This window comes from Thamnophis sirtalis, unplaced genomic scaffold (assembly GCF_051295495.1).
Source record: "Thamnophis sirtalis isolate CommonGarterSnake01/CBP01778 unplaced genomic scaffold, rThaSir2_p1.2 scaffold_14, whole genome shotgun sequence".
Taxonomy (NCBI): domain Eukaryota; kingdom Metazoa; phylum Chordata; class Lepidosauria; order Squamata; family Natricidae; genus Thamnophis; species Thamnophis sirtalis.
This window is the reverse complement of record NW_028261394.1, coordinates 10,609,298-10,738,300: the sequence shown is the minus strand read 5'-3', so window position 1 is coordinate 10,738,300 and position 129,003 is coordinate 10,609,298. Positions and strand designations below refer to the sequence as shown.

The 129,003-nt window shown below is 44.1% G+C and overlaps 4 protein-coding genes across 18 annotated transcripts in view; 3 read left to right on the top strand and 1 right to left on the bottom strand.

The window, feature by feature from the left end:
• The first annotated feature begins 10,341 nt into the window (after nucleotides 1-10,341).
• Nucleotides 10,342-80,707, top strand: MAPK8IP3 (mitogen-activated protein kinase 8 interacting protein 3). 15 transcript variants are annotated; one of them, XM_087729381.1, is made up of 33 exons: nucleotides 10,342-10,773; nucleotides 20,066-20,186; nucleotides 21,247-21,317; nucleotides 22,181-22,272; nucleotides 27,410-27,433; nucleotides 31,681-31,729; nucleotides 35,279-35,522; nucleotides 36,397-36,496; nucleotides 37,532-37,650; nucleotides 39,942-39,953; nucleotides 44,716-44,733; nucleotides 47,855-47,912; nucleotides 49,361-49,513; nucleotides 50,442-50,496; nucleotides 52,890-53,041; nucleotides 54,318-54,374; nucleotides 55,308-55,478; nucleotides 58,716-58,842; nucleotides 60,727-60,822; nucleotides 61,735-61,899; nucleotides 62,500-62,665; nucleotides 64,265-64,450; nucleotides 65,756-65,942; nucleotides 66,758-66,880; nucleotides 67,715-67,795; nucleotides 68,565-68,632; nucleotides 70,793-70,941; nucleotides 72,515-72,686; nucleotides 73,631-73,744; nucleotides 74,094-74,132; nucleotides 74,938-75,120; nucleotides 76,724-76,867; nucleotides 77,731-80,707. In XM_087729381.1, exons 1-33 carry the CDS (start codon nucleotides 10,456-10,458, stop codon nucleotides 77,850-77,852), a joined length of 3,936 nt encoding a protein of 1,311 aa, XP_087585507.1. In that variant the 5' UTR covers nucleotides 10,342-10,455; the 3' UTR covers nucleotides 77,853-80,707. The 15 variants fall into 15 exon arrangements, with proteins under 15 accessions (XP_087585507.1, XP_087585502.1, XP_087585501.1 ...); XM_087729376.1 differs by having other exon boundaries at nucleotides 50,442-50,523; nucleotides 52,911-53,041; XM_087729375.1 differs by having other exon boundaries at nucleotides 50,442-50,523.
• Nucleotides 80,708-83,706: 2,999 nt separating this feature from the next.
• Nucleotides 83,707-91,086, bottom strand: NME3 (NME/NM23 nucleoside diphosphate kinase 3). The gene is made up of 5 exons (XM_087728756.1): nucleotides 90,935-91,086; nucleotides 88,444-88,574; nucleotides 87,747-87,848; nucleotides 86,420-86,532; nucleotides 83,707-84,694 (listed from the first exon to the last, which is right to left on the bottom strand). The coding sequence occupies exons 1-5, from the start codon at nucleotides 90,975-90,977 to the stop codon at nucleotides 84,574-84,576; spliced, it is 510 nt and encodes a 169-aa protein (XP_087584882.1). The 5' UTR covers nucleotides 90,978-91,086; the 3' UTR covers nucleotides 83,707-84,573.
• A 1,507-nt stretch (nucleotides 91,087-92,593) lies between these two features.
• On the top strand, nucleotides 92,594-116,386 carry ERCC4 (ERCC excision repair 4, endonuclease catalytic subunit). The gene is made up of 11 exons (XM_087728519.1): nucleotides 92,594-92,784; nucleotides 95,406-95,586; nucleotides 98,069-98,264; nucleotides 99,596-99,803; nucleotides 102,784-102,964; nucleotides 104,403-104,531; nucleotides 105,802-105,912; nucleotides 107,445-108,036; nucleotides 110,206-110,298; nucleotides 112,555-112,667; nucleotides 114,465-116,386. The coding sequence occupies exons 1-11, from the start codon at nucleotides 92,605-92,607 to the stop codon at nucleotides 115,196-115,198; spliced, it is 2,718 nt and encodes a 905-aa protein (XP_087584645.1). The 5' UTR covers nucleotides 92,594-92,604; the 3' UTR covers nucleotides 115,199-116,386.
• Nucleotides 116,387-125,988: 9,602 nt separating this feature from the next.
• Nucleotides 125,989-129,003, top strand: part of MRTFB (myocardin related transcription factor B) — an 85,213-nt gene continuing 82,198 nt past the window's right edge. Inside the window, exon 1 of the mRNA XM_087729438.1 lies at nucleotides 125,989-126,018. The gene's annotated coding sequence lies outside the window, so the exon portion shown is untranslated. The remainder of the gene's footprint in view (nucleotides 126,019-129,003) is intronic.

Genomic DNA, 129,003 nt, shown 5'->3' with positions numbered 1-129,003 from the left:
TTATTTCGGGGGTCAAAAGAAAATAAAACCCTGTCTAATTTTCGGGGAAACACAGTACTTAGTATTTAACTACCTCTTCCAGTCTGATGTTTTTCCAATTCCTTCAAGTGCAAAAACATTTATGCATATTTTTTTGCTTAAAAGGCAGCACACAATTTTTTTTGTGCCATTTCCAGTGCTCTTCCCGTTTCATCTTTCTTTCCCTTTCTATGCATCTGTAAAATCCCTGTTATCCCTCAGAAATGGTTTGATCTCCTCCGCCTGTTATCTTCTCTGATGCTTTTGCATAGAAAAAATAGGGTTGAACTATGTCCTGTAGCAAAGCTTTGCATTGTAGAAAAATTGCCTCTCCATAACTACATGCACTGTGCCAGTCAGCTATTGATATAATTGTACAACCTCAGAGGTTTCTTTTAATCAATGTTCCTAGCATTTGGAAAGCTTCAAGGACACAGTTAAGGAAGAAGTACTTAAGTAAAATCACTGGCTGGGCCTTGCACCAAAGAGCTTCTATGAAAAACAGCTTTCTTTTGTCCTGTTTCTTCTGTATATTTTGGAATATAAAGAGAATGCAGTGGTATGTTACATTGCAACCTCACCATGCAATGTTCTAACAAAGTTTCTAGGATGTAGAATACATGATAGATTGTATTAGTAGAAACTAATCAATCCTTTTAAATTAAATTAAAATAACATGTGTATAATCACATAAGTGGGACATATAAGAAGATAGATATTATGTTACTGCTTTTCCCCAAACTTTCTTATTGTGTCATCTTCTCTTTATCAGTCAAAATTCTCTCTGATTCAATATGGCTTTCTTTTAGAGTTAGTTACTGCACCGGTTATTTGCTGCTTCATTGTGATGACTCAGTTTCCATCTCTAGGCCCAAATGGCCTAAGCAAGACCTAAGGGAAGAGGAGGAACAGCTGCAAATATGTTTTTTCCCCTCAATCAGCCTCAAATCCAATTAAATTCTGAAGCTCCCCACCAGGCTGAGGAATCATTTCATTTCACGCGTGATCACTCAGAGCCAGGGAGAAATCTAACTAGATTATATCACATCCCTTCTTTCTTCTGTTTTCTGTATTGCTGCTCTTAAAGAAGACCCTTTTAAAAACCCAGTTATGTGTAAAAGGGAAAAGTGCGACTTCTGAATGGTATTGATCTTCATATATCAACGGGAAAGGGTATTCCTGCCAGCAAATATGTCCCCTCCCACAGAGGTAATGCTGTGAGCCTGTGATTTCCAACAATAATGAGACAAGGGAGCTGTCCAGCAGAGAGAGAGAGGAAAAAGGAAGGCAGAGAGGAGCTGTCCAGCTAAGTAGGCAGAATGGTGAGCAGAGAGTAAGTACAGATCAGAAGAAGCTTACAAGAATAAGAGGCGGACATAGAATAGAATAGAATAGAATAGAATAGAATAGAATAGAATAGAATAGAATAGAATAGAATAGAATTCTTTATTGGCCAAGCATGATTAGACACACAAGGAATTTGTCTTTGGTGCATAAGCTATCAGTGTACATAAAGAAAAATAGAATAGAATACATTCATCAACAATCATAAGATGCAGCACTTAGTGGTAGTCATAGGTTACTAATAAGCGAACAAATCATACTAGGAAAGAAATAAAACAAAACACATTTTAAAGATACAAGCAATATGGTTATAGTCATAAGTGGGAAGAAATAAGTACTAGGAAGGAAGATATCTGTAGAAAGACACTATTCCAGTTGCAAGCACTAGATTGATCCAGATCCTGCATTTGTGGGAACAATACTAGGAAGAAAGAAAAATATGTGCTGGAAGATTTTACAAGCAATCTAGCATCTGCTAGTCCTTTTTAGATGTCAGCTCAAAACTTTCCTATAGAAGGGATGCTAGGAACAAGATTCAGGGTGTTGTGTGAATACAGGCATAATAATTTAATTAGTTGTTTTACATTACATGTCACTGCCACTGTTGTGCTTGCACTCAGTGAAATTGTGGTAGAAGCCCAGGATTAAGCATTAAAGTATGAGAGTTTAGGATATATTGCTGAATTCTAGGGCAGAACAGGATGTGAGGTTGGTATGTATTTCACATTAATTATCAAGGAATGCTTATCAGGCCATGTCAATTATTCAGGACACAAGATATTCCTCTGCGGTGCAGGCTATTATGTGCATGGAAAGATGAGAGAATAGTAATGACTCAGCTCTTCCTCCTCCGACAATACCTCTTGAGAATTGGCAGCCTAAGAGAAAAAAATAAACTTTGCCTTTCCCATTGCTTGACTATCATGCTTTCCCCACACAAGAGCAACAAATCAAATTGTCACCGGGCATTTGAATCATTCTTCTGGCCCGTTGGGTCTCTATTATAAAATCTCCTAAGTGACTTGTAAAAAAAATGGACTAAAGTCCATGCCAGAAAAAAGAAATGCTGTGAATAATAGTGGCATTGGTCTCATCTTAGAGAAGTTTCACAAATAGGAAAGAACATGTTATTCTTATTGCAGAGCTGGAAAATCCAAATGCATTTGGTGCGTTTTATGGCTGGATTTGACAGCAGTTTTAAAGATCAGCTATTAACCTGAAACTGTATAGTTCTCAGAAATAATCCCTGCTCCTTGTGCTGTTATATAATTCCACCAGAGTGCACAACAGAGGGAGAGGCTGAAAGCATCCATCCATCCATCTACTCTGCAGTGAGATTTATTCCCTCGAACTCTTACTTTCCTTCCACAGTCTAGTAGCAGTTATACTAAGTGGTTGCAGGACAGAGAAAAATTGGAAGCTGGATATCTGATGGTGCAGCTGAGAGTTCAGTTCCTTTTGGTATCTGAGAACAGTTTCTTCTCATGTCAGCTATTACAAGTCATTTAGCTGTAATAGCTCACCAAACTTTCTTTTTCTCTCTTTTTGCCCTTATCTTTTTATGTTTTTCACATTATAAGCCTCCAGGCAGGGACAGACTGTTACTAACTTTATGCATGCTGCTTTTTAGATAATAATTTTTTTCTGTAATATAATTATCTGCTACAACATTCATTTTGGATGGCACACAGAAGTGACTTCGATGGTCAGTTTTCCTATAGAGTATCCAGGCTGCCAATATATACGTATATATATTAAGCAGTGGACAGGGTATGTTTTCTACTCTGTCAGCTGGTTTATTTATTTTGGTGAAAATCAGTAGAGGCCAAATCTCATGAAAAGAAAAAAAGGAATAAGTAAGCAAAAAAACAATAGCTGAAGAGCTTGATTGCATCAAAGTTGTAGTCAATGTGTTAGCAATTAGCACAATACAATATTGGCACAGAAATGTGTCTTGTAAGAGTTATACATTGCATACTTGAGATGATTGAATATTGTGTACCCTTCTATAACAGAAAAGCCAAGAAAAGGTCTTTATAGAGCCATGGGCAGAGGGAAAAATTGTTATTCTCATTTCAGTTATCAGGTTGACCCTATGATAGGACAAAGCTGAGGACACCATAGAACTGAGCCAGATCAGAGTAAAACCCTGAGCCAAGTAGAAATATAATTGCTCAAATGGTCTGGATTGGATAACTGGTTTAAAAATCTGGGAATGCAGTCCTAATGCCTCTGGATGGCATAAGGCATGCAATAATTGGAGCATAGTAATGTGTTTTGCTGGAGTCAACTTTAAAAGAACACACACAAATTATTACTAAGTTTGTCCATGTTTGATGGCAAGCAAAGTGAAATACGAGCTGATAGAGGATGGAACATGTGATGAAAACAAAAGTCTGCAAAATGTGATAGAATTAAGATGGGACAAATTAATTTTTCAACTTCCAGTACAGCCATGGTCACTCCTAAATGTGAAAGTAGCCATTTTTAAAACAATTGTATAACTGATATGTTAGCAAAATACTTACTCTTGATAATTTCTTGTGCTGGTAGGAGTATTCAACAGCTTCTCCTAACCTCCTAGACTTAGAAGTCCCCCCCCCATTTCCTTTCTTCAAAGCGTAGGAAGTTAAAACCCACCCCTATCCTAGAAAAGGAGAAAGGAAAAAAGGAAAAAAGGAAATATCCTGGGAAATATTAAAAGGCAGAATATTATATTTCCCTGGATAAGAAATGGAGGAAGATGTTTTCAGGCAGGAAGCAGACTCACTCTTAATAGCCCCCACCTTTGTCAATGGGCCATTAAAAGGCCTGAGCTAGTCTACTCTACATAACAAAGACCTCCCCCTTCAGCTCCAGGTTGATGGGATTAAGGCATGATCGTATTCGCTCTTTACCCATCTCACCACAGGGCACCTGGGAAGAAGCAATGCTCAACCAAACTTGGACTCAAAACACAGCCTAGCGAGTTGCCCCTGCGTGGCCCCATGGGAGTCTGATGACCAATCAGAATACAAGCTCAAGGTCAAAGGCCAGGGAGGGCATAAAACTAGGGACTTTCAGCATCTCTGCCTCTCTTTTCTTCTTCACCCAACATCTGGAAGCATTTGATCTCCCTTTTCTGTTCAGGAGCTCGAGCTATGTCATCCTGTCGAACATTATACCATCTTTCTAAGCAGCCTCCAATACTTCCAGTGTCTTTTCCCCCACTTGGAACTGAACCCAGATGGAGATTTCTAATTGCATGTATGCACTTCTGGACATTTTTATTTCTTTTTACCTTATCTGTTTTGTGCATGTGGGAAGAGCAACAGCTTAAAATCCAACTAATAAAAAAAAGCCCCAAACATTTTGATATCAGCTATTTAAAACTCCATCCTACAGAGATCCTGACCAATCCATCGGCAGCCTCAAACAATCTTTTACAGCTCTTTTATAAGGGGGTGGGGGGGGAAGGGTTTCCCTTGAGTGTTCCTGGCTCCCTCTTCTTTGCTTTGTCTCTTCACAACCCAGATGCTTTACAACCAGTGCCGGATCCTCCTAATGCCTCATTGATTAGTCATTTGGGAAGCGATGTGTGGGAGAGGGATTATATTACACGTCTCTGGATAGGCAGTTAATTTCAACTCTGGTTCTTTGCTGAGATGGTCATAAGAATTTCTCAGATTAATCTTTTACTGTTTGCTCTTGAGTCATGCACCAGGACTTCCTATTAATAAAAACCCAAATGATATGTATCTCCCCCAAAGATCACATAAACCAGCAGTTACCAACAGGTGATACGTGGATCACTGGTGGTCCGCAGAAAAATTATTTGCATTTTTTTATATTGCACTGTATCAGAGGTCCCCAAACTATGGCCTCTGGGATGGATACATGCAATGAATGCTTGTGTTGCTGCAGAGAGTCTCCCCCTTCGGGGTCTTTTTGTGCTGGTCGGAGTGCAGCAGAAATCCCTACTTGGGGTCTGCTTCAGCCTCTTGATGGCGGGCTTTGGGCAAAGGCTGGAGGGAAGCGACGTTGGTGGCAAAGAGCTGGAGGGCCTCGTTCCAGTGGGACTGCATCATGGCCTGGAAATGGCTGACTATCTCAGCCCGCTGAGCCTCCAGGCTGTACCTAGCCTTCCACACTCAGAGGTCTTCCTCTGCTTGGAAAGCCTATTCTCATAGTCCTCAGTGAGGTGCTTCTGCTGAGCCTCCTTCTCGGTCAGATCCAATTTGAACTAAGGGTAGCTGCTTAGCTCCAACAACTGCTTCCTGTTGAGGCCCTAAGGATTCCGGGCGGGCAGGCAAGGAGTGGCTGGGAGGGGAGGGGCAAGTAGAGGCTTTGAGGTGCCCCTCTACGGAGTGACATCAAGTTGGCCACGTTCACCCAGTCCCATGACACCCCCCAAAGCCATGCCCACCCAGCCGGTCATTAGGCAGATCATATTAGTGGTCCACGGGATTTAAAATTATGAATTTAGTGGTCCCCGAGGTCTGAAAGTTTGGTGACTCCTGACATAAACCATCAGAAAAGAAAGCAAAAACAGAATCGTTGAAAGAGAGAGCAAATGCTTTAAAACTGCTATCAAATAAAAATACAGTTCACCGTACCATAATGGTAGTCAGTTTGAGACCAACTTGCCTGCTTAAACTCAACCTTATATTCTAATGGAGAAATTAAAAGCCTGGAGAACATTGTAGAAAGAACTGTTCTCTAAGAATGCTATTATAGAGTATTGTAAAATCAGTAAAATGGTTATTATTGGGCGGTTGTAAATACAACTACTCAGTCTCTGGGGCTTGGGCTGTGTACAAATGTAATTGTAAATACAGAAGTAGCAGCCTCATTATGTTTTGTCAAGGACATTCTAGCTGTCTAAGAGCACAATTTAATATATTGTGAGATGAAGTTACTCCAAAGAGTTTGGTTGAATTTAATGCACCAGGAACAACTGCTTAATGGCATTTTTTCTCCCCTTAAAAAAAGTAAAAGGAAGCATAATTCATCAGAAATGTATCTTTGTAGGAGCAAGACATATTAATCCATATGGTGGCAAAAAATCATAGGCCTTTGCATAGCCCCTTTTCCAATTAATGATTTTTATTAAAAGCTTTTGTGAGGTATCAATGACATCTGTTAAAGTGGGCTGCAACTCATGAAAGCTTATGCCTTTTTAATAAAAATTGTTAAGTGCTTAGGAATATTATCTTGTGCAAACCTCATTTAAATTATTGGGACAGTTTACAATCAACTGTACCTACAAGCAGTTCTTGTGGGATCAAACCATTACTTCTAGGTAAACCTAGGCTTACTGTTACTGTATTCAAGAATACAGTAGTAAACTACTAGGATATAAATAAGGCACAGTATTTAACACCTGAGTAAAAATAAACGGATAGTAGCAGGAAGATTAATTTTCATTCATTTCACATCATAGAATAGGGCAGCATTAATGGGGCGGGGGAAGCTGCAGAGGAGCTAAGAGTGAGATTATTGTTGGTGATAACCAGTATAACTTCATTTAGCTGCAACTTAATTTTACTCATAGACTGGTAAAGAGATAGTTTACTGAGCTATTCAGACCACAAGTCTATTATATGGAATATTTCTTTATTAAAGGTAATGTATGGACATGGGCATTAACCATAAGGGCTTTTTCTTCTATATATTTTATATTTTGATAGAAAAAGAAATGTTGAACAACCATTGTAATAATAAAATATGGTCTTAATACTATTCCTATTCCTAAGATATGCAGATGGGTTTTAGTCTATCCTTTCGGACTGGCATTTCTTAATTTTCTTTCATATGATGCAAGAATGCATTCTAAATGTATTCCATTTAGCCCAGTAATAACGTTTAGGATGGGGAAGCTATGTTGCATTATCAGATAGAAAGCATATTCCATCCAACAGCCAAATAATTGAATGGGACATAATGGATGAATGGATTTACTCCTTGTGTATCTTAGAGGGAGGCTTTAAATATGTGGTATATGTAGTAACAAAATCTTACATTGTAGTGTAAATCAGAATGTTTAATGAGCTTTATGGAACTGGGGATCAAATAATTTTATCTGTATTACATACAGATTTGTATTCCATAATTTCATAACTGGAAATAGACTTGGCTCAAAGTCAGACATTTAAACCATCTGATTTCATTCTGTTTATCTTTCGGGAAAATATTTTATCTTTTAATATTTTGAAGCTATACATTCAGAGGTGGGTTTCTACCAGTTCGCACCGGTTTGGACGAACTGGCAGTGGTAATTTGGCCTGCATTGCAGAACTGGAAGTGACCCAGGCTGGCCATGCCCCCGAACCCATTCCCTGATCTCCGCTGCCATTGCCAGCATGTTTTTTAGTAATTTTTCATGTTCTTCGCGCATGCACAGAACAATTTACAGTGAACTGTGCATGCACATGAAGTGAACCAGTACCAAAACAGGTAGTAACCAACCTCTCTATAAATTGCCTTGGAAAAGATTATATACAGTATTAAAAATGCAGTTACTAATTCTATACATTACTAATTGTATACTTTTGAGAAAAAAATGTTCTAAGTAAAAGAGCTTGTTTCGGTCATTAACGCCAGCATCTTCTTAGAAAAGATCTTTCATTCCATTTTCATTCACACAAAATGAAGAATGTTTCCTTTAGGTAAAGGTAAAGATTCCCCTCGCACATATATGCTAGTCATTCCCGACTCTAGGGGGCGGTGCTCACTTCCGTTTCAAAGCCAAAGAGCCAGCGCTGTCCGATGACATCTCCGTAGTCATGTGACTGGCATGACTAAACACCAAAGGCTCACGGAACGCTGTTACCTTCCCACCAAAGGTGGTTCCTATTTTTGTACTTGCATTTTTTACATGCTTTCGAACTGCTAGGTTGGCAGAAGCTGGGACAAGTCATGGGAGCTCACTCCATTATACAGTGCTGGGGATTCGAACCACTGAACTGCCGACCTTTCTGATCGACAAGCGCAGTGTCTTAGCCACAGAGCCACAGCGTCCTTCTTTTGGTTCTTTTGGGATGGCCTAAAAATAAGGGACAAATTTGGAAGCAGCATCCAAAGATTTCCTTCAAGGCTCTGAAACTCTAGATCAGTGTTTTTCAACCTTGGCCACTTGAAGATGTCTGGACTTCAACTCCCAGAATTCCCCAGCCAGCGAAGGGAGTTGAAGTCCAGACATCTTCATGTGGCCAAGGTTGAAAAACACTGCTCTAGATATTAAAATATTAATTTGAGATATTCCCCCTTTTTTAATAATTGTATCCTATGTTAGTAGAATTTCCTCCCTCCATTTATCTATCAATATTAATAGTCCAATAACAAGGAGTGTGTGAGAAATTCTTAACACAGTATTGAAATTAGGTTTTAATCAATTTATATAATTTCCTTGAGTGAAAAATTACCCATCTATTTGTTCATTTCCAGTACTAAGCTATGCCTTTGAGGGCAAAACAGGGGAATTGCTATACCCATACTCACTGAAGGAATTCATTTTTGAAAGACCTGCGCAACGCATGGAATCACACAATAAATGATGCCCGCAAACCAAATTAAGTTTCCAATTAGCCAAGCTAAACACTTGTGCCTACCAGATCTTGCATTACTCTCAATCACTTTGTTGTCAGGACATGCTGATGTGTCCAGGGACAATAGCCTCTTCCCTCTCCCCCCCCCAAATACTTTCTCTATTTTGAACAGATAAGGTGTGTGATAAAAAGTGTGACTGCTCTCTAGAAGGCCAGATCCTGAAGATGAAACTCAAATACTTTAGCCACCTAATGAGAAGGAAGAAGGACTCCCTGGAGTCATGCTGGGAAAGGATGGAGGGCAAAAAAAGAAGGGGATGGCAGAGAAGGAGGTGGCTGGATGGAGTCACTGAAGCAGTCGGCATGAGCTTAAATGGACTCCAGAGGATGGTAGAGGACAGGAAGGCCTGGAGGAACATTGTCCATGGGGTCACAGTGGGTCAGACACGACTTCGCAACTAACAACAACAACAACAACAAAGGCGTGAGCGATCCCAGCATTGAAGAAAGACCAGATAACTTTAGTTCCAAGGTCATCTTGAGTCAGGCGCGAGGTTGACCCAGTTACTTTCCCTTTGCCTGGCCGACCTCAGCAAGAATTTGCAGGAACTGGGTATGACTAGTTTAATGAAAAGAAGGACTAGGAGTGACATGATAGCAGTCTTCCAGTATCGGACAAGAAGCAATGGGTGGAAGCTAATCAAGGAGAGAAGCAACTTAGAACTAAGGAGAAATTTCCTGACAGTGAGAACAATTAATCAGTGGAACAACTTGCCTCCAGAAGTTGTGAAAGTTCCAACACTGGACGTTTTTAAGACAATGTTGGATAACCATTTATCTGAAGTGGTGTAGAGCTTCCTGCCTGAGCAAGAGGTTGGACTAGAAGCTCTCCAAGGTCCTTCCAACTCTTTTATTCTATTCTATCTAGCAGGGATGTTGGAAGAATAACAACGAGGGGAGATTCTAGGGAAGCTCCCTTTACCTGGAGAACCGGCAGTTTCCTCCTCCTCCTCTTATTCTTTCTATGATTCCGCGTATCCATCCCATCAAGCCCAAAGAAAATCAGGAATGGACCGGGTTGGACTAGAAGACCTCCAAGGTCCCTTCCGACCCTATTACTCTACGTTCTTGAAGCTCAGGAGAGCTCTCCTTCTTGTTATTGTTTATATGCCCCAGCCCAGAGATTTCATGAATGAAAGCCTCCTCCCTCCCTGCGCGTGGAGGGGGGGCTCCCCAGAGACCCCCTTCTCAGCCTCCCCTCCGGGAAGAGCCGGCGCCTGCCCGTCCGCCCGCCGCCTCTGCCTCTCTGCTGCGCCTGTGCGCGCAAGGCAGGAGCGCCAGGGAGAGGCGGGCGACGGGAGTGGCCAGTTGGCGCAGGGCAGGGGCGAGCGGGGGTGGGCAGAACCGAACGAGCGCTGGAGAAGCGGCGGCAGAGGGGAGACCGAGGCCGGGAGAAGCATCATCGCCGCCGCCGCCGCCGCTGCCTCCGTCCATCTTCTGCAAGCCGGCCGGCCGGAGCAGGTGCGGCGGAGCGGCTGGGAAGCGCATCGGCGGCGCCTCCGCCAAGATGTTGGAGATCCAGCTGGACGATGGCGGCGTCGGCGGCTACCCGGGGGATGACTACTGCTCGGGCTCGGTGATGTCGGAGCGCGTCTCGGGCCTGGCCAACAGCATCTACCGCGAGTTCGAGCGCCTGATCCGCTGCTACGACGAGGAGGTGGTGAAGGAGCTGATGCCGCTGGTGGTGACGGTGCTGGAGAACCTCGACTCGGTGCTGACCGACAACCAGGAGCACGAGGTGGAGCTGGAGCTGCTGCGGGAAGACAACGAGCAGCTGCTCACCCAGTACGAGCGGGAGAAGGCGCTGCGCAAGCAGGCCGAGGAGGTGAGCCAGGCGGGCAGTGTCCTCCCCACCCGTCGCCGCCGCCGCTCCCACGGAGGGCGAGCCGGAGGCCCGGGGCTCGGGGGAGTGGGAAGGCGACGAGGCCTCTCCGGCCCTCTGACTCGCGAGTAGAACCGCAGCTTTTCCTCCGTTGCAGCTGAACATGCCTCCCTCCGTCCCCATCCCCATCCTTATCAGCAGAGCCATCGGAAGAGTAACAGCTTCTTCTGTGGCAGGAACAACATCGCTGCTGATTTATTATGCTGGGAGCTTTGGACCCATTCCTTGCGGGGTGAGGGGTAGAAGCTCCCTGCCAGGGGCTCAGCTATTCAGGCCGGGCTGTGTCTGAAAGAAGGCTCCGACTGCTTTTCTCTTAGGGTGGATTAAATTTGTTTTTAAATGAAAGCCGGTAAAGGATTGGAAGAGGTGGCCTAAACCTAGAGCTTGAATTGGTTGTGAATTGGCTCTCTTGAAGGGCAAAGAGAAAGAAGGGTGGCATGGAAATCTTCCTTGATTTATGGGGGAAAGAGGGGAAGGGACATGAGGTTGGCTTCCTTGGAATAAATGACATAGTGGGGAATAATTCGTTTTCCCCATCACTTCCCCCTCCCCAACCCCACCAAACAGACAGTCCTGGTTCAGCCATCCCTTTTTCCCAGCCTCCATCTTTCAGAAGTTTTTGCTTCTCCTTCTCATCATCCACCTTGATGAGCTGTTCTGCTCAAGGAACGGTCATCTCAACAATCCGAGAGCTTGTTTTGATCTAGTAATTAAGGCACCAGTTTAGAAACCAGGTGCTGTCTCAGGCATGAAAATTGACTGGGTGACTTTGGGCCAATCACCAGGAGACCATGCCTTCTAGTCCCGCCTTATGCTTGAAAGCCAGTTGGGTGACTTTGGGCCAATCACCAGGAGTTGGTGAATTCTAGTCCTGCCTTAAGTATGCCAGTTGGGTGACTTTGGACCAATCACCAGGAGACCGTGAGTTCTAGTCCCACTTTAGGCATGAAGTTGGGCTGAGTGACCTTGGACTGGCAGGTCTCTCTCAGCCCAACCCACCTCACAGAGTTGTTGTGGGGAAAATAGGAGGAGGAGGAAGAAGTATTACGCATATTCACCGCTTTGAGTTAGTTATAAAAAATAATAATAAAGGTCAGATTTTAAAAAACTCTTAAAAATTCCAAAACTAGAGGTTGCTAAGTGTGGGAACTGCTGGTATATTATGGAGGCATTGATCCAAATGCGTTTTCCATTCCCCTTGGCAGTCAACCAAATAGATTGGCTTATCCCTGTATTAATTCCTGTCTCAAAACTTGATAATTTATCTTCGGAGGACGTCAGAAAGTCATCCAGCTAGTCTCTTGAAAAATAAGTTTTTTCTGTCCCGATTTTTGAAAATATGTTCTCCTTTTTTCCCTCTTTTCTAGCTTTTCATTTTCAGAAGATTAGCTTGCTTCCTAGCGATTGTACCTTTCTTCCATTTAGCTTTTGGGTGTATCATCCATGCCTTTCTCAGCCTAGTGAGAAGGAATGTTTGGCGCCGATAAAAATGCCAGCAAAAAAAATATACTTTCTATCATTGCATGGAATAAAAAGATATATTTGTAAACATAGGAAGAACCAACCACAGAAAGAGCTTTTGTTTGGGGGTGGCAGGTAGCCAGAAAGTCCATCTAAATAACTTAGTAGATGCATTTGATCTGCAAGGATTTCTTGACTCCTTCAAATTAAATCTGAACTGCTATGTGAATCCAGCTGTTCCAGCAACCTGGATCTATCTGCTTGTTGAGAAAAAAACCAAAATAGAGCTACAAACTAAAATCATTTCACCCAGTCACCTGATTCATTTAATGTGCTCTGCTTAATATGTTAACTGTCAATTGCCAGCAATGGTTTCAATCTTCATGGGTCATGTAATCTCCATCAGATTTATTTTTTTTACAAACCAAACCATAGTTAGGCAATAAACATGCCTGGCTATGGGGGTGTTGTGGTCTGCTGGCAGCCTGTGGCGTTGGCAGCAGAGTCGGACAGTGAGGAGGTTGGGGAGAAACATGGGCCAGTCCTAAAGTCTGGGGAAGGCTTGGACGAGGGCTCTGCGTCGAAGGCAGAGGGGGGGCCAGGGCCATCTGGGAGATGTGCTGCCTTCAAAGTTGGACATCAGCGAGGAAGAGGAACAGGGGGAGCCTGTTCCCAGTGCTCACATGCGCAGAGCTGCCAGAAGGCAAGAACATTTAAAACAAAAGGAGCGGCTTGGGAGTAAGGCTTGGAGATGATGGGCCCCTCCCATAAGACATAAAGGAGGAGCAAAGACACATGAGCTTTTGCAGGAAGCAACTTTGTTCTGGTTGGTTTACAGTCTGAAGCTCCGTTTTGACTCTGTGTTCGTGTAGCCTTGCCAAACTAATTGCCAATTAGGTCTTTGGCAGCTTTTCAAGGGAGATAAAGGTGGGTGCTTATCAGCCTTATCCCAAAGGACTTTGGAAGACTACTGTTGGACTCTTTACAAACTATTTGTGACTCATTACAGGCTGTGAATGAACATAATTCACAGCCATTGAAATAAAAAGAGGGTTTTGTGGATTAAATGTGTGCTTTTTACTGTCTCAGGAAGCCTAGGTCAGAACAGGTGGGTGATGGGCTTCTGAGAATTGCTTTTCTACACCACGGTTACCTTCTAATCTCTTCCAATTTTATCCTGCAGTTTTGTAGATTGGCAATGTTCTTTCGATTTCATTCTTTTTAAAATGTTGCTTTACTGATGATATCTTGCTGAGATGGGAGGCTAGGAGTTTCAACATTGAAGGTGGTGCTGTCAGGATGAATCTTCTTTATTTTCCCAGATTCTTCTTTCTTGGATGTGTCTTTCTATTAAGTCAGCAAGGAAGCTTGGACTCCCATTGTATTTCTACCAATGGTGTGACTAGGACCGAGGTGGGCAGCTGTCCATAGGAACAGAAATGAGAGCTCCTGCATAATTACATCGTCCATTTCTGTAAAAGCACTTTGTGGCTAACACACTCTGACAACCATCACAAGTGCATTAATACAGTTCCTTTAATCTTGCCTAAATTAGAAACAAATCCAATTTCTCATTCTCGACAACTTTCAGTACATTTTTTTTCTTATGACTGTGATCTTGCTTTATGTAGGGTGGCTCACAAAATATTATAATCACGATCCAGGCAAAGTTAAAACCAGGGGGATTTATCTTCTGTATGGGCAGGTGTGTAGACTTAGGCTATTGAAGTTGTGCTGATTTCCAATAACTGTATTAAGTTACCCGCTTCTTTCTCTGGATAAAACAATAAGAGAAATTTGCTGCATTTTGACTGGACCAGGTCTCTAAATCCTAAGATTAGGGAAGAAATGGTTGGTTGTTAGAACATTATGAGTACTATAGATGTACTGAAAGAGAATATGCTGCACTATGTTTATATGTTAGCTGTAGCTGGGTACACGTATTAGGCTCAGCATAATCTGTGTATTCTGGTTTGGATTTAGCATATGCTTTTTTTATAGAATAGAATAGAATTCTTAATTGGTCAAGTGTGATTGGATTCACAAGGAATTTGTCTTTGGTGCATATACTCTCAGTGTATATAAAAGAAAAGGTACAACACTTAATGATAGTCATAGGGTACAAATAAGCAATCAAATCATACTAGGAAACAATTGATATAAATCGTAAGCATACAAGCAGCAAAGTTACAGTCATACAGTCACAAGTGGGAGGAGGTGGATGATAGGAACAATGAGAAGATTAATAGTAATAGTAATGCAACTTAGTAAATAGTTTGACAATGTTGAGGGAATTATTTGTTTAGCAGAGTGATGACATTCGGGAAAACCTGTCTTTGTGTCTAGTTGTTCTGGTATGCATTGCCTTATAGCGTGGTTTTGAGGGCAGAAGTTGTAACAATTTATGTCCAGGATGCGAGGGGTCTGTAAATATTTTCATGGCCCTCTTTTTGACTCCTGCAGTGTACAGGTCCTCAATGGAAGGCAGGTTGGTAGCCATTGTTTTTTCTGCAGTTCTAATTATTCTCTGAAGTCTTTGTCTGTCTTGTTGGGTTGCAGAGCCAAACCAGGCAGTTATAGAGGTGCAGATGACAGACTCAATAATTCCTCTATAGAACTGTATCATCAACTCCTTGGGCAGTTTGAGCTTTCTGAGTTAGTTCAGAAAGAACATTCTTTGTTGTGCTTTTTTGATGACTTGTGAACCAAAAGTATGTAAACCTATCTGTTATGGCTTAATGTTTTGTTCCTGTGCAATCATGACTCAATAAAGCACGGTTAACATGAACTATGGCATAGTGGGAAATATAAATGTGTGGTTTGCCAAACAGTTTTGCTAGTTTTTGCAGTTTTCTGATAGACGGTTGTGAGAATAGTAGAAGAAATATGTGCAAATGTGGTAGAAACGTGAAGGTGGCTAAAATCCCTAGAAAAACACATTAAATTGTCCTGAGTGGTTCTGAATTTTGGTTGCTTTCTTAATTGAGTTTTTCATTACCCTTCCCCCAAATTACACGTCTGTATTTAGGTAGACAGGAAAAGAAACCAACATGATGTGTTTTCACCCTCCTTTTTTCTTTTGTGTGAACTAAGAAGGATTTTCTCTGAGATGTTTTCTCAAATTACTTTCTTGGCCCAAGGTCAGGAAATTTTTCTCTGGCTTGGTTGTCCTCTTATCCTTCAAATCCATTTCCTTTGCCCTCTACACAAACATGGGCATATCTATCACAAACATTAAATTCCTGAAATCATTGAGAGAGAAAATTTGTTAATCTGTGCATAAATATATACCTATCCTCATTTACCTCAATGGCTATATACCAGAGTCTTCCAATCTAAGCAAGTTCCAGATATGCTTCTTGGGGAATTCTGGGAGTTGAAATCCATACATGTCAACCTGGAACTTGTTTAGGTTGGGAAACCCGGTTGCATGTATGACTTCTTATCAACAGTGAGCTTGAGTATCTAAATAAAAGTCCAGGATCATTTATGAAAGCCTTATTGGTTTATTGAATATATAACATGGTGCTGTTGAGGTAAAAGTACTGTATTTTCTGAAGTATAAGATGCACTCTAGAGTATAAGACGCATCAAGGTTTTGAAGAGGCAAATTAAAAAAAAAAGTTTTTGCACTCTACAGACCTCTCCAAAACAGCCAGTTTTTTGCGAAAATGGGCCCTTTTTGTCAAAAAAAGGGCATGCATAGCCTTTAGGGAACTTATAGAGTGTTCCTGGGGGCTGGGGTGTGTGTGCAAAATTGAGCAAAAAACAGCCAGGTTTCAGGAGGCAAAAAAATGTTGTATTCAGTGTATAAGATGCACCCAGATTTTCAGCCTCTTTTTTGAGGGAAAAAGGTGCAGTTTATACTCCAAAAAAATACAGTAGCTCTGAAATTCTCTAGCACCAGTTCACAGTATTAGATAATGAATTTCCCAGCCCAACCCCCAGGATCCCATGTAAACCATGTAAACCAGTTATCTTGTTATGGGAACCATCTGCCTTCCTCTTCACACCTGTCAATATGTCCTTGAAAAGTTTCCTGACTTTCGCAAGCTTCCATGGGACTGTAGAAGTTTCGGTTCTCCAACTAACCCATTTGTACACCTCTGCCCCCCCTTTCTGTAATGGGAAGGTGAAATGAATCTGGCATGTAGCTGCCAATGTTTCACTCTTAACACCTCTACAGTCAGAATAGAGATTTTAAGCCTTGATATGATTTGTTTTTATTTTGACTTGGCTTTAATGAACACATTTCAGTAAACTATGATTAGACAAACCAGAACATTTGGGAACCCGGTCTTGGTATTCCATACAATCAACTTCCTGATAGTTAGAACAATTAATTAGTAGAACAATTTGCCTTCAGAGTTGTACATGGCCCAACATTGGAAGTTTTTAAGAAGAGATTGGATAACCATTTGTCTGAAATGGTATAGGGTTTCCTGCCTAAGCAGGGGGTTGGACTAGAAGACCTCCAAGATCCTTTCCAACTACTCTACTCTACTCTACTCTACTCTACTCTACTCTACTCTACTCTACTCTACTCTACTCTACTCTACTCTACTCTACTCTACTCTACTCTACTCTACTCTACTCTATTGTGTCTACTTAAAATAACATTAATTATTAAGTTGAGTAGCAGCATCTCTCTGAGATGACCAATGCAAAAAAGGTCTTGGTTCCGCTAGCTAGAGGTGCCAGATATCCCACTTAGAAATTACATCCTGATAGAAAAGGGGGAATAAAGCTTATTGATACGTGTTAATTTGTGAAACCGTTTGCCACCGACAGTTGTTTAAGAGAGATCAAATTGACAGGTGTCTGGGCCTTTTGTCTATTTAGCAGCATATTGTTTAAACAGGAATACGGTTCTCTGGCACCTAGCCCCAGGGTTTTCACATCATCTGCTACTAGAATCTTTTTTTAAAAATCAAATACGTATTGGAGCATTCTGTCTTCAAAGTGTATACACTGAGCTGTCGTCTTTCCCCAGTTGGGCATTTGAAGCTTATGACTTAAATTGGCAGAAGAGGAATAAAACTCCAGGGTGCTGAGTTTCTGTAATAAAAGATTTTAGCATGGTTTGGCTTTGAATGATAATCACATTCATAGACATTGGTTCATTTCCACTTCTTTGCTAGCATAAAATTAGAATTATTCAGGTAGTCAAGACTTCTGGATTGGTCTATTTTTATTAAGGATACGGTAGCATCACAGACTATTTATGAATATAGTTTTTACTGTACTAGCAATTATTTTGAAAACTAGCTTCTTTCTAAGTTTCTAGTTCAACAGAATAGAATTCAGTATTTTATGGACAACGAATAGAAGTATACAATAGACTAGATTCCTTATTGTCTTCTTGCTTCATTGGAGTTTTCTGAAAACCAGTGATGGATACTAAACTGAGTTTTTGTTGATTATTTGTCAGTTTCCTAAAATGTATCAGTTTTGATCGCTTTGTCTTGTGAAAACAATGAAGAAAAAATGTGGCACTCTGCCAGATCACAGGACAGTGTCCTGATGGGTAAATATTTTTCCACTAGGTAGAATCATGCTAAGAAGGTTGACAATTCAAGGTGCTGGTTATTTTTTACCTTTAAAGCCCTACAAGACTTGAGGCCAGGCTGTTTGTACGACTTGTTGTTGTTAGTTGCGAAGTCGTGTCCGACCCATTGCGACCCCATGGACAACATTCCTCCAGGCCTTCCGGTCCTTTACCATCCTCCGGAATCCATTTAAGCTCATGCCTACTGCTTCGGTGACTCCATCCAGCCACCTCTTTCTCTGCTGTCCCCTTCCTCAATCTTTCCCAGCATGAGGCTCTTCTCCAGTGAGTCCTTCCTTCTCATCAGGTGGCCAAAGTCTTTGAGTTTCCTCTTCAGGATCTGGCCTTCTAAAGAGCAGCCAGGGTTGATCTCCTCTAGGACTGACTGGTTGGATCACCTTGCAGTCCAAGGGATTCGCAGGAGTCTTTTCCAGCACCCTAGTTCAAAGGCCTCAATTCTTTGGCGCTCAGCTTTCCTTATGGTCCAACTTTCACAGCCATCCATTGCAACTGGGAAAACCATAGCCTTGACTATACACACTTTTGTTGTAGGGTGATTGATGTCTCTGCTTTTTAATATGCTGTCTAGATTTGCCATAGCCTTCCTCCCCAGGAGCAAACATCTTTGTAGGACAGCCTCTCCTCTAATACATCTACATCTGTTGGGACCACAAAAAAGGACCTTCTCAGTAGCGGCCCCTTCTTTATGAAACATTATTCCCCCAAAGGTACAGATGGCTCCCACCTTGTTGCTTTTTCAAAGGGCCATAAAAACATGGTTTTGTCAGAAAGCCTGGGGACCATGAATAGAGATTGGAGCCAATGAAGCGGCTGATTTGATTATGTTTGTTGCTGTAACAGAAACTGTTTTTTTTTTAAAAATGGGTTTTTATTATTTGATGGGTTTTTTATAAAAGAAATTGTAGATGTTGTTGCTATGTATATTAGTTTAATAAATAGAAGGGAGAAATTAGAGCCCAAGAGGAAGCAGTCAGTGGCATGGTTTACCAACAAAAGAAAACAAGGTGGATTGGGAATTGGTGATGGAGACCATCGGTCACCAACTGGAGGTTTGCGAGAAAAATGTGGAGGTCCACAGAAAAATTATTTGCATTTTTTATATTGCACTAAATCATGGGTCCTCAAACTAAACCCCCTGGACTGGATGCATGCAATGAACACTTGTGTTGCTGCAGAGTGTATCCCCCTTCGAGGTCATTTTGTGTGGGTGGGAGGGGGGCAGAAATTCCAACTTGGGGTCTGCTTCTGCCTCCTGGTGTGGGGCTTTGGGCGAAGGCTGGAGGGAAGTGCTGCTGGTGGTGAAGAGCTGGAGGGCTTCGTTCCAGTGGGACTGCATCATGGCCTGGAACTGGCTGGCCATCTCAGCCCGCTGAGCCTCCAGGGGCCAGTCCCTGGCCTTGCACTCCTGCAGGCCTTCCCTCTGCCAGGAAAGCCTATGCTCCTAGTCCTCAGTGAGGTGCTTCTGCTGAGCCTCCTTCTCAGTCAGATCCAATTTGAACTGAGCTGTTTTGTCAACTGTTTCTCCTGGTTGCTGCTTAGCTCCAGCAATTGCTTCCTGTTGGGGCCCTAAGGAGCCCGGATGGGCAGTTGAGGAGTGGCTGGGAGGGGAGGGGCGAGTAGCCCCTCAATGTTAGTGACACGGAGTTGAGCATGCCCACCCAGTCATATGACCACCTACTCACACCCACCCAGCCAGTCATTAGGCAGATCACATTAGTGGTCCGCGGGATTTAAAATTATGAATTTAGTGGCCCCTGAGGTCCAAAAGGTTGGGGACCCCTGATGTAAACAGCCGGTTTGGTCATGGAGACTTTTGTATGAACACATGGAGTGGTAGATTGTGCTTCAGGTCAATAACGCGGAATTGGCCAAAGTTATGCATGGTGTAAAGATTGTAATTATTTGCTACAATTTTTGTGTTTTCCTTCCGATCTGAATCCAGGACTGCAGACAAAGGAATAAATGTTACAGTGCAGATTAAAAAAAAATTGTGCAAAGCCAAAACAATTTTTTAAAATAAAAAATAAGACTTCAAAATGCTAATTTATCCAAGTGACAGTTGTTATATGCTTAAAAATATTCATTTTCATAGGAAAATTGCACTATTTGTAAGAAGGAACAGCTTTTGATTGATTACAGTTTGCAGTAAAAAGTCACAATTTCTCTGCTCAAATCACCCCTTTCTATTATTTATGTTTTTAATAGAAATTTATTGAATTTGAAGATGCCCTGGAACAGGAAAAGAAAGAATTGCAGGTTCAGGTGGAACATCTGGAATTTCAAACACGGCAGCTGGAGCTGAAGGCCAAGAACTATGCAGACCAGAGTGAGTACAGTCATTAACAGAATTTGGCCATATCCTACTGCATGCCATACCAGATAGCACTAGTTGGCTTCAGAGGTAAAGCATTTACTGGAATGCAAAAAGTTCCTGCTTAAATTCCTGGCCCTCCAAATAAGCTCGCATAGGGAACCAGATCCAAATTTTTATAAAGACACCATTGCATTAGATAGACCTGAATGTTCTGACCCAGAGCATGGAGCAAACTCCTTGTCCTGACAAAAACCTCTTTTATTAATTGACTGTGAATTCTGCTCATTCACATCCAGCAAAGTCTTCCAAGGGAGGATTTACAGTCACAGACTTTATCTGGCTTGGAGAGCTGCCAGGCCGATGTCTGCAGAACTTGGCAAGGAGCCTCGGAGAGTCATGAATCAATGAAGCGAACTAATTCTCTCCTGCAAACTCCACTCCCCTTTTGCTCCTCTTTTATTTCCTCTGGGAGGGGCCATTCATCGTCCACCTGTGGCCTTACTCTCAAGTCGACCCCTGTTCTTTAGCTCTTCCCTTCGTCTGGCAACTTTGCACATGCGCACACTGGGAAAGGCTCCAGCTGTTCTTCCGCCTCACTGATATCTGACTCTGAAGGCAGCTGATAACTGTCGGACGGCTCTGGCCCTCTCTCTGCCTCCGACCAGTGCCCTCATCAGAGCCTTCCCCAGACTCCAGGACTGGCCCATGTCCCTCCCCAACCTCCTCACTGTCCGAATCTGCTGCCAGCTCTTCTGGCCACTGGTGGGCCACAACACTGAAGTTTGGCTAGGCTCAAGGTGTGGCTATTTCTAGCTTGGTTTAAAAGTTCAGAGACTGAATCTTAAGATCTCTACCTGAAAGGTATGTGTCGTATCAATTAAGCCACCAGGAAGTTGAGGCACAACCTACTCTTTTGTTGATTTGTAATGTTATAGCGAAGGCACTGGGAGTAAAGTAGAGCAAGCTTGAAGAAGTGCCCTCATTTCATTTACAACTTGTTAGTATCCTCTTTCTCAGAGTGATCCATTTCTCCTCAACCTACTTTCTTTTCTTTTTTTTAAATAATGGATAGTTTCCCGGTTGGAGGAGCGTGAATCCGAAATGAAGAAAGAGTACAATGCTCTACACCAGCGGCATACAGAGGTATCTCCCCCTTTACTAGGATGGATGAAAGCTGATTATTATTAGTTAGAATGTACAGGTCTAAAAGTAAATGACAGCAGTAACTCTAATTGCTGTCAGATTTAGGGGACTAGGTGCCCATCTTCTCTTATCTTCTGTTCTAGTGTGGTGGGAATTGCAGTACCATAGCACTTAGCAATAGCCCTTAGACTTATATGCCGCTTCACAGTGCTTTACAGCCCTCTCTAAGTGGTTTACAGAGTCAGCCTATTTGCCCCCAACAATCTGGCTTCTCATTTTACCCACCTCAGAAGGATGGAAAGCTGAGTCAACCTTGAATCAGTCAGGATTGAACTCCAGACTGCGGGCAGAGTCAGCCTGCAATACCAGATTCTAACCACTGTGCCACCCGGGCTCCTAATGCAATGTCCAATCAGCTACAGCAATAGCAATAACACTCAGACTTATATACCGCTTTCACGGTGCTTTGCAGCTCTTTCTAACTGGTTTACAGAGTCAGCCTATTTCTCCCTTCCAACAATCTGGGTCCTTGTTTTACTGACCTCAGAAGGATGGAAGGCTGAGTCAATCTTCAGCCGGTGAGACTCAAACTGCCGAACTGCAGGCAGCTGGCAGTCAGCGGAAGTAGCCTGCAGTACCGCATTCGAATCACTGCGCCACCGCAGCTCAGTTTTAGCTGGAAGTTTGTAAGTTCTGTCTCTGCTATACAAAAAAGACAGAACCCTATTTTTTTTTTATAAAATAAAAAGAAGGAGGGGGAAAAAAGCCATTTTCCAGATCAGAAAATGTTGGACTCGGGTACAATTGTAAATTAGAGGGGAATTAAGTACTGTCGTTTCTTTTTCTTCCCCTTTCCTTGGAAGATGATCCAAACCTATGTGGAGCACATTGAGAGGTCCAAAATGCAGCAGGTCGCTGGAAATAGCCAAAACGAGAGTGGTCTATCTGGGAGAAGGTAAGGGTGTGCCCTCTGGGCTCTGCCCCTGTGGAAGTAAAGAGTTTCAAGGGCAAAAAGACTGGTCTGATCTTGCGTAGATGTTCCTCTTCACGTAACCGAAATGAGCATCTTGGGACGAGAGATGAGCCAGGCTGCATCTTTGAGCCTCGGCCATTTGGGAAGAGGGTGAATTACGATGGTGGGATCTGCATGGGGAGAGTGAAGGAAAAATGCTTGAAGTGCCTCTAGTTGTGTTACACAGCTTGTTTCACTGTCCCCCCTTCCCCTTGGCATGGTCCTTGAAAAGCTGGTTTAGACCTTCGTCTACAGACGTTCAGTACTTCCTTGTCCAGATGTTGTGAACAGGGGTGGGTTCCCGCCAGCATTACTACTGGTAATGCGCAGAAAAACGTTTGCACACAACAAAAGAAAAAAATACATTTTTCTAATGACAGTTGTTCTGCGCATGTGCAAAACAGAAAATCAAGATGGCGGCCTCGGGCATAGAACCGATTAGGGCGTGTGTCCGGCCGAGTTACTACATACTCGGCCAAACCACTCCGAACCGGTAGGAACCCACCTCTGATTGCGAAGCATGATTTCAAACCAAAGAGTAGCGAACCATAATGCATTTCGTATCACAGCAGAGTTTTTAAAAAATGATTTGAAAAGATGAATATAAATTCCTTTAAGGTGGTTTTATTCCCCCCCTATTTTCCCACCAATTTACTCTTTCCTTCTTAGGAAGTCTGGTTTCTTTGAGATTAGAAACAAACACTTTAAAATAGAGTCCAAAGGCCAAACTGCTGGAAATTATATTTGTGTCTCCCTGTTCTAGTGTAAGGGCTATAAACTGAAGCTATGAAGGCTTTGAAAATAATTTGGAGTGCAAGATTAAATAAATCCCCTTGAAGTAAATGCATCTCTTAAAGCAGCTGTGCTTTTTTTAGGCTTGCAAATTTCTTTTGAAAAGACTGGGCTCCTTCTCTGGAGAGCTACACTTGTACATGTAGTCCTTGATTTATGACCACAACTGAGCCCAAAATTTCTGTTGCTAAGCAGGACTGTGGTCAAGTGAATTTTGCCCCATTTTACAGCCTTGCCACAGTTGTTACGTGAATCACTGCAATTGTTAAGTTATTAACATGGTGGTTAAGTGAATCTGGCTTCCCCATTGACCCCGGAACACTGCAACTGTCATAAATATGAGACAATTGCCAAGAATTTTGATCACATGACCATGGTCATAAGGGTGAAGAATGGTCATAATTCACTTTTTTCAGGGCTGTTGTAATGTCGAACGGTCACTAAATGAATTGTTGCGAGGAATACCTTTTACCAGGTCAAAAGCTTTTTCTGACTCCGTCTTAACAGCTTACAGTTTGCGGTAGGGAATGGAGCCCAGTAAGGATGATTATCTGCAGCCTCTTGCTTTCAGATGCCTTCTGCCCTAGGCAGGCACCGACCCACCATGAAATGGGGTTATAAATTACAAAGATGGGGATAGAACAGAGACTGAGATCATGGAGACAGCAAGAGCATTAATTTCTTCTACGTTGGACCAAGTTGTCCATCTTCAGAGTGAATAGACTTGCTATTCACTTACTATAGAGAAAAGAACGTTGTTTAATTAAATCCCTACAGGGTGTGGGGATTGGTGTCCTGTGTAAATCTTCTCTGAGCCACCACCCAATGTCAGGAGTCTTTTTCCTTCATCCCAGTCAATGCACGTTCTTTTGTACTTGGCTTGCAACTGGCTGTACTTGTATCCCACCGTTCTCCTTGCTTATCTCACCTCTGCATGTGGTTTGCGCTGCGATTGTGCTCGGGTTTTGTTTTTTTTAAAAAAAGTGGGGATATCCTATGTTCTTTAGAATGGGGGCGTGCATATGAGCACATAACGTGTTCCATAACTCTTGAGGTTATTGAGGTTAAAGATATTTTCCCATGGGATGAATAGGAGCACGCAAACGTGCATTCCTTGTGGCTTGCTTCCATTGGAGTTTCTCGCTATGAGTTTGAAAAGCTTGCCTTCTTTTTTTGCAACTCAAAAATAATACGGCAACAACTGATTTGGGCAGGCAGCTTTTCTACAGGGTGAGCACAGGGATGGAAGATCCCTTAAGACCAGTGTGGAATTCAAAAGTTCTGTAGGCGTGGCGTGGCCATGCCATGGTGGGGTGCAAGGGCAAGGATGCTGTAAAATCCCCATTTTCTCCCCATTCCAGGGCAAGGATACTGTAAAATCCCCATTTCCTCCCCTCTACAGGGGACGGTTACTGCAAAATCCCCATTTCCTTGCCATCCCACTAACCTGCTTTCCAGCTCCATTCTGCTTTGCAGGGCAGCAGAAGAAGTCCCAGTTGATCAGCTGGGACTTTGGAGGCAGAGAATAGATGGGGGTGGGGCCAGCCAGAGGTGGTATTTGCCAGTTCTCCAAACTACTCAAAATTTCCTCTACCTGTTCGCTAGAACCGGTCAGAACTGGCTGAATATCACCTCTGCTTAAGACAGTGTTTCACCATCTTGGAGGTAATTGCTGCCAATTACCTCCAATAGACCGATTAGATCCCACAGATTAGGCCTCCTCCGAATTCCATCCGCTGCCCAGTGCCGACTGGCGACCACCCAGAGGAGGGCCTTCTCTGTGGCTGCTCCGGCCCTTTGGAACGAGCTCCCCGTGGAGATTCGAACCCTCACCACCCTCCAGGCCTTCCGCAAAGCCCTTAAAACCTGGCTGTTCTGACAGGCCTGGGGCTAATGAGCTTTTGTCCCCTCTCGAATGGTATGGTTGTTGTGTGTTTTTAATTTTGGTATTTTTGTTCGTCTTTTTTATTCCTTATTTTATTCCCCCTTGACTTGGGTTGTGAGCCGCCCTGAGTCCCCTCGGGGAAAAGGGCGGCATAGAAATATAATAAATTCAATTTCAATTCAATTCAATTCAATCTTGGCCACTTGAAGACGTGCGGACTTCAACTCCCAGAATTCCCCAGCCAGCTCGCAGAATTCTGTAGAGTCCACACATCTTCAAGTGGCTGGGAAACCCTATGTCAACTCTCTGTGTTGACATTCCACGCAGAGTGTCGGCTTGGATCTCAGATTACAGTAGCTGGGTTGAGACGAATGAAGCTATTGGATAATGTGATTTATGACATAGATTGAAGGGAGGACAGTAACACTGGCAAAGTTCAGAAGCAGATAAAGAAAGCAAAAAAGATGGCTGCCCTAATGAAGCTGTTAATAAATCACTGCTTTTTGTATTACAATGTCGGGTTGCTTATTATGAAGCAGGCATCGTTAGGGTACTTTACACCCTACCTTGGGAAAATATTATTGGTGTGTAATGAGATATAAGAACATATATTTGTATGGTCTGATCATAAAATTTGAATTAATTCATAGATCTTGTGGATGAGAAGTACTCAGCTTCTCAGATTTCAATAACTGTTTATTTTATTGAGTAAGGGGGAAGCTAGGTATTGGATGAATTGGATAGAGATGAAGAGTAGTCCAAGCATTTTGCTCATGGTCTAAGAGAAATGTATCCTAACTCCAAGAAGATGGTGATAGTTACTACTAGGACAAATACGTGTGGAATGCTGATCACTAAAATGTGAAATAGTATGAAGCCAGATTTGAGAGTCATCCACCCCTCTTTGCTGTTGTTCTTTTAAATCCTGCTATTTTTAAAGTTTTGAATTTTTCCCTGAAATGTTGGCAATTTGTAAGCCGTTTTGGGAATTCACTGATGAAATGTATACCTCCAGTCCTCCACAACCAATAAACAATTCTTGAGTTTTTAGATGAAGGCAACCAAAAGCCAATTTATAAACTTACTTGCTACTTTCTTCCCAGTTGTCACCATTAGGAGGAAATCAGCAGTTCTTATTAGAACATACAGTATATCTGCACGTGTGTTTCCTGGTACAGTTTTAGTAGAAAATTGTCAATAAGTCAGATGAAATATTACATGGAAAAACCATGATTAGAACAGGAGTAGTTATTTCCACATAAAAAGGGACTGATTTATTTTGGGATGTTTAATCCTTTCTCTCTCTACTTTCACGATCAAAGATTTGGCTCTATAGGATTAAAAAAAGAAAAAGGAATTACACAGGGAGAAATACATATTTATATATTCCTGAGATTATGAAATGAGTTAAGCATTAAGGGTTATGTCCAGAGTCTTCCATTCAAGTAGTCTCTGTCCTTCAATGTAACATTATAAGATCTAGTCACATGTAATTATTATCTGTTTCAATACTATTACCCCCCCCCCCCCACAATTTTTATTTGATCCACTCCCAAGAGGAAGCTAGAACTAAAAAGCTATGACGTGTTCTTGGTTTCTGATTCCTGGCTTGTTTCAAAGAATTCTACTCCAAAACAAGAATTCTAGAAAATTTTGGCTTACTATATTTTGCAAAGAGGGGGGCAGTGGCTAAGACGCTGAACTGGTCGATCAGAAGGTTGGCAGTTCAGCGGTTCAAATCCCTAGTGTGTAATGGAGTGAGCGCCTGTTAACTTGCCCCACTTCTACCAACCTAGCAATTCTAAAGCATGTAAAAATGCAAATAGAAAAATAGGAACCACCTTTGGTGGGAAGGTAACAGCATTCCATGCCCCTCCGGAGTTGAGTCATGCCAGCCACATGACCACGGAGACGTCTTCGGACAGCGCTGGCTCTTTGGCTTTGAAAAGGAGATGAGCACCGCCCCCTAGAGTCGGGCACGACTAGCACATATGTGCGAGGGGAAACTTTATCTTTTGCAAATGTTATACAATTGCCATCTTCTGCCATGAATGCAGAGACCATTGTTGGAATGATAAAACCGTGGAATCAGTGTTGAAACAACTACTTCCAATCTTTGCAAAAATGTCTCACGATAATGATGTACAATGAAGAAACATCACTTGATGTTGAGATAGGAGACCAGCAACGCAGTGTAACTGTACATACGATAGTACCATCCTTGCTTCACAATGTGCTTTTTGTGGCTCTGGGCCAGCATGTCAATCTCTGTTCAAATGAGCATGTTGTCTGCGCATGTCAATGCATGCTTGCACGAGTCTCACACTCTAATGGTTGTTCTCTTGTCTTGCTTCTTGTGCCATTACCTCTCTTGTGTTGGCTGTTCTGTGTTTGTCACTTCAGTCACCACCCATCATGGAGAAAAAGGTAATTTGGCGGACTTTTTCTAAGCTGGGGAAGGGGTTGAGTTTTTTTTTCTTATCATCATCATCGTCATGTTCGCCATCGTCATGTAACTTCTGATCACCAATCAGTTTGCTATTCTGTACTGCTGCTAATGCAGTGGACACGGTGGCTCAGTGGCTAAGACGCTGAGCTTGTCGATCAGAAAGGTCGGCAGTTCGGTGGTTCGAATCCCTAGCGCTGCGTAACGGAGTGAGCTCCCGTTACTTGTCCCAGCTTCTGCCAACCTAGCAGTTCGAAAGCACGTAAAAATGCAAGTACAAAAATAGGAACCACCTTTGGTGGGAAGGTAACAGCGTTCGGTGCGCCTTTGGTGTTTAGTCATGCCAGCCACATGACTATGGAGATGTCTTCGGACAGCGCTGGCTCTTTGGCTTTGAAATGGAGATAAGCACTGCCCCCTAGAGTCGGGAAAGACTAGCACATACAGTATGTGCAAGGGGAACCTTTACCTTTACAATAAAATATAGGGGAAAGATAATTCGTTTTTTCCCCTAAGAAAGTTCTAAGAGCCCATCTTAGCCTCCTGCTAGGGTAGAAGTCCGTGTCCTCGAGGGGCAAATTTTTGGAAAAGAGAGCAGTTTGGAGATTTTATTAACCACCACCCAGGAGGCAAATTACATTTGTTCCTGTTTATCCCCTTAATATGACTTCTTCTCCACAGGGGAATTTAAGGGAGTCTCATCAGCCTTTTCCCTCGTTGCTTCCTCCAGAACCTTCAGTTTTACATTTGAAGTTTTGAGCTGCTTCTCCCATGGATTAAAACCCCATTTGGAATCCAAAGCCGAGTCACGCAAGGAGAAGTTTGATTCTTATATCAACCATCTCTTATCTTTAGGATAAGAAAGGAGAAATGTTTATAAACTGGTTGAAACTGGAGTTCATTATCATATCGAAATATCTTTGTCAGAGCTGGAAGCTATCTTTTCTCTCTCAGAAAAATGAAAACATGGGTGAGATAGGTCCAGAAAGAAGCTCTTTTTGTTGGGAGGAAATCACTCCCTCCACACACGGAGCTGCTTGAGCAAAACCTCCTCCCAATTTTTTATTTGTGCGGCTTAGCTAGCAGAAGAGATTAGACAAAATTGATGTTCGACATTTAGCATTTCACCCTACTTTGGCGGTGTATGAACCACATTCTCATGTTGGAGTATAATACGATTTCATGGGGAGTTCCATGTCGTTTGGACACATCAGTTGTGTTTTACTAAACTAGGAACTGGAGAATTCGTATTTTTGCCCTTCTACTTTCAACTTTGAAAAGGACAACAACTGGAAAATGAAACACACCCCCATTGGGAAAAACAAGGGAAAAAGAAAGGATAGTAACCCAATCTTAGATAGATTTGTACTATCTGACTTTCATTCCTATCAGTCAATCTCTCTTAACATAGTCAAGAAGGATTAAGTTACACATTAAGTGTCTTATAACAATCCCTTGTTCTTTTGATCGTGTTTTTATCTTATTTCTATTCCAAAGTGTCTGAGTCATGGCCATGATCTTCTCAGTCCTCTTTTATTTTCAGAGCAATTCAACTGTCTTAGATAGAATGTTATTTCAGTAACTGAACTCAAGATAATTTCAAGGCTGTGAAGGCTCTTCTGGACTTTTACTTTAGAGTTTCCCAAATTGTTATCCAGTGCTTTTAGTCAATTTGCCACAGCCAATCTGCACTTAAGATTGAACAGAGAAAGAATATAATGTTCTGTGCTTCTTGTCATTGTTTAATTAATAAAATGTTGGGCTATTTGTCATACATTCTTTTGATCTTAACAAGATCTATCATTCAGTAGCAGAGCCCATGCTTTGTATATCTATCTCCTAACAATTTCCAAGACAATCCGAAAAAGGATCTTATTTAAAATACTGGCAAAATCCACATACCATTTAGAGCAAGACAAGCAACTTTAGGTCCTAAGTGGTTTGGGTGTGCAAGATTTGAAACCCATTTTTCAAGAAGCCAATCGCTGGCAAGGTCAATCTGTGCCCCTCTTCACAGCTACCTGGTGAAGAGAGAGTGGCAGAAGGAAAAAAAATGGTTGATGTAGTAAATATATTTTCATCTAATTTTGGTGGAATCTGAACCCAGCCTCCACCAGTTTGTTTTCGTCTTGTCCACCAGCCACAGTGGCGCAGTGGCTAGAGTGCAGTATTGCAGGCTACTTCTGCTGACTGCCAGCTGCCTGCAATTTGGCAGTTTGAATCTCAGCAGGCTCAAGGTTGACTCAGCCTTCCATCCTTCTGAGGTGGGTAAAATGAAGAGCCAGATTGTTGGGAGCAAGAGGCTGACTCTGTAAACCGCTTAGAGAGGACTTTGAAGCACTGTGAAGCACTATATAAGTGTAAGTGCTATTGCTAGCAGACAGGGGTAACACGAGGCAGCCCTCAACACACCTTGAGGAACATGTCTGGAAGCGAAACATGATTAAACCTAGTTAATATTTTGATGGGAGATAATAATTCTAGGGATGCGGTGGCTCAGTGGCTAAGATGCTGAGCTTGTCGATCAGAAAGGTCGGCAATTCGGCAGTTCGAATCCCTAGCGCCGCGTAATGGAGTGAGCTCCCATTACTTGCCCCAGCTTCTGCTAACCTAGCAGTTCGAAAGCACGTAAAAAATGCAAGTAGAAAAATAGGAGCCACCTTTGGTGGGAAAGTAACAGCATTCCGTGCGCCTTTGGTGTTGAGTCATGCCGGCCACATGACCACGGAGATGTCTTGGGACAGTGCTGGCTCTTCAGCTTTGAAACAGAGATGAGCACCATCCCCTAGAGTCAGGAACGACTAGCACAGATGTGTGAGGGGAACCTTTACCTTTATCTTAATAATTCTAGTATGACACCTATTAGCGTGTGGTAGAAACCAGAATTATTTAACATTTAAACGTGAATGTAAATGCTTAGCCAAATGTCGCTAATCATGGAGAGTTAAATGGAAAATCTAGTGGCAAACTACTTGTGTGTTGTTGTCAAAAACAAAACCCACATGGACACATTCATCAGAAGAAATTGCACTTGAATTGGAAACTTGACTTTATTTGACTAAAAAGAACTAGTAGACCAACTTTCTGTATGCCTTCCAGAGTTGCTTTTTGATAGATGGTTGATTTATAAATACACTTGGAATAAGGAATATTCTGAACTTAGTGGTCAGGAATGTGGATAGGGAAGAACACTGTGAAGTGTATTTGTTCCCCAAGCGGTGGTGCTTAAGATTTCAGCACCTAGATCAGCTCTGGAGCTGCATGTGGCTCTTTCATCCCTCTGCTGCGGCTCCCTGTCGCTGAAAATATGTGTCACAACCGCTAATGTGTGCCACCCACCAACATGCGATTTATTGAGCTTTTCGACCCCCGGTAGGTTCTGTGGCTCCTGGTGTTTTCTTTTCTGTGGGAAATGGATCCAAATGGCTCTTTGAGTGTTTAAGGTTGCCGAGCCCTGACCTAGATCATTTCCCCAATTAATGTGGATGTTGTTCTTTAAATGGAAAATGGCTGTCATTGTGAGACAGTTAAATCATTTATTTGATGCCTCTTAAGCTGGAAGAGAGGTGGACGTCAACTGACTTTCAGTGTTGAGCTTGAGAAAGACAGCGCTGAGGAATTATATGGAAGCTTACAGGAACAGGATGTGGTGGCACATACAGGAGGAGGAGGAAGAAGACAAGGAGGAACAGGAGGAAGACTGTGGGGTCCTTGGTGCTCTCTTAGCTTGGTTGTTTTCTTGCAGACGTTTCATTACCCAACTAGGTACCATCATCAGCGCTAGACGGGAATGGGATGGGATGAGACATAGGAGGAGGAGGAAGATGAGGAGGACTGTGGGGTTCTTGGTGGCCTCTTAGCTTGGTTGTTTTCTTGCAGACATTTCATTACCCAATTAGGTAACATCATCAGCGCTAAGAGGGGGTTGGTTTACCACTGATCATGTAACCTAATTGGGTAATGAAACATCTGCAAGAAAACAACAACCAGACAGAGCAAGGACCCCCACAGTTCAACCCGAAGCTACAAATATTCTCTTCTATGGAGCATAGTCTCTTGCTTCACCAGAGCGTTCGACTAGAAGACCTCCCAGGTCCCTTCCAACTTTGTTATTCTGAATGCTATTTATTATGGCAAGTTTTTTTTTAATTGTGCTTTTGATGCATTCCAGCCTGCCGTGTTTTCACTGACCCTTTCTCCTCTCTTTTCTCTTGCTCTCTCATTCTAGCATGAAGAGGCGTCCAAATTCTCTGAACATCCCCCTCACAGATGATATGGTACGTGGGCAGGTGGGGGCCAAGATTGCCCCCGCAGTGGACCACTGGCACCTGAGTGACCTCAGTCAGCTGCAGTCCAACTCCGTCTACAAGGTTTTTTTACAACTATCATGGAAATGAGAAGCTTCCCTGCCTACTTGTCTGATTCTGTTTTCCATCAGGGGAGAAGGACCCTTTGTGTCTGTAACCCTTTGCAGCCTAAACCATTTCCCCCCCCGCCCCCCCACTCCCAGCCCATTTGCTTGTTTAACATTTTCTGCCTTTCCAGGAATAGGCAACTGATGGCTCTTTTGCATCTTCCCACATGCCTCCCTTTTGATTATCCGGATTGGATCCGTTGGGAGGTTGAGCTTAGCTATGTTAGAAGGACCTCAGAATATGTTATGACCTGATGCTGTAAGCCTTTTCATGCTCATTTGCTACACTTCTTATTTTGGAGCATTATCAGAGGTGAAGGTACGGCTCCCTAAAGGGCAGGGAAGAAAGATGGGGCCAAAATGTTCATATAGTTGGAATGGGCCCGAAAATAATCAAATTCAAGCTCTAACAAACCTGGGGGAAGTAGGAATTCTAATGAAATGAAGGGGCCCCTCCCTCCAGGAACAGTCCTTTCCCTAATGAGAAAAGCTTAATATTTGTTGTGGCCCACCAGTGGCCAGCAGAGCTGGCGGCAGAGTCAGACAGTGAGGAAGTTGGGGAGGAACATGGGCCAGTCCTGGAGGCTAGAGATGACTTGGACCAAGGGCTCTGCATTGGAGGCAGAGAAAGGGCTGAGGCTGTCTAGCAGTGATCAGGTGCCTTCGGAGCTAGACAGCAGTGAGGCAGAGGAACAGCTGGAGCCTGTTCCCAGTGTGCGTATGCACAGAGCTGCCAGAAGAAAAGAACAGCTCAGAAATCAGGGTAGACTAGTGAGTAAAGTCACAGGTGGACGGTGAATGGCCCCTCCCATAGGAAATAAAAGAGGAGAGAAAGGGGAGGGGGCTTTTGCAGGGAACAATTCGTTCATTCAGTCTTTAGATTCATTTCAGGAGTGTGAAGCTCTTTCCATGAATCTCGGAGACTCTGTGCCCAGTCTTTTCTTGCCCAACACCTCATTTGGAGAAATATTTACATGGCAGCTTTCCAAGATAGATCAGATCTGTGGTCATAAATATTCCTTGGAAATATTTTTGTTTGCCAGGCCTTGCTGAACGTGAAGGAGAGGAATTCACATTCCTTTAATAAAAGGGGTTTTGTCGGGACCAGGACTCTGCCTGGTGCTTTTTGGGGAAGCCTAGGTCAGGACAATATTTTTATCTCGTGTTGAATCAATTTTCCCTTTTTTGTGGTTTCAGTCTGATAATTTTCCTCTAGAACCCGCAATGTTTGTGCCTCATCATCTGGGGTCATTGTTTCAAGGATGGGATTTTTATAATTTAAACCATCCCTAGTACTCTTCTTCCTTTTCGACAAGAATGTGGTTTATTACCCTTAGTCCTGGAAACAGCATAGTATAGTAGGCTTGTTATGGCTTTATCCCTTTCTGATTGACAGACTGCAGTGAGAACTTAGTTCTCCGTCATTTGCTTGTAGTCACGCAAACCTTTATGCCAACAGCTAATCACCCCAGTGGGCCCAAAACTCTGAAGAAAATTAGTTCTTTCTGCACAGGAAACACACTACTGTTTAGTTAAATGATCTTCTCATGTTTAATCATGGATGGATTGTTTTGAATCTCACCCGCGTATGATGTAGGCGACTTCAAAACAAGACCTGCCCGAAGATGTAAACGGCTGCAAAGGGTTAAGCAGCCATCTTTTCATGGTCTTCATTGTCATTGATATGAATGTGGCCCCTTAAAAATTAGCAGTATCTTTGTTTAGCTCAAGCTATTTTGCTTCCATTAGACGTCTCCCTCAAACTGGGTGTTGAACTGGTTGCTACTGAAACAACACTAAAATGGGAAGGGCTTGAGCTTGAGGGAGAGGAGACTCCATTTTGCTGTCTCTCTTTCATCCAAAATTGTATACGGGCCATGAAGAAAGAGGCTCTCTTTGCACAGCCTCTTTCCATTGTCCCATTGGAAGAAAGGTGGTAGGTGGTATCTCCATTTGCATGCATTCAACAGGGGAAGGACTGGGTTAGCCATGAACTTCCTGCTCCAGGAGGTTCAAAGTTCAAAGTTTAATAAATATATATGCCGCCCAATCCCGAAGAACTCCCGAAGGTTATATTGTTGGGCTCAAAATTCATATGTGTCTCAGCTGTTCAAGTTCTTGATTGCTATTAGTTGAAGCGCCTTCCCTCTGGAATGAGCTGCCCCCGGAGCTTCGTATAATCCCCGACCTCCAGTCCTTCTGACGCGCCCTAAAAAGTTGGCTTTTCCAGCAAGCCAGCCTGGCCTGAACAAAACAAAACAAAATTATTGATCATTGTTAATTTTAATTGAATTTTTTTTAAAAAAAATGTTATTGTTAATCCTAATTGGGTTTGTTTGGGATATTCTATTTTAACTTTTGTAATATGTGCTTTTTTAATGTTGTACGCCGCCCTGAGTCCTTGGGAGAAGGGCAGCATATAAATCCAATATACCAAACCAAACCAAACCAACCTGCTGCTGCCCACCGAATGTTATGAATTTAAGATTTAGCGGCAAGAGTTAGTGGGATTGGTTCAGAACAAGTAGAAGAGGATGAGTCGCTTATCTCCGGTTTAACATAGTGGAGCTCTTTTGGAGTTGACTAAAAGAAGGCGGTGATTAATTAGGCACCCTAGGGTGTATGGCAGTGATGGCGAACCTTTTTGGCACTGAGTGCCCAAACTGGAACACCTGTGCACATGCGGGGCCCCCAGTGCCGGAAACCTGAAGCATACGCATGCTGGCCAGCTGGTCTTTGGGTTTTCGGCATTCACATGCATGCCAGCCAGCTGGTCTTTGTGCATGCCAGAGCGCTGGAATCCCAAACACCTGTGCATGCCAGAAACCAGAAGAGCATCTGCGATGGCACATGCACCCATAAAGAGGGCTCTGCATGCCACCTGTGGCACGCGTGCCATAGGTTCACCATCACGGGTGTAGGGGATACGATGTGGATTTTATAGCATATTAAGAAGTTTAAGTCTGAGAAGAAGTTGTAAGGAGTTGCAGCTACAACCACGTGCAGTTACTGACTTAATTTTGGAAGCCCGTTGCTAGTGAATGGAGATGTAGCCAGAATAAGCAGGCCCACTTCTAGCAGCCTGCTGGGCAGAAGGGAAGTTGCAGGGCGGAGGGAAAGGTTTGGGCACTTGCTCATCTGGCTTTGGCAATGCCAACATTCAGGCCCCAATGGATTCATTTCAAGACCTTGCCGTCCTGACAGCAAAGATGTTCCTCAACCATGAAACTTTGTGTCCCACTGTTGTTCATTTCGTGGTTTCCATTGCTGTTGCTTAAGAGTCTTAACGCTCATACTTCTTAATGCTCCAAAGGCAGCAATAGAGCCAGGGGGAAAAAAAAAAAGATTGGTCTGGATACCTTGCCTTTTTTTCTTCTTCTCTCCCCTCTCTGCAAACCCCGTTGCACACCAGTGTCCACCTGATGAAATGTCGGAGTCCGGACAGTCCTCTGTAGCCGCCACGCCCAGCACCACAGGAACAAAATCTAACACTCCCACGTCCTCGGTGCCCTCGGCTGCTGTGACCCCCTTGAATGACAGCCTTCAGTCGATGAACGACTACGTCACCTCCAAAAACAACAAACGGTCTCGGGAGAAACGGAACAGCCGAAATATGGAAGTTCAAGTGGTCCAGGAGACACGGAACGTGAGCATAGGTAGAGTGTACCTGCTTAACTTCTTAGCTTCTCATCATCCACCTGGCTAGTTTTGTGGCCCTGAAATTAATCTGAAGGGAGTCCAGGGGTGGGCTGCTACAGGTTTGCCTGGGTTCAGGAGAACCAGTAGCTAACGTTACGGCTGGTTCGCAGAACTACCAAATCCCACCCCTGGCTGGCTTTTGTTTTTCAAAAGAAGGAGAAGAGAACATTGACGTATGTTTAGTCCAAATCAGTGGTGGGATTTAAAAAATATTACTACTGTGGGTTCTGTGGGCAAGGCTTGGTGGGGGTGGCACGGCTTGGTGGGGGTGCCTTGGTGGGCATGGCAGAAGAAGGATACTGTAAAATCTCCATTCCCACCCCACTCCAGGAGAAGGTTACTGCAAAATCCCCATTCCCTCCTGATCAGCTGGGACCCGGGAGGCAGAGAATAGATGGGGGCAGGGCCAGCCAGAGGTGGTATTTACCAGTTCTCCGAACAACTCAAAGTTTCTGCTACCAGTTCTGCAGAACTGGTCAGAACTGGCTGAATACGACCTCTGGTCCAAATGCTTTGTTGGTTCCAGAGCATACATGGTTTCCATCAGAGGTGGTATTCAGCCAGTTCTGACCAGTTCTGCAGAACTGATAGCAGAAATTTTGAATAGTTCAGAGAACAGGGAAATAGGCTGGCCCTGCCCTGGCTGCCTCCCAGCCGATCTTCTTTTGTTGCCCTGAACAGGAGAATGGAGCTGGAAAGCAGGTTAGTTGGGTGGGGAGGAAATGGGGATTTTGCAGTAACCTTCCCCTGCCACACCCACAAAGCCACACCCACAGAACCGGTAGTAAAAAAATTTGAATCCCACTACTAGTTTCCATGCCTTTGTTACAGGAATGGGAAGCAGTGACGAAGGGTCGGATTTTCAAGATATTGACTCTACTCCAGAGTTGGACATGTGCCAGGACCCCAGACTGGAACGCCCAGGGAACAGGTTGGAATGCTTTGGGGGCAAACTTAACTATTAAAGGCTTCAAATATTGGGAAATTGTTAAAACAGATACCCTAGTTTATAAAGCTGGTCTAATTTCTACTCACTGTCATTTAAATCAACTCCTTGTAGAGCATCTGTCCTGCTAAAGCAGTGTTTTCCAACCTTGGCAACTTTAAAGTGTGGACTTCAACTCCCAGAATTCCTCTGGCTGGGGAATCCTGGGAGTTGAAGTCCATACATCTTAAAGGTACCAAGGTTGAGTAACACTGCTGGACAGTCAGTTAAAAATTTCTGGTTTCTTTTTTAAAAATAAATACTTTTATTGTATATTTTTCTTTATAATACATCACATTTCCAGTTTTGCTGCAGGAGTGTACTGGCTGCATCCAGTCCCTTTTGAATATACATAGTTTTATACACCCTGATTATAACCAATAGCCTCTTAATCATACATTTATAATTTCTTTTAAATACATAATGTTGTACATCATAGTTATAGACATTATTTTCATAATTGCGCCATAACATTCTATATATTTATCTCTCTCCTTTCCCCTCTCTACTTCTTTCTCCTCCTCTTCTCCTCGCCCCTCTTCTCTCTCCTCTTCCCCATTTCCCTCTCCTTCCCTCTCTCCTACTCCTCTCCCCTCGTCCATTTCCTTCCCTCCTTTCCCTTCTCTACTTCCCTCCTCTTTCTTCTCCTCTTCCCTCAACTTTTCTCTCCTCCCCTCCTCTCTGCTCTACTTCACTTTCCTCTCTCCCTTCATCTCTCCACTTCCCTTTCCTCTCATCTTTCTCTTTTCCTTATTATATATAAATTCCCATTTCTCTGCGAGGTACAATGTATTTTCCAGATACTGTCTCTTTACAAATTCCTGGTTTCTTTCCTGTGTTTCTTTCCACATGCCCTTGCTGGTTGGGATAAGGGTTAAAAAATGTATTTTGGGTGGAAAAACTGCCTTCTGTGATTAAGAGAGGAAAACGAAAATATCCCTTGCTGCAACGTGTTTCTAATTTTTCTTCTTATGTGAATAGCCCAACACAAGGAATAGTGAATAAAGCTTTTGGCATCAATACTGATTCCCTGTATACCGAGCTTACTGAAGTGGGCTCAGAGGCCATTGGAGATGTGGATGAAGGAGCAGATCTACTAGGTAAAGATTATTTCAAAGGCATGGCTTTTAAAATCCTTACCTCGATTACCCTCACAGCAATACTTTGAAGTAGGTTTTGGACCCAAATTTATACAATGTCAGTAGATATTTAACTGTATAATTTAAATATCTAGAAAAAAAGAAAAGGGGGAACCAATCGGTGGCATTTGAATTCAAATTCTAAGATTTATCTAATGTATGCCGGAGTGCATAGGTATAAAAAAGGCAATTATTTACCAATCAGGGTTATGCATTCTGTAGAATTCTGTGGTATATATAAACGCATCCTCTTAAAACATCTGTGAATATTTTTTGTTCTGCATTTTCTAATTAATTTGCTTAATTTATTCCATTAGTTTCGAGATTGGGAAAGAGTTTTGTGGTGTAATTATGCCTTTGTTACTCTCAGGGTACTAAGAATCTTGCCTATGCAATTCTCCCACCTTTGAGGGAGTTACTCGTCCTAACCATAGAGTTTCCTATGCCTTTATAAAAGATGCCATTGTTTTCTTTAAAAAGCTGGATTCTCCGGTTGGAATCATGTTTTGTTCTCACTTTTTCTCCACTTGCAAGAAACAAGCAGCCTATCCAGTTATGCACGTTAGAGATTTGTAGCAAAGATTTCAAAAAGCATTTAGTAAAGCAAATAAGATATAGAGTGGATAGCACATCCATGAGTTTAAAACAAAGCAAATAATTTGTACAGTCACAGGTTCCCTTAGCAGCCACTTCATTTAAACAATCAAGTTTCTGGGTTCCAGTTGTGGTCGCTAAGTGAAGATAGCTGTAATAAGTTGAGTGCACCCAGCCATTATGGTTTATGAGCAATGTTTTATGGATTAATCCCAGCCAGTTGCAATTTATTTAAGAAACCATGATAATAAACCGTTTGTTTATTAAACAAACTTTAGCTTACTGGTTGTTGTTGTCTTTACACCTTTATTTGACTTATACAGCCATCTATATAATGATCCTAATCTTCTCACAACCATCTGTAAAGCAAAGATTTGCCAGACCAAAGCGCCTCCTAGCTCAATTCCCTCAACCTAGCCCAATTCTTGTGGGGAAGAGCCAGGTCTTCACAGCACCTCACTCAAAGCTTGTTTGCTCAATTCCTATTTCATTCCTGCCAGTTTTTAATTGTTGGGCTCACTTGGCATCTTATAGGATAGTTAGAAGGATGTTTGAGGGCCAAAGGGCCTATATATTGAATGTATATAGTTGTGTTAAACCCTGCTAAACTAAAACTAACCTTTAGATGACCTAAATGTTAACTATAGCAACGCGGTGGCTCGGTGGTTAAGATGCTGAGCTTGTCAATCAGAAAAGTCGGCAGTTCAGCGGTTCAAGTCCCTAGCGCCGCATAACGGACTGAGCTCCCATTAGCTTCTGCCAACCTAGCAGTTCGAAAGCATGTAAAAGTGCAAGTAGAAAAATAGGCACCACCTTCAGTGGGAAGGTAACAGTGTTCTGTGCGCTTTTCTGGGCTTAACCCAACTATATGCATTCAATACATAACAGAAACCACGAACAAAACAGAGAACTACCAACAAACGATACTCTCCATTTGCATGTCATGCTAAGCTACCGTTGCAATCCGTAAGCAAGCCATGGTTACAGACGGAAATAAACCATAACTTATTTCATCCTCCTTCCCTCGTCCACACACCATAGAGAGGTAGAAACAAATAAAATACATCAGATGTGACAGCTGAATCCAAACCACTCAAGAACACACACAAATATCCCCATCGTGGGACAAGACAAATATCCTTTGTCTATCCTTTGTCTAAGGTATGCTTGAGGTTTTGGTGGAGATGCTGGCGGGACACTCCTAAGCGTTTCAGTGAGGTTTTGGTTACAAAAGCTCATGTTTTTCTTTGGTGTCCCGGAAGCAGAACAATGCAAAGAAAGCAAGAGAAAACTCTTCCCGAATGAAAACCAGATGCTACTGTGAGAAAAAGCAAGGTTGAATGAGGGGATTGCCAGCCCCTCACCCCCATTTTCATCAGAAACATCGACCCTTCCCCTCTCATGCCCCTCATGCTTTTCCTCATGTAAATTCACGCTGTTTATGGTCACGGCGGACCTTGTCTTTATGATTTCATGCCTTTTGATGCGGAAACGGCAGAATCGTCGTCTTGGGGAAGGGAGGAGGGAGTTATTAAAAAAAAATTCCAAGAATTATTTTTTTTATTGTTGTTGGTTTTAGACATTGATTGACTTTTTTTCCCTCCCCCCCTCCACTCCACTCCTTCCTCTCTCTGTGCTTCGTGGGACATGGCCCATAGGGGAATTTTCAGGTGTGTATTTCTCCTCTCCTTAGATTCTGGTTTGTTTTCTCCTTTTCCTTTTTTAATTTTTTTTTCTAGAATTTTAAAACAAATTCAGAGAATATTCACATGTAACAAATCCTGTCAAAAGTTCCTTCTGTTAACTTGGTTCTACCTTTCCCTGCTTTTGTTAGTTTGGACAGTGGATGTTGGGAACCTGCCAGCTAGGCTGGAAGGAGGAGTCAAGCAAGGACCTAGCTTGGAATCATTGTGCAGCCACATACAGCATAAGCTTGACCTCCCCCAAGAGCCATTAAGCCTTATCTGGTCATTTCCAGGGAAAGGCAAGCAGTATGAGGAGATTCTTGTAACATATGTGGCAAACAATAAAGGTACTGACTGGGTATTTATGAGAGGCTGTGGCTGCTTGCTCCTGAGGTGTGGCGCGGTGGCCTAGAGGTGGCGCTCTCACCTCACAACCAGGAAGCTGTGAGTTCAGTCCTATATAGAGGCAGGTATTTCTCTCTCCCTGGGCACACTGACAATATATCTGCTGAACAAAACTCCGCATTGGCAACAGGAAGGGTATCCGGCCAGTAAACAGTCCGCTAGCTCCATTCAGCTTCCCAGACTCCACCCCGCAAGGGATTATGGGGTTGTTAAAAGAAATTAAAAGATGGCTGCTTGCTCCTGACAGTTAGAGTTCACTTTTTGTGTTTTGCTTCCATTTCCTTCCTGCAGTCTCCATCCCCTCTGTCCACATGATCCCATCTCCTTTGGGATATCCTGATATATGGGATGAAGACTGTATTTTCTTTATTAATTAAGACATGTCAGGAACCAAAGCCTGAAATTAAATATCCATCCATTCTTAGGTGATTAAAAAAATAAACCCATTTGGAAGAATGATGCTTAAATCACCCATTTCTAAAATATAGCCTTGTGTTGTGATTGGACTTCATCCCCCAATCAGGTCAGTCTGCAGTCAAGCATAATGAGAATTATAATCCTGCAATATTTAGGGGTGGCCGGAATGAAATTACTGTCTTAATTAGTATTAACTGGATGGATCTGGCGCTACTTCTGATAAACTAATAAGTGGGGGAGAAACAACTACTGGACAATGAGTTGGTTTGTGATGTTCTCCTTTTCCCCCCATTGTTAATAATAATCCTGGGACTTTTAGAGGAGAACACAAGATATTGTTTTTCTTGGATCGCATATCATCGAGAACTACTTCACTTGAACAGTTATACTTTCCCCTTCTTTGCTAGAGTTCTTTTGAGGTCTACTGGCTTTAAAAGAGGGTTTCCTTGGATGGAAGCTTAACTCTTGGTGACCCCATGGATTCAGCACAGTAATTTGTCACTTCTTTCTAGGCTATTTCCCCCCCCCCCCAAATTCCCAGTCTTATCTGCAACACTTTTAGTTGTTCATCCCACTGATTAAGCTTCGAGGACAGAAGGACATAGATTTGGTAGTTGCTCGATCTAACTCCAGCAGCTTTTGATAAAAGTTGACTTACATTATTATAAAGAAAAGCTTGTTTTAAGGATATTTTCTTTCTTACACCATCCTGTTCTCCTATTGTTAATATCCCCTGCAATTAAGCCATCCTTATCTAGCATATCTTAAAAGCAACTTGTGGCAAAATTCGGCAAACCAGTTTTTCAGCTTTTTAAGACCCAGTGGCTTACAGAATTCCCAAAAAATATCATTATCAAGTTAAGTACTGTATTTAGCCACTGGAAAACCAGAAAGCTTGTTTACATTAATCCAGTGCAGTTGTTAAGTCCTTGTTTCATTCATTTCTTATTCTAAAGATAGCAGTAGAAGCAGCACCAAGAAACCCAATGTTTTCATTATATCTCTGAAATTGGGAGGTTTTTTTGTCAGGATAGGCTACCTGCAGCTCTCGAGTTATTTAGCCTCAGCCAAGACCAGGTTATGTGGTTCTCCAAAATGACCTGTGGGAGGTCACTGATGGGTATTCTCATGTCCAATCTGCCCAGAGACTGAGGTTAAAATTGAGGCCACTCATCTCTACTTCCTCTTCCTGGCTCTCCAGTTTAATCTCAGTCTCGGCCCGAAAGAGTACTGTTTTTGGGCCAAAACTCATAAGGAGAAGATAAGGAAACAGAGAAAAATAAAGTGAATTTCCCAGAAATCCAAATAGATAGATGAGATGATAGTGGTAGAGAGAGAGAGAAAAAAAAGGGACATGGCAGAGAGAGAAAGAAGCTGTGCTTTCACTTACTATTTTTCTAGCTTCTGGAAACATAGTCCCTGAAACATCACCCCCCCCAATGCAACCTTTAATAGAAAAAGGTTTATCAACCCCCAGTTTGCTCTCTTTGTTGCTACCAGTTTCACATCCCTCTGCTTCTCCAAAGAAAGTAAAAATACTAGCATCTACTCTCTCCAGAGAGAGTAAAAATGCTAGGACTTTCCTCACATCCTCCTCCTCCTCCAAGAGAAGACGAGCTCTTCCTTACACTTTGGGTGTTTCTATGTTTTTAAAAAAGGGATGCGGTGGCTCAGTGGCTAAGATGCTGATCTTGTCGATCAGAAGGTTGGGTTTTGGGCAGTTTGAATCCCTAGTGCCGTGTAACGGAGTGAGCTCCTGTTACTTGTCGCAGCTTCTGCCAACCTAGCAATTTGAAAGCATGTAAAAATGCGAGTAGAAAAATAGGAACCGCCTTTGGTGGGAAGGTAACAGCGTTCTGTGTGCCTTTGGCATTTAGTCATGCTGGCCACATGACCACGGAGATGTCTTCGGGCAACGCTGGCTCTTCGGTTTTGAAACGGAGATGAGCACCGCCCCCTAGAGTCAGGAACAACTAGCACATATGTGCGAGGGGAAACTTTACCTTTATGTTTTAATGCTACAGAAGTCGGCCTGCATCCCCAGGGTTGGACCCGAGATATTTTATGCCCTTTAATCCTATTTCATTTGCTTTTGAGAATGATTGAATAAGTAATGAAGATCTTCAATTTGGTTGCAGCCGATGAAAAGGCACAGTTTGATTTCGATGGTTCATTCCCCCAAACTTTTTGTTGGTTTGTTTGTTACTTGTGTATCTTGCCTAGGACAGGCACAGAAATTTTGTTCAATAGGAGAAAAGGTTCTTGCTGTTATAACATTAAAAACAGGGTCCTAGAGCAACAGCATTCTTCATCTGCTATGTTCCAGTTCAGAGAGGCGGACTTAAGGATACCATGGGATGGATCCCCAAATTCCTTATTCCCTGAATGCAATGAGCTCTTCCCAAAACCTCCCTCTCATTCTTTCAAAAAGAAAGAATATTTGGATCTAACCCACAAACACAGGGTATCTGATTTTGATTCGGGTTTCTTTAGAATCCTTTAGATAACACTTTAGAAGAGAATATTTGTAGCTCAAGGTTGTAGCTCAAGGTTGAACTAAGGAGTCCTCAGTGCCCTCCGAGATTGGTTTTTTTCTTGCAGATGTTTCATTACCCAATGTGAAGGATGGTGCCCATGAAGGGAAAACTGTTGTGACCCACCAGCGACCAGCAGAGCTGGCAGCAGAATCAGACAGTGAGGAGGGTTGGGGAGGAACCTGGGCCAGTCCTGGAGTCTGGGGAAGGCTCCGATGAGGGCTCTGTGTCGAAGGCAGAGAGGGGGCCAGAGCCGTATGCCAGTTATCAGCTGCCTTCAGAGTCAGACAGCAGTGGGGCAGAAGAACAGCTGGAGCCTGTTTCCAGTGTGTGCATGAGCAGAGTTGCCAGACGAAGGGAACAGCTAAGGAACAGGGGTCGACTTGGGAGCAAGGCCACAGGTGGATGAATGGCCCCTCCCAGAGGAAATAAAAGAGGAGAGAAAGGGGAGTGGAGTTTGCAGGACACAATTAGTTCACTTAATTGGTTTGTGACTCTCCGAGACTCCTTGCCAAGTTTTGCAGATATCGGCCTGGCAGCTCTCCAAGCCAGACAAGGTCTGTGACTTTAAATCCTCCCTCGGAAGACTTTGCTGGATGTGAATGAGCAGAATTCACAGTAAATGAATACAAGGGGTTTTTCTCGGGACAAGGAGTTTGCTTCATGCTCTTGGGAAGGCTAGATCAGAACAAAAACTGGGTTGATGGACTACAGCAAAACAGCAATTTTCCAGGAAAGGGGGAGCACAGTCCAGAGAGGGGATGAGACAAGAGGCAGCACAGCCTGGGGCTGGGTAGGAGACAGGAAGAGGATTAGAATAGCCATTCAAAGTGAAGATGTTATCTAGTTGGATAATGAAACATCTGCAAGAAAACAACCAAGTTCAGAGAGCACCAAGGACTCCACACAGACAACCCTTTATTTACCAAAGGAGGAGAAGGTTTTGGGGATAGACGTACTTTTGAAATCGGAAGAAAAGGGTGCTCTTTCAAGCTTTTGAGCCAGAAGTTATATTCTTCTGGAACTTCTCTAAGGCTGTATTTTGTCCTATCGCATCTGGACAAGCCGAAAGGTGGTTGTTACTCAGGTGGCGAGAACAATGATGTCCTCAGGAGTTGCCACTTGATTGGTTTTCACTCAAGAAGCAGGTCCTTCTGCTAGCTGGATCAGACTGGTGAAGAATTGCCTTGCTGTCATGTAAATGATTTTTTTCCCCCATACACATACGTGCTAAGATGGTTATCACCATTTGCTGACTTGTATTTAATGGCTGCTTTTTTCTCTCTCTCCCTGCCCTCCCCTTCCCCTTCCCCCCCTTTTTTTTCTCTCCTGTATCTCTTCCCCTCTGGATCCTTTGCTCCCTCTTCTCTCATATGCAATGACTTTCATAGTACGGGATGATTTCTTTGGTAAGGCGAAAGCCAGTTTTAAAACCTATGGGTGTTCCCCTTTTTCTTTCACTTGGCATCTCTTCATCCTTTTTTTGTCTTCTTTCTGGGATCCATTGGGACTTGGTTTATGTTTTTTTGTATTGATTCCTGTGATGGTAATGAAGGTGCTTTTTTCCTTGAGAAGCAGATCTTCTTCAGTTGCCATCATCTAGGAGCTATTATTGTCCTTTCCTCTTCTCTTGGGACTTAGGGGATTACCCACTTTGATGTTTCAAGCAGCTTCCAAGAGGGAGCCATTAAATGGGTCCTTCCCCCTTCCATTTCTGTCTTTTGGGAACTCTGCTCCTGGAGCAAGCTGATGGGAAGATCAGTCTTAAGCAGCCCACTTCCTTTGCAGTTCGTTGGGCAGTTTTTCCTGACTCGTGCACCAAACTTGCCTTTTCAAAATCACACATTTCAGAAAAATAATGTGGGTGGGGAAAAAAAGAGGCTTTCCCCAAATTGCTAATTTTGTGTACGTAGAGATGTTCTATCATAGCTTCTTTCCACCGCCAGTTTGAAACTGCTTCGGGTCATTTTCATTGCAGATCTTTTTTTTTTTTTCCAAAAAAGGAAAAAAGAATATTCAAATATAAGGCAATTCTAAGAGTTCTACTCAGAGATGACCAGATGATTCTTGGTGCGGCAAGCTGAGATTTCCGACTCCTATTTGTTTAGTGTTATTACTGATTAAAAGCTCGTCTTTCTATTCTAAATTGGAGAAGGTCGTATCTAAAGAAACTTGCGTTCAAAATCTGCCTTAAATATCATGATTGGATGGCATGGACCAAGTCTCCTATTCTTACAAGAGACCCCATTGTAGAATGTAGAATTCTTTATTGGCCAAGTGTGATTGGACACACAAGGAATTTGTCTTTGGCTTCCTTTAGGCTCACCTTTTCTCTCTGAATGTTCAAGGAGTGCTAGAATAAACAGTAAACGCATCATACCTGGACTCTTTCACTAGCCAGATTGAACTCAGAAGGAAAAGGGCAAGACCAGGAGCAGTTCCTTGTTAATGTCCCCCAAAGATTTAGTTCTTGGTTATGCCCTGCGAAGCTCCATGCAGATCAAATGCTGCCTGAAACATCAAAAGGGACTAACCTCTTCATGTCCTCTCAACACAACTGCAGCTGCTTTTCCATTCTCCCTGGGAAGTGGGCATTCCTCTGCCATCTCTAACTCATCTCCATCTGATTGTGGGAAGAAGGTCTGTGCACTGCCCCGGTGTGTTGTGATGTGTTCTCACTTCTTATGTATGCTCCCATGATTCTCTTGTTAACTTTTCATTTGTCCTGAGTGTGCATTTGTCCCATGAAAGAAACCTAAACAGACTCCGCATTTTTTTTTTTAAAAAAAAGTTTATTTTTCCTACGCAGTGTGAAGTAGAAGAGAGTTTGGATGCTGGCAGAGGTTGGCTCTGTATTGAACTTTAGAAGACCTCTTCTTTTAAACATCTGGAATTGGGACGGCATGATTCAAAGTAGTACCACTTCCATTTTGTGAAGGAAGAAATCGGTTTCTTCTCTGTTAAGGTCTCAGGGCTTTGAAGTGAACGCTGCCCTACAAAGAATGAACTTCAATGCAATTGAATTGGCTGCAAGGATAGGAACCTCCACAGGAAGCTTTTGTTTGTAGAACTTGCCTTAGATGAAGCTTAGGGAATTCCAAGGCCACCAAATGACTCTTCCATCTGTTGAGGTCCATCTAATTCAGAGGTAGCATCTCAGTTTATTCAAACCCTTGGGAGAGAAAGGTTGTTATTGGTGGAAAAACCCTTCAAAATTCTCAAAAACGAAAGACTGCCATGTTTGGAATGCACTTGTGGAATTCCTTCTGTCAGTACTGTATATACCTCTAGATTTCAAGAAAAAGCGATTCAATATCATGAGAATACAGATCTTTCAGGGGCCTTGATAAATTGAGCAGTTGTTCTCCGGTTGAATGAACGTTTTATGTCAACAAAGTATTAGGTTAAAAAAAGAGCCAGGTGAAAGTTAGAAGAACCTGAAGGCCTTCTAATAGTTGGACCAATTTAGCAATGACATGCTGAAGTAGAAATATGAGATCCCCTTCAGGTTGAGCATAGGTTTGGTGGACTTCATGGCCACCTTCATGTACATTTCTTGGGGAAAGTATGGAAATGAGAGATGATTGTACTATTAAGAACTTTTCTTGCTTTCTCAGTCTAGCCTATCTGCCAGAATTTCTTTCCGTGTATTTCTGATCTAGAGGCAAACCAGGACCAATCCCAATTAGTATTTTTTTTAAATTCAGCCAAGGTTGGCAATGTGTTTTGACCTGTGAAGAAGGCAAATTAAGGTTCCCTTGATATAAGCTCTTGATAACTTCACAGACAAATTGCTACTTGTTCTTGCCAACAATATGATGGTGATTTGCCGCTGCTCTTGTTTTTCTGGCAAGCTTTTTTGGACTTCCCAGCCTGGCTCATAGTCCTTGATTCCTTAGTGGTTTTCTGTCCAAAGAATGGCCAGACCAAGGATGCATAGCTTCCCATCCCGTGATCACCAAAGGGGTTGCCATTGGCTGCTAAGCTCCAAAGGAAATTTTTAATACAATTATTCCTTGTTTGCATCAACTTTCCTTGAAGAGTAAACTTATCTAGTCATTTTCTCCTTTAAAAAAATATTGCACCAATTCTGTTAAACACTTTAGACTGTGAATGATGCTCAGTTTGCTTCTGGGCTAAACAAGAAAATGAACCCAGAGTTACTGAATTTTGTGTGTTGACCTCTGCCCCATTCTGCCTTTGCAGAACCATGGTTCTTTAAATCCAGAGTGAAAACAACCCAGTGTAGTTTGAACTTGTCCTTAGCTAGACTTTTTTTTTTAAAGACAGTTATTTAGAGTATAGGCAGCAAACCTGCGGTCCAGCATTTCATGCCCCCCCAAATAATCTTCCACCTTACCTTCCGAAGGAAGTTTTGGGATGAATGGAACTTATCTTCTGATACCATTCCTTCCATTCTTTGTAACTAATGAGAAGCTTTTGAACAAGAAAATTATTTCTTTTCTTTTTGCCAAAATGTATGTGTCAACATTTGTACGGCTTTTATTTTTTTTCCCCCACCTCCCCCAGGAATGGGCAAAGAAGTGGGGAATCTCTTGATGGAGAATACGCAGCTGCTAGAGACCAAGTAAGACTTCTCCCTTTCCTGCTTCCTTGTGACTTTAGCATGAGTTCCTAGTTGACGAGGTGCTGCGTGTGTTGGTTTTGTTCAGTTTATCTCGTCCTTGATTGCTCCATTCTGTTGACATCTTTGCCCAATGGGGTTTAGCAGCTTTTTTGACCCAACCTACCCAATCAATTGGCAAAGGCAGAAATGAAGAACATCTTTAGCCCATACCACGGTCTTTGTTATTCCTGTGGCCCCAGATATTGGTGGACTCCCAACGCCCATAGCCAGGTTGGGAAGGAGGATAGCTGACAATAGCTGATCTTCCTCATCTGTCAATTGGCAGGCTTCAATCTAGGAAGCACTCTCCGACACTCACTCAACAGCTGTTTAACAACTTTGACATCAGCACACAGTGGAAAGCCAAATGGGCTGCTGAACGCCCAGGTACAGGCAGTTATATAGATGACCCTACACAAAAGGTGCCGAGTTTTGACCTTCCTCACCAGCTTTGGTCAACTCTGAACAGGATCCGCACCCAGCATGGTGTCTACCAGGACCCATTGTTCAAGTGGGGTTTTGTCTCTATCCCTTAGTGTGACTTTGGTGCTCCTCGACAAAATATCCACCACATTGTGTCCCAATGTCCATCAAGAGCTTAGACTGGCCCAATGTCTGATTTTTTTTTCAACCTAGAACACTCTGTCCTTGAATTGCTGGGTGGACTGGACATTAACATTTGAGCTACTATAAGTCCATGTACTTGCCATACGCTAAATAAATAAATCTTAATAATATTTGCCATACTAGCATATAATAAATATTATAAATCATAAATATAAGGGATGCAGTGGCTCAGTGGCTAAGACACTGAGCTTCTCGATCAAAAGGTCATCAGTTCAGGTTCGAATCCCTAGCACCACGTAACAGAGTGAGCTCCCGTTACTTGTCCCAGCTTCTGCCAACCTAGCAGTTCAAAAGCACGTAAAAAATGCAAGTAAGAAAATAGGGACCGCCTTTGGTGGGAAGGTAACGGCGCTTTGTGCACCCTTGGCATTTAGTCATGCCGGCCACATGATACGGAGACGTCTTCGGGCAGCGCTGGCTCTTCGGCTTTGAAACGGAGATGAGCACCACCCCCTAGAGTCTGGAATGACTAGCACATATGTGCGAGGGGAACCTTTACCTTTTAAATAAATAAATAGCTGACAATTTAGTAACCTGGTTAAGAAAGACTGGAGTCTGTTCATTTCCGTAGCATTGATAGCTTGGGACAAAGGGAATCCAACTAATTAAGATTCAGGATTTAGTTTAAATACCTTATGCTTTATCTATGACTTTCCACGATATCCCATTGTTTCCTTATGTTACCGATCGACATTTTTTTCCTAAAAGTGTTTCCTATGATGCTAGCCATAGTCTCGGGCTGAATATATTTCTGTTTCTTTCTATGACTTGCCGTGCTGTAGAAATGCTTTGAATATTGTGAAGAATGACTTAATTGCAAAAGTGGACCAGCTTACCGGAGAACAGGAGGTGTTGAAAGGAGAGCTGGAAGCAGCGAAGCAGGCAAAATCCAAGATGGAAGCCCGCATCAAGGAACTGGAGGAAGAGCTTAAAAAGTGAGTGTGCCATCTGCAAACTCGATTTCATTGAGGGCCTCATTGGGGTTGTGTTTGACCTTGGGGGGAGGCCTGGATAGGTGTGGCCGGGATGGGCGTGGCTGGGGTGGGCATGGCCAGCTCAAAGTCACTCAGGTTGGGGGGCACCTGTGGTGGCCAAGTGCCAAGGCAGGACTTCCCTCAGACCTTCCCTCACTCTCATTATTTCCTTCCTTCCTTCCTTTATCTGTTAGCAAGCACGTGAAATAAGTCTAATTTCCTAAGAGACACTTCCTGTCTTCCGACTATTCTCAAGACGATGCAAAGACGTCTACTAATTTTTCTTAAATTTGGGGGACAGGAAAGAAACCAGCCTATCTGATGATTGGAAATAGTTTTTTTTTCCTGTTCTGCCTTTGTGTAACCTCTGGACTTGTTTCAGTGGTGGGTTTCAAAAAATTTTGGAACCTACTCGTGGGTGTGGCCTCCTTTGTGGGAGTGGCTTGCCGGCTATGTGACCTGGTGGGAGGGGCTTGCCGGCCATGTGTTTTCTTTCTCTCTCTCTCTCTCCTTCCTTTTGTCTCTCTGTCCCTTTTTTCTTTTTTTCTTTCATCTCTCTCTCACTCTTTTTTATTATTTATTTATTTCTTCCTTTCTTTCTTTCTCTCTCTCTCTCTCTCTCTCTCTCTCTCTCTCTCTCTCTCTCTGTGTCAGTCAGTCTGTCTCTCTCTCTTTTTCGCTGTGTGTGTATGTGTGTGTGTGTGTCAGTGGTGGGTTTCAAAATTTTTTGGAATCTCTTCTGTAGGTGTGGCCTGCTTTCCTGGTCCACTGGTGGAACCTCTTCTAACCGATTCAGTAGATTTGACGAACCAGTTCTACCGAATAGGTGCGAACTGGTAGGAACCCACCTCTGACTTGTTTCATAAATTTCATTCTTCTTCCCCTCCAGAGTGAAATCGGAGGTGATCGTTGCCCGCCGAGAACCCAAAGAAGAGGTGGAGGATGTAAGCGGCTATCTCTGTACAGAATTGGTATATTACATTATTAAAATGCCTAGGGAATGAGGGGATTTGGGGGAGGGAGGGTCTTTATTTTCCATTTCCTTGAATAATGACCCTGGAATTATGATGTCACTGCGCATGTACATGGGAGCATTGCCATATCCATAGTCACTGTGGTGGAGTGTAGTCTCATGATGATGAGAATTGGTAACTGGTCAACCAGTCATTCCTGAATGACATTCACTGTATAGGTTGAGTGTATTGAAAACACCAGGAAGACTCCCTCTAGAACAGGGGTGTCAAACTCATGGCCCATGCACCAGATCTGGCTTGCAGGGTGTTTTGATCTGGCCTGCAGGGTGTTTTGATTTGGCCCGCAGGGTGTTTTGATCTGGCATGCAGAGTGTTTTGATCTGGCCTGCAGGGCTGCCGTAGAAACAATGAAAACGGAGTTTGCGAGGGCCGCGTGCGTTCCTCCCGGGCTCCATTTTCGCTGGCAGAGGGTTGCAGGAGGCCATCACTGTCGAAAATGGAGCTCGGGAGCCTGTTTTCGCCGGCAGAGTTTTTGGGCTGCCGCAGGAGCCCCGACCCGAGTGATGTTGAACTGGCCACACCCACCCTGGCCGTGCCTACCCTGCCCCCCCCCAAAGTCACACACAATCCTGATGTGGCCTTCAATGAAATCGAGCTGAACACCCCTGTTCTAGAAAAGCTGAATAGTAGTTAAAGGAGGGTGTTTTAAAAGTTAATCCTTCCTCCTCCTCTTCTTTGTTTTTTGGGTCTCATACTGCCTCCTGCAGAAGAGTCAGTGGCTTTACAAAAACACCAACAATATATGTGAAATAGTTGTAAACTGCATGCACCATAATGTAATATCCAATTCACACAACCTATGAATGCCCTAAGAAGGCTGGATTTAATTTTGTGTACTAATAGCATGTTTCTTCGGTCTTCTCTTTAACATGGTTATTTTCTACCCACATGTATGCATTTTTTCTTTTTCTGATGCAAAATTATCTCCAATATCTCACCTGTGATGGAATAAGAAGACATAATAAGTGCTAAGTTGCAAGCGCTTATAAAACAATCATGCTACTCTCGCCTCGACCCTTGATCAGACCAAACTGTGAAATTGTTTTTAGATATTTCAACATTTGAATATAATGCATGGATAAGAATGAGCATATGATACAGGAGGGGACCTGAGCTGCATCTAAGCCATAGCTGTATAGAAATTAAGGTCCTTATTTCTATCACAGTTAAGATCCTTCTGTCTACTGCTTTAAACAGTCTTTCCTTCAGCATTTCATCCCATTTCCCCCAAAGTATCCCTCCTCTGTGTTTAAAGCTGTTCGGTGGGTAGATTTAACTTAATTTAATTTGAACCCACTAACTCTTACTAATATCTGAAGACAGGAAATTAAGCCTGGATGTTAATATTAGCTTGCAGAAGAATCTGTTAAGTAGGTTGGTGCAAAATATTCCATTCCATGGATTTTGAGAACATTCTGTTTCTTCTTAAGATTTTGCTGAGCTGATGGTTCTTGGTTGGGCTAGTAGGAATTATGTCGAGAAAATTTCCTTCCATAAAACCGCTGGACCTCTTTTTAAACAACCTGATTGGTGTGGTCTAGAGGAGGAAACAGAATCTGCCAAAGTCTCCTGAAATATTTTTGTCTCTAAAATAAAAAAAATGGTCGCCAACACCCTGTTTCCCCAAAAATAAGACCTTCCTGGATAATAAGCCCCATTGGGCTTTTGAGTGCATGCACTAAAATAAACCCTCAGCCAAAAATAAGCCCTCCCCGAAAAGATTTAAATGCAAATGCAGGAAGCCGGTCCCACCATTTCCTCTGGTTGCTTGCCCCACAAACAACACGAGGTAAGGAGGCAAGGTTGGAGGGGGCAAAAGTGAGGGGAAACATGCCACATGTACCCCACATGCCCTTACTTGATGGCTTTCCTGAAACCCTAGCCACCGCGCCACTTCTATCACACTAATGACCACGGCAAAAAGAGGGGCAGGCCCAGCGACGTGCAACACAGCAGCAGCCATGAGGTGACTTGCCGCCTCCTGCACCTCAAAAATAATAAGACACCCCCCCCCAAAAAAATAAGGCCAAACACTTATTTCGGGGGTCAAAAGAAAATTAGACCCTGTCTTATTTTTGGGGAAACACGATAGATAAACATTTCTGCCTCGTAGTTAAATTTGTAGTTAAATAAATGCTAGTTTCTTCCGAATAGGTTTGGAGCAAATTTTCAGAACCTACAAGTAATAATCCGTTCCTGGGAGGGTGGGATTAAGAGAAAAGTCAAAGGGAACTGATGTTTTTTAACTTCCTTCTTTGGTGTTGTACTAATCTCCTTCCCCTTCCATTTCCCGTGGGTTGAAGTCCTCCTCCTCCCCCCTGCAGGACAACATCCCCATTGCTCAGAGACGGCGCTTCACCCGGGTGGAGATGGCTCGTGTCCTGATGGAACGCAACCAGTACAAAGAAAGGTTGATGGAACTGCAGGAGGCTGTCCGGTGGACGGAGATGATCAGGTGAGCATGAGCCTCTCCGGTTGCAGTATTAGAGGTGGGTGAGGTTTTTTTTTAAAAAAAAAAAGTTAATGGCGGTATTGCAGGATAACTTTGCTCACTGCCAGGAGTTTGATTCTGACCAGCTCAAGATTGACTCAGCCTTCCATCCTTCCCAGGTCGATAAAATGAGGACCCAGATTGTTGGGGGGCAAGAGGCTGACCTCTTAGAGAGGGCTGTAGGGCACCATGAAGCAGTATATAAGTCTAAGTGCTATTGCTCTTACTTACTTACTCCCTCCCTCCCTCCCTTCTATGGTGCGCAGTGGTTAGAATGCAGCATTGCAGACTTAAGTCTGCCCACTCCCATGAGTTCAATCCTGACTGGCTCAAGGTTGACTCAGCCTTCCATCCTTCCGAGGTCAATAAATTTTTGGAGGCAATATGCTGACTCAGTGAAACTGCTTAGAGAGAGCTGTAAAAGCCCTGTGAAGTGGTATATAAGTCTAGGTGCTAGTGCTATACACATTGCACTGATTTGTATCTGAAGCAAGCAGTGGCTTCCATAACTGCCGAAACTGAGCTACAAGTATTTCTTATCCTTACAACCACGATTGGGTCCAGAGCTTTCATGGCTAAGCATGGTGATTGTTAAATGAGCCTCGTCTGATTTTACGACCTCCTTTGTAAGTGAATCACTGCAGTGGTTAAGTGAATTATGCCATCATTAATCAAGTTCGGCTTCCCCCATTGATTTGGCTTGTCAGAAGCTGTCTGGGAAAGTTGCAAATAGAAAGTAGCATTTGTGGGGATATAGACTTCTTAGTTGGTCAAGCTGTGCTACGTTGGGGGCTGTGACTAGTCAGCGGGTAGCCATAGGTAAACTTTCATCAATAAGGTGAAACACAACATACAGATGATATAATTCAGCAGAGAATGATGCCAAACTGGGCTCTTGTCCCAATTTTCTCCTTTTTGATCCTCTACTTCAGTGTTTCTCCACTTTGGCAACTTTAAGATGGGTGGAATTCAATTCCCAAAATTCCCCAGCCAGTAAAGTTGCCAAGTTTTTGAGAAACACTGTTGTACTTGGAGAGGAGATGTTTTACACCTGCACATCTAGTGAGGCTACCTCCTTCTTTTAGGCAAGGCATTTAAAGGAATAAATAGCAGCGGGAAGGGTCATTGTGACCACCAGAAAATCAGCTGAATGTGTGACTCTACCCAGTGAGGGAAGGATAGGCAATACCTCTTTTTGCCATCTGCCATTTCTGAATCTTCCATTTCTGTTCATCTGCAGAGCCTCCCGAGAACATCCTTCCGTTCAAGAGAAGAAAAAATCCACCATTTGGCAATTGTAAGTAGCAGTGCTTACTTGTGAGATGTTCAGCAAAGAGATTCGGGTGCGTAGGATATTCTTGCAGTATAGTATCCAAATTATTTGGCATTTATAATCTGTAAAGGCAGCTGTCAATTCGCAAAGCATCCCTTGCCTGCTTTAGAGTTGCCATAGAAAAGGAGGGATGGGAAACCAATGAAATGGCACAGCAGCAAAAGACAGGTGCACATTCCAGACTTACCTCTCTCAAAGCTGTATCCCAGGGTTACTTACAGCGGCTGGAGGGGAGTGGTCTCTACAACCCGTGAAATTGCCCCATTGGCGAATGTGATTAATGACTCACCTTGGGTGGAGGGGGACACAGGGTCATGACTGGGGCTCTGTAAATTATGTGGGGTCAGCTGCCTTCTCTTGGGTAATTGCAGACATAAGCGCCTAATAAATAACTGGATTTCTTTTGAAGCTTGGCTCGAGGCTCATGATTTAATTAAGGCATCCCTTAAAACCCTGACAGCAGCCTTTTTTTTTGCAAATGGCTCCCTGAATAGCATTGGGGAGAAGCCTCAGGCTTTGCTCTCCTAAGGAGGGTTCTAACAACCTTTATGTAGGCATATAATAAAGACTGAGGAGGAATGACGTCAAGTGCAAATCATCTTCTCTTATTGATAATGGGTTAGGTTCTCTGCTTATTTTGAGTATACACAGTTAATAAACCAAAGATTCGCACAGGTCAGTTTTCGTGGATGGTTATTTCCTAGTTTGCATTTAAAATACAGGTGCTAATTTAAGACAGCATCTGCCAATGCCTAAGCAAGCAAGTTGGGAAGCTTCCTTGAAGAGCTTCAAAGAAGACCTACACTGCCCAAGCCCTGTTTTGAGCAGGGAATGTGCCAGATTTGGAATTCATAACACCTTGCCTTTATTCTGTCTGCATTCTCTCTCCCTCCCCAGCTTCAGCCGATTGTTCAGTTCCTCCTCCAGCCCTCCACCAGCAAAAAGGAGCTACCCATCAGTCAACATCCACTACAAATCTCCCACAGCAGCTGGATTAAGCCAGCGTCGCAGTCACACCCTGTGTCAAATCTCTGCTGGGAACCGAACTCTTGAGTTTTTCCCAGATGAGTAAGTTTGGCTCCTTAGCAGTTGGGGGCTTTTGTAGAAGAACTGAGTTAAACTAGGGTAGCAAAAAAAAAAAAAAACCAGGAGGAGTCTGATACCGTATTTCCCCGAAAATAGGACCAGGTTTTATATTAAGTTTTGCTCCAAAAGACACATTAGAGTTTATTTTCTGGTTAGAGCTTTATTTGGTGGGGGAAATACGGTACCAAATGGGTCCACCTAGCTGATGATCTTAATTGGGGCTTATATTCGCGGTAGGGCTTTTATTAAGTGCATGCTGGGGCTTATTTTCCAGTTGGGTCTTATTTTGGGAAAAATACGATAGCATAATTTATGCCCACCGTGTTTCCCCCAAAATAAGACAGGGTCTTATTTATGCCCACCGTGTTTTCCCCAAAATAAGACAGGGTCTTATTTTCGTTTGACCCTCGAAATAAGCTTGATCTTATTTTCGGGGCAGTCTTATTATTTTGGAGGTGCAGGAGCCCCTTGACCTTGGCCCGCGGCTTGTGGATCACCTTGTTAGGAATATAATTCTAACGGTTGGGTTGGCAATATATAAATCATGTAACAATGTTGTATCTGCTTCCTTAAGTCATACTGTAAAATGTGATTGGTTGCTGTTTTTCCTCAATCGGCCATAAGAGGGAGCCAGAAGGACTGTTAGCTCTCTCTCTGTTCGTTAGATGCTGGGCTGACCTGATCTGAGTGCCGTGAGCTATTGTAAGCTATGCACCTATCAGCAAACTTTGTGTAATAGCAGATTTTCAGCAATGCAATGAATGGGCGTTGTGTATAAGGGAGGGCCGGAAGTTCTGTCTCTATTTCTGGCACACTCTTGCCAGCCCTAGCATTGCTGGGCCTGCTGCTCTTTTTGCGGCTGCCACTAAGAGAAGGGGCGCGGTAGCTAGGATTTGTGGGAGTGGCCTCCATGAGGCTGTTCCGCGTGGATGGCAGTGCATGTAGGGCACATGCAGTAGTGGGTTGCAGGTGGTATGCCCTGGTACGGGCGTACCGGTGCCTGCCGGGAGCACCGGGTACCGTTCTGGTACGGTGCTTGGAGGGCCCACCTGCCCTCCCACCCTCCTTACCTGTATGTGAGCTCTTTGGCACTTCCACGTCCATGGGATGGACGGCAGGCACCGTTGCACTGTACCGATTGCACCAGGATCCAGAACCCGCCACTGGGTGCATGGGGCATATTCCCCCCTTCCTTCTCAAGGAAATGGCATGGACCGGCTGCGTTTAAATATTTTTTTGGGGTGGGGGGCTTATTTTAGCACATACTCTCAAAAGCCTGATTGGACTTATTATCCGGGGAAGTTTTATTTTGGGGAGTGGTGTCAATTAAAAAACAAACTTTCACATAATTCGTAAAGCTTAGGTTTTTTAATAATATTTGTTTGATTGGAAAATAGGTTCTTCCAACCTCATGCTGTTTTTGAGAATTCATGCTGATAGGATGTCAGCAGAGCTTGCCTGTTCCACAGTTGGCTAGAAGCCCACTGTTGGAGATTGTTCATTATGGTTTATTATATGCTATTAAACAAATAAACATCACCCACTTCCTCCTATTAGATTTAAGTGCAGAACAGAACATTTAAAAAGAGGGAAAAAAGCTAATTTTTCTTACTAATATTGCATTTAGATAATGTACACAGAGGAATAGGTTTGCAAAGAAGAGAGGAAATTTTATCTAGTCCCAAATAATATTTGTTTTTTGTTTGTTTGTTTGTCTGTCTGTCAAACCGTGTACAAAATAACAAGCATGGGTATGAACATAAACACGAACAAAGGAAGTAAATAGAGATAAACGGGGATAGTAAAACAGGGACGGTAGGCACGCTTGTGCGTTTATGCACGACCCCTTTATGGACCTCTCAGGAATGGGGTGAGGTCCACGATATGCATGAAAGGCATAGATCCGTGATGGTGAACTTATGGCACGCATACCAGAGGTGGCATGCAGAGTCACACATGCCGTCGCCAACTGCTCTCCAGGTTTCCGGCGTGTGCCAGCTGGTCTTCATGTGCACCAGAGCAACAGAAACCTGACGTCCAGCTGGCCAGCACACACATGCACACCGACCATCTGTCCTTCAGGTTTCTGGCACTTTGGTGCATGCATATTTTCCGGTTTGGGCACTTGGTGCTGAAAAAGTCCGCCATCACTGGTATAGATGCTGGATTCTTGGGAGAAATGCAAAGAGTGCTAAAATATTGCCTGTTAATGTTGAATTAAATAGTTTGGCACGTGACTGCTGCTGATCAGTTTGCTGGGCAGGAAATTCTAGGGCAGAGTTAAAGAACTAGTTAAAGAGCCAAGGTGGCGAAGTGGTTAAATGCAGCACTGCAGGCTACTTCAGCTGATTGCAGTTCTGCAGTTCGGCTGTTCAAATCTCACCGGCTCAGGGTTGACTCAGCCTTCCATCCTTCCGAGGTGGGTAAAATGAGGACCCGGATTGTTGGGGGCAATATGCTGACTCTGTAAACCGCTTAGAGAGGGCTGAAAGCCCTATGAAGCGGTATATAAGTCTAACTGCTATTGCTATTGCTATTGGGATATTGTCAGCGTTCCAAGTATCATGTAGAATTAAATCAGAGTCCAAGGCAGAGCTATCCTTAAAGTTCCAATTTAATAAAACAGACATGTTGGCAATCATCTGTGGAATCCCAATTCTGAAGAACTTCCTGGGATTCTACCCAGTTGAAGGTTCATGATCTTGTCCCCACACCCACAAATCCATCACATGGTCCAATCTTCTTTTTCCACGCTGGCATCTCCACCCAGCTGGTTCCGGTCAGGTGCAAAGGTGCAGAGACAAAGAAGAACCTTGAGCTTCTAGAAAGGATTTTTTTATTTTGAAAACAACACATTCTACCCCTTGCTATTCCCCCCCCCTTAATGAATACGCATACTAAAGATGAAGCTAGAAGAGAGAGTGTGGCAGGCGAAAGATTCTTAAAGGAACCGCTGCAGGCCTGACAGATATTTCTGTCTTGGAAGTCGCATCGATCCATCTGCCGTCCATGCAGGTTTAAAGGGGCTTAACGACCACTGCAATAAAAGATAAAATCAGGTTGGTCAAATGACGGCGGGCTTTAGGACCGTGAAAGGTAAGGACAGGCTCAATTACAGGACTTCCTGTACTGGATTTTCCCCCCTCTGCCTACTGCTGTGGGACTTTTCCTCATCCTCATGGTCTCTCCTTGTCTTCCTCCTGATCCTTCTCTCTTCAGTGACTGCACATCATCGGCACGTCGTGAGCAGAAGCGAGAGCAATACCGTCAAGTCCGCGAACACGTCCGTAATGATGATGGCCGCTTACAGGCCTGTGGGTGGAGCCTGCCAGCCAAATACAAACAGGTAATTCTTGTTTGTTTGTTTGTTTGTCAAACATGTACAAGATAACAAATAGAGGTATGAACATAAACATGAACAAAGGAAGTAAATACAGATAAATGGGGACAGTAGGACAGGGACAGAAGGCATGCTGGTGGGCTTATGCATGCCCCCTTTATGGACCTCTTAGGAATGGGGTGAGGTCCAAGGTAGACAGTTTGAGGATGAAGCTGTGGGGGGTTTGAGGATGTAACAACGGAGTCGGGTAGAGCATTCCAGGCGTTGACCCCTCTATTGCTGAAGTCGTATTTTCTGCAATTGAGTTTGGAGCAGTTTACCTTGAGTTTGTATCGATTGTTTGCCTGCGTATTATTGAGGTTGAAGCACAATGTTCCTTGGACAGGAAGATGTGACAATTAGGGAGATGTGTCAGCAGAGCCCTTCTGGGCAGGAAGTGCGTTGTTCCCTTTCCACACTGATTCCTTTTTGTTATTCCCAATCCTTTACTCTCAATACAGTACATTATAAATGATTGTAACAGCAATAGCACAAAATAGAATAGAATAGAATAGAACAGAATAGAATTCTTTATTGGCCAAGTGGGATTGGACACACAAGGAATTTGTCTTTGGTGCAGATGCTCTCAGTGTACATAAAAAGAAAAGATACATTCGTCAAGAATCATAAGGTACAACACTTAATGATAGTCATAGGGTACAAATAAGCAATCAAATCATACTAGTAAATAATCAATATAAATCATAAGGATACAAGCAGCAAAGTTAGTCATACAGTCATAAGTGGGAGGAGATGGGTGAAAGGAATGATGAAAAGATTAATAGTAATAGTAATGCAGCCTTAGTGAATAGTTTGACAGTGTTGAGGGAATTATTTGTTTAGCAGAGTGATGGCGTTCGGGGGAAAAACTGTCCTTGTGTCTAGTTGTTCTGGTGTGCAGTGCTCTATAGCCTCATTTTGAGTGTAGGAGTTGAAACGATGTGTGTCCAGGATGAGAGTGGTCTGTAGATATTTTCACGGCCCTCTTTTTTACTCATGCAGCGTCCAGTCCTCAATGGAAGACAGGTTGGTAGCAATTATTTCTTTTGCAGTTCTAATTATCGTCTGAAGTCTGTGTCTGTTTTGTTGGGTTGCAGAGCCAAACCAGACAGTCATAGAGGTGCAGATGAGTTATATACGACCCCCACAATGCTTTACAGCACTATCTACAATGCCAGCATGTTGCCCCCAACAATCTGGGTCTTCCTTTTACCAACCTTGTAAGGATGGAAGAAGACTGAGTCAACCTTCAGCCGGTCAGGATCGAACTCCAGACTATGAGCAGAGTTAGCCTGCAATACTGCATTCTAACCACTGTGCCACCAGGGCTCCACGTTAACAGGCTGTATATACAGTCCAGAAAATTCAGTGGAAAAAAAATTCTTCATTTTGAAATAGATTGATTGATTCAGGTTGATTTAATAAGTGTGTGTGTTTGTGTATATTTGGGCTCCAAAAGCAAAATTCTGTGTTCAAACACGGCAAAACTGAAGATCATGCTTTTCTGCCAAACCACAAAATTTTGGACTTCGATAATAGCCTAATGTTTTGTTCATTATTTCCTTATTTTAAGCAATGTACAGTCCATACTTACTAATGGTGGTGGTTCAGGATCCCACTTCCTTCAGTGGAGCTTACTAGAAAGCATATTTAAAATAGCAACTTCACTTCTTTGGTCAATTTTCTTCCATTTATCCCTCTAGTAAGATGGGAGTACAATTCACCTGGTTAAGTTTCTTACCTGAAGATGACGAGAATCAACATTTCCCAAAACCTCCAGCAACTTTCTTGCCATAGAAACTCACAGCTGTGTGTCAAGAATGAACTGTGCTGTCTCTTCATCCCCAACAGTTGAGTCCCAACGGTGGCCAAGAAGATAATCGGATGAAAAATGTCCCTGTGCCTGTTTACTGTCGCCCCCTAGTGGAGAAGGATCCTACCATGAAGGTAATGTCAATCATTGACAATTTTTCCCCTTCTTACAGTGGGAAGATTTCCACCCTTCAGGTCACTGATGGGTGGAAATCTTTTAGAATCACTCTTTTAAAATCACACTTTTAGAAGACTTTGCATCTATCAACCAATCAGAATAAAATCAGAAGGGACTTTGGAGGTCTTCTAGTCCATCCCCCTGCTCAAGCAGGAGACCCTGTGCCATAATATGAACAGGCCTATGCCACTTCAAACAAATGACTGTCCAATCTCTTCTTAAAAACATCCAGTGTTGGACCATTTACAACTTCTGGAGGCAAATTGTTCCACTGGTTAATTGTCCTCCCTGTCAGGAAATTTCTCCTTAGTTCTAAGTTGCTTCTCTCCTTGATTAGTTTCTATCCATTGTTTTTTGTCCTGCCCTCAGGTGCTTTGGAAAATAGGTTGACTCAGAATAATAGAATAACAGAATAAGAGTTAGAAGGGGTCTAGGAGGTCTTCTAGTCCAACCCCTTGCTCAAGCAGGGGACCCTCTACTATTCCAGACAAGTGGCTGTCCAGTATCTTCTTGAAAGCCTTCAGTGATGGAGCACCCACAACTTCTGAAGGCAAGCCATTCCACACTGCCAGGAAATTTCTCCTTAGTTCTAGGTTGCTTTTCTCTTTGATTAGTTTCCACCCATTGCTTCTTCTCTTGCCTTCAGGTGGTTTGGAGAATAACTTGACTCCCTCTTCTTTGTGGCAGCCCCTGAGATATTGGAACGCTGCTACTACATCCCCTCTATCATGTCCCCTCTTCAAGCATTTCACTGTGATACTATTCCTCTCATTGTTGCGAACCCCAGAGTATGGACGTATTGGCCCACCGGTGCAGGAGAAAAAAAAGCCTGCATTAGATCTCCCATGTTTTCTCCTTTCCGTTAACAGTTATGGTGTGCAGCTGGTGTAAATCTGACCGGCTGGAAGCCCGGAGTGGAACCGGAGGTTGCAAATGGTCAAAAGCCTGATCCGGGATGTGACCCACTAACCTGTGATCGAGAGACGGAAGGAGAGAATACGAAGAGCAATCACACCTCTCCAGAGAAGAAAAAGGTTGGGCGAACAGCTGACTCTGTTCATATGTGTCGGCCAGGAGTCAGCACCCCACGGCTCTGGAGCCGCATGTGGCTCTTTCATCCCTCTGCTGCGGCTCTCTGTTGCTCAAAATATGCGTCACCACTGCCAATGTGCGACAACCGCTGGCGCGTGATTTATTGAGTTTTTCAACCCCCAGTAGGTCAACCATGGTTAAATCCAAGGAAAGAAAAGTTTCAGAAGAAAACATAAATGTTTAATTCAACTACATATGTTAGTTCTGTGGTCGCTGAGGAAATAGTCAGGCGCGGGAAGGGTTTTGTGGCTCCCGGTGTTTTCTTTTCTGTGGGAAACGGGTCCAAATGGCTCTTTGAGTGTTTAAGGTTGCCGACCCCTTGTGTAGGCATTCGGGTTTTTTTCCCCCAGAGCTTTATATATTCATATAAAACAATTTGAATTTTTTTTTAGGCTGGATAATTAGTACAAAGCAATATCTTCCTGAAAGATAAAGTCGTGTTGCATTTTATGTCCTGGAAGGGATGTTCTGATGCAGTGTGCAACTTCCCACTCTTCGCTTTCCACCCAGCCATGTGCCCGTTACCTTTTGCCTCCTTGCAGACCAAAGAACTACATGAGATGGATGCCACATCCAGTAGAGTCTGGATCCTCACTAGCACCTTATCTACTAGCAAAGTGGTTATCATCGATGCCAACCAACCAGGAACGGTGGTGGATCATTTCACAGTTTGCAACGCCCACGTCCTGTGCATCTCCAGCATTCCAGGCAAGTGAGGACAGATCTTGGGGACTTCTTTTAAAAAAATATTATTTGCCACCCATCTCACCACAAGGCCACTCTGGGAGGCTTACAAAGGCTTGTCATTCCCTGTCGTGGATAAAGCTGCGTTGGTCCATAAATGTTCAATGGTTTCTTTCAAAGCTGGCAATTCATTAGAGGTATATTTAGAATAACGTAGCAGTCTAGAATCAACATTCATTAAAAAAAATCTGTTCCTCTACTTCCATAAAGCACAATATGGGCAAGGTTGAAATTTAATATGGAGGCTGGGACTTGGTATCTAGTGTCTGTTAGTTTTCCTTTTGGGGGGAAAAAGACCTAGTCGTTATGATGTTTAGAGTTTCACAAGGGAAACTTGTATTGTTAAGTCAAAGGGAAACTAGCTTATCCACTAACATCTTATCCAAGCCTAAATGTGGTTTGGCTAGACATAACCCTGTTTTCCCTCCTGGGATAATAAGCCCAATTGGGCTTTTGAGTGCATGCGCTAAAATAAGCTGTTGCCTGAAAATAAGACCTCCCCAAAATATTTAAATGCATGCGCAGGAAGCTGAGCTTTTGAGTGCATGCACTAAAACAATCCCTCCCCCGAAAATAAGCCCTCCCCGAAAATATTGCAACACAGCAGCAGCCATGAGGTGACCACACTCGCCACCTCCTGCACCTCAAGAATAATAAGACCTCCCCGAAAATAAGGCCAAGTGCTTATTTGGGGGGTCAAAAGAAAATAAGACCCTGTCTTATGAGATGAGATGATTTTTTAAAAACCTGAATATGAAGTAACTTCCATTCTCACTTGTTTCCAAATATAAATCCTAATCTTTTGGAAATTAAATGGGTATTTTGTCTGGAAAAGTGGTGATACGCAGGGCTAAATTCACAGTATTTGCCAAACCTTTAAAATACCATTGAGATTATTTTCCATGGATGTGACACACTGACCTTGCCTGCTGGCTGGGGAATTCTGGGAGTTGAAGTCCACTTATCTTCCAGTGGCCAAGATTACTTAAGATACCAAGGAGGTTGCTTTTAACACAGTCTAGTCTAAGATACCAATCATAATGTTTCACATGGATGTGCCTCATTGATCTTGAAGCCTTCTATTTCCCCATCATAAGAGCCATGGTGGTGCAGTGGTTGTTAGAATGTAGTATTGCAGGATAACTCTGCCCACTGCCAGGAGTTTGATTCTCACCAGCTCAAAGTTGATTCAACCTTCCATATTTCCGAGGTTGGTAAAATGAGAACCCAGATTGTTGAGGGCAAGAGGCTGACTCTGTAAACCGCTTAGAGAGGGCTGTGGGAGCACTGTGAAGCGGTATATAAGTCTGCTATTGCTATTAGGAGCCCTAGTGGGGGCAGTGGTTAAAATGCAGTATTGCAGGCTAACTCTGCTCACTGCCAGGAGTTTGATTCTCACCAGCTCAAGCTTGATTCAGCCTCCCAACCTTCCGAGGCGGGTAAAATGAGGACCCAGATTGTTGAGGGCAAATAGGCTGACTCTGTAAACCGCTTAGGGAGGGCTGTAAAGCACCGTGAAGCGGTATATAAGTTTAAGTGCTGTTGCTCCTGCTATCTTTGCAGCGGCCTGTGATACGGATTATCCTCCTGGAGAAATCTTTCTGGAAAGGGACTTGAATCCTGAGGAATCTTCGGGAACAGATGGCGTCTTAGCAGGCATCACTTTAGTTGGCTGCGCAACTCGTTGCAATGTTCCTAGTAGCAATTGCTCTTCCCGTGGAGACACCCCCGTGTTGGATAAAGGACAAAGTATGTTTCCAAATGTTTTAAGGGCAGTTGGTTTTTTTTTTCTCATCTTGCTTTTACTTAATTAAGCCTGTTTACGGTTCTTTCACTAGAAGGACTTTAACTGTACAGAATTAAAATAGATTCCTCAAATAGCTCAGTACTTAATACAATCTTGCTGTCCAGAACTATCACATGGATAAAATTATGAATGTCTCCTGCCTATCGAGGGGAAAAGAAAGCAAGAGACAACTATACCCATTAATTGAACCCAAATGACTAATTGAACTTCCACAGGGTTTAAGCTAACCATCCCCTGAGTTTGGATTTAATCAGGATAATCTTAGTGAAGCGGGGGGAAAGGCCATTGAAATATTCAGGATAAATATTGGCTGGCAGTAGATTGTGCTTTTTGATTATCAGTATTCTGATATGATTTTTATCTTTCTAACTGGCAAGCGGAATTCAGTAATGATTCTATTTTTCTTCGTTGAAACCCCATTAAATGACAATTAAAATCGTCTTTCATTTTCCTTCAAGTTACCAAATTGTTTTAATAATAATATAAATCCCCACCTGTCAATTGCAAAAGACCCCCCCCCTCCCCGCTTGGATCTGCATGCATGCTATATTAATACATTACAACATCCTCTTAGGCAGAATTTGATAGAATAGAATAGAATTCTCTTTTGGCCAAGTGTATTTGGACATCACAAGGAATTTGTCTTTGGTGCAGATGCTTTCAGTGTACATTAAAAGGCTAGATACATTCGTCAAGAATCATAAGGTGCAACACTTAATGATAGTCATAGGGTACAAACAAACAATCAGGAAACAACATTGTAAGGATACAAGCAATAAAGTTACAGTCCTGCAGTCATAAGTGGGAGGAGATGGGTGATATGAACGATGAGAAGACTAATAGTAATAGTTAATGCAGCCTTAGTGAATGGTTTGACAGTGGTGGGGGAATTATTTGTTTAGCAATTGACATATAAAGGCCAACATCAGCTAAAGATCTAGCAGCTGTCCCTTCACACTGTTGGGAACAGATAATCGCATCGGCCTATCTGATTTGATAGTTAGATAAAAATGCCAAATCCAGTCTAGACATCTAGCTGGCTAGGTGACCAACTCTAATTTTTTTAATTTATATCCTACAGTACTCCCGGCATCTCTGAATGATTTTGCCTTTTAAAATTTATGATGTGTTTTTTTGGGAGCTGGGGCCTATTTTCTCTGTTAATTGCTGGACCAATATCTGTTAAAAGTAACCACTCTTCTTGTTCATCTTTTCCTTCATCTTTAATGTCACCATCCTGCCTTTAGATGAAGTGACTGCAACCAGCAATGGTAGGATCGATCCGTCCCAGTCCACCGAGGAGGCCACCGAAGCCACGGAGGTGCCAGAGAACGGTGTGAACGAAATGGAGCCAGCCCCCGTCCGGACTGGGCCCCTTACAGAACATGTGTTTACCGATCCGACTCCAGCTCAGGCACCTGCAAGGCAGAACAGGTAAAAGAGGAGTTGCTTGTCCTTGTCCTGGAAAGTCCCAGGATCTCAGCAACGAATTAGAACAGATGGAAAAGGGGCATTCAGTTGCGGAATAGAGAATGCCATGTTAAAGAAGGTCAAAGCTGTCAGAGTTTGTTGCAAAAATCCAATCCAGAAAGAACACACAGAGATAACTGATTCAGCAGGTTTCATTAACTTCTTTATAGACATAACAACACATGAATAAATGTACAATACCAACAGCAGATTCTTCCAACGTGGTAGTGGGGAGAGATTGTAAGCAGGTTCAAACACCGGCAGGCTATACTGAGAATTAGTTTTAGTTTCTCTTTTAGTTTCTGTTCAGAGCTAAGCCACACCTAGATGCCAAACGGTTTCAGCTCCCATCTTGCTACTAAGCCTTTATTCATTGGCTGACCTTGTTACCATGTCTCTGCCGGTTCATGAATATTCTGACAAAAGCTTGGCCAGGTATAAGTAATCCTCAACTTACAACCGTTTGAGTAGTTTATTCATGACAGTTGAAGCATCCCAGGGTCACCCGATAGCCATCCGCGAACTTTGCAACTGGTTTCCTACAAGCAAAATCAGTGGGAGAGGCCAGATTCACTTAACAACCGCTTGATTCACATAACAACTGCAATGATTCACTTTATCTACCACGGCAAAAAGGTCATAGAATCGGCCATGACTCACTAAAGAACTACTTTGCTTAGCAACCTAAACTCTGGTTCCAATTGTGAGGATTACCTGTATAAAGCATTTTTCCCCCTGTACCACCAGACACTTTAAAAAGGGATGTTTTTTTCTGCCAGTGAGAATGGACATCCAAAAACGGAATCGAGCATGGCAGTGCCAGATCAAGAGGCAAATGGCAATACAGTGGGTGCTACCACCAGTGCCGCCCCCACCATGTGGCTTGGAGCACAGAACGGCTGGTAGGAATCTCAGGCTTTGTTTTCACAGCCCTTCTATTACTAATGCCATCAGATCTCAGTGGGAGAGCCACTTTGGTCTAGTTGAACCATGAGTTCAAGTCCCACCTTAGCCATGAAAGCCGGCTGGATTACTTTGGGCCAATCACTAGGTGATTGTGAGTTCTATTCCCACCTTAGGTATGAAAGCCAGATGGATGAGTTTGGGCTAATCATCAAGAGATTGTGAGTTCTAATCTCACTTTAGGCATGGAGGCCAACTGGGTGACTTTGGACCAACTACCAGGAGATTGTGAATTCTAGTCCCACTTTAGGCATGAAAGCCAGATGGTTGACTTTGGTCCAATCACCAGGAGATTGTGAGTTCTAGTCCTGCCTTAGGCATGAAAGCCAGATGGGTGACTTTGGGCCAGTTATCAGGAGATTGTGAGTTCTAGTCTCCCCTTAGGAATAAAAGCCAACTGGGTAACTTTAAGATGCATGGACTTTAATTCATGCTGGTTGGGGAATTCTGGGAGTTGAAGTGCAGACATCTTAAAGTTGCTCTATTTGAAAAACCCCAGTGTTAACTAGGCAAAAAGCAAGCTCACCTTCTTGTTGACTCAATTTGTGACAATTTCTTAGTCTTTGTAGTTTTTTGGCAACTTGCCATTGGCTTACTCTAAGAACTTTTTTTTTCAATGTCAGATCTGGCTTATAGCCGAGGTTTTTGCCAAGGAGCTCCCATCGGAGTTCCAACCAGACCCAAACCTGTTTAGCTTTTGAACTCAAAGAAGATTATCCAGAGGCTGCCATTCTACTGTCAACCTAATCCTGTCTAATATTCCCTCCTGCCAGGCTGTATGTACACTCAGCAGTATCAAACTGGAAGAAGTGCCTACATTCCATCAAGTTGAAGGATTCAGTACTAAGTTTGGTGTAAGTAGACAAGATGAATTTGGTTTTTTTATGGATAAATATGTATGGAATGATGGATGATATTTCTTGTTAAAATAAAGTGAAAAGAATCATAGCTTGCATATTTGCATTTAGTCTCTCTCTCTCTTTCTCTCATCTCTCTCTCCTTTCTCTCTCCTTTCTCTCTCTCATCTCTCTCTCAGCTTGCTCTCTTTCTCCTTTCTCTCTCTATTTCTCTCATTTCTCTTTTTCTCTCATTGCTCTCTCTCTCATCTCTCTCTTTCTCTCAGCTCGCTCTCTTTCTCCTTTCTCTCTCTCTTTCTCTCATTTCTCTTTCTCTCTCATTGCTCTCTCTCTCATCTCTCTCTTTCTCTCATCTATCTCTTTCCCTCATCTCATCTCTCTCTTTCTGTCATCTCTCTCTTTCTCTCTCTGCCTCTCTGCCTCTCTCTCTTTCTCTCATCTCTCTTTCTCTCTCTCTCTCCCTCCCTCTCTGTCCCTCTCTCTGTCTCTCTCTCTCTTCTATCTATCAAATTTCTACACTCACCTGACTGATTCTGGCTGGTTTCTTACATACCACCTCCAATCTCAAAAAAGCTAGATTATACCCTGCATTACTGCTATTGCGAACTTTGCTGTTATTTTTCACTGAAAAGTAAGATATTTAGGTTGCCAAATTTCTACGGTTATCATACTGCAGAACTTTCAAATACACATCATTCCGTTCCACCTCAAAAATTTTGTACATGTAACTTCAAAAACTATGTTCCTCTCTCGTCTCTCTATTTAGGCATGTGAAAGGGCGAGTTCTTGTGGCTCTGGCAGATGGGACCCTTGCCATATTCCACCGGGGAGAAGGTAAGGGTCAGTTGCTATAAATGATCTCCGGTTGCTAAAAATGGGAAAAAGTAATTAACTAGGATTCATTAGTTTTGGGGGTGCACTTGTCAAAATTGACTTGTCTTATGGTCGCTTAACACTGCAGTTGGCAGAATCTAACAGATAGGGAACATCTTGGTGTGTCCCATAGAAATGTGGGATATGTAACCTCCTATTTAGAGCTTCAAATATTAACTTACTGTATTTTTCGGAGTATAAGATGCACCTTTTTCCCCCTCTAAGAGAGGATGAAAATTTGGGTGTGTCTTATACACTGAATGTAGCCCCACTCACCCACCGGCCCCAACCCTTTGGCCTCTGCCTCTCAGCAATTTACCTTCTTGCAGCAAACGGGGGCTTGCGGAGGCTTCAATAAGCTACAGCAATCCCTGCAGCCTGAAACAGCTGATGATCGGGAGAAACTGAAAGTGAAACTTGCTGTTTGCTTCATGTGGCAAATTGCTGGGAGTCAGTTTTTTTTTCTTGTGCTAATCAGGCTGTTTGCTGCAAGAAGGTAAGTCAATAACTATAAATGCCTATAGAATGTTCAAATTATTAGACTTATTTTTTTAAAACTGCTTTATTATTGTTCTAGACAACTTAACAAAATAAAGACGCTTTGTAAAATGAATGATTGATCTGAAGAGGCCCAGTGCTATTGTTTTAAAAAGCGCTATTCTTTTAAATAGCAGAGAATAACTATACTTCCAGAAAGCACATCAATTGTAACAGCATCTGTACAAGTATAGTCTGAAATATAACACTACAAACTGTGTATATTGTCTGTATTGTTTGTTGCAAGGAGGCAAATTGCTGGGAGGCAGAGGCAGATATTTTTCCCTTGTTTTCCTCCCCAAAATCTAGGTGTGTCTTACACTTCAGGGCGTCTTATACTCCGAAAAATACAGTAGGTCTAGATCGGATTCTGCTTCCAGAGCTCAGGGCCTGGAATAGTGGCCTTAAGGAAACAAATTCCAATTCAGCTATATTTAAAAAGTTCGTACTATCTGGGCGGTTTGACTGCAGAACCAATTCCTTCCTTGGCTGAACCAGGGGTGGAGAAGCATGTATTAGAGACGCTTTCATCTAGATCCCTAAAGCCAAGGTTGGATCCAGTCACTTCAGGGGTTCTGTGACTCTTAACACAGAAGTGCCTGATTCTTCAACAGCAGGGGTGTCAAACTTGATTTCATGGAGGGCTGCATCAGGGTTGTGTTTAACCTTGGGGGTGGGAAGGCAGGATGGCTGTGGCCATCTCACTTGTGTCGGGGGCATCTATGGTGGCCTGGGGGAATCCACTGTCTCCAGTGGAGGAGAAAGGCAAGACCAGGGAGAGTGCAAAAGCGTTATCCTCCAGAGGAGCCTTCCTATCCCTCTCAGGCCACTCAAGAGGACCCCCGGACGGTTGTGCAGGCTGCCCAGAGCCCTAGGCCTGTGATGGCAAACCTATGGCACATGTGCCACAGATGGCACCTGGAGCACTATCACACGAGCCGTCGCCCCAGCTGAGCTCCACCGCGCATGCGTGTGCTCCTCCCGCCGGCCAGCTGATTTTCAGATCTCTGCCGCACATGCAGGAGATGCATGAGGATGTGTGGCAGGGGGATGCGTGTCCCCTGTGCTCCATTTTCAGTCTCAGGAGGCTTTAGGGAGATCTGCTAGGCCCAAAACGGGACGCAGGGGGTTGCATGTGCATGCACGGGGGCGGGGGAAGCACAGGGGAGTCACGTGCGCATGTGCAGAGGAGGGGTGCACACGGGGTGGTGGTGGTGTGCGCACATTGCATTATAGATGTTGGTGCACACGCTTTCGGCACACAAGGAGAAAAAGGTTAGCTGTCCCTGCCTCAGGTACTGGAGGGCAAGTGCTTAGCCCAGCCCTCACGCTCCCAGGGCAGTCCTGAGCTCCATGCAGTCCTCCCGGACTCCGTTTTTGCTGGCAGACTGCTGCAGGAGACCGTTGCACGGCCCTCCCGAGCTCTGCTTTTTGCTGGCAGAGGCGCCGCAGGCTTCAAAGTTTTCAGGGCAGATCTAAGCTCCCCCCGGGCCTTGAGTTTGACACCCTTGCTCCAGAGGAGTCCAGTCTCAAGACATTCCTTCTTCTCTTCTCCTCCCCCTTCCTTTTTCCATTTTCCTCTAGATGGCCAGTGGGACCTCAGCAACTACCATCTCATGGATTTAGGCCACACCCATCATTCCATCCGTTGCATGGCTGTGGTGTACGAGAGGGTGTGGTGTGGCTACAAGAACAAAATCCATGTCATCCAGCCAAAGACAATGCAGATCGAGGTACCGGGAGTATCTCATTTGGGGTTCTACTGCTGTCTTTAGGAGGGCCTGTCCTGCTCTCTGCTTTTCCGTGGGAATACTAAAAGCTCAATTTACTTTGACCAATAAGGGTGCGTGAATCAGCCAGAAACTAATCGAGAGATTGTGATCACTGTGGAGAAGAACACACAAGCTTTTAGGGACGTGGTGGCTCAGGGGCTAAGATGCTGAGCTTGTTGATCAAAAAGGTCAGCAGTTCCAAATCCCTAGCGCTGCGTAACGGAGTGAGCTCCCGTGACTTGTCCCAGCTTCTGCCAACCTAGCAGTTTGAAAGCACGTAAAAATGCAAATAGTAAAATAGGAACCACCTTTGGTGGGAAGGTAACAGCGTTCCGTGCACCTTCGGTGTTGAGTCATGCCGGCCACATGACCACGGAGAATGTCTTCGGACAGCGCTGGCTCTTAGGCTTTGAAACGGAGATGAGCACCAGCCCCTAGAGTTGGGAACGACTGGCACATATGTGGGAGAGGAATCTTTACCTTTAAGCTTTTATGGATCAGACCACTTGAAACAGGGGTGCCTACAGGGCTTCTTCGGCTGCATCCTGTTAAGATTTTGGTGTCTCTGGTCCACCCCCCCCCCTCTTCCTCCTGAACTATTCTTGGAGTTGTAGTCAAATTGTAATTTTTCATGAGCCAGAAAAGAAAATGTATCAAACAAATGATGGGGGGGAAGACCTCACATGTTATTTATTCCACTTTTAAATAAATTTAAATTAAATCAAGGTGAGATTTTGTCCTGGCCTGGCTGAATCCTTGACTCCATCTACTTTGGGGTGTGCCACCCTTGTGCCAGTCAGAAGTCAACAATAGCTCTTTCTTGGGGGGCAAAAAAATAACCCCTGCTTATGGATTAATAGATTACGTAATGCAAGTTACTTTTTTAAAAAAACATTTTTTTAAACAAACAAGTACAGACAAACATAAAACATAAAACCATCTTCCAGTTTCGTACAGTGTGTCGATTGGTTACAAAACCTTTGTACATTCTCACCATAGTCTTCACTTACAATTTCTATAGAATCTCGTATTATCAACCTGATATATACGTATACGATTATTATCATTATTAAACATTGATTTGACTATAACTAGCATTACTTCGTTTTATGTGAGATATTCTAGATTTTGAGTAAATTTATATTATGGCATTTCATTACATCATCCTAAATCCATCCAGTAGTAATACATCTTTATAAAATTCTTTGTGTAACCATTGATGAGTCCCATGTTTTATAAAATTGTTCATCTTTAGTTACAAAACTTTTGTGCATCCTCTCCATAGTCTTCACTTACAAATTATATAAAATCTCATATTATCAATCTAATATATATGTATACAGTATTATCATTGTTAATGCAAGTTACTTTTAAGCAAGGCAACTGAGATCATTATTGGGAAAGTTTATCATTTTAGAATATTGCGGCTGATATTTGAGGTTGTGATGTGCTAGTGGAGCACACAGGAAACCAAAGAAAGTTAGGTTTGTAGCTGTCATAAAATCAAAGCTTCCTTCCTTGAATGCTTTTCCAGAAGTCTTTCGATGCCCATCCTCGTCGGGAGAGCCAGATCCGGCAGCTGGCCTGGATTGGAGATGGCGTTTGGGTTTCCATCCGTCTGGACTCCACTCTACGGCTCTATCATGCCCACACTCATCAACATCTTCAGGATGTGGATATCGAGCCCTACGTCAGCAAAATGTTAGGTAAAATGAAATGGCATTGGAAGCCTTTTAGTTCTTTTTCCTTGCTGCTCCGTGTGCCTAGCGCTGCCTCCCTCAATAGGTCCTCCTATGGCCCTTGAAGCAGGGGTGAAATGCTACCGGTTCGGGCCGGTTTGCCCGAACCGTTAGCAAAAATGCTACTGGTTCACTCTAGCACTTTAAATTTTTTAAAAAGTAAAAAAAAAGTTCTCAACAATGATGTGGCACAGCTGATTGTCGCACAGCTGATCGTTGGAACTTTTTAAAAAACCTTTTTAAGGCATTTTTTTTACCACTGGTTTCGGGAAAAATGCTAAAAAAAAGTTTAAAAAGAGGTCCCGACGATCAGCTGTGACAATCAGCTGTGCTGCAGGATGATTGTGGGAACCTTTTTTTGTGTGTGTGAAGTCCAGCTGCTTTTGCCTGGTGTGTGAGTCAGTTGCGTAGCTTTTGTGTTATTTTTGTGTAAAGTGTGATAGTTGGCTTTTGAGCTCTGTATGACTCTGTGAGGTGCCTTCTTGTTGCCGGCTGGTCACATGACCACCAAGCCACGCCCACAGAACCCGTAGGGAAATTCTTTTTAATCCCACCACTGCCTTGAAGTCCCCAGCGAGCTTGCTTAAATAGCTCTCAAGCCCAAGTAAGCCAGAACAAGAGATGAGTTCAAAGCGTTAAAAGTTTATTCCATCCTACATCTACACAAGAATCTGACCTACTAATGGCCAAAACAAATTAGCACTAGATAAAGAGTCAATGAAATTCACTGGGAGCTGAACAGAGGTCTCATATGGCTATGTAAGGATTCCAAGCTAACGACATGTTTAACCCTGCCTTCCAGCTCAGCCTGGTCCTTTCCTACAGTAGCTAGCTAATGGTTTTTGATCTTTCTTGTACTTTTGGGGTTGCTTGCATGATACCAACCAATGACATGTTGCTCTCCTATTCAGGGACTGGGAAATTGGGTTTCTCCTTTGTGCGGATCACAGCTTTACTCATCGCTGGCAATCGCCTGTGGGTCGGCACGGGCAACGGAGTGGTCATTTCTATCCCTTTGACCGAGAGTAAGTGGTTGGCATTTGCATGTTTTCAATCATTTCCTCTGTTGTATGAAGAAACGTCAGAATTTTCTCTAATGCTTTTCATCACTGGAAGCTTTCGAGGAGAGACCGGACTGCCATCTGTCAACAATCGTGTAGGGTCTGCTTGGGTGGGGGTGGGGGGTTGGACTAGATGACCTACAAGGTCCCTTCCAACTCTGTTAATCTGTTATCTATTCCGTCTGTGAAGAAAGAAATGATTGACATTAAAATGATACGTGTTTCTGTCAAGATTCTCTTTTAGCTAACCGCTTTTCTTTTTCTCCCCACAATCCATTCTTTTTCTCTCTCCTCGCTGTCTCCTCTGCCTCAGCTGTAGTCCTTCACCGAGGTCAACTCCTTGGGCTCAGGGGTAAGTACTAAATTAGGGGTCTCCAAAGTTGGCCACTTTAAGACTTGTGGACTTCAACTCCCAGAATTCCCCAGCCACCATGGCTGGCTGTGAATTCTGAGAGTTGAAATCTACAAGTCTTAAAGTGGCCATCTTTGGAGACCCCTGTACTAAACCAACAAGGGATTCCTAGATTTGGCTATTTAAGCTTTCCACTCATTTTTCCATCCCTTGATTCATCTGCTGACTACTCTCCTTTGGGCCATTTATTCATTCCCCCTCCCCTTCCATTAAGAAATTGCCGGGGAATGGAACAGGTGATATAGTGGGGTGAATCAATGGATGACACGTTTGGAGCTGATTATAGTCCACACTGCCTGAAAGCACGAGATTAGGAGATTATCAGTGGTGAGATCCTGCCAGTTTAACAACCGGTTCGGTGATTGCCTGTTAGCATGCACGCTTTGCTCGCACATGCACCTGATGGGTGCTGCATGTGTACAGTTTTACCAAAGCTTACCTTCCATGTTACTTCAGGGGAGTAACACAGCTGACACAGCTGAGAGGATATAGATAAGTAAAGTGCAAAGGCAAGAGGGCGGGCCGACCCGATCGTCAGAATGAACCGGTTCACTCAGCTGATCGTCGGAGCTACCGGTTTGCCCGAACCAGCTGAATCCCACCCTGGAGATTATCCATAAGATTTCCCAGATGCCCTGTGAAAGGAAGTTATGAATGAATCCGTTTTAATACCTGCAATGGGGAGAAACCATCCCTCTTCTTCCACCTCGCTTGTTGACTTCCCTTTCTCTTCCTTTGGTCTCAGCCAACAAGACATCGCCAACATCCGGAGAGGGGAGCCGCCCTGGAGGTGTCATCCATGTCTATGGTGGAGATGACAGCAACGACAAGTCCACGAGTAGCTTTATCCCCTATTGTTCTATGGCGCAAGCCCAACTCTGTTTCCATGGACACCGTGATGCGGTCAAGTTCTTTGTCTCCGTACCTGGTCAGTGGTGCATCTCTCCGTCTTTCTTTGTGTAACTTAAAACACCAACTTTCCCCAAGCAGTTTGTGTTCCATTTATACAGGTGCAAAATATTACTCATTTTCTCCAAAGTCACTATTCTCCAAAGCCCCTGAGGGTAGGACAAGAAGCAATGGGTGGAAACTAATCAAGGAGAGAAGCAACTTAGAACTGACAGTTAGAACAGTTTATCAGTGGAACAGAAGTTGCCTCCAGAAGTTGTGAATGCTCCAACACTGGAAGTCTTTAAGAAGATGTTGGATAACCCTTTGAAGTGGTGTAGGGTTTCCTGTCTAAGCAGGGGGTTGGACTAGGAGACCTCCAAGGTCCCTTCCAACTCTGTTATTCTATTCTATTCTATTCTAATCTAATCTAATCTAATCCTATCTAATCAATCTAATCCACAAAGAAGGAACCAAACTATTCTCCAAAGCACCTGAGGGGTAGAAGAAGAAGCAATGGGTGTAAACTAATCAAGGAGAGAAGCAACTTAGAACTGAGGAGAAATTTCCTGACAGTTAGAACAATTAATCAGTGGAACAGAAGTTGCCTCCAGAAGTTGTGAATGCTCCAACATTGGAAGTTTTTAAGAAGATGTTGGATAGCCATTTGTCTGGTTTAGGGTTTCTTGCCTAAGAAGGGGTTGGATTAGAAGACCTCCAAGGCCCCTTCTAACTCTTCTCTTCTACACTACCCTACCCTACTCTACTCTACTCTCTCCATCTGAAAGATTTCTACACAAATACATAGAATTCTGGTAATTTGTGAGCTCAACATAAGTGTTCTGCAAAAAAGGGACCAGATAGTGCACTTGATCTTAGCCAAAATGCTGAGAAACAAATAGTTTTTGTTTTCATTTTACACATTAATGTTTTAGATTTATCACTTGGGTGACAACTGCATTGACATAGTAACAGAGAAGGGAATGTTATATTGTGTGATTTATTTTGCTAGCTGTTAGTATATTATTTTATTTATTTGCTTCACTCTCTTTGTTTTATTCTCCCAAATTTTTCTGACCGTTGACTAAATAAATATTGATTGCAACAAAAAAAAAAGGAACAAAACAGTTATCAACGCTGTATTTACCACTAGGTTTGAATCACTGTATCCATGACACTAAGGTACGTGGTGGCTCAGTGGCTTAGACGATGAGCTTGTCGATCAGAAAGGTTGATAGTTTGATGGTTCAAATCCCTAGCACTGTGTAACGGAGTGAGCTCCTGTTACTCATCCAAGTTTCTACCAATCTAGCAGTTCGAAAGCACGTAAAAAATGCAAGTAGAAAAATAGGAACCACTTTGGTAGGAAGGTAACAGCATTCCATGCACCTTCAGTGTTTAGTCATGCCGGCCACATGACCACAGAGACGTCTTCAGACAGCGCTGGCTCTTCGGCTTTGAAACAGAGATGAGCACTGCCCCCTAGAGTTGGGAATGACTAGCACATATGTGCAAGGGGGGGAAACCTTACCATTTCTATGCCAATCCTGATTCATTTTGCCTCAAGCTACTCTTCCAAAGTCTTGTCTGCTTCTCAAAAGGTTAGGGTAGAGCTGCTGCTAATTAGCTCTACGTTCTTCTAGGGAATGTCCTTGCCACGTTGAATGGGAGTGTCCTGGATAGTCCTTCAGAGAACCCCAGCACAGATACCGTTGAGGAGGAAGGGCAGAAGCTGAAAAATGTCCTTGTGTTAAGTGGAGGTGAAGGATACATAGACTTCCGGATTGGTGAGTTTCGCAGCACATTTTTGTCTATTGCCACAGCTGAGGATAATGACCAGAGATGGTATTCAGCTGGTTTTGACTGGTTCTGGTGAACTGGTAGCAGAAATTTTTAGTAGTCCAGAGAACCGGCAAATACCACCTCTGACTGGCCCCACCCCTGATCTATTCGCTGCGTCCCAGCCTCCAAGTCCCATCTGATGGTCGGTCTATTGCTACCTCCCAGCTGATCGGCTTGGTCTTCTTCTGTTGCCCTGCACAGGAGAACGGAGCTGTAAAGCAGGCTAGTGTGGAGGGAATGGGGATTTTGCAGTATCCTTTCCCTGGAGTGGGGAGGGAATGGGGATTTTGTAGCATCCTTTCCCTGGAGTGGGGAGGGAATGGGGATTTTGCAGCATCCTTTCCCTGGAGTGGGGAGGGAATGGAGATTTTGCAGCATCCTTCTCCTGGAGTGGGGAGGGAATGGGGATTTTGCAGCATCCTTTCCCTGGAGTGGGGAGGGAATGGAGATTTTGCAGTATCCTTCTCCTGGAGTAGGAAGGGAATGGGGATTTTGCAGCATCCTTTCCCTGGAGTGGGGAGGGAATGGAGATTTTGCAGTATCCTTTCCCTGGAGTGGGGAGGGAATGGGGATTTTGCAGCATCCTTTCCCTGGAGTAGGAAGGGAATGGGGATTTTGCAGCATCCTTTCCCTGGAGTAGGAAGGGAATGGGAATTTTGCAGCGTCCTTTCCCTGGAGTTGGGAGCCCATTTTCGCTGGCAGAGCACTTGGGCCACCACAGGTGCCCCTGACACGAGTGACGCCCACCCCACTCCCCCAGAGGTCAATTTGACCCCTCTCTATTCTTTTGCTCTTCTTCCTTCTGAAGGAGACGGAGAAGATGACGAGACCGAAGAAAACACCGGTGACGTTGCCCAGGTGAAGCCAATCCTCTCCAAGGCTGAACGAAGCCACATCATCGTCTGGCAGGTGTCCTACATCCCGGAATGAGCCTCTCTTCCTCCTGCTGCCAGTATAATTTTCTCCCTTCTACTGACACCCACTTCCCGAATGCCAATATGTACATACAGAACTTTTGCATAATTCCTAACCGCTGGCCTGTCCGATCCCAGATAACTACAACCATTCCTGTGCCATATCAGTGGCTCCCTCTCTTTCCAGGTTGATGGTCTTGAGTTGGTGGGACTTTTTAGACTGGCTGGGTTACTGTTGACTTTCCGGCAGGAGGGAATTTTGGGATGAAGTCTGTTGCATCAGAAGTCAAGACACAAAGGAAGACCACACACCCTTGGCTCAGAAGGACTGGACCACTATCCAAGGCAGCTCCCTTCTTCTCTTCCTTCCTTCCTTCCTTCCTTCCTTTCTTCCTACCTGCATGGAGAAAAGTACCTATGAACTGCTTAACTGGCTTAACTCCCTTTGCCACCATGGAAACTGTGTCGACAGTTGGATTGGTCTCCAAGCCAGTATGAGCGAGATGTTTTTGAGAGCAACCAACATCCCTTTCCTTTCTCCTTCACAATTATTCTGTGAGGTCCAGGCACAAACATTGGAAGCGATCTGAACTTGGCTAAAGTATCTTAAAATCTGTACCGGGAAAGTTTGCAGGTATGTTTGGGGAACAATAGCCACATGTCAGCAGTTGGCGTTGTATCAAGAATTATGCGCTCTGGGCACAGGATGAGTTCCCATCGCTAAATTTATTTTAATTGGTTCACCGTGGTCTAGGCACCAGTCTGGAAACCGTTCTGCGGCTCTTTGAAGGTGAAGAAGGATAGAGATGCAGTAAAGATAATAAGGGTTTACCAGATGAGTGTTGGGGATCTTGCCTACAGCAAGCCAGAAAAATCTGAACCTTCTTCCTCCTTGAAATATTGCAGTATTCCAGACCTGCGTTGGATGGATGTTTTGGGAGGGTGAAGACACCTTTGATATATCTGGGAGTGCTCTGCTGGGAGCTGCAGGAATATAGGTCACCAAACCTTTCAGGTTATCTATCTCGGAAAGAGAAGAGTCAGGGTAGAAACTAAGAGAAATCGAGCAAACATGGAAGACAAATGGGTCAGAGAATGTAGGAGTGGAATCTGCAGAGAGAGAGAGAGGCAATTGTCCGGGAGAAGGAAGTAGGGAAGAGGGGAAGTGGAGGACAGCTGGAGGTTCAGAAGGCCTTCCTTCTTAGACTAGGGCTTGTAGAAGTAGCAAAAGAAATCTGAGGCAGATGAGGACAGTGTTAAGAGTCTGAGGTCCAAAGAAGCTGCTAAGGTGAGGAAATTTACCTTCTATGAAGATGCAGTGTTTGGAGGTGGTTCAAAGGCTGATGAACTTCAGATCCCAGGACCATCCCAGATGGTCTTAGTATCCTCTTCTAGCCTTTCCCAGCTGGCTGCCTTCCAGCTGGGTCTATAAAGGCAATTCCCCCAGTGAGTCAGCTTCTAGGGCAGGGTTAAACACTCAAAGAGCCACAAAGGTCCCTAACTGGGAGCCCCCCATTCATTTCTTAAGCCGACTGGAAGTCCGCTTCCCACCACCACCACCATAGAGTCTCCTCCTAGCATGGCATCCTTTTTCCTCTACCTGTCCTAACCAAAAGCCCTATCAATTGTGGAGCTGACCGGCGACAGGGAGCCGCAGCAGAGGGATGAAAGAGCCACATGCGGCTCCAGAGCCGCAGTTTGCTGACCCCTGTTCTAGGGTCTTCATCAACACATCCGCGTTGGCTTCTTCTTCCCCTTCTTTCAACTACCCAGTCTGGCCTACAACCCTGGGGGTTAGTTGGAGGTCTCCTGACCTGCTTGCCTTTTGGAGATCAGCCGTGGTTCACCAGGTGCTGCCTCCTACCTAGGGGTTTCAGGACTACCTTTCCCCAAAACTCTAAATCCACCTGGCCAAAAGGGAATTCACAAGTTGTCCTTCTAACACAAAGGGGTAGCAAGTTGAGGAAGGTTGATACAAACCCATCCAGGTAACAAAATTGGCTCCGTGAGAAAAAAATGAACGGTTGATTGAAACCGCAGTGCTATTCATGTCTCAGAAAGAAAGTCAGCTGTTCTTAGTTCGATGGGATTTGCTTCTGGGTAAAGCTACCGAGCACTGCATTTTCCCAAGGGGGAGAGTGAATAAACAAACATATAAAGAGAGAGAGTGCGTGCTTAGGCTTGGCACCTAACAACAATGTTTCTCGGCTCCTTTAAGAAATCAAATCATGGAGAATTCTGGGAGTTGAGGCCGACACTTCTTAAAAGTGGCCGAAGTTAAGAAACTCTGGAAAGGAAAAATAAAAATAAACAGAGACAAGTAGCAAAGGCACGAGAGCATATCCTGTCCTTACATACATTTGAAACTGAGTTTGTTTGTTTGTTTTTAAAGTTTGATGAAGCCTCCAGCCTCCCTCATTTTTCTGGCATTTACTTACTAGTCCTAACCTTGCTTGTCTGCTGCATCATTTGCTCCCAAGCCCTTTTGCAGTGGGGAGCAGGTTGAAAAAGAAGCACACACGTGTGAATGGCGTGGAGGAAACAGCACCCAAAAAAGAATGTACCCCCTTTTTTTAGGGGGGGCGGTCAGCCAGCCTGGAGAAATGCTGACTTCAGGGACCTCACAGAGAGACCTTTCCTGCTGCAGTTCCACTGTGATGTATGTAAAGTTGACTTGGTCGTTATAAAAGGATTTTTTTTTTTAAAAAAAAAAGATGTGTCTTGAGGCTGTAAACTCTGCTGTTTTGTTTGAAGATGTAAAGAGACAGCTGTATGGAAACCAACCTCCTCTTGTGCTTTCTCCTTCCCGTGCTACCAAACAAACTGAAAAATCATATCTGTTCTGTATGTAATAAAAATGTATTACCGCCACGGGTCTGAGAGCATTGCTGAACCCCTGAAAAAGATGGAAGCATCTTCCCAAATGGAACGGCCAAGGACGGAGGCCTCCGTCTCTTACTGGAATGCGCAGCGGTGGGGAAAAAGTGATGTCGTCAAGGGTGCATTTAGCGTTCTAAGTGGCTCGGACATACCGTGGAGTCCTGAGTGCTCTCTCAGGTCAGGGGTGGGATTCTACCTGTTTGAGCAAACCGGTAGCTCCGACTATCATCTGGGAGCGAACCGGCCCACTCGGACTTTGAAGTGGGCGAGCCCACCTGCCCCTGCGGTATAATCCCCTGTATTCCCTTTCCGAAGCCCCGCTGATCGGCACAGCAGAAGTGGATTGCCACACCTCAGCTGTTTTCCTTGCCAGCAGTAATGCCCAAGGTGTTTTCTGTAAATTGTCCATGTGGACGCAGCGGTGAACCAGTTGTTAAACGGGTAGGATCCCACCTAGGGGTGAAATGCTACTGGTTTGGACAGGTTTGCCTGAACCAGTAGTTTAAAAAACGCTACCGATTCGCCCAAACCGGTAGCAGAAAAAAATGCTGCTGGGTCCGGCAAACTGGTATTTCCGACGATCAGCTGTGATGCGCGATTTATATTGGCTAGAAAGCAGGGTTTCCTGCTTTTTAGGTAATTAAATTGCGTGGCACAGCGGATTCCCCCCCACTTTCGCTGTTCTATTTACCTTTCAAGCTTGCTCAGTAGCAGGCTCCGTCTACCCTCCAGGACATCACATTCGTTTTTGATGCTCTGCGCATGCGTGGAAGTGGTGCGTGGAAGTGAACTGAGTGTGTGTGCGCGCACCCACATTTTTAAACCGATAGCAAAGGTAAGTAGGTTTAATCCATGATCCCCACCCTGCCTAAGGTGAGTTGTTTTCTGGCAGACATCTCGTGACCCAACTGGGTACCATCATCAGTGCCAGAAGGGGGTAGGGTTTGTTCTCTTTATTTATGTACTGTACTAATGCACTGTCTAAGTTGGTAGGGAATTGTTTTTCCTTGGCAGTTCCTTGGTTAGGCTTCTGTTTATTGCTTGTTTGTTCGAGTTGGTAGTTTCTTCATTGCAGTGTTGGTTACTGATTGATCTTTGATTTGGTTTCAATCCTTGTTTTAATCTCAGTTTATCTGGGTGTTGATTGCTGTCAAGGAGGTGCTCTGTTTAAGTTGGTAAACTAATCAAAGTAAATAGCAAATAGTAAATAGCGCTTTTTTTAAAAGGGTTTTCTTTTCTTTTATATAAAACAAAGACCAGCTACAAGGGAGTGTAATATACAGAGATCTCAAGACTTGCGAGTTTCACTATACATGATATGCTTTTCTGTAGTCACCCCTACCAGGAGAAGGTAAGATTTCTTTTATTTATTTTTAAATTCTGCTTTTAATTATAGTCAGAAGGAGGGAGAGAGAGAGCCTACAGAATAGCAAGTACACAATTTAACAACAATAATTACTTTAAAATGTCTCCATTCAGTTCCAGAGGATATATAGTGAAGCCCTAGTAAGATCACATCGTTTCATTTAGAAAACCAGAAACAAAGCAGTTGTTAAGAAGTTTGCTCTCACCAGTTTTTGAGTCAAGTTTTTAATGCCTTTTCATTTTATTTCTGACATTGTCCCAACAGGGGAAAAAAAACAAATCCCAAGTACAGATAGTTAGTTGACTTACAACCATTTAACAATGCTCTGAAGTTATGATGGCCTTGGAAAAAGTGACTTACGAGTTACGACCCATCCTCAAAACCAGTGTTTCTCAACCTTGGCCACTTGAAGATGTCTGGACTTCAACTCCCAGAATTCCCCAGCCAGCTCGCTGGCTGGGGAATTCTGGGAGTTGAAGTCCAGACATCTTCAAGTGGCCAAGGTTGAGAAACACTGCTCAAAACTATGACCCTCACCCCACCCCACCCCACGGCCATGCGATCACAATTCAGACTTTTTCAAGGGGCAACAAGACTTTCTGGTTTTTCTTTGAAGACATTTCTCTTCTCATCCAAGAAGCTTCTTCAGCTCTGACTGGATGGTGGGGAACAGAAGGATTTATATTCCTTGCAGACAGCTTCCATGTGTGTACGTGTAAATCCTTCCGTTCCCCACCATCCAGACAGAGCTGAAGAAGCTTCCTGGATGCAAAGCGAAATATCTTCAAAAGAAAAAAACAAGAAAGTCCAGTTGCCTCCTGAAAAAAGCACCTTTGGGGCAGCCATGACCTGGATGACGGAGAATCTCCATAGTCATTTAAATAGTAAACAGCCTAATCAATAGAGCTATTTTTTTTGGGGGGGGGGAATTCCTCTCAACAAGGCGAGCCACTTGTATACAAACAGAGAGCAAACCCCGCTTCCTTCTGGCACGGATGATGTGACCTACGTGGGTAAGGAAACGTCCGCAAGTCAACCGCCAAGCTCAGAGGGCTTCAATGCAGAGCTACAAATACACAAAAATAGGAGCCAAGGTGGCGCAGTGGTTAGAGCGCAGGACTGCAGGCTACTTCTGCTGACTCTGTAAAACTGCTTAGAGAGGGCTGTAAAGCACTGTAAAGCAATATATAAGTCTTAAGTGCTATTTCTGTTGCTATTGCCCTTCCTTCCTTCCTTCCTCCCTCCCTCTCTCCCAAGAGGTTAGAATGCAGTACTGCAGGCTAACTCACTACCAGCAGTTCGATCCTGACCGGCTCAAGATTGACTCAGCCTTCCATCCTTCCGAGGTGGGTAAAATGAGGACCCAGATTGTTGGGGGCAAGAGGCTGAGTCTGTAAACCGCTTAGAGAGGGCTGTAAAGCACTGCAAAGCGATATATAAGTCTAAGTGCTATTGCTGTTCCACTGTACGACTGCCACTTTCGCTCCTCTCTATTTGCTTCCCGAGTCCTTATTTTGCAATCCCTCAAGGTGGCAGTCCTCTTCTTCTTTGCCTTCGCCCAGATTCAGCCACCCACAAGCTCTAATTACACCACCTCTCTGAAAACAGGAGGAATGAAAACGGGTACCTTTCCCATGTTTTATTTTACAAAACAAAAATGCAGTGTTGAAAAATAATAAGCTTGTACAGACAAAACAAATATCCTCGGAAAATATTTGCAAGTATTAGCTGTGCGTCTTGTTCCAGCATTTCAGTTGGTAACTTAATAGCATAAAAATCTATAAATCTTGCAGATCTCTCACTTTTAAGCAGGCATTCATTTGTTCCCTGTTCTATACATTTTTTTTTGCAATCTCAGGAGCATAGCATTAAAAATGAATTCTTCTGATTCTGAAGTATTAATAACTAACTTTACACAGGTGGAAAAATCACACTACAGTGCCCGAAATTCTGCCTTTTCAACCATTCTTGTCCCCTAAAGAGAATGAGATTAGCTTTTAAGCATTTAAACTGGGGGGGGGGGGGGGAAACACCTCCCAGAAACCGAGCATAAGGTTTTGTTCCCTCTGCCTCCAGTGAACTGGGAACAAGTTATGTTCATTGCTCGGCAGTCAAACATAAGCTACACATTGCTCTCTTTTTATCTTGGAGCGAATTTTTTGGAGAATTAAGACGAAAGGTTAAAGAAACATTTCCCCAGCTTTGTCCAGACAGCTCAAGCAATGAAACGAGCCAAATAAGAAACTGGGAGAAAAAAAGCTTAATAATGTAAGAGGGACATTTGAAGAATTAATATCTGATTGGAAGACTTGTGCGTATTTGTGCTTTCGTAGCTCGCAGATATTATTCTAACATGAGACTCGATAGCTGGAACAGGTTTTCTCAACCAATGCTGTATTTTTGACGTGAGTCAGTGTGCAATACATTCAGAAGATTCCCAGATGGGGAAGTCTGGGGGGGAGAAAAAACCCCAAGAAATTATTTTTAATGGTTATTCATAAATCCAGTGCTCTCTGCTATCTTTCGAAGAACAGATCAGCTCCTCGGAACGGAACCAGAGTGCAATTTCTCGCTGAGCAGTCTCCACCGAATCACTGCCGTGAATCACGTTCCTACAGAGAAAGAAATGGTGGTGTAAGAGGAAGTGGAATCTACCAGGACAGCCCTTCTTATTCGGAGATTATATAATTGTAGCTACATTATTTTATCTTTGAATGATATCCAAGCGAGATATTCAAAGAGCTGCAGTGGCGCAGTGGTGAGACTGCAATATTACTGCAGGCTACCTCTGCAGACTGTCAGCTGCCTGCAGTTCGATCCTGACTGGCTCAAGGTTGACTTAGCCTTCCCATCCTTCCGAGGTGGGTAAAATGAGGACCCAGATTGTTGGGGTCAATACGCTGACTCTGTAAAATTGCTTAGAGAGGGCTATAAAGCAATGTGAAGCAGTATATAAGTCTAAGTGCTATTTCCGTTGCTATTGCCCTCCCTCCCTCCCTCCCTCCCTCCCTCCCAAGAGGTTAGAATGCAGTACTGCAGGCTAACTCACTACCAGCAGTTTGATCCCGACCGTCTCAAGGTTGACTCAGCCTTCCATCCTTCCAAGGTTGGTAAAATGAGGACCCAGATTGTTGGGGGCAAGAGGCTGACTGCAAACCGCTTAGAGAGGGCTGTAAAGCACTGTGAAGCGGTATAAAAGTCTAAGGGTGTTGTGGCCCAGCAGGAGCCGTTGGAACTGCCGATGGACTCCAATAATGAGGGACCCTATGAGTCGGCTCTGGAAGATGTGGAAGACCCTGGGCAGGGTTCAGACTCTGAGCAGGGACCAGAGAGGCTGGTTGGCCACCAGGAGGTGCCTGAGGCATGGAGCAGTGGTGAAAGTCAAAGGGAGTTTGTCCCTGACGCCCGGCAGAGAAGGGCGGAGAAACGAAGGCAGCAATTATGGAGACAGACTCATAAGAGATAATCAGGCCCAGGTGGTTGTGATTTGGCTCCTCCCAAGAGAGTATATAAGAAGAGACTTTGGGAGAAGACCTTTTGCAGGACACAACCGTTTATACCAAGCTGGAGAAGCTCTTGTGTGTATTGTATCTCTTATCTGTGGAAGTCTGGGTTGCTGCCAACATCTTGTCTGTGAGTAATTACTGTGAATAAAGTGTGGCTAACAATAAGCTTGTGTCGGCCTTACTCACTGGACGGAGGGGAGTCAGAACAAAGGGCTATTGCTATCACTAAACTTGATAAACATATGCAGGCTCTGACATTATCTGGTGATGGTAGTCAGGATGTTACAACCACTAACAATGCAGAATTTGTTAATAAATATCAAGCCAAGAGTCCTTTGAAAGAACCAGGCTCTGCTGTTTATCATTTAAATAACTGGCTTGCTTAGGGACTTCTAGTCTAGAACAGATGCCTGTTAATAGAAGGAAACTACAAGCAGTTCTTGACTTATAACAGTTCATTTAATGAACTGTTCTAAGTTATAACAACACTGAAAAAAGTGACTTACGGTTGTTTTTCAGACTTACAGTTACCGTTGCAGCATACCCATGGTCAGGTGAGCAAAATTCAGACACTTGGCAACCGATTCATACTTACGATGGTTGCAGTGTCCTAGGGTCATGTATGATCCCCTTTTGCAACCTTCTGACAAGGCAAGCCAATGGGGAAGCCAGATTCATTCCCAACTTCACAACTGCAACAATTCACTTAACTATGGCGAGAAAGGCGATATAAAACGGGGCAAAACTCACTTAAACAAGTGTCTCGCTTAGCACAGAAACCTTGACCTCAGTTGGGGCCGTATGTCAAGGACTAAGGACTTGTCAACTCACTTGTCCACTTCGATGCAGAAATCTCCTCGGATGGTTCCAGGTTTAGAATCGGCTGGGTTCGTTTCGCCAATCATCGTGCGTGCCGTTTTGACGACCTCCTGTCCTTGCCAGACCTGTGGAAAGGGAACGAAGAAGAAGGGTCAAGCGCCACAACTTCGATGCGTCTCTCTTTCAGCTACCCAAAAGTTCTTGCAGGAATAATGTAATTTTGGTAAAGGGTCCTGCTTTTTAAAATAAATCAATCAATAAAACTCTCGATGAAGTAGAGAAGGCGCACAAGGAAGTTCTGTGCCAACTAGCAGGAAGGATTGTGGCATCTTCTCAAAGCCAGTAAGTCTTAAGGAAAAGTTAGTGCCTAAGAAAGACGCAACAAAGCCTCCAGAAAATGTGCACCAAAATATTTAGTCGCGAAAAATTCCAGTACTGCTTTTTAAATTCAAGCTGTTTTGAGGCTGCCCTAGAAATGTCAGATCAAGAATATTTTGGGCCTCTGTAAATGGAGGAGGAAAAATTCTTGCCACTCAAAAGTCCCACTTGGCCAATGTTGCCTTGGCTTGACAAACATCTCAGGCCGAGTCTGAAAAACTACCTTAGTCCTTGGACTTCTGTTGTCTCTCAGCAAGGAGAATCTGACCTCAGGAAACTTTATCTATCTATCGTCTGTCTATCTATCTATCTATCTATCTATCTATCTATCTATCTATCTATCTATCTATCTATCTATCTATCTATCTATCATCTATCCATCCATCCATCCATCCATCATCTATCAATCTATTTAAATTTGTCACTCATGTACAAGATATTATCTATATATCCATCCATCCATCCATCCATCCATCCATCCATATCCACACACACACACACACACACACACACACACACACACAGAGCGCCATATGGTTGTGTGTATGTGTATATGTTCCAGCATAACTCTGAAACGCCTCGAGCATTTTCAACCAAACTTTGTACATAGATGACTTACCCTCTGGAAACAAATACTGTGTGTGTGTGTGTGTGTGTGTGTGTGTGTGTGTGTGTGTGTGTGTGTGTGTAAGATACCCCTAACACCCCTTGGGGTGCGTGTTCTGTTAAGATACAACCTGTTGTGCCTTAAAATGGCTTCTACCGTACTGCTGTAAAATGGCGTCTACTGTACAGCTCAGTGGAGTTGCCATAGTAAAGGCTTCACAGTGCTCCACAAGGGGGCTCCCTCTGGTAAGGGGGAAAATCCAACATTAGAAATTATGTTTGGTCTGGACATTTTCCCCCTATAAATAAATACCCGAGTTATCAGCTATTAGCCTCTTCTCTCTCTGTTCCTCACCATGGCTACAATCGGTCCCGAACTCATGAATTTCACCAAGCGGTTGAAGAAAGGACGCTCACGGAGGGAGATGTAATGTTCTTTCAGCAACTCTTCCGAAGCCTGAGCAGAAGACACGTCAGATGCAATCAATACAGATGTTTGTAAAAACACTGGATACTAAATAAGATCCCACTTGCAGATTGGGAAGGAATTAGAATGCTGAGCCGTTTCATCACCAAACTCGCCTTCAAGGGGAACTTGAAAGTTCAAAAGAAGAGATTTTTTTTACAAAAAGATAAGGTCACCTGTTCTACAGTGTGGCTAAGAAGCTACAATACCGATAATACAAGATCTTAGATGCCCAGATTCAGTCTCTACATTTGATATCTATCTGACATTTTGTCTGAATCCTGTGTTCTGACCGAGGCTTCTCGAGCACGAAGCAAACTCCTGGTCCGGGTAAAAACACCTTTTATTAATTTACTGTGAATTTTTCTCATTCACATCCAGCAAAGTCTTTCAAGGGAGGATCTACAGTCACAGACCTTCTCTGGCTTGGAGAGCTGCCAGGCCGATATCTGCAAAACTTGGCAAGGAGTCTCGGAGAGTCACGAACCAATTAAGCAAACTAATTTGTCTCCTGCAAACTCCACTCCCCTTTCGCTCCTCTTTTGTTTCCTCTGGGAGGGGCCATTCACCCACTGGCTGTTCTCACCTGCATGAGCTTCATCGCCACCAGCTTGAAGCCCTTCTTCTCAAAGCGCCGGATGATCTCGCCAACCAGATGTCGCTGTACCCCATCTGGCTTGATGGCAAGGAAAGTGCGTTCGTTCACCCCTGTAAAAGCTGGAAACAAGAAACAGGCATTATGCCCTGGCAAGATATGAAGATGTCAAAAGACGGAGGAACAGCTGATGAAGGGGCCTTGGTGCTCTCTGAGCTTGCTGGTTTCCTTGCAGACGTCTCATTACCCTAACTAGGTAACACCATCACTGTAATGGTAAACTAGATAAGAAGGAAATTGATCACGAAAAGGTTGCAAAGCTTGATCCACAAAATATTGACAAATAGTAGGAGAATTGAGCATACCTTGTGGTAAGACACACCAATGAAATCGTTGTGTAGGTTGGCTATTATTTAAAACAGGCACAGTGAAAGCAAATTTTTCTTTATCCTGTGACTGTAAAGGAATAGTGAAAAAACAATCCTTCCAATCCACAACTAATAGTTTATAAAACTGTGGGATTAAATTAGGATTTAGAAGGGAGTGGAGTTTGCAGAGAGGAGGAAGAGAATTGGGGAGTCTTTGGTGTTCTCTGAGCTTGGTTGTTTTCCTGCAGACATTTCGTTACCCTAACTAGGTAATATCATCAGTGCTAGAGAAGAGTGTTCAAGGAACCAAGAGCAAACCTCACTCCTTCCAACACTGATGATGTTACCTAGTTTGGTTCATGAGATGTCTGCAAGAAAACAAATAAGCTCAGAGAGCACCAAGGACCCCTCATTTCAAGCCCTGAACTACAGATATTCTCCTTTATTGGTAAGCTGCCTATCATTGGTTTGGATAGCAGAGATACCAAGTCATTCTCATTATAAACAGTCTTCATCTTACAACCACAATGCGGTCTAGAATTCCCACTGCTAAACAAGACAGCTGTTCAGTGAGTCCTGCCCAGTGGTGGGATTCAGCCAGTTAGCACCTATTCTGGAGAACAGGTTGTTAACTTTCTAAGCAGTTGGGAGAACCGGTTGTTGGAAGAAATCTCCTTTTGGTTTTTTTCCCACTTTCCAGGGCTCATCCTGTAAGGAAGGCAGGAAGGAAACATTCTGGTTTGTTGCCCTGCTTACAGAAACTGCCTCTCCGATTAACCCTTATGACATTGTCACAGCTAAGGCAAGGCACCCATCGACCTGAGTGACGTTGAGTTGGCCACGCCCACAGTCACGTGACCACCGAGCCACGCCTACCCAGCTGGTCATTAGGACAGAGAACCGGTTGTTAAATTATTTGAATCCCACCACTGGTCCTGCCTGATTCTACCATACTTTTTTGCCACAGTTGTTGTGACTCACTGCAGTCGTTAAATGAATCATGTCCTCTTTAAGTGAATCCAGCTCCCCCCTCCCCCCCTTGACTTTGCTTGTCAAAAAAAAAGATGGGAATGGAGATTCTCAGTCATTTAAGTCGTGGTTGTCCCAAAGGTGCTTTTTTTCAAGAAGCAACTGGACTTTGCTTTTTCTTTTGAAAGCGTTTCGCTTCTCATCCAAGAAGCTTCTTCAGCTCTGATGTTGGGGAATGGAAGGACATCCACTCAGAACTGAAGAAGCTTCTTGGACGAGAAGCGAAACGTCTTCCAAGAAAAACCAAGGAAGTCCAGTTGCCTCTTGGGAAAAAAAGCACCTTCGAGACCACTGGCTGGGGAGGTTTCAAATGCCAATCACGTGATGCCAGGATGCCGCGACCTGCCAGTTGCCAAGCCCCTGGATTTGAATCATGGTGGGGACGAAGGGATGGTTGTGAGGATCAAGTCACTTTTTTTAAAGTGCTGTTTTTCAAGGCCATTATTCTCATTGCACACATACTAACTAAGGAGAAAGAGCAAACGGAATATTATATGATTTGGGAAGTATTTTACCAACAGTTGGAGGGGGGGGAAAAGGAGTTTGGAAACGAAGGCTAAAAGATAAGAAGACAACATATTTAGATAGAGATATAAATAAGACGAAAACGGTTAGCATGTGTATAAAGATGTTTTTAAGCCTCAGCTCAAGGCCAGCATCCCAAGGGCCTCCCCATAAACCGCAGCCTCATCGCCCTCCTTCCTGCCCAGCCCAATCAGGTGAGAAAAGGTGACTCCCTCTTGTCTGATAGTGAGCTTCCCCCCTGCCTCCCCCTTTTAATTCCAGATTAACCTGGAAGAGGCATCGACGGCATTTGCAAAAGGGGGGAGGCTTCCAATCCCTTGCAGTTTTTTTCTGGACTCAGGAGGAGGGTTGGGGGGTCGTTTGCACGTGGGGAAAGGTAGAAAAACAAAACCCCTATCCTCGCCCTGAGACGGATCCAGAAAGGACTTAAGGGGTGCCTGGAAGCCTTAATAACCAGTCTGGGGGTGGGGGGGGGCAAGGGAGAGCAGAAGAAGGCGCCATGGTTACCCGGTTAACGAGCCATCCATCCACCTGGCGCCTTCCCTCGCCTCCCTGCTCACCTGTCTGGAAGATGCTGGCAAAGAAAGCCAGCAAGAAAATCATGATGGGAGTCAGCAGCAATTCAGCAGCGGCGGCGGGGACGCGCAGGGAATCCGGAAGGGAAGCCCTGCCCGGCCGGTGTCTGGGTTTAATGCATGCAGGCACGTGCACGCACCTTCCAGAGGGGAGGAGCTCTGCCCGGGACTCTGGCTTCTGGTTGAAAACCGCGGAAGGCTCGCCCAGAAGACCTGTGGGCTTCAATGCCCAGCCTGGCTGGCGAATTCTGGGAGTTGACGTGGCCAAGAGGTTGAAAGTGGCCAAGTTGGATTGCCCTGCTTTAAACGGTCTCCCTTCCTTCCTCCTACCTACCTTTTCTCATTCTTATCTTCCTTCTTTCCTTCCTTTCTTTTTCATTCTTATCTTTCTTCCTTTTTCATTCTTTCCTTTTCTTTCTTTATTTTCTTCCTTCCACCTTCCTACGTTTTCTCATCCTTATCTTCCTTATTTCCTTCCTTCCTTTTTCATTATCTTCCTTCCTTTTTCATTCTTCCCTTTTCTTTCTTTCCTTCCTTCCACCTACCCACCTTCTCTCATTCTTATCTTCCTTCTTTCCTTCCTTTCTTTTTCATCTTATCTCCCTTCCTTTTTCATCCTTTCCTTTTCTTTCTTTAGTTCCTTCCTTCCACCTACCTACATTTTCTCATTCTTATCTTCCTTCTTTCCTTCTTTCCTTCCTTCCACCTACTTACCTACCTGCCTTTTTTCATTCTTATCTTCCTTCTTTTTTCATTCTTTTCTTTCCTTTCTCCCACCTACCTTTTTTCATTATCTTCCTTCCTTCCTTCCATTTTCATTCTTATCTCCCTTTTTCATTTTCTTTCTTTCCTTCCTTCCTTCCATCTATATACCTACCTTTTCTCATTCTCCTTCCTTCCTTCCTTCCACCTACCTACCTTCATTTTCTCATTCTCCTTCCTTCCTTTTTCATTCTTTTCTTTCTTTTATTTTCCTTTCTTTCCTCCCTCCCTGCCTTCCTCTCCTATTGAGGAAAATTGCAACATTGGATCCTGGATGCGCGCGCCTGCGGCTCCTTGCAATCCAAATCACTTCTCTTAAATTGTCTTAATCGCGATACAGGTCGTGGCCATCCCTTCTGGCTTCTTGTGTTGGATTCTTTTTAAAACTCTATTCTGATGTTCCATAACTTGCATGGCCCTATAGAACGGCGTTTCTCAACCTTAGCTCTTCTAAAGAAGTCTGGCTGGAGAATTTTTGCGAGTTGAAGTCCAGCATAAAAGTTATGATGAAGGTTGAGAAACGCTGCAGAATATAATTGGGGTCCGGGGAGACTTGATTCAGTACAAACAATTGGCTGTATTGTTTAAAAATTAAAAATTATTAAAAGGGGGCTAATTGATTTAAATTGCAATAAAGCCTGAAACAATCAACCTGCCGACCGCTAGATGGCAGCAGCACTGTGTGTATTTCTAATGGACGAGAGCCGCTCCAGAAGCGACTTACAGGAGCCTTCTCCCACTATTTTTCTCACCCCCGCCCCGGCCCGCATCGATAGAGGAGCTTCCGGCTTGAAAGGAGCGGCACAGGAAGACTCCGTGCGTCGGTCTACCTTGCCCCCTTTGTGGTTCTCCCAGCGCATGCGCAGAGAGGCTGCCGGTGACAGCCGGTAGCCATGGCGGCCGGGCCGCCTCTGGAGCACGAAACGCAGATCTTCCTGGACCTTTTCCACCAAGACGGGCTGGTCATTTGCGCCCGCGGGCTGGGCGTCGACCGCCTGCTCCTGCGCTTCCTCCGCCTCTACTGCGAGCCCACCCGCCTGGTCCTGGTGCTGAACACCAGCCCCGCGGAGGAGGTAGGCAGGGCGACCCTCAGCCCGTCCCCACGAGACGCTCGACCCGGGTTAGCGCACAGAGGACGCGGCCTGGCCTTGTAGAAGCCTAGCGGGGCTTCTGTTCAATGCTAGCCCTATGTGGGTGGGAAAGCTAAGCCTGTGTTGTGGGAGTATCCAATCCTCCCACTCTTTATTTTCCCCACAACAACAACCCTGTGAGATAGGCTGGGCTGAGAGTGAGGGGGGGGGGGGTGCTGGCCCAGAGTCACCCAATTAGTTTTCATGCCTAAGGCGGGACTAGAACTCATCGACTCCTTGTGATTGGCCCAAAGCCACCAAGCTGGCTTTCATTGGCTAAGATGAGACTAGAACTCACTGTCTCCTGGTGATTGGCCCAAAGTCACCCAGTTGGCTTTCATGGCTCAGGTGGGACTAGAACTCACTGTCTCCTTGTGATTGGCCCAAAGTCACCCAGTTGGCTTTCATGGCTCAGGTGGGACTAGAACTCACTGTCTCTTTGTGATTGGCCCAAAGTCACCCAGTTGGCTTTCATGGCTCAGGTGGGACTAGAACTCACTGTCTCCTTGTGATTGGCCCAAAGTCACCCAGTTGGCTTTCATGGCTCAGGTGGGACTAGAACTCACTGTCTCTTTGTGATTGGCCCAAAGTCACCCAGTTGGCTTTCATGGCTCAGGTGGGACTAGAACTCACTGTCTCCTTGTGATTGGCCCAAAGTCACCCAGTTGGCTTTCATGGCTCAGGTGGGACTAGAACTCACTGTCTCCTTGTGATTGGCCCAAAGTCACCCAGTTGGCTTTCATGGCTCAGGTGGGACTAGAACTCACTGTCTCTTTGTGATTGGCCCAAAGTCACCCAGTTGGCTTTCATGGTTCAGGTGGGACTAGAACTCACTGTCTCCTTGTGATTGGCCCAAAGTCACCCAGTTGGCTTTCATAGCTCAGGTGGGACTAGAACTCACTGTCTCCTGGTGATTGGCCCAAAGTCACCCAGTTGGCTTTCATGGCTCAGGTGGGACTAGAACTCACTGTCTCCTGGTGATTGGCCCGAAGTCACCCAGTTGGCTTTCATAGCTCAGGTGGGACTAGAACTCACTGTCTTCTTGTGATTGGCCCAAAGTCACCCAGTTGGCTTTCATGGCTCAGGTGGGAGTTGAACTCACTGTCTCCTTGTGATTGGCCCAAAGTCACCCAGCTGGCTTTCATGGCTCAGGTGGGACTAGAACTCACTGTCTCCTTGTGATTGGCCCAAAGCCACCCAGCTGCATTTCATGGCTCAGGTGGGACTAGAACTGGCGTCTCCTGGTCTCTGGCACTGTCATCTTCTCTGGATGCTGGCCCAGTTTGTGAAGGACTTTCCTCAAGTTTGGTATAGCAGAAAACTTTCCACCCAAACTCTCATGTCTTATGACACCCAAGCCTCATGACATCATTTGCATGAAGGTGTTCTGCCAGAACCACTCATGAGAGTGATTTATCTATTTATATCCTGTCTTTATTATTATTTACAAATAACTAGCTGATAACACGACGTGGCACGACGTGTTTATTTATAGAGGGGAAAATGTCTGGACCAAAAGTAAATTCTAATGTTGGATTTACCCCTTTACCAGAAGGAGCCCCCTTGTGGAGTATTGTGAAGCCATTACCATGGCAACTCCACTGCGCTGTACAGTAGACGCTATTTTACAGCAGTACGGTAGAAGCCATTTTAAGGCACAACAGGCTGTATCTTAACAGAACACACGTCCCGATGGGTGTTAGGGTGTCTTACCCCCACAGTATTTGTTTCCAGAGAGTAAGTTAACTGTGTTCCAAGTTTGGTTGAAATTGCTCGAGGCGCTCTAGAGTTATGCTGGAACACACACACACACAGACAGACACCAATTTTTATATACTGTATATAGATACAGATATAGATTCAAATTGGTTAACATATCTAATACTTTCTCCTCCTATTTCCCCACAAGCAGCCTTTGAAGTTGGCTGGGCTGAGAGACTATCCAGAAATTGAGGAATATTAACTATCTATCTGTCTGTCGGTCTGTCTGTCCGTCCACCCACCCATCCTGGATATAGTTCTAGGAATATACAGTATAAGAAAAGCAATACCATTGAAAAAGTGCACTTTACTTTTAAGCAGGCATTCATAGATCATGTTATAAATCTGAATTGTTTCTTTAAGGCATCCTTAGATTTCAATGCTATAAAATATTTGTCAAGTAATAGGGCCCACTGAATTAAACTGAATAATATGCGTAGGATAACTACTATCAGTAGGCATTTGAATATCGTTAGTTGACAGGAGGTATAAAATGTTATATGTTACTGGCCTTGTTCAGGAAACTTGTTTGCTGAAAACCAATCCTGACATAGTCAAAATCCCCCCACTTATGCTTAATAGTTGACAGTGAATTTGGGGAGCCTATATTTTGAAGAAATAAAAAAGTTCAATTTTAAAACAATTGCTCTAATAAGGAATTAGCCTAAGGAATACAAATCCTATATTCGTCATTGCTTTCCCTGAATCATTTTTCCTTTATCAGGTATATTTTAGTGACCAATGAAAGTCAATAAACTGTTGCTTATCTTCCTCTTTACTCTGAATCATTTTTCCTTTGTCAGGAATATTTTATTGACCAGTTAAAGACAGATAATGTTGCTTATCTTCCTCGGCGAGTAACAAATGAAATTGCCAGCAGCAGCCGCTATGAAGTTTACACCCAGGGAGGAGTTATTTTTGCCACTAGCCGAATCCTGGTGGTGGATTTTCTGACCGACAGGATTCCTGCAGATCTTATCACTGGTAAGAACTTTAAAAATGGGTGTCATTCCCGCCTCTCAACATGCCATACATAGTTTTGAGTCTAGACTGAAAAATGCAGGACTATTGTTCTTCTCAAAGCAGTAGGCGTGAGCTTAAATGGACTCCAGAGGATGGTAGAGGACAGCAAGGCCTGGAGGAACGGTGTCCATGGGGTCGTGAAGGGTCAGACACGACTTTGCAACTAACAACAACAAATTGTTCCTCTCAGTTCACATGTAATAAGCATATTATTTTTATATATATAAAAATAAAAGCCAAGCACCATTCACTCATCACGAAATCTTCAGAACCATAAAGCCTACAAACGTGAAACTTGGCACATATGTTCCTCTTGGCTTCTAGGTGCTTGCTAAGAAAGGATTTTTCAAAATGACCATCAGATCATTAATATTTCTTATGCAGTAATTAACACGCTCTGATGCTAAGGAGTTCTACTTCCCCTCCCCACCTGAAAAAAACTCTGTTCCAACTGCCAGTTGCCTCACATTCCGTTACCTCAGTTCAAACTGGCAGACATTCCATTCCTTCACTCAGGAGCTGTCTGGGGCTAAACGTTGATACCTCACCAAAATGTCTACGCCTTCCACCTATGGAACTGCTGCCAGACTCAAGGCGATGGGAGCGATGTTCCCTTATGTGTTTCAATCACCGACCATCCCTGAGCCAACGGATTAAACCAGAGTGAATCCGATTTCTCCTGAATTGCCCGATCACATAGTTTTGCCGTGAAGCACGGGTATCCAGCTATTTCAAATAACGCTCTTTGTTTTATAGGGTCATTCCCACTAGAGGTCAGTATGGGAGAAGCTCTATTAAAAGCGCAGCTTGTAAAGCTACAGATTAGTCATGGAGCCATTGCTTGGCACATTCTTGTCTCTCCTGAAAAACCTGTGTGGCTTAGTCAGAGATATTACTGGAATTAGGTCATGAGGTTTGCAGGATAATCTTGAACTAGTCACTTTCGGTCTCTCTCTCTCTCTCTTAAGCCAGGGTTTCCCAACCTCTGCAGCTTGAAGATTTGTGGATTGCAAATCCCAGAATTTCCCAGCCACGTTTAATGTTTACCACGTTTGCCTGGGGGATTCCGTGACCCGACAAAAGCACGCCGACAAAACCGCGGCGCTAAAACCGCGATGTCAGTTAAGGTAAGGGTTAGGGTTAGGGTTAGGGTTACGGTTAGGTTACAGCGCGCTTCTGTCGGCGCCCTGTTGTCGGCGCGCTTCAGGGCTCATTCGTCGCTCTGTCGCACGGTTTTGTCGGCGGGGTTTTGTCACCGCGGTTTAGTCAGGCACGCTTTTGCCGTTCGCGCATTTGTGGTGGAACCGGGGAATTCTGGGTGTTGAAGTCCACCTGTCTTCAAATAACCAAGGTTGGGAAAGACTGCTATAAAGCCAACGGCTAAAAACTGGAGATGTGGGGAGGGGGAACAGGGTATAAGACCACTGACCAGTTTAGGGGAAAGGTTGGAGTAAAAATGCCACAGAAGAGTAACAGGATTTGTGGCTGATCTGTAGCGTTAGGACAAAGTGGCCGTGTTCAGTCCTGGAAATCTCTATGATCCCTTGATTTTAGATCTGTCTTTTATGGAGGGAGATCCCTGACTATTTAAAGGTGCATTCTGAAAAGAAAACGGGGCCACCAACCATTGCTTTTAAGTGCAGCTTGTGGCTTTCTGGAGATTCTGGTTGATTACAGTGGTTGCTCTTTAATCCTATGACCTTTTATTTGAGAGTGATCCCTGCTGTATTCCATGGGTCATATTTCTGGGTAAAGGTAAAGGTTCCCCTCACACATATGTGCTAGTCGTTCCCGACTCTAGGGGGCGGTGCTCATCTCCGCTTCAAAGCCGAAGAGCCAGCGCTGTCTGAAGATGTCTCCGTGGTCATGTGGCCGGCATGACTCAACACCGAAGGTGCACAGAATGCTGTTCCCTTCCCACCAAAGGTGGTTCCTATTTTTCCACTTGCATTTTTACATGCTTTTGAACTGCTAGGTTGGCAGAAGCTGGGACAAGTAACGGGAGCTCACTTCGTTACGCGGCGCTAGGGATTCAAACTGCCAAACTGCGTCTTAGCCACTGAGCCAGCACCTCCCTAATCTAAAGAATAAAGAATCTCTTTAAATATAATTTCTGAGTAGATGCATCCTATAAAGCTTTAAAGTATTTCATTTGAACAATTCTTCTAAGATCAGGGAGTACTTCCGGTTCTTGTTTGAATTCCTTGAGCCGATTTTAAAGCAGGACACCGTTGTCCTGAAAAAAGAATTAAAAGCATCCATTCTTGTCTCTCTGCAGAAGTTGCCAGAGGATAGTTAAAATGTCTCCTGTTGTTTCATCGGCAAAACTTTTCAAATTCTTGACCTGCCTTGAAAAAACTTCCCGTCCTCTTCGTGTGTTTTGATCTGGACTCCTCACCACCCAAGCCCTTCTGCTTCCAATTTATTCTTGTTGTTCCTCCAGGAATTCTGGTGTACAAAGCCCACAGAATCATTGAGTCTTGCCAAGAAGCTTTCATCCTGCGGCTTTACCGCCAAAAGAACAAGCAAGGTTTCGTCAAAGCCTTCACCGATAACGCACTGGCCTTTAACACCGGCTTTTGTCATGTGGAAAGAGTCATGCGCAACCTCTTCGTGAGGAAGCTGTATCTCTGGCCAAGGTAAGCGGGTTTTAAGGATGGGAAAGATCGAGGGAGGTTCTCTGTCATCCAGGTCATGGTTATCCCGAAGGTGCTATTCCAAAAGGCAACTGGAATTCCTGGGTTTTTTTTTCTTTCTCTGAAAACATTTCGTTTCTCATCCAGAACTGAAGATGCCTCTTCTGACCCAGCTCCCCAAAGACAACAGACCTTCTGAAGTTAAATCAATGATTCCTTAATTAGGTGCGCTGGCAGCCCCGGCAAAATGTTTTTCTCTCACCGCAGGCTAACAAGTCCGTCCAGTAGAGAGATGAATAGTTGTTTGCCACATCTATTCATCTCCGCCCCCTGCCTTTTATCCCCAAAGCTAGATGGGGCTTTGCTTGCAGCGGTGGCCCTTCCTTCCCAAGGACCGGCCCATAGATTTCCACTGCTCTCCTCTCCTCTGCCTTCTGTGCAACCGTGTACCAGACAATTGGATCCAGCTGTTCCTCCTCTTCCTCATCAGCCACCTCCAGACCTGGGGGCTGTTGACTCTCCATCTGAGGGCTGATGGTCAGCCCAGGCTCCGCCTCTGTCTCTCTCTCTCTCTGCCAGCTGCATTCTCTCTTCCCCCTCGGAGCTCTCAGGTTGCCTTGATGCTGACCCTGACTCCCACACCTCCTTCTCCTCTGATTCGGCGCCTGGAGTGGCCGGCAGCCAATAGGCTGCAACAAAGCCTCTTGGATGAGGAGCAAAATGTTTTCAAAGAAAAAAAACCCAATTGCCTTTTGCAATTAATGTCAGGGTTCCAAACAGCATCCAAAATGAAATCAGAGTTCAAGGCAAAGGATTGCTCAAAGTTCCAATTTATTAAGAGAGCCATGTTGGCACATCTGGGAAAACCTGAATCTGAAAGCTTCCCGGTTTTCCCCACCCAGCTGAAAATTCAAGATCTTGTCGTCACACCCACAAGTCCCATCACATGGTCCAATCTCCCACTGCCATGTGGCAGCTTCCACCCATCCAATTATGGTCAGGTGCAGAGGTGCAAAGACAAACGATGACCTTGGCTTTCTAGAAAGAATGTTATGGCTACATAGCATCTCACTCCGTACAATCCCCCCTCCCATTTTCCCACCATAGAAAAGGCATAGTAGAATAATAGAAAGTGTGGCAGGCCAAAGACCCAAAAGAAAAGATGGCTGCAGGCCTGACAGCCTCTTTTGGATTGAAAAGATCCTTTCAACCTGAGGACTTAGATAAACTGTCCATAGCTAGGAACCAGGATGTATGTGTCTGTCTGTCTATCTGTCTGTGTGTTTGATTTGTGCAGTTCCTTGCTGACATCTTCCTGTCTTTCTCTTCCCCAGGTTTCACGCGGTGGTGCACTCTTTTTTAGAGCGACACAAACCCGAAGTGGTGGAAATCCACATCACGATGACGCCAGCCATGCGCGCCATCCAGAGCTCCATACTGGACATCCTGAATGCGTGTCTGAAGGAACTGAAGCAGTGCAACCCTGCTCTGGAAGTGGAGGATCTGTCCTTAGAAAACGCCATTGGCACAGCATTCGAAAAGGTACCTCTTCTTTGGCGAAGTCAGGTGCGCCCTTCTCATCGGCTTGCCCTGTGGATTGTATTGATGCGTGTTGGCATCCTCAGTCCTGAGAGTAGCACTACTTTCAAATATCGGCGTTATAAAGTTGATTCACGTTCTCTCTGATTTGGTGATATTACTTGTTGTGGCCCGCCAGCTGCCAGAGCTGGCAGCAGAGTCAGACAGTGAGGAGGTTGGGGAGGAAGATGGGCCAGTCCTGGAGTCTGGGAAAAGACTCTGATGAGGACTCTGTGTCGGAGGCAGAGAGGGGGCCAGGGCCGTATGCCAGTTATCAGCTGCCTTCAGAGTCAGACGTCAGTGAGGCAGTGGAACAGCTGGAATCTGTTCCCAGTGTGCGCATGCGCAGAGTTGCCAGACAAAGGGAACAGCTAAAGAACAGGGGTTGACTTGGGAGTAAGGCCACTGGTGGACGATGAATGTCCCCTCCCAGAAGAAATAAAAGAGAAGCAAAAGGGGAGTGGAGTTTGCAGGAGACAATTAATTCGCTTCGTTGGTTCGTGACTCTCTGAGACTCCTTGCCACGTTTTGCAGAGATCGGCCTGGCAGCTCTCCAAACCAGAGAAGGTCTGTGACTGTAAATCCTCCCTTGAAAGACTTTGCTGGAGGTGAATGAACAGAATTCACAGTCAATTAATAAAAAGGGTTTTTTGTTGGGACAAGGAGTTTGCTTCTTGGGAAGCCTCGGTCAGAAGTGATTGGATAACCAATTGTCTGAAATAGTATAGGGTTTCCTGCCTGAGGTTGGACTAGAAGACCTCCAAGGTCCCTTCCAACTCTGCTATTCTATTCTGTTCTGTTCTGTTCCGTTCCATTCCATTCTTGTGCTGATTACTAAAGCTGCATTTGCAGGATCTAAGTTGGACTTCCTTGCGGTTGAGCCTTGTCGGGAGGAGATGGTCATTTAGTAATAAGGAGATAACGGTCTGTGGAGCTGAAATGAAGCCTTCACCTTCTCAAGCTTAGCTCTGGCATTTGAAGGATATTCTGGGTCAGAATCCCAGCTCAGAGGAGGAAATGCTTGGCTAAGTTATAAGGAGGAAAAAGTGCCTGTTGATCGTTGCCCATCCCTAGAAGCGATGCATCTTACGTTCCTTAATGGCAGTTTCCCTTCCCTTCATTTAGCAAAAGCCTCCTCAGATGCTCCATCTGTGTCTTTTTGGAAGGAATTCCGCTGTGGTTTTTTTAAAATTTTTTTTATGGTTTGTGAAATGTCATGAGCTTCAGCAGCACCTAGTCAAAACTCTCCCAGTTCAACTTTTCTCCTTTCTTTCCAGCTGTGTTTAGTTTAGGGAGCAGAGTCTGCCTTAAAAAAAAAAAGCAAAAAAGAAACGGATGAGTTGACATCTGTTAATGCTTGAACTGTGTTTTTACATAAAAGAATGTTTTATTAGGTCTCCAAGTTTCTGGCTTGCTTATCGTAAGCTCGTTAACAATGAAATAAATGTTCTTTTATTGGGCGCTTGTGTGCCAGGATCATAACATCATTGGAATCAAAATTCTTGTGTGTGTGTGTGTGTGTGTGTGTGTGTGTGTGTAGACATGGTGGCTAAGACGCTGAGCTTACTGATCAGAGAGGTTGGCAGTTTGTTCGAATCCCTTGCGACGCTAGCTAACGGAGTGAGCTCCCATTTCTGTCCCAGCTTCTGCCAACCTAGCAGTTCGAAAGCATGTAAAAATGCAAGTAGAAAAATAGGAACCACTTTTGGTGGGAAGGTAACAGCACTCCCTGCTCCTTCAGTGTTTAGTCATGCTGGCCACATGACCACGGAGATGTCTTCGGACAGCTCTGGCTCCTTGGCTTTGAAATGGAGATGAGCACTGCCCCCTAGAGTCGAGAATGACTAGCACATATGTGCGAGGGGACCTTTACCCCTCTCTCTCTCCCTCCCTCTCTCTCTCTCTCTCTATCATCTATCTATCTATCTATCATCTATCTATATCAGGGGTAGTCAACCTTTTTATACCTACCGCCCACTTTTGTATCTCTATTAGTAGTAAAATTTTCTAACCGCCCACCGGTTCCACAGTAATGGTGATTTATAAAGTAGGGAAATTACTTTATAAAATTTATAAAGCAGAGTTACAGCTACTGCCCACCATGAAAGCTGGAACGCCCACTAGTGGGCGGTAGGGACCAGGTTGACTATGACTACCACTGATCTCTCTCTCTCTATATCTATCTATCTATCTATCTATCTATCTATCTATCTATCTATCTATCTATCTATCTATCTATCTATCTATCTATCTATCTATCATCTCTATCATCTATCTATCTATCTATCTATCTATCTATCTATCTATCTATCTATCTATCTATCTATTTATCTACCTATCTTTTAATGGCATCAGGTGTGGCTGTGAATGGGCAACACTAAAGAATGAAATCTATGACTTTATTCTTTTTAAAGGTTTGCAGCCTCTAAATACGAATTGCAGGCTAACTCTGTGCCATAGCAATAGCAATAGCAGTAGACTTATATACCGCTTCATAGGCCTTTCAGGCCTCTCTAAGCGGTTTACAGAGTCAGCATATTGCCCCCAACAATCTGGGTCCTCATTTTACCCACCTCGGAAGGATGGAAGGCTGAGTCAACCCTGAGCCGGTGAGATTTGAACCGCTGACCTGCTGATCTAGCAGTAGCCTGCAGTGCTGCATTTAACCACTGCGCCACCTTGGCTCTTAGGTGGCGTAGCCAGCAGTTCGATCCTGACCGGCTCAAGGTTGACTCAGCCTAACGTTCTCCCAAGATCGGTCAAATGAGGGACCCAGATTGTTGTGTGCAAGAGGCTGACTCTGTAAACTGCTTTGAGAGGGCTGTAAAAGCCCTGTGAAGCGGTATATAAGTCTTAAGTGCTCTTGCTAAATCTATTAAAGAGATCAGCTGCCTTGGATCACCCCATCACGCTCTAACCATGATTCCTAATGCTGTCGTTTCAGACAATCCGTCACTATTTAGATCCTCTTTGGCATCAGCTTGGATCCAAGACCAAATCTCTGGTCCAAGATTTGAAGATACTCCGCACTTTGCTTCAGTACTTAACTCAGTACGACTGCGTCACTTTCCTTCATCTTTTAGAGTCCCTCAAACTGTCGGAAAAAGCTTTCGGACAGAATTCAGGTAGGAATTAGTTCCATTCGCTCTGCGATCAAAAGTTTTAATTAGAAGCCAAACCGCAAAGACACGCGCGCCCCAATGTTCCCGAATGTTCCCATCCCTCCAGAAGGCTGGAAGACACGAAATACATTCAGCCTCCCACTTAACGGCTGTTGCTTGAAAACATGTCCCGTTCACATCAGACGCCTTAAGTCATTATATAAGGAGCTCTCGGCCGCTGGGAAGGGAAGAAGAGAAACGTAAGGATCTGGAAAGCTGGGCTATTTCGAGACATTTTATCACACGTGGAAATTATTAGCGTTTCTGATGCCATCTGTTGGGGCAGGTTCAAGCCAAAAGCAACCTTAAGTGGTGAATCTTTTTCTGGCATTGTAGGAAGAAGAGCATGGCATGAATGTCTGCCTCAAACAAATACGTTGGGGTAAAAATATAAAAAGAATTGGCTTATCCTTTGCACTTTTTTCCTTTTTTTAAAAAAATGACTCATTTTGTTGACATATCAATTTTGTGGTAATGCTGCATGTGATAGGATTCAGGATGCATTTCCTCCTCCAGTGTTGTTAGAGGGCAACCGATGGTTTGTTGAGAGTGATCCATTCGGCAGAAGCCATTGGTTGCCCTGTAACACCACTGGATGACCTCGCCAGGTCTCGGTGCTTTAGCAGAGTAAGGAAGATACTCGGAGATGATTCACACCCTGGTCAGTGTCTCTTTGCACTTCTACCATCAGGCAGAAGACATCGGAGCATAGCCAGCCGGACAAATCGTTTTAAAAATCCTTGGGCTCTCAGACTCTTAAACACAATCACTCCATGCACACATATGACTGGTTGTCATCTTTGAAGTATCTTCATCCTTAAGTTGAAATCTTTTCATCTTTAAGCTGGGATGTCTTAGGATGCAAGGCAAATTCACAGCCACCTCCCATTCTGCAACTAGACAATCAACAAAGAGCAACAAAGAGGATTAGGGGACTAATTAGGAGACTAAAACATACGAACGGTTGCAGGAACTGGGTATGTCTAGTTTAATGAAAAGAAGGACAAAGGGAGACATGATAGCAGTCTTCCAATATCTCAGGGGCTGCCACAAAGAAGAGGGAATCAAACTATTCTCCAAATCACCTGAGGGTAGAACAAGAAGCAATGGGTGGAAACTAATCAACGAGAGAAGCAACCTAGAACTAAGGAGGAATTTCCTGACAGTGGCAACAATTAATCAGTGGAACAGCTTCCCTCCAGAAGTTGTGAATGCCCCAACACTGGAAGTCTCTGAGAAGATGTTGGACAACCATTTGTCTGGAATGGTATAAGGTTTCCTGCCTAGGCAGGGGGTTGGACTAGAAGACCTCCAAGGTCCCTTCCAACTCTGCTATTGTATTGTATTATATTTAATGTTTATCTTTCTTATCATCTTATCTTTCTTCGTGCTCCTCTCCTAGGCTGGCTTTTTCTGGATTCAAGTACATCAATGTTTCTGAATGCTCGGAGCAGAGTTTATCGCCTGCCAGAAGATAACGCGAATAAGAAAAAAAAAGGCTCGGAGAAAACGGATTTCAAAGAAGCAAAAGGTCTCTCTCTCTCTCTCTCTCTCTCTCTCTCTCTCTCTCTCTCTCTCTCTCTCTGTCTGTCTATCTATCTATCTATCTATCTATCTATCTATCTATCTATCTATCTATCTATCTATATCTCTATATCTATATCTCTATATATCTTTATCTCTCTCTCTCTCTTTATATCTCTATATCTATCTATCTATCTATCTCTATATCTGTCTGTCTGTCTGTCTGTCTGTCTATCTATCTATCTATTATCTATCTATATCTCTATATCTATATCTATATCTCTATATCTATCTTTCTCTCTCTCTCTATTTATATCTATCTGTCTGTCTGTCTGTCTGTCTATATGTCTATATGTCTATATGTCTATATGTCTATATAGATAGAAAGTAGGGGGTCGTCTTATATGCCCAGTTGCCTTATACGGCGGAATATACAGTATTTTTCACACTTACGATTGTTGCGAGCATCCCCAAGATCACATGATTTAGGTTCAGATGCTTGACCACCGGTTCATATTTCAGAAGATTGCCATGTCCTGGAGTTGTGTGGTCACCTTTTGCGACCTTCAGACCAGCAAAGTCTATGGGGAAGCCAGATCCACTTAACAGCCATTTTACTAATTGAACAGCTGCCACGATTCACTTAACAAATGTGGCAGGAAAGATCATGAAATGGAGCAAAACTCACTTCACAAAGTTCTCACTTAACAACAGAAATGTTGGGCTCAATTATGGTCACAAGTCGAGGATTATCTGTAGAGGGTTCTTTTAGGGTGGGGCATCTAAGTAGATGGGGCACACTGCTCTCAAATAATTTTTAATATAATTCCAATTTTTTACTGGTGCTCCTATACAAGCTTAAAGGTAAAGGTTCCCCCTCGCACATATGTGCTAGTCGTTCCCGACTCTAGGGGGCGGTGCTCATCTCCGTTTCAAAGCCAAAGAGCCAGCGCTGTCCAAAGACGTGGTCATGTGGCCGGCGTGACTAAATGCCAAAGGCACATGGAACGCTGTTACCTTCTTCCCAAAGGTGGTTCCTATTTTTCTACTTGCATTTTTTACGTGCTTTCAAACTGCTAGGTTGGCAGAAGCTGGGACAAGTCACGGGAGCTCACTCCGTTACGCGGCGCTAGGGATTCGAACCGCCGAACTGCCGACCTTTCTGATCGACAAGCTCAGTGTCTTGCTCACTGAGCCACCTTACAACCAGCCAATTAAAAAGCAAAAGCCGTGATGCTGCAAATAGATAAACCTCGTGATTTGTGTCCCCCTTTCAGAACAGAAGAGGGAACTGGTCCTGGAGAGCAGCCCGAAGTGGGAAGCTCTGGGAGAAGTGCTGAAGGAGATTGAGAAGGAGAACGCCGACAGTGAAGCCCTGGGTGGGCCAGGTGAGGCCGCTCCTCCGGACAAGGAGGGACAGGGTGAGACAGGCAGAAACATCATTGGAGCATCTGCCCTCTACATGCACAAGGGGAGAGGCCTCTTTGGGAAGTGGAAGTAGATTCTCTTGCCTCCAGCAAATAGAGGCTCGACAGTGAAGGTCTTTTGGTATGAGGAGAAAAGTGTGATGTTGTAAAATAATCTGGGAGTCCCCCTGAAAGCAGTTCTAAAACTATCTGGCCGAGGCTTCCACTCCTAAGGTCCAGCTAAAGAAAGACACCAACTCCTGAGGCAGCCTGGACCTTTAGCATTGTCCCGATAGGAAATTGGGTTGAATTCGTAAAAAAATAAAATATTTTTGGAGCTGTGTAAAGGGGGGAGATTTTTCAGAGAGGGAGGAGGGAGGAAAGGGAAGGAAGGAAGGAAGGAAAGAAGGGGAAGGGAGGAAGGAAAGAAGGGGAAGGGAGGAAGGAAGGAACAGGAGGGAAGAAGGAAGGAACAGGAGAAAGGGAAGGAAGGAAGGGGGAAGGAAGGGAGGGGAGGGAAGTAGGAATGAACAGGAGAAAGGGAAGGGAGGACAGAAGGAAAGGAAGGAAGGAAGGGGGAAGGAAGGAAGGGGAAGGAAGAAGGAAAGGGGAAGGAAGCGGGGAAGAAAGGAAGGGGAGGGAAGAAGGAAGGAAGAGGAAAGGAAGGAAGGGGAAGGAAGAAGGAAGGAACAGGAGAAAGGGAAGGAAGGAAGGGGAGGGAAGAAGGAAGGGGGGAAGGAAGGAAGGGGAGGGAAGAAGGAAGGAAGAGGAAAGGAAGGCAGGGGAAGGAAGTAGGAATGAACAGGAGAAAGGGAAGGGAGGAGGGAAGGAAGGAGGAAGGAAGGAGAGGGAGGTAGGAATGAACAGGAGAAAGGGAAGGAAGGAACAGAGGAGGGAAGAAAGGAAGGAACGAAGGATCACCCTTCATTCCATCCTGAAATCTTTTCACTTGAACTTTAGATTTAAAACTTTGCTTCCAGCCTCTCTGAGTCCCCAAACAACAGCACTTTTAGTAGAGCGATGATGACAGCTGTCCTATTTTGTGAAGACTCCATATTTCTTTTTTTCTGTTAGAAATAGAGAAGGTCCTTGACTTACAACCATTCCTTCGATGGCCACTCAAAGTTACAATTGTACTGGGAAAAAAAGGGGAACTTGCAACTGGTCCTTGCGCTTAGGAGCGTTGCACCCTCCTCCCAGTCACATGATCAAAATTTGGGGGGCTTGGCCACCAGCGTGTGTCATGGCGACGTGATCACCATTTGTGACCTCCCCCAGCTATCTTCCAACCGGCAAGCAGGGGAAGCTGGACTCGCTTAATGACTGCGTGGTTCACTTATCAACCACGGTGTTTCACTACGTCGTCATAAAAAAATCAGGCACCGCCCTCTTCTGCCGGCATAGCAACAGAAATTCTGGCCCCAGCTCCGGTTGTAACTCAAGGACTGCCTGTAGGAGGGGAAAGGTTGACTTGATTTCAAGCCGTAAAGCGTGGAAACTCTCTTTGGCTGCAGGGCGAGTGCTGGTTTGTGCCAGCGACGACCGCACCTGCGCTCAGCTCAAGGAATATATCACCCTTGGGCCCGAAGCCTATTTAACCAGGCTCTACAACAAAACCTTTGGGCCGGGCAAGGGAGGGAGCCCAACCGGCCTGAAGAACCGGCGAGAGGCCAAGAACGGCCGTGAGAAGAACGACCGAGAGCCGCCAGCCAAAAAAGCCAAAACGGAATCCTCCAGGCCCAAAAGGAGGAAGAAAAAGGCAGAGTTGACCCTGACGCAAATGTTGAACCCAGAGGATCCCGAGAACGTCGAGGTCGAAGAAGAAGAAGGAGAAGATCCCGAGGGCCTCAACAGCAGCCAGGAGAGCAACGGGGCGAGATCAGAAGACCTCCAGTTAAAACTCTCCTCCTCCTCCGATGCCTATTACGGCATCCTGAAGGAACCGCTGACAGTCATCCACCCTTTAAATGGCTGCGGGGATCCGTACGCCCTGACCTCCGTCTTGCACGAGGTGGAGCCCCGGTACGTCGTCTTGTACGACGCGGAGCTGACTTTCGTTCGCCAGCTGGAAGTTTACAAGGCGAGCCGGGCGGGAAAGCCGTTGAGGTAACGTTGTGGCTTGGAAGGGGCAGCAATGGCTGAGAGAGTTTTTGTCCTGATTAGGTTTGCACCCCAGGCTAATTAGGACGAGAAATAAAAATGGGAGAAGTCTTTGGGGTCCTCTGAGCTTGCTTGTCCCAAAAGGGCTTTTTTTCCCTTCTTCAGGAGGCCACTGGACTTTCTTGTTTTTTCTTTTGAAGACGTTTCGCTTCTCATCCAAGAAGCTTCTTCAGCTCTGATAGGAATAGTGGGGAAGGGAAGGATTTATATTCCTTGCAGACAGAGCTGGTCATTTGCATCCTTGTAGAGGGTCATTGAAGCACTTGGAGGTTTATCTCTGTCCTCAGGATCACCTGAGTGATGCTTCTGGTTCCTGTCATCTGCAATTTCCCCGCCCCCTCTGGAAATCCATTCCTACTCCCATGCCATTCCAAGGGTGTCCATCCCAAATTGTGTAGCTCAACGTCTGTAGAAATTCTCCGTCATCCAGGTCATGGTTATCCCAAAGGTGCTTTTTTCAAGAGGGAACTGGACTTTCTGCTTTTTCTTTTGAAGACGTTTCGCTCCTCATCCAAGAAGCTTCTTCAGCTCTGACTGGATGGGTGGGGAATGGAAGGATTTGTGCTTCTTGCAGACAGCTGGGTGTTTGCATCCTTTTTAGAGGGTCGTTGAGGCCACTTGGTGATTTACCTGTGTCCTCGGGGTCACCTGAGATGGGGCTCCTGGTTCCTGTCTGTAGAGATTCTCAGTCATCCAGGTCACGATTCTGCTGCATGACCTGGATGACTGAGACAGTGGTGAAATTCAATTGTTTTTACTACCAGTTGTGTGGGCGTGGCTTGATGGGCGTGGCAGGGGAAGGATATTGCAAAATCTCCATTTCCTCCCATTCCAGGAGAACGATACTACAAAATATCCATTTCTTCCCACTCCAGAGGAAGGATACTTGAAAATCTCCATTTCCTCCCACTCCAGGGAAAGGATACTACAAAATCTCCATTTCCTCCCCACTCCTGGGGGGAAGGATATTGCAAAATCTCCATTTCCTCCCACTCCAGGGGAAGGATACTACAAAATCTCCATTCCCTCCCCATTCCTGGGGGAAGGATATTGCAAAATTTCCATTTCCTCCCACTCCAGGGGAAGGATATTGCAAAATCTCCATTCCCACCCGACTCTGGGGCCAACCAGAGGTGGTATTTGCCGGTTCTCCGAACTACTCAAAATTTCTGCTACCGGTTCTCCAGAACCTGTCAGAACCTGCTGGATTTCACCCCTGGACTGAGAATCTCTACATTCTGAGTTTCTCTACCAATCTGAGCTTGGTGGTTTTCTTGCAGACATTTCATTTCCCAATTAGTGGGATTAAGAGTGCTAACAATGCTGTAAAAGAAAGCTTAATCAAGAAGCCGCCGAGAACATCCTCACCAACAGTTAACCACCGTATAAACAGAGAGCAAACTCCTCTCCCTGTAGTTCTGATGATGTTACCTAGTGGGGCCATGAAACGTCCTCCACAAAACAACCAAGCTTAGAGAGTGCCAAGGATGCCCCAGTTCAACCCTGAGCTACACATATTGTCTTCTATTTATAAAAGTAACACCATTTCTTTCTTTTTAAAAAAAATAGACCCAACTGGATTTAGACTGGAGAAATGAATACGTGCCTGCAGTCATATTGCGGTATTTATCCAGGGTCTTATAACGAGGAAGGAGATGTAGGTGGTGAAATCTGACCAGGGCCTCTCCTGCCTACAGAATGAATCACAGGGTTTAATTCTTATTAATTAGGAGATTCTTCATTTTAATTCTTATTAAAGCGGAAAACTTGCTTGTTGCTCAGAGAACCCAGATCTTGGCTGGCTCAAGCCAAGGAGGTTATGACACATCTGCAGAGAATTGGGAAGGTGCTACTGAGGCCATATTTATTTTATTTTATTTATCATTTTAATCTTCAGGAAACCACCGGGATACAGATTAGCTGGATTTCGCCTTAAACCGGTGATTATTTAGTAGCCTCTGGTGTTGGGATACATGAGACAATGATTAATGGGTTGTTAGCGTTACGAATGTGGCTGGCCGTCGTGGCTTGTTTGGCGAGCCAGGTTGGAGTGCGTTTGCCATCCAGCCGGCGTCTTTTGGATTTAAAAAAAAGTTTCCCTGTCTTGCCTTGCAGGGTTTACTTCCTGATCTACGGAGGGTCGACGGAAGAACAGCGCTACCTGACCACGCTAAGGAAAGAGAAGGAAGCTTTTGAAAAACTCATTCGGTAAAAAGCCTCCGGTTTTGCCTTTAAAAAACACTAGCCGACAACCCGGCCTTGCCCGGGTATTTATTTATGGGGGGGGGGGACGTCCGGACCAAATGCAATTTCTAATGTTGGATTTTCCCCCTTACCAGAGGGAGCCCCCTTGTGGAGGACTGTGAAGCCGTTACCATGGCGACTCCACTGCGTTGTACAGTAGAAGCCATTTTACGGCAGTACAGTAGAAGTCATTTTAAGGCACAACAGGCTGCATCTTAACAGAACACACATCCCTAGGAGTTTTAGGGGTGTCTTCCCCCCCCCCCCGGCCCCCTAGTATTTGTTTCCAGAGAGTAAGTCACCTGTGTACCAAGTTTGGTTGAAATTGCTCGAGGCGTTCCAAAGTTATGCTGAAACACACAGACACACACACACTTTTATATGTAGAGAAGATTAATACTTTCTATTGTATCAGCAACCATTGGCTGTGGGGCACTTTGAGCCGAGCTGAACGGTGGTGTGGCTTAGGTTCATCTCGAGTCGCAACCCCACAACTAGGGGATCAAAATTCAGAGGCTTGGCAAGCCGGTCTGTATTTATGGGAGGGGAGGCTAAGATGCTGAGCTTGTCGATCAGAAAGGTCGGCAGTTTGGCAGTTCAAATCCCTAGCATGCATAACAGAGTGAGCTCCCGTGACTTGTCCCAGCTTCTGCCAACCTAACGGTTCGAAAGCATGTAAAAATGGAAGTAGAAAAATAGGGACCACCTTGGGTGGGAAGGGAACAGTGTTCTGTGCGCCTTTGGCGTTGAGTCATGCCGGCCACATGACCACGGAGACGTCTTCGGACAGCGCTGGCTCTTCGGCTTTGAAACGTAGATGAGCACCGCCCCCTAGAGTTAGGAACGATTAGCACATATGTGTGAGGGGAACTTTTACTTTACCTATAAATACAATCTCTGCGAGAACTCCCCAAAAATATTTCTACTGACTGCTGGAGCTTTCTGTTGCTATGCAGCAACATGTTTCCATGTTTCCAAGGTAGCAAACTTATGTAAAATGATGGAGAGGATGAATTATATAACAAGGGGGAGGAAGTAGGCAGAGGGAGTCTTGGTGCACTCTTTCCCATCCCTTCATTGACAGCAGCCGTAGGAGGCAGGCAGGCGTTCGTATTTTCTCCTTGGTGATGAAGGGGTGTGCCATTTCTCTCTCTCGGGGGCATGTCAGGTGGAGAGAAGAGAAAGGCATCCAAAGGGATTTGAGCCTTTCCAGTTTTAATCCAGTGCTCTGTAATGTAAGAAGAGGACGAGTCATTGGATAAGAGATGGGCGGCAAATAAATTTGATGGATGGAGGGATAAATGGATGGATAGAGGGATGGATAGATAGATGGATGGATAGAGGGATGGATAGAGGGATGGATAGATAGAGGGAGGGAGGGATAGATGGATGGATGGATAGAGGGATGGATAGAGGGATGGATGGATAGAGGGATGGATGGATGGATAGATAGAGGAATGGATGGATAGAGAGAGGGATGGATGGATAGATGGATAGATATAGGAGGGATGATAGGTAGGTAGGTAGGTAGGTAGAAAGATAGAATATATAATGGATAAAAGAATGGAAGGCTTGGAGAGAGGGAGAGAGAGAGGAAGGAGGGAGAGAGAGAAGAGGAGGAAGGGAGAGAAAGAGCCCTTCCCCATTAACTTCCCTTGTCAGAAGGACGTAAAAGGGGTTGGTATGACTCGGGGACATTGGAATGGTCATAAATATGAGCCACTTGTGAAGCATCTGAATTTTGAACACCTGATCCTGGGGAAATGCTGCAATGGTCATAAGTATGAACAAAAAGCCATGTCCCTTTTTTCAGGGCTGTGCTTTGAACAGTCATTAAACAAATGGTTGTAAGTCAAGGGCTACCTATATTTCATTGCCCCAATTTCTGTGCTGCAGAAGAGAAATTAGTAAATCCTCATGTATTTCCCAGCTAGTGGTGAATTACAACCCTGACCTTCCCCAGTCCGATACAGTATGATAGATAATAATGCCATCTATCATCACCAGGGAGAGCCCTTGGTGCCCGTGGGAGGAATTTCACTTATTTATGCATTAAAACATTCCTATAGCTGCCTATCTTATCACTAACTCAAGAATTAAAACATGTTGATGGTCCTGGAGTGGATTCTCCCCCCCACCCCCCAATATTCCAGTTGGACAGTTTTAGTGCTTAAAGGTTAATTCATACGGATGCCCCCTTTTCCCTCTTCTTCTTTTCAGAGAGAAGGCCGTCATGGTAATTCCAGAAGAAAGAGAAGGGCGAGATGAAACCAACTTGGATTTAGCAAGAGATTCCACGGCAGCCACTGTTTCGATTGACACTCGCAAAGCAGGTCCGTTTGGGGCTCTCTGCAACTTTTTTTAAAAAGACCCTGTCTCAGTCCCTGTCCCTTTTGGGGGGCTGGATTCACATTGATTCGGTTGTGGCCCGCCGGCGGCCAGAGGAGCTGACAGCAGATTCGGACAGTGAGGAGGTTGGGGAGGGAGATGGGCCAGTCCTGGAGTCTGGGGAAGGCTCTGATGAGGGCTCTGTGTCGGAGGCAGAGAGGGGGCCAGGGCTGTATGACAGTTATCAGCTGCCTTCAATGTCAGACATCAGTGAGGCAGAGGAACAGCTGGAGCCTGTTCCCTGTGTGCGCATGCAGAGTTTCCAGACGAAGGTCAGCTAAAGAACAGGGGTCGACTTGGGGAAGTAAAGGCCACAGGTGGATGATGAATGGCCCCTCCCAGAGGAAATAAAAGAGGGGCAAAAGGGGAGTGGAGTTTGCAGGAGACAATCATTCGCTTAATTGGTTTGTGACTCTCTGAGACTCCTTGCCAAGTTCTGCAGAGATCAGCCTGGCAGCTCTCCAAGCCAGAGGTCTGTGATTGTAAATCCTCCCTTGAAAGACTTTGCTGGATGTGAAGGAGCAGAATTCACAGTCAATTAATAAAAGGGTTTTTTGTCAGGACAAGGATTTGGCTTCATGCTCTCCGGAAGCCTCGGTCAGAACAGATTCATGAAATGGTTGTGTGAGCGTTCCCCATCGCTTAAGATAGCTTTGATTTGTACATGGATGGGTTAACAATTCCATTTTTAAGGGTGCTAGTTGCCACTCCAAATGAACACGACTGCTGTCAACTAGCAATTCCATTCAATTGTGCCTGGTTTTTCAGAACAAGTTGTTGCAGTTTTCTTGGCAAGCTCTTTCAAAAGTGATTTGCCATTGCCTCCTTCCTAGGGCTGAGAGAAAGTGGGTGGCTTAAGGCAGGACTAGAACTTGAGGTCTCCTGGTTTCGTACGATCACCGTTTGCGACCTTCCCAACTGGCTTCCGACAAGGAAATGGGGAAATAGACTTAATTAATGTTCTGATGAGTCACTTCACAGCTACATTGATTTGCTTAACAGTCTGATTAATGTGGGTAAAAAAAAAAATGTCCTAAAATCTGGGCGTAACCTTGACAGCAGCCTTGCGTAGCAATGGGAATTCTGGTCATAAGTCAAGGACTACCTACAGTTTGGCTTGTCATCTTTGAAGTATCTTCATCCTTAAGTTGAAATCTTTTCATCTTTAAGCTGGGATGTCTTAGGATGCAAGGCAAATTCACAGCCACCTCCCATTCTGCAACTAGACAATCAACAAAGAGGATTAGGGGACTGGAGGCTAAAACATAGGAGGAACAGTTGCAGGAACTGGGTATGTCTAGTTTAATGAAAAGAAGGACTAGGAGAGACATGATAGCAGTCTTCCAATATCTCAGGGGTTGCCACAGAGAAGAGGGAGTCAAGCTATTCTCCAAAGCACCTGAGGGCAGGACAAGAAGCAATGGGTGGAAACTAATCAAGGAGAGAAGCAACTTGGAAATAATGAGAAATTTCCTGACAGTTAGAACAATTAATCAATGAAACAACTTGTCTCCAGAAGTTGTGAATGCTCCAACACTGGAGGTTTTTAAGAAGATGCTGGATAGCCATTTGTCTGAAGTGGTGTAGGGTTTCCTGCTTAAGCAGGAGGTTGGACTAGAAGACCTCCAAGGCCCCTTCCAATTCTGTTATTCTATTCTAATCCATTAGTGCTCAGGCTTAGGGCTAAGCTCCCTGTGGTTATTCAGTCTGAAATGACCTCTGTGTCTCACTACTTTCCTTAGGTGGCCAACACCAGAAGGTTGTGCAGCACAGCATCGTGGTGGACATGCGTGAGTTCCGCAGCGAGCTTCCCTCCTTGATCCATCGGCGGGGCATCGACATTGAGCCCGTGACGTTAGAAGTCGGGGACTACATTCTCACCCCGGACATCTGCGTGGAGCGCAAGAGCACCAGCGACCTCATCGGCTCCCTCAACAACGGCAGGTTGTACACTCAGTGCGTCTCCATGTCCCGCTACTATCAACGGCCCGTCCTGCTCATCGAGTTTGACGCCAGCAAACCCTTTTCTCTCACGCCCCGGGCTTCTCTCTTCCAAGAGATCTCCAGCAACGACGTGATCTCCAAGCTCGCCCTGCTGACTCTTCACTTCCCGCGCCTCCGGCTCCTGTGGTGCCCGTCTCCGCACGCCACGGCCGAAGTCTTCGAAGAGCTGAAGCAGAACCGGCCTCAGCCGGACGCAGCAGCGGCTTTGGCCATCACGGCCGATTCCGAAACCCTCCCCGAACGGGACAAGTACAACCCCGGCCCTCAAGACTTTTTGCTAAAAATGCCCGGCATCAATTCCAAAAACTGCCAGGCCGTCATGAACCGCGTTGAGAGCATTGCAGAATTGATCGCTCTTTCTCAGGACAAGTTGGCCGAAGTTCTGGGCAATGCCGCCAATGCCAAGCAGCTCTACGAGTTCATCCATCTGCCTTTGACGGAGGCCGTTCCTCAAGGCAAAGCAAAGAGGTGATGATGATGTGTCATCCCGAGTTTCCAAAGGTGAAGCCATGATTCATGGGGATTGTCACATAGGAATGACCTGGGCATACAGTTCTCTTTAAGCTGGGCCAGTTTACCGGGGAGAGAAAGGTAATTCAACTGTCCAGATGTCCTTTTCTGATCTGCCAAACCAGGGGTTGGCAACCTTAAACACTCAAAGAGCCACAAAGATCCTAACCGGAAGCCCCCCATTCAATTCTGGAGCCGACCAGAAGTCCGATTCCCCCACCATAGAGTCTCCTCCTAGCACGACATCCTTTTTCCTCTGCCAACTGGAAGTCCCATTCCTCCACCATAGAGTCTCCTCCTAGTGTGGCATCCTTTTTCCTCTGCCAACCAGAAGTCCCGTTCCCCCACCATAGAGTCTCCTCTTAGCGTGGCGTCCTTTTTCCTCTACCTGTCCTAAACGAAAGCCCTATCAATTGTGGAGCTGACCGGCGACAGGGAGCCGCAGTAGAGGGATGAAAGAGCCACGTGCGGCTCCAGAGCCACAGGTTGCCGACCCCTGCGCCAAATGCTCCCAGATATCACAAAAGTTCCTTCACCAAGGTTTTTCTTGGGTGGTGCCAAGCTGTCTACCCCGAGTTTATTTTTAACACAAGGAGTTGCAGTTTCACAGGCTTTTGCAGAAGGCGACGGTGGCTTCTTGAATGGTGCCTGGCTCCAGGAAGCATTGGATAAAGGTGCCTACAGAGATGTGTGTGTGTGTGTGTGTGTGTGTGTGTGTGTGTGTGTGTGTGTGTGTGTGTGTGTGTGTCTCAACCTGCAAGATACGGTGTATGCCATTTTGCAAATTTTGACACTCCTCTCTTCCAGATGCCACATTTTTTTTGTCCTGATTCCTTTACAAGCTTTAAAAGCAGGAGTGAGTAACCATGGCCATTTTATGACCAGTGGACATCAAGTCCCAGAATTCCTGACCTGTGGATATCAATTCCCAGAATTCCTGACCTGTGCAAATCCCAGAATTCCTGGCCTGTGGATATCAAGTCCCAGAATTCCTGACCTGTGGACATCAATTCCTAGAATTCCTGAGCCAGCCATACTGGCTCAGGAATTCTGGGAGTTGAAGTCCACAGGTCATAAAGTTCTAAAACGAGTAAATAGTTTTGGGCATAATATCCACACTAAATTCATTCCTACAATTTTTTTGGGGGGGGGCGGGGGGAATCAGACTTTTTGGTCCCGCTTCACCTTTTTCCACTCCCCCCCCCGCTTGCTTAACTTTGGAAGTTATATAACACAAAACTGCCATAGGATTACTGTTTAAAGGAATAGCTGTGTTTTTGCAGTCCGTGTTTGTTTGAAGAGAAGATGATCTATAAGTAGATTTCAGCTCCTTCTCCTCTTGCCGCTTTATCCAAGTTTTTTTTTTACATCAATATCTCGTAAATATTGACTTAAAGGGCTTGAAAGTCTGTCAAAAGCTATTTAGCTATACCTTGGAAATCACAAGTGCCCTTTATGAATTAAGACAGCTCTGACAGACGTAGGTTTCAGGTTTTGTATTTTTTTAAAAAGGGAGAATAGCAGATATTTCGGTCTTTTCATGCATTGCTATCGATTTGATTTGCCTATCATCTCTTCGTGGCTGCTGGCAGCTGTTGTGAGCCTCAAATATATCACAAGGGTGCTTTAAAAAATATTGAATTAATGCGTAAATTGATCCAAAGTTTTAATCCAGGAAATACAGCACGCCTTATTGATCAGATGTTTTTTAACCCTATTCCTTTTCACGCTCATGTTTATAGAAACTGTAAAAGGATATTTTCTATCTTAGAAGAGGCATTTTATAAGCTGTCATGCAGGAGAAAGTAAGTGTATTTTAAGATGGTGCCTGGACTTATTTATAAACTTAATACTGTATTGCCTTTCTTTGCACTGCAACTATTTTTATTCCAGGCAAATGTATGCAGATTTATTTAATTTCACATATATGCCCATGAAAGAGTTGAGGATCTAATTTTTGATCTTTACAGGATCTTCGCGTACTTATCAACTTCTTATCATTTCTGCTAGCCCAATCTAAGAATTTTAATTCATGCTTTACGTGCATTCTATTTATGTTTAATCAACTTGAGATGTTAAAACACATGAATTTCCAAGAGGAGAGAGATTGCTGGCAGATAAATAACCATTCCTGGGGGAGTAGATCCAAATGCATTGCTAAAAATGAATTCAGTTATTTGCGTGACATATACAGATATTTTACAGTGTTTCTCAACCATGGCAGCTTTAAGATGGGGTGGACTTCAACTCCCAGAATTCCCCAGGCTGGGGAATTCTGGGAGTTGAAGTCCATCCCTCTTAAAGCTGCCATGATTGAGAAACAGTGTTAAGGTATGACTAGAAATAATTACTCAAATTGAAACAAAAATTATGTCCTATCATTAAAGGAGGAAAGTTTTTTACACATGTCCAGATAATTGCCCAGATTCCTTGCTAGTTGGGGGACCATTTGAGAGAGAGAGATTCTGCTCACCTTTTAAAAGTTATTTATCTATAAATCATATTTGAGCCATGCAGCCTTCAAGCAAATAACTTTTTTAGACTGAAAGAGCATTATCTTTGTATCACACTTCAGGTAGAAATGGTTCTTCCATAAAATAGGCACAGTGATTTCCTTCATTTTTTCCCTACTACCAAACCTCTCTGTGGAAGGGGAAATATTATGCCAGTCATTTTGTGTTTTTGGAAACTGAATAGGAATGACTTTTCTATTACAGCCCTGGGAGAGGGGGGGAGGGACTGTAAATAAATAAATAAATATAAACAAGAGAGGCCAAACTTCTTCGTTCTTAACAGACAGTGCAGTATGCCAAAGGCCTAAAAATTGCCCATGCGCCCTATCAGTGCATGTTTTTAATCGGTGATAAGGCAGATGGAAGATTTTGTTTCCAAATATTTCACATGGCGATGGGATGTGTTTGGCTCTCGGTAGAAATCACAAAAATGCAAATCTGGGATTCAAGTCTTCGTCTGCTGCGGATAGGATGAATCATTGGTAACAGAATTTGAGTTTTTTTTATGATTCTGTCATGAATTGGGATATCTACTGTTTTCAAGTAATTTGAATCTTTGGGATTAAAACTGTTTTTGTACTTGCATTAAAAGAAAACTCACTACCGGAAAGAAGTTAATTTCTGCTCCGTTTAGAAATAACTCAAGGTGGCAAACATACCTAATACTCCTCCCTCCCTCCCTATTTTCTCCTCAACAACAACCCTGTGAGGTGGGTTGAATGGAAGAAAGGGACTGGCCCAAAGTCACCCATTCGGCTTTTGTGGGTCTAGAACTCCCGTGTTTCTGGTCTGATGCTTTTATCACCAGACCCAATATTATCCTGATTAAAACCCTTCTTTCAAAGAGCACCTGGGTATTCTCAGGCCGTATGTTTGAATTCAAATTCTTTGATTTGTATGCCAATATGTATCCTATCCTGACCAGAAATCTGTTGGTGAGTATTAAGCCTTAGAAATCCAGCATGTACTAAGTATTTGTAGACAAGTTAAGCTTGCCAGCATGGAAACCTGGGAATTTGCAGAAGTATAAAACTACATTGGGTTAAAGATTCTAAGATGTTTCAAGTAGTGGACACTGGAACAAGTCAAATGAGCATTAAGCATGTTTACCCCAGACAGATTACTAGAGGGGGATGAAATGAATAAGGAATCTTCATGTAACATTGAGTTTGCAGATCCACCATGCCTGCTCCTATTTGTGGATGCAACACCCTGCAGAAACCAGCAGGGCTGTGGTGGCCCGCCAGTTGCCAGCACAGCTGGCAGCAGATTCGGACAGCAAGGAGGTTGGGGAGGAACATGAGCCAGTCCTGGAGTCTGGGGAAGGCTCTGATGAGGGCTCTGTGTCGGAGGCAGAGAGGGGGCCAGGGCCATATGTCAGTTATCAGATGCCTTCAGAGACAGACATTAGTGGGGCAGAAGAACAGCTGGAGCTTGTTCCCAGTTTGCACATGCGCAGGATTGCCAGACGAAGAGAACAGCTAAAGAACGGGGGTTGATTTGGGAGCAAGGCCACAGGTGGACGATGAATGCCCCCTCCAAGGGGAAATAAAAGAGGAGCGAAAGGGGAGTGGAGTTTGCAGGAGACCATTAGTTTGCTTAATTGGTTTGTGACTCTCTGAGCCTCCTTGCCAAGTTTTGCAGATATCAGCCTGGTAGCTCTCCAAGCCAGATAAGGTCTGTGACTGTAAATCCTCCCTCGAAAGACTTTGCTGGATGTGAGTGAGCAGAATCCACTGTCAATTAATAAAAGGGTTTTTTGTCCGGACAAGGAGTTTGCTCCATGCTTTTGGGAAGTCTCGGTCAGAACAAGGGCTGTACAAAATATACAGGAAGAACCTTAAAGGAAAAATGAATGGCTGATATCTATGTTATTTTAAGCCCGTCTTTTGGCAAAGAGCCAATGAATGTGTCAATGACGTGTCTTTCAAAAACTGAAGGAAGGAAAATGTTCCCTGTTTGGTGATGATCAATAACCAGATGAACTCTCGAGACCCTCTTAAAAATTACCTCATTATTTATTCTGGGTGCCGTCTGCAAATCAAACAAACCGTTCCTCTATTTAAAGTGAGCTAAAGTTTCCAGGCGTCATTTCTCGTTAGAAACAGGTATCGTCTCGCATTACCAACCACAGAAAGGATCCCGGCTTTTGTAGATTCTCTGTTGTCAGGCGAGGGCAATCCTCTTGGTGACATTGGGGAGGGGCACCCCCCCTCCGCGCGGGTGACATAGCCCCAAAGACTTTTCACTGATTCGGCTTAAATGACTAGTGTGTGCAGGCCGTTAATCTAAATCCTGGGAACTCTAGCATGGTTTAGCTTTAAAAGTTCCCTGGGTTGGCCAGTCCTCAAAAAGGGAAATGCAGCCGGCCTCACCCGCTTTCCTTGGCTTTGAAGAAATTGGGCGTCGAAGCCTTTCATGGCACAGAGATAAAAAACTGCTTCAGATTTTTCTCCAATTAGTACTCGGGAACAAAAAGGTTCTAACCTTTGTGGTGACAAGATTTCTGTTTGGCAGGAGAAGAAAGGAAATTGGAACACATCCTAACGCTGTTTATTTTTTTCCTTCCGATGCTCAATGACACATTTCCAACTTTTTCTAGAGCTGGGTCAATAAATTGCTTGCAGGTCTCCTTCCCTTGTTTATTTTAGTTATTTGTTTGATTGATACCCCGTCTTTCGTTCAGGAGCTCAATTTTTTTTACTGCAATTTTCCTTTGCAACAACATACAGGGTTCTTTGCATTGGCAAAGGCAGAGCGACTAATTCAGTGTTACTGTGGGTGTTCTGACCTAGGCTTCCCCCAAAAGGTACAAAACAGATTCCTGGCCCCGATAAAACCCCTTTTATTAAACGAATGTGAATTCCTCTCCTTCACATTCCGCAAAGGACTGGCAAACAGTCTTTCAAAGGTGAATGTATGACCACAGACCTTATCTAGCCTGGAAAGCTGCCATGTAAATATTTTCCAAATGTGGGGCTGTGCAAGGAAAGACTGGGCACAGAGTCTCTGGGATTCACGGACAGATCTTCGCACTCCTGAAACGAACGAACGAATGAACAAATTGTTCCTGCCAAAGTCCACTTCCCTTTCGCTCCTCTTTTATTTCCTATTGGAGGGGCCATTCACCATCCATCTGTGGCTTTACTCCCAAGTCGACCCTGATTTCTTAGCTGTTCTTCTGGTAGTTCTGCGCATACGCACACTGGGAACAGGCTCCAGCTGTTCCTCTGCCTCACTGCTGTCTAACTCCAAAGGCAGCTGAGATCTGCCAGACAGCCTCGGCCCCATCTCTACCTCTGGCAGAGAGCCCTCGTCCAAGCCTTCCCCAGCCTCCAGGACTGGCCCATGTTTCTCCCCAACCTCCTCACTGTCCCCTGGCAGGCCACAACAGTGGGAGTTTCTGTGGCAGACAATGGATCACAGACAATCTCCCTGATCCTTTCTGAGGACATCATTAGAAAGAAATAAAGAGCTTTCTCTGCAGTGGCCATCTCCAGAACAGTTTCACTCTGCAAAATGAAGAAGATTCCTTCTCTATTATTCTTGTTCCAGAGGGCAGTAAAAATATCACCAATATCAAGACAACTCAGAATTAGTTTTACTCCTACGCCCGAGTGACCAGTGTGTTATCTGGCACGCTTTAAGAGGAGTCATCAGTTACCTGCTCATTCAATTATAACCAATTGCTATTCTGTTATTTATCAAATTTATTTCCCGCCCATCTCACGCTTCAGGCAACTGAGCGATTATGGTTTATTGTATTAAACTTAGAGCTTCTAACTGAAGTGCCAGAAACTTTAGAAAAAAATAATAATAAATCACCAGGTTAGGGCCAGTTAGTTAAACTAACCTGTTTTTATCAACAAGATTTGGCCACTCTCCAGTTGCAAAAAGAGCTTTCAAAATGTGGTTTCAGTAGCTCAATTATAAACCATCAGCTCTTTCTCAAACTTCTGCTCAAATCACACTTTTTATAAAAGGGACAAAGTGTCACCTTCTTTTCTAACACTTGCCCTAGTTTATGTTCCCAAAGGGACAAGCTTTTGAGAGTGATCTCTGATTACAACCACTCAAAACAATCTGACTATTACAACATTATTTTTACGCCCTGCTTCTAAAAGATGATGTTATCAGGTAGGGAGTTAGAACTTGTAGAGCGAAGCCTTGAGGGCTGGAAGCAAAATTTCTTAGGAAGAAATTTTGAGAAATCCCCTTGAAGCAAGCAGTTGATTTTAAATACTTATTTTCTTCCTGGTTCAGATGTGCTTATCTCATAATGCCTACACTTTATATAATAGAAGAGTTTTGGCCCTCTGATGCCTCGTCAAATGCTTTAATCCTCTGGATTTTTGCAGATTAAAGGTTTTTGTTTTTGTTTTTTTGGTACTCAATCCAGTACAAGCACCTTCCTTCAATTCCTATTTTAAATTATCTTTTTTTCAGCGATTTCTCAGCTGTGTCCTTATGAAAGGAAGCAGTAGTAAGTACAATTGAGGCTAGGGGGACTAATTTATTGGGCTTTCTGTTCATATGAGTAAATTATTCCTCTGATCTCTGCTGACTTTTTTATAAATTAGCCAAACATAGGTTCCTTTCAAAATAAGTCAAATTAAGTAAAGATTCAATTAAAAAAAAACCATTTGGGGAAGTGGGAAACTGGTAGGTAATATGACATTTAGAATGAATCCTTCATTCGTAACTTCAATACCTGCCTGTTGCCATTGACATTAATCTGGTTGTTTAAATGATACCTTAACCCCAGGATCCCAGGTCCTCTAAAACAAAAGGGGCAGGAAAATACCAAATTTAATTACGGTAGTAAAATTATTGCTGCAAACCTAATTAGATATTGTTCAGCTAATCCCTCATACATTTTCCCATTCCAAATGGATGATTTGTTTACCCAAATCTAACAAGCCTTTCATCTTGATTTTGTTTTTGAAAACTGGAATCTTTCTGGCAAGTTAGGTTGATTTTGCAATAAGATCTGTTTGCTTATGATTATTTTTTGGGGGAAATACACAATTGTTGGGGACTTAAAGAAGAATTAATTGTAAGACTTTGTTTACAGAAAGGTTAACTTGCTTAGCCTTGTTCCTTTGGGCGTTCTTTCAAATCTCTGAACATAGTTCATGGAGATTGTTCATGATACATCTAACTGAATTTCCATAAAGTATATGCAGAGATTCACAAGTGGAGACATGCCACAAAACATTATTTACAAAGCATAAAACCACAGGTCTTATGGAACACCCTTCCTATGACTTCTCCTTGATGTCTTTTATAATATAAATGGCTCAAAATTGGAGACAGCTTTCATATCAATAAAATGTCACAGAGGAAAGCATTGCTTGCACAGTAGGAACTAGAAAGGCTCTCCTAAAATCCGGCCACTTTATTCAACCCCATAAATGTTGTCCATCTATAATGGATCGTCCTTGAGCCTTGCTTTCAGAGATACCAAGAGCCTATTCTGGGATGAGATGGGCTTAACTGTGTTTGAGTCATCTCAACCAGGTGTCACCTCCAGGCATTCTTCTCCAGGTGGTACTTCTCAAGATCTGAGATCAAGTCATTCTTCCAGGCTTTGGCAGCCTTCATGGATCCCGGAAGTGTTCCTCCTGGATCCTCTTCTCCCACATATAAAGAACGGTTGCCGGAACTGGATATGTCTAGTTTACATACAACCACAATCACTCCATACACACATGGAAACGTATGACTAGTTTTTCCCCCCTTTTTCTTTCTTTTTTCGTTCCCGCTATAATTTTGCACCAGTAAGGCTAAAACCAATTTTGTTGTATTTATTTTGTACAATGTACATGCACACCAATAATGTGTGCCTTATTGGTACAATGACATGCACACCAATAATCAGAAGACAAGAAACCAGAACTTCATTTCCTACTGGGCGCATGCCCATTTGACAGCTTCTCTTCCAGGGTGTGTCCCTGACGAATGCACACATGGAGGGAGTCATGCTATTCTCCAAAGCATCTGAGGGTAGGTAGGACAAGAAGCAATGGGTGGAAACTAATGCAGGAGAGAAGCAACTTAGAACTGAGGAGAAATTTCCTGACAGTGAGGAACAATTAATCTGTGGAACAACTCCAGAAGTTGTGAAAGCTCCAACACTGGAAATTTTTAAGATGTTGGATAACCATTTGTGCGAAGTGGTGTAAGGTTTCCTGCGTAGGCAGAGGACTGGACTAGAAGACCTCCAAGGTCCCTTCCAACTCTTTGTTATTCTATTCTATTCTATTCTATTCTATTCTTATCAGTCCTATTCTTTGTAGTTCTAGGTACTGCATATCACTGCATCTGGATATCTTTTCCCAAGTATTAGTATGAAGCATATTTATTGTTGGTCCCTTTACTTGATGATCCTAAAAGGCAGAGGTTATCCATCACTTCAGTCCCTTCACTGTCAATTTAAAGGCCTTTGTTATTCTCATTAGTAGTTTGGCTTTTTACATTTCACCTTTAGTCCCATTTTTTCACTGCACTGCTTGACTTTCCTTCTTTAAAACCTGACAATCATTTGCATTGTCAGCTCGCCCGGTGGTGTCATCAGCATAGCCATTGATTTTCTTCTTCCAGTCTTAAAATCACACTCATCTCTTCTTCCAGTGTAAAATCATAATATACTGAATAAATTTTTTAAAAAATGTAGACCAATGTCTCACTTCTTTGTTGACTCCGAACCAGTCTGCTTCACCGTGGAGTGTCTAGACAGTGGCTTCCTGCCCTTTGTATAAGTTGTACATGAATACATGAGATGTCCTGGGATTCCTGTCTTTTTAACCACATTCTACAGTTTGATGGCACAGTTGAAGACCTTTCTATAATCAAAGAAGCAAATACTTATTACTTTTCCATATTTCCAATTATTCAGCAATAATATCTTGAGTTCCTGCCTGAACGTCCGGCACATCTTTTCCCATGGAAGGTTCAGATCTGTGTTAGAATTATTTTGCTAGCTTATGAACTTAAAGATAATGAATGACCCGCTCACACCCTCTGTTAACTCTTTTTTTTTTAGCACAAGTGACCACTTCCAATCCGTTGGCCATTCTGTCGTTTTCCAGATTTGCAAGTTGCGAGTTTTACTGGCTGTCCTCCCGATGCTTGACACGTATCTGTACATATTTCATAAATTCCTTCTAAAATCTATCTGAACTTGAGAAGGATGCTAGGCAGCATCTGGATAAAATATTTATCTAGATTCCATGACATAAGTAGTCCTAAGAGGCTTGGAGATTCTGGAAGTTGAAATCCATACATCTTGAAAACGGCCAAGTTTTGAAAACAATAGTTTAATGCTTGGCATAAATCCAGGCAGTGGAGTGTAATTAATATGCAACAATAAAAAGGCATTTGCAGCTTGATCAGTTTAGTCTGTCTGTTGTTCAGGGGCAACAAGCTTGGATATTGATGTCAATTTTGATGGAAGTCTAAATTTGTACAGTATTGTTGGGGGGGTTGGTTATGGTGCTGTTTACTTTCATTCATTTATGGAGGTGCAATCAATAACTCTACCTAGATATAATATTCCTTATCATAAACTTTTTTTCTCCAAATCCTCTTGTCCTCCCACAGTGTTGTGAGGCTGCTGTTCCTCAAAATTAGAACATATTTCCTTTAATCCATAAATATTTCATAAAAGGATCCAGGGACATCTCCAGGTTCAGCAGGGGGCTGGACTAGAAGACCTCCAAGGTCCCTTTTCAACTATAATTTCATTTTTTGCCAGGCAGAGAAAGAAAACAACGGCCCTTGACGGACTATGTCGTTGGTTTATTATTTATTTATGTATGCATGTATTTATTTATTTATTCTTTTAACTCCAAAAGCAAGACGCGCTTTTCCTCACCTAGAGAAAAAGCAGCCTCTCACAGCCTCGCTCGAGAGGCAATCTGAGGGAGAAAATACCCGGATGGAGGAGGAGGCGGAGGCGGGGCCACTTGACAAGAGAGGCGCGGGGGGGGGCCTCCTCCTCGGCGCCTCTTCACGCCAATCACAGGGCGAGGCGCGCAAGGGGCCCGCCCTCCTCCACCGCCCCTTCGCCCCGCCTCCAGTTCTAAAACGCTGGGCGCGCGGCTCTGACCGCCACGCCCCTTCTCTCTCACACCCTACCCCCGCCCCCCCACGTCGTACGGCTAAGTACAGTATTCTTTCCCCCACCTCCCGCACGCGCCAGGGCTGAAATCCCGCCACCAAAACTCGCGAGAGGACATGTCCGCGGCGGCAGCGGCGGGCGGAGAGGGTGAGTTGAGGGGCGGATTTGCGGTCGGCGGGGCTTTGAAAGAGGGGAACGTCTCGAGAGCGTCGGGGATGCGGGTTTGCCCCCTTTCTCCGCCGCCGGCGACTCAAAAGTGGCTGAGGCGAGAGTAAAGCGGGGGGAAGGGACGAGAGAACTTTCCTTCCTGCAGCCCACCTCCCTCAGGCGGACGGCGGCGGGGTTTTGTCCCCTCTCCCCCCCTCAGAATTGGGGGCGGAGTTTGAGGCTGAGAACGCGAGGCCACGCCCCCAGCGGCTGCGTTCCAAGCCCCGCCCCCTGGCATCAGGGAGGGAGGGCTGCACGTTGCATGCCATCTGCGGGCTCTGGATTGGGTGGCTGGGGAGAGGGAGGAGGAGGAAGATGGGGGCGGAGTCAGTGGGCATTTAATTAATTACATTCGTTAATTCATAGTGAATAATTGGCATTTCTGGGCTGCTCCACTTCAAAACATTCTTTATTAGGCATGGCACTCTTTGCCACCTTGATGCCATCATAGTGCTCATTCAGACAGTAGCCTCAATGCCTCTGCTGCTTACCTTTTAACCATACCTTTAAAAACAAAAATGCCATAGTTAAATTAACCCGTTGAAGCCCCATAGAAGAAAAATTGACTAAGCAATAGAAATAGCCCTTAGACTTATAAACCGCTTTATAGTGATTTCCAGCCTTCTCTAAGCGGTTTACAGAGTCAGCCTTATTGGCCCCAACAATCTGGATATACCCACCTCGGAAGGATGGAGGACTAAGTCAATAGCCATAGCAGCAGCACTCAATAGTCCTTAGACTTAGATACTGCTTTACAGTGTTTTACAGCCCTCTCTAAGCAGTTCACAGAGTCAGCCTCTTGGGTCCTCAGTTTACCCACCTCTGAAGGACGGAAGGCTGAGTCAACCTTGAGCCGGTCAGGATCAAAGTCCTGGCAGTGGGCAGATTTAAGTCTGCAATGCTGCATTCTAACCATTGCGCACCATGGTAGGTAGGTAGGGAGAGCAATAGCACTTAGACTTATATACCGCTTCACAGTGCTTTTACAGCCCTGCTCTAAGCGGTTTACAGAGTCAGCCTCTCTTGCCCCCAACAATCTGGGTCCTCATTTTACTCATCTTGGAAGGATGGAAGGCTGAGTCAACCTTGAGCCTGGTAAGCCTGAATAAGGTGGTTAGATCAGGATACTCCAGGAAGGAAGGAAAGAAGGAGGGAGGGAGGGAGGGAGGGAGGGAGGGAGGGAGGGAGGGAAGGAAGGAAGGAAGGAAGGAAGGAAGGAAGGAAGGAAGGAAGGAAGGAAGGAAGGAAGGGTAATAGCACTTAGACTTATTACCGCTTCACAGTGCTTTTACAGCCCTGCTCTAAGTGGTTTACAGAGTCAGCCACTTGACCCCAACAATCCGGTTCCTCATTTTACCCACCTCGGAAGGATGGAAGGCTGAGTCAACCTTGAGCCTGGTGAGCCTGAATAAGGTGGTTAGGTCAGGATAAAGCCAAGTCCTTTAGTGTAAAACTAAAGTCCTTTTTAAAACTAAGTCCTTTTATTAGATGCCAATTCTCTTGAATAGTAATAAAGTCATAAAAACGACCAATATCTCGGGATTTTTCTACACCAACTCTAAAAGCCCTTAAAAAAAAAAAGCTTTATAAGCAAAGTGGTCTGCTAACATGACACACAATGTTCTTGTCGGTATGAGGGCAGTGAAGAGCTGTTACTGAAAGGTAAAAAGCCACATGATTTGAAGAACTGAAGGACAATTCTTTTCTTCTATGATGATGGTGGGGGTAATAAGAGTAATTGGGTTTGGGCCATCTCTTTCTCTCAGCCAGAGGATCATCACTGTGGGAGAAAATAGGTCCTGAGCAAAACACTTCAGAAATGTTAGAGCATCTTAATAGACAATTTTGTGTTTGAAGACTTGTAGGGAAGCAGAATACACCTCTTCATGTGGAAGCCTATTCCAATGGCTTGATAGCTGGAGTGGATTCCTTGTTACGGCTAGCTTAAATCTCCTTTCTTGTAATTTTAACCTATTGCTGCTTCTTCTGCCCTCTGGAATAGTAGGGAATAAATCCAATCCTACGTGGATTTTTCTTCAAACAAACCAGTATTCAACTATAGTTTTTTGTAGAATTAAATAAAAATATAAAAGAAGGCTCTCTTAAGAAGCTATTTGTGCATGACTAATTGGGTTATGTCAGAAGGGCCTGTGCTGTTTTTAGTAATACAAGTTGGTCCGTCATGATATAAAAATACTGGTATTGCCAGTTGTGTGAATATGTTTACATGCGGTGAATTTTTGTATATTGAAAGGGACGTTTAACACAAAACAGTTCTCCCTAGAGCTCTATTTACACCTGCTTCATAACAAAACGTACCTGTTTTTACTCTTGCTTTTTCATTTCATACATTTTACTTCAGTAGCCATTTATTGCCATATGAAATTGTCTAGTATTTCCCATAACAATTTTACTTTCATTTCGGCTAAAGCTAAATGGAAGTGTTTATGTATCATTGAAAACATTCTCAGGTATTTTACAGAAAAAAAACAGGTTTTAAAGTATTTATTAAGTGCTAGCTATTATTACTACCCTATTTCCCTGAAAATAAGACCTCCCCGGATAATAAGCCCAATCGGGTTTTTGAGCGCATGCCCTAAAATAAGCCCTCCCCGAAAATATTGCCACACAGCAGCAGCCATGAGGTGACCACGCTCACCGCTTCCTGCACCTCAAAAATAATAAGACCTCCCCGAAAATAAGGCCAAGTGCTTATTTCATGGGTCAAAAGAAAACAAGACCATGTCTTATTTTGGGGAAAACACGGGTATTGAGCCCCAAATAAAAAATAATACAGTCAGAACAGTGTTAGTACTGATAAAATTATCCTATATATTTTCTGAAATGTCTGTTTTAGTTAACCTTTAATCATCCAGTTAAATCATTAGATGCTTGTGCTTTAGTATTATAGCCAAATAAGATCTC

What these genes read in the sequence shown, in the direction of transcription:
- ERCC4 (XM_087728519.1), top strand. Translation starts at nt 92,605, where the DNA reads ATGGCGGCCGGGCCGCCTCTGGAGCACGAAACGCAGATCTTCCTGGAC. An exon ending in AAGCTGTATCTCTGGCCAAG is followed by an intron (nt 98,265 to 99,595) that starts GTAAGCGGGTTT and finishes TCTCTTCCCCAG; the next exon opens with GTTTCACGCGGTGGTGCACT. An exon ending in GCTTTTGAAAAACTCATTCG is followed by an intron (nt 110,299 to 112,554) that starts GTAAAAAGCCTC and finishes TCTTCTTTTCAG; the next exon opens with AGAGAAGGCCGTCATGGTAA.
- NME3 (XM_087728756.1), bottom strand. Translation starts at nt 90,977, where the DNA reads ATGATTTTCTTGCTGGCTTTCTTTGCCAGCATCTTCCAGACAG. An exon ending in TGCCAGCATCTTCCAGACAG is followed by an intron (nt 88,575 to 90,934) that starts GTGAGCAGGGAG and finishes TCTTGTTTCCAG; the next exon opens with CTTTTACAGGGGTGAACGAA. An exon ending in TTCTGCATCGAAGTGGACAA is followed by an intron (nt 84,695 to 86,419) that starts GTGAGTTGACAA and finishes CTTTCTCTGTAG; the next exon opens with GAACGTGATTCACGGCAGTG.
- MAPK8IP3 (XM_087729366.1), top strand. Translation starts at nt 10,456, where the DNA reads ATGTTGGAGATCCAGCTGGACGATGGCGGCGTCGGCGGCTACCCGGGG. An exon ending in CGGTGGACGGAGATGATCAG is followed by an intron (nt 53,042 to 54,317) that starts GTGAGCATGAGC and finishes GTTCATCTGCAG; the next exon opens with AGCCTCCCGAGAACATCCTT. An exon ending in GATTCAGTACTAAGTTTGGT is followed by an intron (nt 67,796 to 68,564) that starts GTAAGTAGACAA and finishes CTCTCTATTTAG; the next exon opens with GCATGTGAAAGGGCGAGTTC.